Source organism: Puma concolor, chromosome D3 (genome assembly GCF_028749965.1).
Source record: "Puma concolor isolate L17-30 chromosome D3, mPumCon1.1.hap2, whole genome shotgun sequence".
NCBI classification, from domain to species: Eukaryota; Metazoa; Chordata; class Mammalia; order Carnivora; family Felidae; genus Puma; species Puma concolor.
In genome coordinates this window covers 28,536,704-28,658,599 of record NC_141678.1, presented here as the reverse complement: position 1 = coordinate 28,658,599, position 121,896 = coordinate 28,536,704, and the positions used below count along the sequence as shown (strand labels likewise).

General features: G+C 47.5%; 6 protein-coding genes and 2 long non-coding RNA genes across 20 annotated transcripts in view; 3 read left to right on the top strand and 5 right to left on the bottom strand.

The window, feature by feature from the left end:
• The first annotated feature begins 303 nt into the window (after window positions 1-303).
• Window positions 304-2,090, top strand: LOC147575446 (protein FAM246B-like). The gene has a single exon (XM_086682302.1). It carries the CDS (start codon window positions 422-424, stop codon window positions 1,130-1,132), a length of 711 nt encoding a protein of 236 aa, XP_086538428.1. The 5' UTR covers window positions 304-421; the 3' UTR covers window positions 1,133-2,090.
• Window positions 2,091-2,437: 347 nt separating this feature from the next.
• Window positions 2,438-6,016, bottom strand: LOC112870383 (carbonic anhydrase 15-like). 7 transcript variants are annotated; one of them, XM_086682281.1, is made up of 8 exons: window positions 5,448-6,016; window positions 5,177-5,230; window positions 4,364-4,534; window positions 3,680-3,825; window positions 3,505-3,597; window positions 3,062-3,140; window positions 2,788-2,954; window positions 2,438-2,690 (listed from the first exon to the last, which is right to left on the bottom strand). In XM_086682281.1, the coding sequence occupies exons 1-8, from the start codon at window positions 5,512-5,514 to the stop codon at window positions 2,478-2,480; spliced, it is 990 nt and encodes a 329-aa protein (XP_086538407.1). In that variant the 5' UTR covers window positions 5,515-6,016; the 3' UTR covers window positions 2,438-2,477. The 7 variants fall into 7 exon arrangements, with proteins under 7 accessions (XP_086538407.1, XP_086538405.1, XP_086538406.1 ...); XM_086682279.1 differs by having other exon boundaries at window positions 3,680-3,840; window positions 5,448-6,013; XM_086682280.1 differs by having other exon boundaries at window positions 3,062-3,128; window positions 3,680-3,840; window positions 5,448-6,011.
• Window positions 6,017-6,857: 841 nt separating this feature from the next.
• DGCR2 (DiGeorge syndrome critical region gene 2) lies at window positions 6,858-107,716 on the bottom strand. 7 transcript variants are annotated; one of them, XM_086682275.1, is made up of 11 exons: window positions 107,371-107,715; window positions 72,253-72,375; window positions 44,448-44,573; window positions 41,779-41,998; window positions 39,759-39,835; window positions 31,508-31,684; window positions 18,145-18,348; window positions 13,148-13,243; window positions 12,594-12,746; window positions 11,392-11,628; window positions 6,858-9,820 (listed from the first exon to the last, which is right to left on the bottom strand). In XM_086682275.1, exons 1-11 carry the CDS (start codon window positions 107,447-107,449, stop codon window positions 9,564-9,566), a joined length of 1,749 nt encoding a protein of 582 aa, XP_086538401.1. In that variant the 5' UTR covers window positions 107,450-107,715; the 3' UTR covers window positions 6,858-9,563. The 7 variants fall into 7 exon arrangements, with proteins under 7 accessions (XP_086538401.1, XP_086538402.1, XP_086538404.1 ...); XM_086682276.1 differs by having other exon boundaries at window positions 41,779-41,989; XM_086682278.1 differs by lacking the exon at window positions 72,253-72,375 and having other exon boundaries at window positions 107,371-107,716.
• On the bottom strand, window positions 59,842-60,846 carry LOC147575445 (uncharacterized). The gene is made up of 2 exons (XR_015242403.1): window positions 60,636-60,846; window positions 59,842-60,387 (listed from the first exon to the last, which is right to left on the bottom strand). It is a non-coding gene; the product is annotated as an uncharacterized LOC147575445 (long non-coding RNA).
• On the bottom strand, window positions 66,021-71,993 carry LOC147575444 (uncharacterized). Its single transcript, XR_015242404.1, has 2 exons — window positions 71,195-71,993; window positions 66,021-66,168 (listed from the first exon to the last, which is right to left on the bottom strand). It is a non-coding gene; the product is annotated as an uncharacterized LOC147575444 (long non-coding RNA).
• Window positions 107,717-109,859: 2,143 nt separating the features above from the next.
• TSSK1B (testis specific serine kinase 1B) lies at window positions 109,860-111,507 on the top strand. Its single transcript, XM_025933315.2, has one exon. It carries the CDS (start codon window positions 110,194-110,196, stop codon window positions 111,301-111,303), a length of 1,110 nt encoding a protein of 369 aa, XP_025789100.1. The 5' UTR covers window positions 109,860-110,193; the 3' UTR covers window positions 111,304-111,507.
• A 4,381-nt stretch (window positions 111,508-115,888) lies between these two features.
• TSSK2 (testis specific serine kinase 2) lies at window positions 115,889-117,219 on the top strand. The gene has a single exon (XM_025933410.2). The coding sequence runs from the start codon at window positions 116,012-116,014 to the stop codon at window positions 117,098-117,100; it is 1,089 nt and encodes a 362-aa protein (XP_025789195.2). The 5' UTR covers window positions 115,889-116,011; the 3' UTR covers window positions 117,101-117,219.
• A 1,763-nt stretch (window positions 117,220-118,982) lies between these two features.
• Window positions 118,983-121,896, bottom strand: part of ESS2 (ess-2 spliceosome associated protein) — a 9,343-nt gene continuing 6,429 nt past the window's right edge. Inside the window, exons 9-10 of the mRNA XM_086682274.1 lie at window positions 120,040-120,155; window positions 118,983-119,534 (exon numbers count right to left, since the gene is read on the bottom strand). Of these exons, the coding sequence (XP_086538400.1) occupies window positions 119,255-119,534; window positions 120,040-120,155 (396 nt within the window). The 3' untranslated portion in view covers window positions 118,983-119,254. The remainder of the gene's footprint in view (window positions 119,535-120,039; window positions 120,156-121,896) is intronic.

Below are 121,896 nucleotides of genomic sequence, written 5' to 3'. Positions count from 1 at the left end.
TATGGTGTGAGCCTGTTTCCTGACTCTGGTCTGGGCGCCTAGGCTTCTGCAGCCTTCATTCCACGTCCTGTCACCTCCTGCTCAAAAGCCGGTCCAAGCTCCTCGACCCACGCTTGGACCCACCGACAGCACAGTCCCCCTGGGCAGGTCTAGCACACTCAAGGCTGCCTGCATTGCCCACACCCCCGCGTTCCCTGGCGCTCCATCTACCACCCCCTCTCGCCCTGTCGGAGTTCCCCGGGCCCAGGCCAGATTGCCCGCCCCCCACCCCCACCCCCACGAGACCTCAGTCATTCCCACAGCCATCCCGGGGGCCCTCTCCACGGAGCGTCGCCGGGGCCCCAGCGGTCGCTAGGCTGCGGGCTGGAGCTCCCGGCCAGGCCCAGCGCCGGTGGCGGTGGCGGTGGCGGCTGCGGCACGGATGGCGGTGGAACCCGGGCGCCCGTGGGCCCAGGCGCGCAGTGTGTACGGCGCGAGCGAGGCGCTGCGACGGGCCGCTGGCCGCCGACGGGACAACGGGCCGCAGCCCAACGGGCCAGGCCCTGAAGAAGCCCGCGCCCCGGGCCGCCTGGCTCGCCTGCGGGGCCAGATCCGGGCCGAGGCGGCGGTGCGGGCCGACGCACCCCGGCTGCTGCGGCTGGTGGAGCGGGCAGGGGCTGCGGCGGGGGAGGCGCGGGCGCCGGGGGCAGGGGAGCGAGCGGACGCGCGCAGCAGCGGCTCGGTGTGCTCTGTGTGCGGAGAGCCGCGCGGCGGGGCCACCTACCCGGCGGGCGTCCTGGAGGTGAGCGAGCGGCGGCTTCAGGAGGGCCTGGCGGCAGTGCGCGCGGAGCTGGGCGCGGGGCTCGAGGCGCTGCGTGCGGAGCTGCGTGCCGAGCTGGACGCCCTGCGCGCACTGCTGCCGCCCCCGCCGCGGTCCGCCCGCCGGGAGCCCCGCGCAGTCCCCCGCGCCGCGCCCCGCGGCCCGACCCTGCTGCGAGCGCTGGGCACCATGAACGCCCTGGCCACGGTCGCGAGGCACGCCGACGACGCACCGGACGGCCCTGCCGACGGCAGCGCGAACCGGGCCCTGGCCTGGAAGAACTTCAAGAAGACGCCGCTGCCGCCAGGGGCCCCGCAGGGCGGCGGGGATTGAGGGCTGCCCTGCCGAGGGTAGCCGCGACCAGGTGCAGGAAGTGCCCTCCTCCTATCTATTTATATGGACAGATACACCACCCTTGTAGATGGAGAAGGGTCCTCAGAAGCCGCCTGCTAGCGCTCCAGCATTAGGGTGTGGGTGGCGGGACGCGCCAAAGCTGAGGACTGTCGGGGGTCACGTCTGGGGAGTGCGGAGAGCCTCCGCGCAGCCAGTGATCTTCGCTGGAGACTGAGTCGGGGGCTGGAAGAGGGGTGGATACCTTTCTGGCCTTAGAGCTGCAGAAGGGTCTGGGCCAGGGATGTGGCAGCCTCCCAGAGAGCCTCCGGGAGAGCCCAAGGGTCTTTCTCAGGGGAGGGTGTTACAGGTTTTTGTTTGTATTTGTTTTGTATTAAGGGTCTTGGGCTGGAGGCTGGGCCTCCAGACACTGATATAGTGTGTGACCCACACACTACTCAATAGATGTTAGGGACATGTGGGCTGCTGGGACATTGTTACCTGGACACAGACTCACCCAGGGCAATGCCGCCTGGATATACAACCGCAGTCTGCAGGGCATCAACTGGACCACAGCTAGTCCCTGGCCAGCTTCACTCTGCTGACAGACCCAAACTCTTACTGGACAACATTGCCTGGGCACAGTGGCATCTAGTCAATGTTCTTGGGACTCTTAGCTTCGTTATGGACAGTGACACCAAGGACACTTAACCTTTCACTTAGCCTCACCACAGGCAGACACCTGGACACCACTGTCTCTCCAGAAAGTGTCACCCTACACTCAGGTTCCATAGCCTAACTTCCCAGTGTCACCGGGGAGTGGTTTCACCTTGCACAGAGAGCCCTTCACTAGCTGTCCTTGTCACCAGGACCTACCCCACTTAGCACAGCCTGCAGCAGAGCCTGGAACCGGTAGCTTCTCACCTCCTGGCTTCGGAAACGTCAGTTGAAGTCATCATTTAATAGCGCACAGTGTCCTGGGGTCAGCCAGCTTGTTTTTTTTTTGTTTTTGTTTTTGTTTTTGTTTTTAAATAAAGTGTAGTATTAGACTTTAACAGGTGGCGTTTCCAAGACCTGCTAGTTTTTCTCCTTGGAAATGGGGGATCAGAGGGATCTGGGGAGGTGTGTATGTTCTGGATACAGGTATGGGACTGGCTGTGATGGGGTGGGGGAGGGTCGCTCAGGGGTCCCCTGTTGTATGGCAGGCACACTGAGGCCTCAGTGGAATTCGGGCAGGAATCTCGCCTCCGTGGGAGAGGTAGTGTATTCCCACCCCACCCCCGCAAAATATGTGAGGCCAAGGTCACTCTGTGTATCGTTTATTGCGGGAAGGGGTCGAATCTGGTTCCTAGGGGCTCTGCCAGAGCCACAGGCCCAGCAGAGCCGCGTGCACACGGGCTAGGGTTGGGGCGGGCACCGAGGCTGCTGCGCGGATGGAGGCACCTGGAGAGGCCGAGACCCTGCGACCCCCGAGAGGCTGCTGCGGGCGGAAGTTCTCGGTGAGCGGTGCAGGGTGAGAGCCGGGGAGCCCAGCCTGGAGCATGGTCTGGAACTGGGCCACCTGAGGCTCGGAGCAGAGACAGGTTAAGACGTGGGCAGGGGCTGCGGGAGGGAGGGAAGAGGGCAGAGCTGCCCAGTGGAAAGGGTGGGGGCCCCACCTGTGAGCGCCCGATGGGTACCGCGTCCTCGAAGACAGTCCAGACAACCGCAGGCTGGCAGCCAGGCGTGGTCAGCGACCCCGAGTAGCGGTAGTAGCGTGAGAGGCCTGAGGCGCCCGGCAGCAGCGAGGCCAGCGGGAAGGTGGAGGCCAGATTCACAGAGACTCCTGGGCCGGGGAGGGGAGGTGGGATTGCAATCGGCCTCCTTGTGCCCAGCCGACCCCGCGGCCCCCAGCTAACCCCGCGCCCCGGGTGCGACCCCGTGGCTCCTCACCGCGCTCAGACACGTTCTTCAGGCTGGATACCAGGACGGAGAAGTTGGCGTTGTCAGTGTCCTGCTCCTGGGGAGGGGGCTCCAAGTGAGAAGGGCTCTGAGTGGGTGGGTCTCCAAAGGGGAAATCTGAGGTGGGGAGAGGTCTAGAGGAGACTGTAAGTGGGATGGGGGTAGGCTCCCAGTGGGGGCAGCTTGGAGATCTGCTGGGGGAAGGGTCACCCTCCCTCCCCACTGACCCTGCAGACCCGGTACCTCTCCTTGGCCCCATCCTCCCACAGAACTCTTTAAATCCTATACACCGTACAGACTCCCCCAACAGCCCCACCAAAACTCTACAGGCCCACTCTGCTCCCTTTGCAGACCCCCTTTCTGGGAAGCACAAGGAGTCACAGAACTCCTCTGTCCCTCCCTCACTGCCAGGAGTTGCACAGCCTCTCCCTCACCACTAACAGCACCGCCAGCACAGCCAGCCCATCGGGGTGACCTCGAGCTTCCCCCATGCTCTGGTACCGCGTGTTCATGTGGACCACGTGCATCTGGAGAGGCACAGACCGTGAGAGGTACCAGCTGCTCCTTCCACAGGGCACACCTACCACCCTACCCCCTACCCAAGCCCACCTCCATGGGGCGGCGCTGCCCATCCAGGCTGTGCTCTGAACCTGCTCGACCAGGGCCCCCCCAGTGGAAGTGCAGCTGCAGTGCGCGGTAGGCAGGCAGTGGCAGCCCGGCGCCCCGAATCTCCAGGTGGCTCTGTGGGCCAGCGTCTATGTGGAGCAGCACTGGGGGTAAAGGAACACATGACACTCTTTCCCTCCACCCGCTTGCCCTTGTGCTGTTAGGGCACAGAGTGCCAGCACAGGACCCCTTTGGGCTAGTCTGCTCCCTGGCCGGGCTTCCATGGAATAGGTCCTCTGGTGGTCAGCAGATGGCAGTGGAAAAAACCTACCCTGCAATGAGGGGGAGAAGAGGGTGGCCCTCCTGTGGTGGGAGTTTTGACCCACCACAGCTGTGTGTGATACTGGGGGGCTGTGATGACTTCCGAGGTGCTGTGAGGGGCTCTGACTTCTGGGAATGTCCCGACTTCTGGTCCTCGGGGACAATGGCTGATTGCTATTGTTAGGGGGATCCTGACACCTGTATGTGGGGGTTCATGACCCCTGTTGGGGGTGTCTACCAGCGAGTATGGATGTTCCTGTGCTCTTTGTGGAGATTTTGATCCTTATGGGTGTGTTGGGGGGTAGTTCTCACTCCAAGGTGGGTTTCAGCTTGTGTCTGTGGGGATCCTGGCCGTAGGGTACTGACCTGTATGGCCATCATTCTCCAGGGTCCACGGGCCTGGAGGTGCTGTGTTGTAGCCCTGTAAGATGAAGGGTCCCAGGGTGGGGTCCCGCTGAACCAAGTGAAGGTCAATGTTGATGGGGGACTGGGCTGGGCCCCCACAGGCAGGGGCCATCTCCTTCCAGTGGGTGGGGCCTGAGGGAACAAGGTCAGGGATATATGGGGGGGGGCTCGGGGGACAACTTGGGGATACACAGAGGAAGGCAGTGCCTCTCTCCCTCCCTCCTGCACATACCTAGAGAATCGCCCAGCCTCAGGAAGCTCCTTCCTGCTCACCCACACACCTGGACAGGTCACAACTGCCACACGTACCCCGACCTAGCCTGGCCATAATGTTTGTAACACTCTCACGTAGGTAGGCACCACCTGGTCTGGGCCATACTCTGACACACAGTCACCTGTAGCTAGAGTGCCCCATAGGGAATGGGGATGGAAGGGTCTCCTGGCACGACAGTCACACACCCACACTGGGGACATGTATCACTTGCTCACACATGGGCTGACCATGCTGACAGCCTTACAGTCCCCACTTATATGAACAGCTTGGCACACATGCCAGGACTGGAGATCACACCAGCAACAAACACAGACACACAGGCATGGGGGGGGGGGGGTCACACGCATGCTGCCTGGTACCCAGACAGCCACTGTGGCCCAGGACTCCAGACACAAACCTGCAGAAACCAGAGAAGCTTGGCATGCACACTGCTTTTGGTTCATGCTAGCATCAGACTGTCTAGTGGCCACAGGACAAAGACTGATACCATATAGCCTCACATGACACTCTGTCCTCACCACACTTTGGGTCCTGGGAGTCGTAGCACCAGGTGCCTGCGGACAGTGGACAGGGAACTGAGATGAGGGACAGCAACCTGGGCTCTCTCTGAGCTCCATGCAAGAATGGGGCTCCTCCTCTCCTAAGACCCCAACATCTCCTCCCCCAAAGAAACCCCCCAGTGGCAGAGCTTTACAGGGAGAAGGGGGAGCTGCAAGGGAGGGTAGATTCGAGAAGGGTAGAATTCGAGATGGGCAGGGTCCAGGTGCTCACCCTCTGAGTCCCCGCGCACCACCAGTGGCACAGTGAGGAAGGCGAGTGCAAAGCCTGGAGACCGCATGGTGCAGCAGCCACTGTGACTCCAGAGGACTGGAAAGTGCCAGAGAACTGTGGGGCAGGCTAGGCAGCTGTTTATTAGTGGGGTGGGCTTAGGGGCGTGGCTAAGTCTTGTGGGCTCTCTGGCAGGCCACTGCAGAGAGGGTCAGAGGGGGCGGTGTCCAGGCAGGGCCACCAGCAGAGAAGACAGAGGTCTGAGATCACCAGGCACATGCTCTGATCCCAGGGCCGCGGCTGTGTTCCAGCAACAATCGCTGGCATTTACCGGAGCAAAACACTTTAAACAGACTCCCCCAATTAATTGGGGGGAGGCGCTATTATGCCCACTTAAAGAGGAGGAAACAGAGGCTGGGGGCCAGGAGTGACATGCCAAGGCCACCAAGTAAGGATGGAAATGAAAGGGGAGGGCACTTTGAATCCCAGTGCCCTTGACTTTTGAGGCTGGGGTGAGGAGGGTGTATTTCCCTTCTGTTGTGGGCCTGGGACCTCCCAAAGACCATAGGCTCTCTTGTATAGGTGTCTCCCCCACCCCCCCACGCCGCCCCGCACACCTGGGAAAAGGCCCTCCTTTGGGGGATTACTCCACCAACAGGTCTTTGGGAAGCCACAGCTCTCCCACTCTGCCCCACACCAGCCTGGTGGGGACACTTCAGGCTTCCCCAGCAGCTCCTGAGGCTCTGACTCCAGGCTGTGGCCTGAGCCTCAGCCCCTCAATTCATTCTCCTGGAAAGTGGAGCTGATTTTGCTGCCTCTTGGTGTAGCTGGGAGAGAAAGCAACACTGGAAAGCTCTTTACCCAGCATGTGTGTGCCTGTGGATGTGAGCATAATTGGGCCAGTGATGTGAAGGGAGATGGGGTGGGCTGGGGTATCTTTCTCCAATCCCTAGAGGGTCAGGCTCTCCCCACTTTGGGGAAGGGGCGCTGTCAGCAGTGCTGACGGCACCCAGGACCCCCACCACCACCCTAGCAGGTATGTTCAGAAATGAGGGATGCTGTCCTCGAAGCTCCTATCCACACCAAGGGACTCCCTGTTCCTTTTTTAACCCTGGCCCCTAGCCTGTCAGGCCCCCAGGATCCCCCTGCCCAGGATGGAGCTGACTGCCAGGACGCTGGGTTAGGAAGGTAAGCACAAGGACCCACCTGAGGTTGAGTCCCCTGGACACCCTTTTGTTCCTCCATCACAGACTGGGAAATTATTGAAAGGACCATGGTCAGTGGGGCATCTTGGAGCCCTGCACCCCAGCCTGGCTCACCTAGATGCCCCAACTCCTCCATCCACCCATCTCAGCCACCCTGGCTGGAGTCTCCCATCGCAACTTAGGCCACACCAAAGACTGACCACGCCTCTTCCAGAACACAAATTTATTTGGCATTTGGATGAAATGGTTCTCACAGCATCTTAAGAAAAGGATTAGTGCCAACCCAACCAAAAATAAACCCAAACTAAAACCCTTAGTGAAAGGAGAACATAAAAAACAGGCATCGAGGCAATGTACAGTATCGACTCCTTCCTCCACCAGGTAAGTCGGGTCCTGGGGGAAAAGGCCCCTCCCAAGAGCCTGGCCTGTACCTCTGGGAGCCCAGTCAATCACAGGAGCACAAGAGTCTCAGCTCGGGTTGGCTTTGGGATTCTTCATCAGACCCTGGAGCAGTTAGAACTTAACAAAGGGCGGCAATTGGACAGGAGGCCAAGGGCAGCCAGGCAGACCCTGGCTTCCCCACCTTGTTCCCCTCACAACCGCCCTCCAGCAGAGCTCACTCCTAGGCACCAGCTCCTGCACACACGGCATGCAGGCCTCTGTGCAGCCCAAGGACCCCAGCGGGCTGAGCACCCTGGTGCTGGGACAGAACCCTGGCCAGTCCAGAAGCGGGCCCACCATACTTCAGGCCACCTCCTCAATGCCTCCTGCATGCCTGATTGGCCCCAGCAGTCCTTCGGTCCCCAAAGGGAGCTCCCCAGTCCCAGACATCTTGTGCCAACTGCCCTGTCAACACATGGTTCTGAGGTCTGGGCCAGAGACAGGGGAGCTGTGCAGGACTCTCGGCTGTTGAAGTCAGGCCCCTATGTGCTCCGCTGGGATAGTCACTCCAAAGCAGACACGCCCAGGACACTCACCTGGCACCAGTAAGACCTGTGGCTGCTGCTCTAGACCTCGGCTCCCCTGAGCCCAGCACGCTGGAGGCACAACACACTTCCTGCTTTGTCTTCAGCAGCCAACGTGGGGCACACGTGCCCAGGGTGTATTCTTGAAGGATCAGCCCTATGGCAAGGGGAGCTCAGGCCTGTTTGGCATGCAGCCCGAGTCCTGCCTCCAGCACGCTGGATCCTGCGAGCTTAGACAGGCAGTTCAAAATTCACACCTCTGGCCGGCTCAAGGGATGACAGTTCTGTGGGGAAACTCAAAAATCTCATTCCATACTGGAAGAACACAATGGGTTTCCAATGGGAGAGTGTGAGAACATGCCTAGGACTGGACTGTGCCACCGAGGTCTGTCACCACAAAGCACCACAGAAACACCCACTTCTAGTCAACCCTCCTGTCACTGCATGCTGGTCTGGAAGAGCTACAAGGGGGACCAGGAGCAGGGCTCCATGCTCTCAGCCAAGGGGCAGAGGTGCAGACCTGGCCACACCTCAGTGCTGCCGAAGATGCCATGGCTGGCCTGGGAAACTGGGGCCCCAAGGCCGAATTCTGGCATACCGCCACCACCTGCAAAACTTGGACACAGATGTACACACACACACAGACACACGCGTACACACAGAAAGAAAAGATCCAGACATTCAACGTAGAAAAGATATGGATGTGCTAAAAATCGCACAGAACCCGCTTAATCTCCAAACCTCAGAAATGCTAAAAGCCCCGTGTCAGGAGACAAGACCACTGCCCAGGAGCAGGCAACAGGGTCCCTTGGTCAAAAGGCCCCTGGGCAGGGAACCCAGCACCCCGAGCTGCTGAGGATGGGAAGGTGGCATGCGGCCACTGGGCACTCGGCTCAGTGGTGGTGGTGTGCAAGTGGACTTTCAGGAGATGGACACAGCCCAGGGCATTAGTTTCAGCCACCCCTCCCTCCAAAGAAACAACCCTTTATGGCACAAACAAGATAGGGTGGGGGGGCAGACCAGACCCACGAGCAAATTCAATAGGAGTGGGGGGCTCCAGAGGGTAGCGGACTGGCTGGCTTAGCCCCCAACCCCCAAAGGAGGATCCAGGGCCAGGACACTCATGCGTGGCTAGGGGCCTTGGCCCAGCTCCAGGGTTGCCTCTTGAGGGAGCCATGCACAGCAATGCTGGGGAGAAAAATGACAGGGTAGGGCCAGGGCCCCCTGGCACAGAACTGGGCTTCACAGAGACCCAGCTTGAAAGACAGAGTGGAGAGTTCAACTTCCTTCCAAGACCCCCTCTGAGGGTCTTGGGCACCAGAGGCCCAGGCCAGCCCCCAACCCAGGGTAGGGTCACCCTTGATGTTCATGGCTGGGCTGGGGGGTATCCTCAGAGCGGCCACTATAGTAACCTCCAAGAGCATCTACCCTGAGGCAGACCAACCACCCAGACTATACTGACAGTCCACACACACAGTGGTGCCTGGAAGTGCTCCTCCTGAACAGTGGCTAGCGAGGTACACGTGGCAGCCCCAGGGCTCAGTGGCTGGCTGGCAGGCTCCTCTGGACGGCATGCTGCAGCGAGCAGGCCCACCAAAGCCAGGTGTGGTCTGACTCCCACCCGTGCCCACAGTGCCTTCTTTGTTCCCTACTTCTGAAACGTGTGGTCTGAACAAACTTCGTCATTCTTCTGCCATTTGGAAAGAAAAAGACAGGGACCCAAAGCTAAGCATGTTTTTGGAGCCCTCAAGGAGACTCGGTGCAGGTGTTTGCTCCCTCGGGAGGTCGGTGTGGTCTCTACTCGTACATGCACGCCGTCAGCGGGTGTGCGGCAGTGCAGCTGGGTCCAGACTCACTTGGGGGCCCCTCAAATCTCCCACAGGGATCAGTGTTTTCTTGTCAGCAAAAAGGTGCTCTCTGCCCATTGGGGCCGTGGGCTGGGCCATCCTCTACACCACGGTATTGAGGGAACTGCGGCTGTGGCGGCCGCCCCCTGGCAGCGCCTCTGTCGCTGGGGTGCTCCCACTCTGGGTAGGGTCAGGGGGCACAAGCAGGGCACTGCTGCTGTCGGCTGAGTCTTCCAGGTCTGCCAGAGAGGCCCCTGTGGCAGGCACAGGGTGCTCCAGGCGCCGGGGTGATGCACCTTCACCGCCACCATCTCCTGGGGTTGGTGGCCTGGCCTCTGCTGGCTCAAAGGCATCGTCGTCTGCAGGGAGACAAAAGGGAGTCAGCAGGATGGCAGGCCTGGCACGGGGGAAGATGGTGGGCTGCACAGAACCAGGGGCTACTTCTCCTGCCTGAATGCTCCCGTGGTGGCGGGAGGAGGGGGAAGCTGTGCTCACCCCCCACTTTTGCCACCTGGCCCGGTGCAAGGCGCAGGGGTACAGTCGTGAGCAAGCCATGGCAATGTGATATGGAGGGACAGGCTTTGACAGAGTCCGCAGAACAAAGCTGGGGGAGAGGGAAAGTCCTCTCAGACTTGTTGGAGGTTGAAGCAGGGCTCACGTGACACAAGGGAGTTACTGGGCCGGATGTGGGCAGGCGGAACAGGGGACACAGCCCCCAGAAAAGGTGCTGTGGCTGGAATATGGGGATGAGAATGTAGAAGACAGGACCAGAGCAGACAGCTCCACAAACCTTACCGGGGTCTGTAGAAATCTCTGGTTTGAGGGAGGCTCTGTGGCAGCCCATTCCTTTCAGCGTGCCTGCTCCTTATTCCGGCTTTCTCCAAAAGCTCAAGGCATGGGGGCCCCTGTTTCCTGGCTGGCTCCCCCCCACCCCCCCAGCCTCAGCAGTCCTGTTACCTGCCCCAGAGAGCAATGGCTCCCTCACAGCCTGCTCCATGCAGCCATCTGGGACCCGCTGCCCTCCAGCAGCATCCCTGGCAGGAGCCTGTTCTACCCCGACCCCCTGGACGGCAGACTGAGACAAACTGTGTGTGCAGGGGTCAAATCCAGGTCTTGCCTGCACACCACAGAGAAGCAGTACTAGCAAACAGGCCCCAAAACACAGCGGCGCTGGCCCCACGACACACATTCTGCTGTGCTGTGTGGGTGTGCAAGGAGCCAGGCAAGGAGTGCAGGGAGTGGGGCACTGCCTGCTGTCATACTGCAGGGGGTTGTGTGCATGTTAGAGGGTATTAACATGTAGGCAAACGGGATGGGACACCTGAGCTGCACATCAGGGACAGGAACAAGCTGGGCAATGGTGAGGAAACTGGCATTCTCTCCGTGCTACACAGACCTGTGAGGAATGATCTTCCACAGGAGCAGATGGACAAAAGACTTAAGCAGTAAGGCCAACATCACAGAACCAGTGCTTTCTTCCCATTTCACAGACAGGAAGGAATGTCACAAAGGCATCTCTAACAATTACCACATATGCACATGTGTCTTTGTGACCCAGCAGTTGGCTCTGGGCAGGCACCTGGAAGACCTGGGCCAGTCCTATCCCCACAACCGCCAACACCCGGCTCCCCATCTCTCCATACTGCCCAGCTGAGTGTGCCCCAAGGGCTGCTTGCTAACAGGTGTTCATGGGAGGAAGGCAAGGGGCAGCATGGCCACTGCCCACGGTCATCTGCATGTACAACCCTGGGAAGAGCCTGCCCACCAACAGGTGGTTCCACCTTAAATGGAAAGTCAAAAAGAAGCAGAAGGCCAAGGAAGAAGTGGAGGTTCAGGGTCCTGTGTACTGGGGAGGAGGACCAGTGAGCCTCTGGCTGCAAACAGAGGATGGCCAGTGATGTGCTGCTCCCTGTCCCTGGGAGGGAAGCACCTGCAGGGTCGTAGAACACGCTGTCGGGGTTAATGGAGGCCTCATAGGGCGGCGGTGGATCATCAGGCTGGTCGATGTCTGGGTACTTGTATGCGGTGTAGGGAGGAGGAGGGTCGTGGAAGTGGAACGTGCCGCCTTCTCCATCGTCAGAAAGGTGTAGGGGCGTGAGGCCAGTGCCGAACCCATCTGGGCCATAATCAAAGCCGGGGATCCTCCGGCCGAGGTTGAAGTGGTGCACTGAGCAACAGCAGGGAGAGACGAGCAACAGCTGAGTCACCCCAGAGGCCCACAGCATCTGACATCCCGACTGTCACACTTGTGCGCCCAGCTGCCCACATGAGAGCCCTAAAGCTCTGATGCGGACCCCCCCTCCTTCAGAAAGTCCCTGCTCCTCACCCATGTGCAACCCATCATGACATCCTGCCACTTGCACCGCCCAGTCCTCACCACATCTCTCCAGCTTGAGTGTCTTTGTAGATGATTAGGTGAAAACTGAGGGTCTGTGGAAGGGCTGTGCTGTGAGGCCCCCAACTGCAGCTGGCACAGTCCCTTTGTATTCCTACCACCTTGATTCGGGGCCCTCCCCGGAGGGTCTGTACCCATCCCACTGCTCCCCACACAGACTGGGGACTGGGCGCTAGGGAGCACAGCTTGCTCACTGACACAAGGTGATTCCAGCAGCCCTATGGAGGGCACAGGCCACAGCAGAGAACTCTCTTGCTGCAGTGAACTTGGGCTGAGGAGGGCCAAGTCACACTCTAAGTTGCCTGACATTCACGGGCGTCTGCTGCTCTGCCCTCTCTGCCCACGGCAGGTGGCCCCGCTCATGGTCCAGGCCGTCAGAAAAGGTAACATCAACTATCTAAACATACAGCAGCAGCTGCCTGTCCTGTTCCAAGGTCTGGAGGGCCGGGGAGCCTGGGGGCAGCTGGCACTGAGGGCACACCCCTCCCTCCACACATCCACGGCCTGATTTTGGGTCCCAAGGACAGCTCCTCTAGTTTCCCAGGTGTGCACTCAGCCCAGGAGCAGGTGAGTGGGTGGGACAGGGATACCCCACCAGGGCACCCCTATCATCTACCCCCTCTTGCCTGTTCCCTTGCCCCCCCTTGCTACTTCCAGTACCCTCTCACCCTAAAGAGGACACAGCCCAGAGCAGGGCCCCTGCTGTGGCTATTATAGGTAGGGCCAAGCACACTCACAGTTTGCTCCAATCAGGGACTCAATGCGCTCCCGGCGCCTCTGGCGAAGCCGGTGGACCATGAAAAGCAGAAGCGACAGGATGAGGAAGGAGGAGATGCAGCTAACGATCAGACGCATCCCACTGGCCATGGAGTCAAACAGGCTGTTGCCATCTGTTACAAGGAGAGGAAAGAAATCGGCTGTTCTCAGAAAAGGAGAGCCTGATCCCCAGTGCTTAGTGCTACGGGAAGGCCACAGCCCTCCACCACCAGGCATCTATGTGGAAAAGGCAACTTGCTTCCTGATTCCCTGCACTTGACGTCTTAGGAGAGATGGGAAAAATGAAAACAGCTGAAAGTCAAGAATACTGTGGTTACATCAAAGGAGAGAAGCAAATCATGGCCCAGGAAAGATGTTTTACCTTCCAGTCTAGCACTCCTAAGTGCCAGGCAATGTGCCCCTTCTGCCTAAAAGCTGGCGGGTGCTGTGTTATGGGCCCCTGTGTCCCCAACCATATAGTACAAAATCAGGCAGATATGACCGAGCCACTGGACTCTAGACCAGGGATGCTCACCTGGGCGACACTGCAACTTCCAGGGAACATTTGGCAATGCCTGGAGACTCTTTTGGTCATCATCAACCACTTGAGGGGTGGAGGCACTACTGGCATCTAGTGGGTAGAGGCCAGGGATGCTGCTCAACATCCTGCTATGCACAAGAAAGCCCCACATCACAGCACTCGGCCCCAAATGTTGACAATTCCACCCTGCCTTACCCTGGCGCACACCGGTGCTGGTTAGGTGCTTGCTATGGAGCTGCTGTGGGTAGGGCACAGATGGTGATCATGGGATGAGGGGTGAGGGAAGAGAACTTGCACTGGCTGAGTGCCTACAGTGTGACGGACATCTCCAGGGGCTCCTACCTAGATGAGATGAGCCACTCACACCAAGTCACAGAAGAGCAGAACCAGGAAGTGGTCCCAGGAACACCTGCCTCCACAAACCCAGAGGGAAGGCCAGGGAGGCTTCAGTGCAGGGAGGGGGGCAGGCACAGCGAGGAAGCGACCTATAGCCACTGGAAGCAGGACTCTGTGTGGGTATAAGGGCCAAGGACTATCGTATCAATCCATACCAATGCAGATGGTCAGAGCTCACACTTGCCCTCCTCCCACGGGAGCCAGAAAGCTTCCCTCAAAGCTGCATTTATTGCTGACAACACTTGGAAAGTAAATATGTGGAAATGATACATTCTCTCACCAATTAGCTGCTTTTTTTGGTGCCTCTGATCCTCTTCCAGACTCAAGGGAACATTTTGTCTCTGTCTGTGGGAGGAAGTCTGTCAGCCCAGGGGGCTACTGACATGTCTATTAATTGGTGGTCAGCTCAGAGATCCCAAGGGAGCACCTAAAGGAGCAGCCCCTTTGCAATGACTCTTAATCACTTCTAAAATAAACCCAAGGACACAGTCAAGGTCCCTGACCATTCCTCCATGATGATTACCAGGAAGGAGGAAGCATCTCCTAGAAGAAAGTCACCTGCAGTCAGACACAAAGAAGACAGCACTGTTCTAGGGTCAGAAGTCAGAGATCCCTGGGGACTCGCCACAACTGGTCCCTCCATGGGGCTCTGGACAGTACCAGACGGGGCTGTGTTCTGTCTTCCAGGCTACTGGTCCTTAGTTAACCCTTGGGCCCCAGAGGACATGTCTTGCTGGGGAAGATGCTGTTGCAACTGAAGGTGCCCTGAAGTTCACCTGGCCTGGCCCTTGGTCTGATGCTTGAGCCATCCCAGGTCCTTTTCACGCAGCTGCCCAGTCTGTGCATGAAGAACTTCAGTGATCAGGAACTTAACCATTTCACTGAGCTTGGTTACATGGATGGTTTCAAATCTCCGTCAGAGATGGCAGGTGAAACAGAAGCTCAGCAGGAATCAGAGGCCAATGCCCTGGATTCTAACGTGGGCTCTGCTCCTGGCAGCTGCTCTGCTGGGCACCTCCTCTCACCTCTTGGGAGCCTTGTGACCCCAGGCTTCCCCAGGACACCGGTGCAGGACAGGAATGGAGAGCACCAGTTGCTCTGTGCCTCAGCCACCCTCAGAGCTGGCAATTCTGTTATTTTCATCTTCCATTAGGTGTGGTAGCCCAAGTGCATTCAATTTGTTTCCCTAGTGACCAGTTGAACATCTTTTCAGCTGTTTGGCTGCCATCATGTGTCTTCTTTGGTGAAGTGTCGTATTAAATCTTCTCCCCACTTTTTAAAAAAAAAGTTTATTTATTTATTTTGAGAAAGAGAGAGAGCATGTCTAGGTGCAAGAGGGGGTGGGGCAGAAAGAAAGGCAGAGACAGAATCCCAAGCAGGCTCCGCACTGTCAGTGCAGAGCCCAATGTGGGGCTTGAACCCACAAACTGTGAGAGAGACCATGACCTGAGCTGAAATCAAGAGTCGGATGCTCAACTGAGCCACCCAGGCACCCCTCCCCACTTTTTAATAGGGTGGTTTCTTATTATTGGGGTTTGTAGAGTCTTTATATACTCTGAATACAAGACTCTGACTTGTGTTTTGCAAATATTTTTTCTCTGCTGGTGGCTCATCTTTTCATTTCCTTAAGCAACTTTCAAAAGCAGAAGTTTTCAATTTTGATGAAGTCCAATTTACCAATTTTTCTTTTTTGGATCATGCTTTTGATGTCAGCTATAAATGTTGCCTATCCCAAGGTCACAAAGATTTTTGTTTTCTTTTAACAGACTTTATTTTTTTAGAGCCTATATTTTCTTCTAGAAGTTTCTGAATTTTGAGTCAATTAAAAAAAATTTTTTTAATTTAAGTTTATTTATTTATTTAGAAAGAGAGAGAGAGAGACAGAGAGAGAGAGAGACAGAGAGAGAGAGAGAATGGGAGAGCAGGGGAGGGGCAGAGAGAGAAGGAGAGACAGAATCCCAAGCAGGCTCTGTACTGTCAGCACAGAGCCCAATGTGGGGCTTGATCCCATGAACCACGATCATGACCTGAGCCGAAATTAAGAGTCAGATGCTTAACTGACTGAGCCACCCAGGTGCCCCTTAAGTTAATTTTTATACATAGTAGAATGTGTAGTTAAAGGTATGTATGTGTATATATGTGTGTGTATATTTGCATATGGATGTAAAATTTTCCAGCACCATTTGTTGAAAGATTATCCTTTCTCTATTTAATTGTTTTTGTACCGTTGTCAAGTATCAGTTGACCATATAAGTGTGGGACTATTTCTAGACTCTATTCTAGAGTCCACTGATCTATATATCTCTTGATAATACTGCAATGTTTTGTTTACCAGGACTGTACACTAAGTTTTACATCAGGTACCATGAATCCTCCAACTTATTAAAAACTGTTTTGGCTATTCTAATTCCTCTGCCATTCTACATAAATTTTAGAATCAGTCTGTCAATGTCTGCCAAAAGTCTGCTGGAATTTTGGTTGGGACTGCACTGTATCCATAGATAATTTGGGGGAATTAACTGTATAATGATATTGAGTCTTATGATCCATGAACATGGTACACCTCTCCTTTTATTTACACCTTTGATTTCTTTCATCAGTATTTTATGATTTGTAGCATACAGACTGCACATATTAGTAGGGTTTATACCAAGGATTTCATGGTTTTGGTACTACTGTAAATGGTACTTTTCTTAGAAAGTTCAATTTCCAACTGTTCATAGGCAGTATATATAAAAACAATGTAGTTTTATATATTGACCTTGTATCTGGAGACCCTGCGAAAGACACTTATTAGTTTTGGTATCTTTCCTGTAGATCCTCTGGGATTTCCTATGCAGACAATCATGTCATCTACTAAAAAAGATTATTTCATTTTTCTCTTCTGGTCTGGATACCATTTCATTTTCGGCATTGCCCTTGACCTCTTGAACAACCCTAAACAGAATAAGAGCAGATATCCTTACCTTATTGAAGGGGATACTTTCCCAAAGTCCCCAGTTTGGGTGGCAGTGTCTCTGTCCTTTTTGGAATACAGGCATTTCCCAGGAGAAAATGCTCCAACCTGGGAAGCAGTCAGGAGCCTGCAAAAGTAAGGCTGAAGCAAGAGGCAAGGAGAGGCCCTGGATAAGCTGCTCTGGCAGCACAGGAGAATGGCCTACAGCAGCTATGGTCTCATCCAGAGGCCCTGAAAGCCCTGCTCTGCTGAGAAGTCCTCAGGGTTGGTTAGGCTCTACAGGCCTTATATATATCTAATCATTCTTATAAAGCTTGGATGGAGAGGTAAGGCAACACTGGTAGACTCCTAAGAAATGGAATGAGAAGTCCAGGTGATGTGACTTGTGAAAGCCAGAGGTTTGACTCATGTGGAAAATAAGTGAGTTGGAGGCTCAGAGTGATGTGGCCAGGACACAGACCTGGTAAACAATGAATAGGTGCTTGTCAGAATCCCATAGGAATTCATCCTACACAAGAGGTAGCATCTACCATGTGGGATAGGGAGGCCCAAGTATACTTTCACTGAACTCCATGTTCCCTGATGGCTCCATATCTGACTGCATGTTTGGGACGTGTGCCAGAGTGCCCCATTTGGCTAAATCTCAGATACCGCTGACATTACTTTGCCCTCTCCCCAGAAGCCTTCCTGGCATGCAGGACATTGACAGCTCTCTACTCAAGGAGAGCTCTTGTTGTTGTGGCCCTCACGGGCTAACTCTAGCTGTTGCACCAGCACTAGGCAAACAGTATCTCCTTCACAGGGGCCCTGGAGGTTGGAGATGGCCTCCCTGCCCTGCCCAAGCTGTTCATCTACAGGGTCCACAAGCTCAGGAACGGCCACAAGTCCCTGCTCTCTCATATTGCAGCAGCCAAGATAAAAAACAAATTCATGCTTTTGATTTACATTTCTCTTAAGATCATGAATTTATAGAGATGCCAACTGCACTGGTGTGGAGAACAATCCAGCATGCTGTATGGAGTGTGATGCCCACTCATGGTCCTACAGATTACGTTGCTATCTGTTGCTCTTTAGTGTGTGTGTACGTGGAAAAGGGAGGAAGAGGGTTATCCAGAGACCACATGCGTACATAGTGTCTAACCACAAAGCACCACCTGGTAGAAAGGAGTTTTCTCTTGAAATTGAGGATAATATTTAATCTTTTTCTTGAAGACTTTAACAGTAAAAAATCGAGGACTATAAGCAGTAAAAAGTGTCATTATTCTCCAGATCACCGTAGCCAAGAAAGAGCTCAAGTAGGGACATAAGTCTTGAGAAAGACAGGCCAGGTCTGAAGCTATCATTTACAACTGATTCATGAACAGACACTCACACTCAAGTTAAAGTTCACTGGTGCACAATACCTATTACCTGAGAGCTGACATGAGCCAACTTGAGAGGTGGCAGTTAGAGGAAGCTGGGTCATATGACACATACATGCCCACAAGAGTAATTGGCCAGCTCTGTGAACAAATGCTGCCACTGCTGCTATGCCATGTGCCATGAGCTCTCATAAGTCCCCACCACTGAGAAAGCAAAAATACATGTAGGCTCCAGCTTGGAACAGGGAGGCTGACTCGTGACCCACCATCAGTCTCACCTGGGTCCAGGCACATGAACTTGCAGCACTCCTTGGGGTCCTTGCGGTACTGCTGGCAGCCCTGGGGCCTCTCACAGAGGGCAGCCACACACATCTCAGGCTCCCCACCGTGGCAGGTGCAACTCAGGCATGGGTCGTCTCCTTTGGGGGTGAAATAGAACCCTTCATCCACCACATTGTCCTTGATGTCAACACATGTTTGACCTGCAACAAACCAAACACACACATGCCTATGACATATGCATTATCAGCAGGAGCCCTGACTCTCTCCACCTGGAGGCAGATGAGAACAGAGGAGTTGGCAAGATCAACCTGGGAGCCCTCCCAGTGCTGGAGTGTGTGAGTCTGGCCCATGGCCGCAGGGAGTGGCTATCTGAGAAAGGTCACTACAGCTCACTATTAGGACAAAGCACACCTGGCCATGAGCCCAGACAGCTACGAGAGAGAAGCGTGCTAGATTCCGGGGAAAAGCCCATGGAGAAGGGTTTGCTTTTAAGTGTTTGCCTAAGCAGTTTACTTAGAGGTTTCCTCAACTTTAAGATGCAGCTGCCATGTCTATTAACCATTTTGTGACACATTTGAGAATGTGTCTCAAATGAGTCTCCCGAGAAGCTGCTAGTTCTGCTTGTGAAGACAGTTCACCAGTCCTAAAACAGACACATTGAACTGTATGCAGAGCTGACCTGGGGCTAGAGAAAGAGAAATAGCCATGGCCAGAGACAAGAGGGAGTTGAGAAGTCAGACTTTTTCTGCCAAAGTCAGCAAGCAGACACAACAGATGCATGGGGGAAGGGATGAGTGATGAGGCAGGGGCAGTTCTCCAAAGATACATGCTCGGTGAAAAGCAAAGGGACATAAGAAGTCTGTTTCAGTGTCTAAATGGAATAGAGATGTCTAGAAAAACTCATCAGAAATCCCACAACCAGGGGTCTGTGCCTCACTTTAAGACTGGCTACATAACTCATGTGGTCAGAAATCTACATAACTCATGTGGTCAGAAATTTTCAGGGCAAGAAACTCACGTAGAATTGTTCTCTGCTAGAAGAGAAAAAGAATGAAGAAAAATGAGCAGCCTTCAGAGAAATGCAGGACACCATCAAGTGCACCATCACAGACAAAACTCAAGTACCAGAAAGAGAAGAGAGTGGAAAAAGAAGAAATATCTGAAGAAATAAGGGCTGAAAACCTGACGAATTCATTGAAAAACAAAACCTATATATGTAGGAAGCATAACAAACTCCAAGTTGGATAAATGCACAAAACCTAAACACATCCAACACATCACAGTAAAAGTGCTAAAGCTGGAGAAAAGGTGAAAACCTTAAAAACAGCAAACCAGAAATGACTTGTTACTGATAAGGGGACCCTCAGAAGACTAACAGCTGACTTCTCAGTAGAAAGAACAGAGGCAAGAAGGCAGTGGGTAACATAACAATGGTGCTCAAAGAAAAAACCGTCAACTAAGAATCCCATATCCAGCAAACCCAGCTTTCCAAACTTGACAGCAAAATAAAGACTTTCCCCAGAGAGATAAGACCCGAGAGAATTTGTTGCTTTCACACTCACCTTACAAGAAATACCAAAGGAAGCCATTTTTTTAACCCCCCCTAAGAGAAGTTCTTCAGGCTAAAAGCAAGTGACCCTCAGAGAAGAATTTGAGTCCATACAAAAAAAAAAACAAAAAACAAACAAACAAAAAAAAAAAACACCAGAAAAGATAATTATGTAATTATGAAAGACCATATAAATGAGTATTTTTTTCCTCTTAACTGACTGAAAAGGCAATTCTATAAAATACTGTCTTTATATAATGTTGTATTGGGCTTCTAACATATAGAAATGTAATGTATGTGTTTGCCAATAAAGCCCAAAGGAGGTGTGTGGAAGCAAAGCTGCTGTGGGCTAATACAATGACTGGAGGTGATAATTAATAACCACGTATTGTTGGTTTGTAACACTAACAGACCTAATGTATGTAATAGTATTACTATAGAAAAAGGGAAAGGAAATGGAGTTATACAGAGGTAACATTTCACATATCACTGAAATGAACCTTGCATCGATCTGAATAAAATATATATGGCAAAATGCATATGTACACGTACATGGAATTAGTGGTTATAGTTGCACTTACCTGTGAATAAACTAAAGTGCTAAATGGTATACTTTAAATGGGGGAATTGTAAGGTATAGAATCTTGGATTGAGAGTAACTCGTTTTGCGAGTGTTCCACAAGACTAGCAAACATTTCTAATAAATTTTAACTTGATAAACAAATGATAACTTGCAATACGATACTGAATGTCACATGATCACAGAAAAAGTCAGTGGTTCTTCTATCTCTTTCTCTCCCTGCAGGATTGTGGGTGATCATATCCTATGCTCAGACGCTCGGTCTCAGGCTATCGTGTTTGCAGTAATTGGTGATTTTTCAGAACGTTGGAAGGTGCCCACACTGGCACTACTGTATTTTTTGTCACTTCAAAGCACCTATGGACAGTCCTTTGCTTTTCCATACAAGAATACGCTTAGGAATGCCTTGCTTCATTCTAGGTCAGGCTGCCTGCAGATACAGACCCTTTCTTCTCCTGCCTTATTGCCAGTTACATTAAATACAGTATATGACAAGAGTTTATTAATACTGTACTGTAGTCAACATCTGTGCGAGCATATGCAATGGCCCCCATGCAGAAAAAGATTCCATTGAGGCAACAGATAACAGTGATTCCGTTAGTGATAATGAAAGTTATCTTACATGATAACCCTCCTCTCTCCTGTCTCCCTCACACCAGCCATGAAAGTTTTCAAAGGTAAGTGTAGGTTAATTTATTTTTCTTTATATTCTGTGTTTTATTATTCTGTACTATATTATAGTATTGTAATAATTTTTATGTGAATATTTTTGGGTTGCAGAACAAATCACCTGAGTTTCCATGATTTCTTATGGGGAAATTTGATATACAGTGCTTTGGATTACGAGCATGTTTCTGGAACAAATTATGCTTGCAAACCAAGGTTTCACTGTGTGTGAATTTTATCCGATAAAGATGTTAAAAAAAATGATGGCTGAGATCTTTCCATAATTAATCAAACACATAAATCCCCAGGGGTCCTAAAAGGACAAATAAAAATAAATCAATAACAGTGTGATGAAATCTCAGTGTATCAACAAAGAGAAACTCTCAAAAGCAACAAGAGACATGAAGATTACCTACTGTTCTGTGTTCCTTTAGGTAGGCCAGTCAGGTGTGGCCACAAGAGAAGCGACAAGGGAGGCACAGGAAAACAAAGAGTATTATACTCATAGGTCCTGAACCGACAGAGTCCTTGCATGCCAAGAGGGATCACACAGGAAGAGCACCAACAGTGCTGCTCAACCAAGTGGGTGGGGAGCAGAGAAGGAGCGAGGACCCACAGCAAGAGCTTTACTGGGGGTCAGGGCAGAGAACACAAGTAAAAGCAGGAGGGGATTTCACTGGGGCATTTGAAACGTCACTAGGTCACAGACAGGGAAGGAACAAGAATGGGAACTTATGGCAGAGGCCAACCTTATTACACTGGGGCCCCTGGCCACCTGGATGGGGTGCTCATAGCAAGTAATAAGTTTTAAAATTTATAATGCACCTACAAGGAAAACCAAGGAAAGGTATACAACAGTTCAGAACAAGGACAGGCAGAAACAATAAAATAACATCTTCAAAGTTTTGAGAAAAAGTAACTGTTAACCGACAAATCTATACCCAGATAAACTAACATTCAGGATTGGAGGCAAAAATTACAGACGTTTCACACAGAGAGTAACAGAGTGTAACACTAACAACACAACCTCTTCTCCAAGAGCTGCTGAAGAATACATTTGAGAGATAAAAAGCCAAACGCAGAAAGAAGTGGGGTGCAAGAGGAAATAATAAATAAGAAAGTGATAAACATATGAGCAAATATATATATAAATGCTAACTTCATAAAACAAGTGATTCATTTAAGAAGTGTTGAAACAGGGGTGCCTGGGTGGCTCAGTTGGTTAAGCGTCCAACTCTTTTCTCTTTTTTTTTTTTATGTTTGTTTATTTCTGAGAGAGAGAAAAAGAGAGCAAGCAGGGGAGGGGCAGAGAGAATCAGAAGAAGAATCAGAAGCAGGCTCCGGGCTCTGAGTTGTAAGCCCAGAGCCCAATGCAGGGCTCAAACCTATAGACCGCGAGACCATGACCTGAGCTGAAGTCAGACGCTTAACTGACTGAGCCACCCAAGCGCCCCTCTTTTTTTAAAGTTTATTTATTTTGAGAGAGGAAGAGGGAGAGCTTACACATGTAAGCAGGAGAGGGGCAGAGAGAGAGGAGGAGAGAGAATCCCAAGCAGGCTCCATGCTGTTAGCGCAGAGCCCAGTGGGGGGGCTCCACCTCATGAACCATGAGATCATGGTTCTGAGGCGAGATCAAGAGTCAGACACTAAACAGACTGAGCCACCCAGGTGCCTCAAGCATCTGACTCTTGACTTCAGATCAGGTCATGATCTCACGGTTCATGGGATCAAGCCCCATTTCTGGCTCTTTGCTGACAGTGCCAAGCCTGCTTGGGATTCTCTCTCTCTCTCTCTCTCCCAAAAATAAGCATAAAAAAAATAAAAGAAATGTAAAACAAAGTAAAATGAAAGTAACAGACAACATGTATACCCATACTTGAAGCTGGGGAACAACTAGAGCTAAAGCAATATAAGGTCTTTGTATTAACCAGGTGGAAGTTAGAGGCACTGTCTTTAGATTTAAAAAACAAATCAATTATGCCCTTTAAAAATGTAAGGATAACCACTAACAGGAAAGGCAGATATAATTTCTGAACCAGTATAACAAAAAAAGAGACTAGAGAAAAGTTGATTAATCTCATATGAGTCAGTAAAAGATTTAAAAAAACAAGCAAAATTCTGGGTAAAGAGCACAGAACAAGGTGCTAAAATCAACTTGAAGACTTAATTAAAAGAGTACAAAAAGACATATTAAAAGGAAGCTAGCACAAAAATATTATGTAATAATAAAAATAGTTCATATATATTGAGAGCTTTCTCTATGCCAAGGACTATTCTTTGCACTGAGCATATGCTAACTATCTCTCCCAACAACACAGTGAGGTGGGTGCTCTACTACCCCCTGGTTCCTAATGTGGAACCCAAGGACAGAGCTCAAGAAATTGCCCAAAGCCAAACCTGGATTTAGTCTGGCTATCTATTAAGCCTCTTAACACCATTTTGTAGCTACCACTAGAAAAGAAGTAAGACTTTAAGCAAAGCTAACAAAAACTACTATGGATAAAAAGGGATTGTTAACATCATGATAAAAAGGTTCAATTCATCAAAAAGATATAATAATTATGAATACTTATGCCCCCAGTAACATGATCTCAAGACAAATAAAGCTAAAATTAGAGAATCATCAGGGAAGAATGGATAAATCCACATCCACAGTGAGAGATTCAAAATATATCTCTTTTTAACAATTGGTGTATCATGCAACCAAAACAGACCTGAACAATCCAAGAGTTTAAGCACATATGGAACAGTAACAAAAATTCTAACAAAAGAACATGGGAATGACTTCCTGGAAAGGAGAAATATACTGACTAGTTAGGGATAGGAAGCATCTTCTGGAGGTTGGGAATATTCCACATCTTGATTTGGGAAGTGGTTATACATGTGTACAAATTAATGAAACTTGCATTTAAGGGAAAACTTTGCATACAGGGAAACTAAACTTTAAATGCCTTATGTTGGAAAAAACTAAAAATTAAGGAGATAAGGATCTAACTCTAGAAGATGGAAAAAGAAAAGGGTAAACTTAACAAAAGTAAAAGGATAGAAATTGACAGCAGAAAACAATAGCACAGAAAACACATACACAACAATGACAATCAGTTACTATCCAAAGCTGGTTATTTACAAAGATGAATCAAAGAGTCAAATCTTCCATAAGACTAATCAACGAAAAAGGAGGAAAGCATAAATATTAGGAACCAGGGGAGCCTGGTGGCTCAGTCAGTTAAGCGTCTGATTCAGGCTCAGGTCATGATCTCGCGGTGAGTTTGAGCCCCACGTTGGTCTCTGTGCTGACAGCTCAGAGCGTGGAGCCTGCTTCAGATTCTGTGTCTCCCTCTCTCTCTGCCCCTCCCCTACTCATACTCTGTCTTTTTCTGTCTCAAAAATAAACATTAAAAAAACAAAAGGAATAAAAAGAAGGTCATAATAATAAACATGAATGTTTCAAAAATCTTAAGAGAATGCAGAGAGAATTATATGCACAAAAATGAATTAGAAAATGTAGACATATAGGCAATGCCATAGATAAATAGGACTTACCAAATTGACTCAAAAAGAGCCAGAAAACTTGAGTATGTCCATAATCATTAAAACAAATTAGTATCAAAGATCTACATCCAAAACACACACACACACACACACACACACACACACACACACACACACACACACACCTTAGCTCTGTTCACTGAAAGGGTATGAAAGTCATGAGCATAACTAGTGCCTAGGTCCTTTAAGGCTCTTTGGAAAAAGTTTGAGTCCAGAGAGTACAAGATGAACTAGAAAAAGAAAGCAAACAGAAGGAAATAATAAAGAGCAATAATCAAGTGAAATTGAAAAAAGAGAAAAATCAATGAATCAAAAAGCTGCTTCTTTAAGAAAATCAACCAAATCGATAAACCTCTCAAGACTGACAAAATCAAAATGGGAGAAACACAGATTACCAAGAGCAAGAATGAAACAGGGATTATTACTATAAATCCTGCAACCATAAGAAGGTTAATAAGAGAATACTATGCATAACTTTATGCTCATAAATTTGAATACTTACAAGAAATGAATCAATTCTTTGAAAACCACAAACTATCAAAAATTCACTCAACATGAAACAGACAATCCAAACTGTCTTATAACCATCAAATAAGTTGAATCCATAATTTAAAAACTCCCCGCAAAAGAAATCTCAGGCCCAATGGTTTCACTGGAGAATTCTACCACAAGTGGGTACGGTTATAAAGGAATAATAGGGAAGATCTTTATGGTGTTAGAACTACTCATATCTTGACTATGTTACAGGAACCTACACAAGTAATAAAATTCTATAGCTCTCTCTCTCTCTCTCTCTCTCTCTCTCTCTCTCTCTCTCTCTCACACACACACACACACACACACACACACACACACACACAAATGAGTACAAGTAAAACCAGAGATGTCTGAGTAAGTCAGTGGATTGTGTCCAAGTCAATATCCTGGCTGTGATATTATACTATAGTTTTGCAAAATGTTCCCATTTGGGGAAATCAGGCAAAATGCATAAGGGATCTCTCTGTCTTATTTCCTTTAAATGCATCTGAACCTATAGTATCTCAATAAATAACGTCAAAAAAAGGGGGGGGGGGCGCCTGGGCGGCTCAGTCAGTTAAGCATCCGACTTCGGCTCAGGTCATGATCTCACTGCTTTTGTGTTTGAACCCTGCATCGGGTTCTGTGCTGATGGTTTAGAGCCTGGAGCCTGCTTCAGATTCGTGTCTCCATCTCCCTCTGCCCCTTCCCCACTCACACTATATCTCTCTCAAAATTAAATAAATATTTTTTTAAAAAGCCAGCATAAATGGATCAAATTAAGCATAAAAATAATGGTACTGATGAATTATAACCCAGCTAATGTAATAAAAATCCAAGAGTGCATTCTAATACAAATAAAGAAATTAATCAATGGGGGAAAGGGGAACGCTTTTCCTTACAAAAGAATGCCAACTAGTAAATATGGAAGAAATGAAAGAGTTAGAAAATTGCCAATACATGCTTAACATCAGTGGGTACAAGTTTGATGAGGAACAGGAATTTTACATAGTTTCAAAGTATCTCTCCACATATTATTTATTAATTTAAAAAAGGGAAAAACCGGAACTTCACAGTGGAAAAATCTGGCAGGCATAACTTTAATCCAGGGATCAAAGTTAATGTCACCAACATCAGGGCAAAGTGATACCATATGCCTCATGATTTGATATATCTAAGAAGCTAAATACACAGACAATGGCCAGGCCATACATGACAACAGAGCTCTGACCCACCACTTCTGCAGCAATCAGCCCAGAACATTCAGGATTTGGTCAATGACAGCCAGCTTCCCTGCTTTTCCTTCCACACTTCCAGGGCAGGAACCAGCAGAGAAAGCCAAATATGCTCCTCAAACCAATCACCTCAACTGGCTGGCTTTTTTTTTTTTCAATTTTTTAAATGTTTTTTATTTTTGGGGGTGCCTGGGTGGCTCAGTCGGTTAAGCATCCAACTTCAGCTCAGGTCATGATCTCACAGTCCATGAGTTCGAGTCCCACATCGGGCTCCGTGTGACAGCTCAGAGTCTGGAGACTGCTTTGGATTCTGTGTCTCCCTCTCTCTCTGTCCCCCACTCCTTGTGCTCTGTCTCTCTCTCTCTCTCTATCAAAAATAAAAATTAAAAAAAAATGTTTTTTATTTTTGAGAGAGACAGAGCACGAGTGGGGGACAGGAAGAGAGAGAGGGAGACACAGAAACAGTAGCAGGCTCCAGGCTCTGAGCTGTCAGCACAGAGTCTGACGCGGGGCTCAAACCCATAAACTATGAGATCATGACCTGAGCTGAAGTCGGACGCTTAACCACCTGAGCCACCCAGGTGCCCCTCAACTGGCTGGCTTCTAGTCAGCTTGCTCCCAGTTTCCCATGCCAACCGCCTCCAAGGAGGCACACACCAGGAGCCTTTAGGGCACTGGTGAAAACCCCCGGGTGTTGGATCCACAACTCCAGCTGGAGGCGGGACAGATGCACTTGTGAAGCCCATACACTCTAGGACATCTGCAAGAGACAGATTCTCTAAAGAATGGCCCAAAGGGAAGATCTAAAGCAGAAGGGAGAGCAGACATTAAGAGCCCTCTGGAAAACCAATCCACCCAGACACAAGGAATCTACTGAATATGAAGGCTGGGGAGTATGGAGGGTATCCACAGTACAGCCCCAATCCTGCCCAGACTGATCCCCGCCACCATTACTGTAAAGACTCTTCTACACAAAAGTCCTATCAGAAGGAAAGAAAGGCAAGGAGCGCCTGGGTGGCTCAGTTGGTTAAGCAACTGACTTCGGGTCAGGTCATGATCTCACAGTTTGTGAGTTCGAGCCCCGCATAGGGCTCTATGCTGACAGCTCAGAGCCTGGAGCCTACTTCAGATTCTATGTCTCCCCCTCTCTCTACCCCTCCCCTGCTCACACTCTGTGTCTCTCTGTCTGTCAATAACAAATAAACGTTAAAAACAAAGAAAAGGCAGATAACATACATGATGGAAAATTCAGCAGAGAGATGAAAACTCAAGAATCAAATAGAAACACTAGAAATGAAAAACAGACAAAATGTAAAAAACAAACAGGTGAGGGGCGCCTGGGTGGCTCAGTCGGTTAAGCATCTGACTTCAGCTCAGGTCATGATCTCATTGGGAGTTTGAGCCCCGCGCTGGGCTCTGTGCTGACAGCTCAGAGCCTGGAGCCTCCTTCAGAGTCTGTGTCTCCTTCTCTCTCTGCCCCTCCCCACTTGTGCTCTGTCTCTCAAAAATAAATAAATGTAAAAAAAAAAAATTATTAAAAAAAACAAAAACAAAAAACCCCCAAAGAGGCGAAAAATGTCATTAGTGGGCTTATCAGCAGACTCGACACAGTAGAACATGGAAAGAAACAGTAAAACATATTAATAGAATTACTCAAACAGAGGCACGCCTGGGTGGCTCAGTCAGTTAAGCATCTGATTCTTGATTTAGGCTCAGGTCATGATCTCATGGTCGTGAGATCAAGCCCCACACTGACTCCTTGCTGAGCATGGAGCCTGCTTAAGATTCTCTCTCCCCTTCCCTCTGCCCCTCTTTTTACCACTGGTGCATGCACGCTCTCTCCCTCTCTCTCAAAACAACAACAACAACAACAACAACAAAAAACAAAAAAAAAAAAGAAAAACCCAAAACAGAAAAGAAAACAAAACAAATTACTCAAACTGAAAGACAAAAAGGAAATTAAAGAAACACTATAACTAAATGCAGTGCATGATTCTGGACTGGATCCTGGACCAGGAAAAAAAAAGCTCTAAAGTATATTATTGAAACAACTGACAAAACGGTCATAACAAATTATAGATGACTGTAGGGCACCATACCCATGTTAAATGTCCTATTTTGATAATTGTGCTGCAGTTATAGAAGAGTGTGTCCTGGTTCTTAGGAACACGATAATTATTTAGGCCTCGAGGGCATAATATCTTCAATTTACTCTCAAATGTTCAGAAGAAATACGCTGAGAAAAAATGACGAGCAAACATGGCAAAATACAAGTAATTAGTGAATCTATGCAGGGGGCATATGAGAGGAAGTTCTTTATACCATTCTCACAACTTTTCCCTAAGTTTGAAATTACAGTGGACCCTTGAACAACGCAGGGTTTAGGGGCGCTGACCTCTGCATAGTTGAAAACCCATGTATAACTGCTGTCTCCCCAAAAATGTATGTACTAATAGTCTACTGTTGACCCAAAGTCCTACTGATAACATGATCATTAATACATATTTTGTATAGGGGCGCCTGGGTGGCGCAGTCGGTTAAGCGTCCGGCTTCAGCCAGGTCACGATCTCGCGGTCCGTGAGTTCGAGCCCCGCGTCGGGCTCTGGGCTGATGGCTCAGAGCCTGGAGCCTGTTTCTGATTCTGTGTCTCCCTCTCTCTCTGCCCCTCCCCCGTTCATGCTCTGTCTCTCTCTGTCCCAAAAATAAAAATAAACGTTGAAAAAAAAAATTAAAAAAAAAAAATACATATTTTGTATATATATTAAATACTGTATTCTTACAATAATCTGGAGAAAAGAAAATGTTATTAAGAAAATCATAAAGAAAAGAAACTATGTTTACAACAGTGTTACTGTATTTACTGAAAAAAATCCATGTATAAGCGGATTTAAACCAGTGTTGTTCAAGGATCATCAACTGTGTGTCAAGAATTTTTTTTGATTATTTATTTTTGAGACAATGCGAGAGACAGAGTGCAAGCAGTGGAGGCACAGACAGAGGGAGACACAGAATCTGAAGCGGGCTCCAGGCTCCGAGCTGTCAGCCCAGAGCCCGACGCAGGGCTCGAACTCACAAACCATGAGATCATGACCTGAACCGAAGTCGGAAGCTTAACCGACTGAGCCACTCAGGCGCCCCTCAACTGTGTATCTAAATACCAAATTAGAAAATCACCCTCCTCCCAGGCCCAGATGGTCTTAAAAAGTATGGTCTAGGGGCGCCTGGGTGGCGCAGTCGGTTAAGCGTCCGACTTCAGCCAGGTCATGATCTCGCGGTCCGTGAGTTCGAGCCCCGCATTGGGCTCTGGGCTGATGGCTCAGAGTCTGGAGCCTGTTTCCGATTCTGTGTCTCCCTCTCTCTCTGCCCCTCCCCCGTTCATGCTCTGTCTCTCTCTGTCCCAAAAATAAATAAACGTTGAAAAAAAAAAAAAAAAAAGTATGGTCTAGCAAATACTGAAGGACAAGATCATCCCCAACTTGTGCAAACGGACTTAGAGACTGGTAAAAAAGAATGCTTCCCAACTCATTTCATAAACTGAATACAAATATATTATAAAAACTAGTCAAGGAAAGCACAGAAAAGGACCATAACAGGCCAAGCTCACTTCTTAAAGGAGTTCAGAAATCCTAAATAAAATTATCAGCCAAGCAAAACCAAAACAGATACACAAAAACCCTGAGATGGTTTAATATCAGAGAATCTACTAATGTAAAAAAGTAAATGACAAATTAAATCATGTAACATAAACAAAACTGCAATATAAATCAGCAAAGAAGAAAAACCACGTAATCCCAATAAACGCAGAAAATGCATTTACATTTTTGTAATGTAGAAATTCTTGGCAAACTAGGAATACAAGGTACTTCCTTAACCTCAAATTTCCTCAGTCTTTTTTAAAAAATTTTTTTAACATTTATTTTTGAGAGACAGAGAGAGACAGAGCGCAAGCAGGGGAGGGGCAGAGAGAGAGGGAGACCCAGGATCCGAAACAGGCTCCAGGCCCTGAGCTGTCAGCACAGAGCTGGACATGGGGCTCAAACTCAAGAATGCGAGATCATGACTTGAGCCCAAGTCCAACACTCAACCAACTGAGCCACCCAGGTGCCCTGGTATTTTCTCAACCTTAAGGAAAGTACCGCACCATATTTAACGCTGAAACATTAAAAGCTTTCCCTTATAGGTTGGGAGGATAAGAAAGCTCACTACCAGCACTTCTAATCAACACTACACTAAAAACCTTGGCAAGTAAAGGAACACGAGGGGAAAACAGATAAAAAAATAAGTCAAAGATTTGAAAAAGGACACAAAAATGTCTAAATAGAAAATCTAGGAGAATCCAACCAAATAAGAATTCTAATAACGGAGCTCAGAAAAATGGATTCATGCTGAAGAAAAAAAAGGTCAAGAATTGACAACATAAGGGGCAAAAGCAAGGTAGAGAAGCCCACCACTAGCTAGGAGGATGTATCCCAAAGCTCCCGTAAAGACAGCGTGGTATCAACACGGACTGACAAACAGCCAAGGGTCAGAATGGAGTCCAGAAACAGGTTCAGACATCTATGAATCCCATGACAAATCAGCAGGCAAGGGGATGATGGTCCAAATTAATGGTGCTGAGATCATCGGCTGCAACCCAGCCTGCCTCACATGCGCCTCTGGATTCAATTCAGCCCTCCGCCCACTGCAGAGGGGCCTGGACGAGGAGCCCTGCCCTCAGTATGCGCAACACACTGCAAGTCCCTGAGGCTGGAGGAGACCTTCATGTGGAATGTGGGCAAGTGAGCGGGAAGAGCAACAGGGAAAGACCATGGGCTGAGGTGAGGACTGGCCCAGCTGTGAAGTAAGCAGTCTTGGAAAGACCTAAGGAGAGTACGGATAGGTGACCAAGGCAGTCAGAGGTTCCAAGACCCCACAAGATGTAGCATGCCCTGTCACCATTCTCATTTAATCTCCTAACAACAATGAGGTGTGGAGGGCAGGAATTGTCACCTCTATCCTGGGAAAGAGAAAGGAGGGCTCATGGATATCAACTGTTGCCCAGATTCCTGCCCTCCCCCCACGGCACCTGTGCCCCTTCAGAGTGGCGTGTGAGCCAGGCAAGGAGCTCCTGCCGCCCCACTGAGACATAGGGGTCTGGCTTGGTGCACTGTGATGTCAAAGTCTACTCAAGGTCAACACCAAGGTCCAGAGATCAGACAGCCACAAACTCATGAGAAGCACTTCCTCACAGCTTACTAGGAGTACCGGAAGAGGTGGCTTACTTCTTTTACAGAGAAATGAAGATTTCTCATAGCAGTTCTCCGCATGCCAGCTGTGCAGGTCGTGGTGGCGGAGGGTGGGGAAGTGGAAGCACTGGAGCTGGGCGCAGAACACGTTGTCGCTTTCCGACATGGCCGAGGCAAAGATGGGGTCTGGGGGCAGGAACACCTCTGAGGAGCCTGTGGGAGAAATAACGTGATGTCAGCATACGTACCAATCACATGCAATACTTGTGGGGACTAATGCCCCCCAAACTGGATCATCAAAGGGCCTGTGGGCCACCAAGTGCTAGCTGCACTGTGGTCAGGGCATTCATTCACGACCTCTCCTAGTTTCTATGAGCACAGCTCTGGACAACGTGAAGAGTAGAGTAGTGGGCCAAGACACGGTGGATTAAAAAGTATGAGTTCAGACAGATAAACAGACAAATAAACAGAGAAGGGAAGGGAAAGTCCTTTCTTACAACAGGGTATCTACTAGTAAAAGGAGAAGGGCTTGAAAAGGTGCTCACCGCACACACCCGGAACACACAGTTCAGGCAGGATTATGACTCCAATGCCCACCAGGGGTAGCAGCTGGCCGGCTGAACTGGAAAGCACTGGCTCCCTGGGACCCCCTCCCAGCTCCAGGGAGACCTGTCGCTCACTGAACTCCTTCCTTCCGACCTGGGGATCAGGCAATCAGAAATCATGCTGCCCTGGCAGCCCAGGGTTGGGGTGTAGTGGTGTTGGGAGAGGGGGCCATGAACCCCTAAGCCTCTCTTCTGCAATGTTCCAGGAGATGTGGCTCTGGCCACACCTGGGGCACAGCACAGCCAGCCCCCAGAGTCCATTCTCTAGCTCAGAGAGCCCCTGGACACTGGACCACCAGAAGACTCCTTGAGGCTAACCCAGCCGTGGATCACTGGAGATACTCTCATTTTACTCAGATGGCAGTGCAGTTTACCCTTTAGCAGAAATGAGGCATTCCCATACATGCCTTTTGAACTCTATTTGCTCCCAACACGAAGCGTGCAGGTCAGTTTTGAAGATCCAGCCAGTTTGAAGGCAGGGCTTCATCCCACAGACACTGGGAACATGGCCTCCCAGCTCCCTGACAAGGGTGGGAAGATGGGCTTTCAGGAAGCATTGCGGGATAGAAGCCCAGTCCCCAGCTGACACCCTTGGCTAGGGGATTTTGAGGCCCCAGTGGCTGGACTCACAGGAAGGCCATGGACAGAGGGCAGGGGAGGCGGCTGGGCTCTTTGCGGTGTCTTCTCACAACATTTGGGGAGCCTGCCTCCATTGCTAAGAGTGGGTGCTGCCTTGAGCACTGTTGTCTTTCCTTTGGGCCCCCTACTCCCCAACAAGGCTTCCTGCATCCCTTGTGTATCTTCTTCTTCTCCTTCGGATGCCCCTTCACCTGGGGAGTTGCCTCCCTTCTTAAAAACTGTTTTCTTGGGGCGCCTGGGTGGCTCAGTTGATTAACCGTCCAACTTCGCCTCAGGTCATGATCTCACAGTTTGTTAGTTTGAGTGCTGCATCGGGCTCTGTGCTGACAGCTCAGAGCCTGGAGCCTGTTTTGGATTCTGAGTCTCATTCTCTCTGCCTCTCCCCCACTTGTGTTCTGTCTCTCAAAAACAAATAAATGTAAAAACTAAACAAACAGTTTTCTTCATTATTTGGCTTCTTGTCTTATAGGCCAAAAACTGGAACAGATTCATCCCATCCTTTTTTTATTTTTTATTTTATTTTTTTAACGTTTATTTATTTTTGAGACAGAGAGAGACAGAGCATGAACGGGGGAGGGTCAGAGAGAGGGAGACACAGAATCTGAAAGAGGCTCCAGGCTCTGAGCTATCAGCACAGAGCCCAATGCGGGGCTCGAACTCACGGACCGCGAGATCATGACCTGAGCCGAAGTCGGCCGCTTAACCGACTGAGCCACCCAGGTGCCCCTCATCCCATCCTTCATAAAAGAAACAAGTCTTTAGCCATGAGTCTATCTGCCAGCCCAGAGCACAATTTCAGTGCATGACTGCAAAGCTCTGACCAAGGCCACAAATAAACTCTCAGGGTAGAGTCCTGGGACCTGGTCCTCACCTCCTGTACTTCCCCCAGCTGCCTGGAACCTGCCAGAGCCAAGTTGAGAGTGGAGGATGGGGTGGGGTGAGGGTGACTCAGGCTCCACCAAGCCACCAGATGAAGGGCATAGGGAGGGCTGAGGGGAGGGGGCTCCTCCCACCCGCTGGTGACCATGGGACCACCTGGGCCTCCTCACTGTGCTGGTCAGAAGCCCTATTTACCCTGAGATCATGGGGGGCTGCAGTTTCTTGGTGACTAAAAAGACCATTTCCTCTTTGCCAAACTTTAGTTCCTTTCAAGGCTTCATTTTATTTGCCCTCTCTATGGCATCTCATACCCCATTTTATTTTTAATAGTTTTTTTTTTTTTTAACGTTTATTTATTTTTGAGACAGAGAGAGACAGAGCACGAATGGGGGAGGGTCAGAGAGAGGGAGACACAGAATCTGAAACAGGCTCTAGGCTCTGAGCTGTCAGCACAGAGCCCGACGCGGGGCTCGAACTCACGGACCGGGAGATCGTGACCTGAGCCGAAGTCGGCCGCTTAACCGACTGAGCCACCCAGGCGCCCCACATACCCCATTTTAAAAAAATGTTCCATCCTTTCTCTGCCAGGAACTAAATGAGGCTGATCTCCAAAACATTCAGTGTGGTCTTCAATTAGCATCTGCAGTGGGTTGAGGAACATCTGCCCCAAATTCATGGCCACCTGGAACCTCAGAATGTGACCTTATTTGGCTCTTGAGATGAAATCATCAGGAATTTGGGGTGGGTCCTAAATCCAAGGACCAGTGTCCTTACAGTAAGGGAGAAGGGAATGGCTATGGCAGATGGAGCCACTACACACTGGTGAAGAAGCAAGGAGGGACTCTTCTGGAGCCTTTGGAGGGAGGGCAGCCCTGCTGACACCTTTATTTTGAACTTCCACCTCCAGAACTGTGACAAAGTAAACTTGTGTTAAGCCAGAAATTCGAACTCTCTTTGGGCAGCCCCAGGCATCTAACACAGCCTCCTAATCACATCCCCTACTGATTTAACAAATACCCGCAGGGCCCACCCCGTAAGCAGGGACTCGGGGTACAATGGGCAACAGCAGGAGGCAGAGATCCTTGCCTTGCAGAGCTCACACTGGAGTGGGGGTATAAAGGCCGGAAACAGATGACTAACAAACCTAATGAGTAAAGTATATGTGAAGTCAGAAGATCACAGCTGCTATAAGAAAAAAGAAAGCTGGAGCTTGGAGACGAAGGTAGACCTCAGAGCAGTAACATGGGAGCAGAGAATGGACGGGAGGAGTGACATAGCTTGCGCTGGGCATCGCACACCACTCACAAGATCACTGCTTTGCTAGAAGGACTCAGGGACCTGGCCTGTGACAGAAGTGAGCCCCTAGAGTTGGACATGCTGAGACAGGGGGATAATGAGGTCAAGGTACCAACGCTAAGCATGTCTTCAATAAGCAAGTCACACAACGTGGACACATCAAACCCACAGTATGCTTCCATTTTTATATTTTAAAATAAGTATCACATATAATAACCAGAAACTGAAATGACACTGGGCCCTGCGCAGTGGCTTATGGGAAAATGGGCTGATTCCCTTTAGACAACACAGATCTGTTTTCAAATTTTGGTCACCAATGTTATAAAAATGGTACCCCATGTTCTCTGGCAGGGGCCGCTCTCAGCCTCCATGGAGGGCATGCCAGGACTGGGTGCTGACTTAAGTGTCAGGGTCTCAGAACCCTGGCATGGGGCTATGCAGACAGAGCCAGAGCCAGAGCTTCCCTCCCTAGGGAGAGGCCGTGGGAGGAGGCGCCTCTCACAAGCAGAGATCCAAATTTAAAATGCGCTGGGGAGGAGCACCCGGGTGGCTCAGTCAGTTAAGGGTCCAACTTCGTCTCAGGTCATGATCTCACGGTTCATGGGTTTGAGCCCTGTGTCAGAGCCTGCTTCAGATTCTGTGTCTCCCTCTCTCTCTGCCCCTCCCCTGTTTGTGCTCTCTCTCTCCCAAAAATAGACATTAAAAATTTTTTTAAAAATGCAACTGGAGAGTGGAGTACCTGCATACTTGGTGAAGAATTGCATATATATGGGTAACACTCTGTGAGCACCACTGTGCCAATACACAACGCATACTTACAAAACTCGGAAAAACGTTGGACAAGATGTAAATGAAGTAAGCACACACGTGAGCAGGGGAGGGGCAGAGAGAGAGAGAATCCCAAACAGGCTCTGAGCTGTCAGCATAGAGTCCAACACAAGGCTCAATTGCGAAATAATGACCTGAGCCGAAATCAAGAATCAGATGCTTGGGGTGCCCAGGTGGCTCAGTCAGTCAAGCATCAGACACTTGATTTCAGCTCAGGTCATGATCTCACAGTTCACGAGTTCAAGCCCTGAGATGGGCTCCATGTTGATGGTGCAGAACCTGCTTGGGATTCTGTCTCCCTTTCTCCCTGCCTGTCCCCTGCTTGCTGTCTCTCTCTCTCAAAATAAATAAATGAACATTAAAAAAAAAAAAAAGGGAATCAATATTAAAAAAAAAAAAGAACTGGATACTTAACCGACTGAGCCACCCAGGTGCCCTGAAATGAGTATTTTTAAACATCTTCCCGTGGTAGCTTCCTACCGCCATTCACTCATATTCTTAGGCATAGTCTTTTCTTTGGGGTAAGTTTGCCATTGATGACAAAGGACTTAAATCTACTTCCCACTGCTGTTGTGATGCATCATCCCTGGGCCAACTTCTCAGGCCCAGCTGCAGTAGGTGGCATCTGGCAAACAGCTCCTTTCACAAGCAGAAGTGGGGGTTCTGCCACTGTCGTGTTTGCTGGGGGTGTGTTTTCAGTGTTCTTTTCATGCTGCAGTTTCTTAGCAGAAACCTTTTAAGATGCTTTTAATATGGACACTTTCAAACAGACACAAAAGCAGAGGGAAGAACACAGTGAACCCCTATGAAGCTCTGAAGCTCTCTCCTGGATCACGGCAGCTCATCCTGCACGTTCGTCCACAGCACAACGCTATGGTCACACCTCTGAAAATCCATGTCAGTCTCCACTACAAATCCAGACTCAGCTTCCCTAACCGTTCACTGAAGTTTTTATAACTCCCTTCACAATCTGGGATGCATCAGAATCCACTGTGGTACATTTAACTGGCGCAGCCACTCTGGAAAACAGTATGGAGGTTCCTCAAAAAATTAACAATAGAACTATCCTACGACCCAGCAATTGCACTACTAGGTATTTATCCAAAGGATACAGGAGTGATGTTTCGATGGGGCACATGCACCCCAATGTTTATAGCAGCACTACTGACAACAGCCAAAGTGTGGAAAGAGCCCAAATGTCCATCTACTGATGAATGGATAAAGGTGTGGTACATATATACAATGGAATATTACTCGGTGATCAAAAATAATGAAATCTTACCACGTGCAACACCATGGATGGAACTATTATGCTAAGCGAAATTAGTCAGAGAAAGACAAATATCATATGACTTCAATCATACATGGAATTTAAGATAGAAAACACATGAACATAAAGTAGGGGAAGCAAAAATAATATAAAAACACGGAGGGGGACAAACCATAAGACTTTGTTTTAATGTTTATTTATTTTTGAGAGAGACAGAGTGTGAGTGGGGATGATGCAGAGAGAGAGGGAGACACAGAATCTGAAGCAGGCTCCAGGCTCTGAGCTGTCAGCACAGAGCCCAATGTGGAGCTCAAACTCATGCATGGTGATATCATGACCTGAGCCGAAGTTGGACATTAACCAAGTGAGCCACCCAGGCACCCCTCCCCCTCCGTAAGAGACTCTTAAATACAGAAAACAAACTGAGGGTTGCTGGCGGGGGGAAGGGGTAAAGGGGTGAGAGGCATTAAGGAGGACACTTGTTTGGACGAACACTGGTTATTATATGTAAGTGATGAATCACCATTCCTGAAATCAGTATTACACTATATGTTAAGTAACTTAGATGTAAATTAAAAAAACAAGAATTCATGTGCTACATTTGGATTTATGTGTTTTTGTTTTGTTTTTTAATTTCTTTGAACCCAAAACAAATGATGTTGAGTGGTGTCAAGTATCTTAGGCCAGCTATCTTGTAGTAGAGGAAGCTTTTTTAGCCACATATTCATTTTGTGGCTACTACTTAAATCCAGAACAGATCTTCCAGGTCCACTTGCGGCAGGTACATGCAGCTAATACCATGCTGCACCCACGCAGAACTGCTGGACATCAGGGCCACAGCACCGTCCGTGTGGGCGCCTCACTCTTGCCTCGGGTCCCTCTCACATTGAGCCGCTGCCACCAGCGTTGACACACATTTTTTCTAAATTTCAGGTTTGCTCTTCGAATGCCACAGTGGAGCCATCGAGACAAGCATAGCCATGAGAGCCTACCTGGGGCCTCTCATTCTCGTGCCAGGGATGAGATGAGGGTCCCATGGCTCCCAGTTCAGAACATGCTGTCATGCTATGCAGACTCATATCTCCCACTTTTTAATCACTAGTGTCAAGAAGACAGTGGTGTCCAGGAGTGTCTATACTGTCCTGAAGGAAAGTGCCCTCTGCTGGGGCCAGGGCAATGGGCCTTCGCCTAGGATTCGCCTCCAATGGCTCTGATTAGGGCAATGAGGAGCTACTAGATTTATCCACTGCAAGGCACATGGAGACTCTTGGGCCTGGAAATCTAAGAGCTATTTACTTGTCTCCACTCTGGCGGGAGATCTAAACTCACAAACTCTGGGAATGCAAATGTGGGACATGCTTACAGTAGGCTATTTTGGAGGACACAAGAATGGGGTGACTTCCCTAGTAGGAGCAAAGGTTGGTAGGTGAGGCCCCTCTGCTGGGGCCTCTGCATTCACCATCTCTGCTCCTTGCCCCTTACCAGCTGCTAGGCTCAGCACCTCTGCCCCGTGGGACCCTGCCTCTCTCTGGGCAAGCCAGGTGCCTGGGGCTTTTGAACACCAATACTGTCTGTGCCTTCACCAATCATTCTATGTAGAGACACAGCCAGTCACCTGCCACACAGCCACTCAGGTTGGGAACCAGGTGGGCTCTGAGTTCAATGCCCCTTCAGACTCCACAGTGAGGTGGACAGAGTGAGATGTGTGGGGTCCCTTGGGACCACCATTCCTCACTTGTTCTTCTCAGAGACACCGAAGACATCCATGGTGGGACTGGGATGTGTTTGGGGAAAAAGAACAAGACCCAAGTTCAAACCAGAGGCCCAAAGAACAGTCCAAAAACGAGGCCTGACAAGGGACAGGGTAGGGGAACATAGCTCAGGGAGCAAGTGAAGAGGCCACAGCCAGGGCCTGGGAGAAACTTGCCAGTGCCAGTGCAATGGGGCAGGAGAAGAAGGCACAGGCAGGGGGCAGGACTCAGCTGCCCATAGCAGATATGCTTTCCTTTATGTTACACTGGTGTTTTCAAGCAGCTCAGCATAAAATCCGTAAAGCAACACACACACACACACACACACACACACACACACACACACACACACACACACACACACAATCTATTTTAAAAAAATTTTAATGTTTATTCAGTTTTGAGAGAGTGAGACAGGGTGTGAGCAGGGGAGGGGCAGAGAGAGAGGGAGGCACAGAATCCGAAGCAGGCTCCAGGCTCTGAGCTGTCAGCACAGAGCCCAACATGGGGCTCGAGCTCACAAACCAAGATCATGACCTGAGCTGAAGTCGGATGCTTAACCAACTGAGCCACCCAGGCACCCCTCACACACAATCTATTTTAATTCCATCTCCCTGATAGCTTTCCTTCCAGTTTGGATTCTACTTCTGGATGTCTCTATCCTAGAGGCTTATCCGTCCCTCTCTGGTCCACATCAGCTATACACTCTGTACGTTCATTTTTATATCCAAACTACAGTCCTTAACTTAAAGAGAAAATGGAGAAAATGGAAAATCTGGAGAAGGCTCCAGCCCCCACACGGGGCCTGAAAGAAGGGCCTTGGGGTACCTGCCCAACATCACAATGCTCCCTGCAATCCAGGGCCCTCCCCTCTCCATGAGCCCTGCACCAGGCACTCATACAGGCCAGGCACTGCTGGGGAGAGGATGGGGAGCCCCCAGCGATACCCCCTAGTCGGGATGATGCCTCCACCCCAATTTCAAACCGAGCAACTCTTCTGAAAGACCAGGAAGACTTACCCTTGAACGCTACCTCCCAGCGGCCTTCTAAGGAGCGGTTCCGGCTGGTGATGACATACTGGTAGCCAACCCACAACCTGCAGGAGGGCAGAAAGGCAGGAGATCTCAGCACAGCAGGGAAACAGCCATGGATTGTGTGTGAGTGTGGGCATCTTACAGTTATATTGACCTTTAAAATACCAAGCTTCTGGGGTGTCCGGGTGGCTCAGTGGTTAAGCGTCTGACATTGGCTCAGGTCATGATCTCACGGTTTGTGAGTTCCAGCCCTGCATCAGGCCCTCTGCTGTCATTGCAGAGCCTGCTTCAGATCCTTTGTCCCCCTCTCTCTGCCCCTCCCCAACTCGTTTTCATTCTCTCTCTCTCTCTCAAAATAAGTAAACTTAAAAAAAACCTGAGCTTCTAAAGCATTAATGATTTTTAAAAATTTTGAAGCTTAATTTTAATAAAATGCATTAAAATTCTAAACAATAAATTCACAGGTCAGAAAAAGCTGTATCTTGGGTAACTCTTGCCAAGACTAATCTTATTGGCTGATCGAGTAAAGTTCTTACATTCTGAGCAAGACCAATCTTATTCTTGGTGTATATACAGCCTCATGAATACAACTCTGTGAATAACCTAAAACCACAGAACAGTACATTCTAAAGGGGTGAATTTTACAGTATGTGAATTACATCTCAATAAAACACAAGCCCACGTGAGTCTACACTGCAGTGTTGGGTAAAACCATGCTCGTGGTCTCCCGCTTGGTCTCTGCTCACAGCCAGCTCCCCACAGACCTGCAGCCCGCTCCTGAGCATGCACATCACAGCACTGAGAAGGCCATGCACATGGACCTGGATGACTGCCACAACCACCCACCGAGTGTGTGCCTCTCACCCCAGCCTTCCAGCCACAGTCCTGGGGATGCCTATCAGCAAGCCCAATGCCACCGTGGGAGCCCTGGCTTGATACCACTCTTGTCCCTTCAGCCTACTGCCATGCACACACCTGCCCTGGGGAGATGGGGAGTTCTCTACCCAGTGGGCTGAGCCTTCTCACTTCTCCATGGACTCACAATCATCCTGTGATCTAGAAGTTATTTTTTCTCACTGTGTAGTTGTAGAAGGAAAATGGCAAGGTCTCATGATTTGTCACGGTGTGTAATGGTGGAGGCCAAACCTAGGCAGGGTCTTGAAATGAAGGCTCACTCTCCACCTGCCATGGTCATCGTGCTCCTACGGCAGTGTGGCATCCCTGGGAGGGAGCACTGGCTGTCTGGTGACGCCTACAATCCATTCCCTGACCCCCAGCAGCACGGAAGGGGCAGTATGACACCAACTCCAGAGGAAGAACACCACAGTCCTTGGCACACACTTGCCCTCCAGCAAAACCCTTAAACTCTGGGCCTGGGAAATGCTGGCAGTTGGCTACAATTTCCACACTTTCTGCAGTGTCACAGAGCCTTGGGGACAAGAGCCAGGCTCTGGAGCTAGACGGCCTGGGCTGGAACCCGGGCACACCCCAGCTAATGGGTACCCGCAGTCAGGTGTGCACCCACCCTGGGCCTGTCTTCTCACCCACTGGCTAACTCACCCTATGGTTTCTGGGAAGACTGAACAAGTACACCCATGGAAGCACTGAGCATAGGGCCTGACAGAGCCCACTTTCTCGGATCCTTCCAAGATCCCTACCCACTTGCATGCCCCTCAGGCCAGGCCCATGAAGTCCATCAAACAGCTCCTCCTGACACCGCTGCAGCTGAACCCGTGGATGGGAGCCAACGAACGGGGCTGGCCCGAGGTGACATAATGTGGTAGCCCATCCCTGCACCTCTGACAGCTCCCAACATCACCCTGATGCCTGCTCTAAACCCCAGATCTCTATGTGTTTCCAGTGGGTGGAAACTCTTCCCCAAAGTGCCGGCTGCCAGCAAAGCTGAGGAGTGGAATGGGCGGCCAGAAACCATGTCCTTGGTGGGTATCCGGCTTGCTGGATGGAGGCTTGACCTCAGGCCCCTGGGTCCCACCTCAGGACTCACTTGTGCTGGTCCTGCCAAGCAAAGCTCCGCTCTGGCTGGTCCCATTCCTGGGCCAGGACAAAGCGCAGCTCCTGGTCAGTGGAGAAGGTGGCGAGGGAGCCGTTCACGCGCTGGCAGGTCTGCGCGGCATCCCAGTAGTTCTCTCCACTCAGGTAGACCCGGTAGCAGCTGGCCGTGCCTTCATAGTGGTGCCATCCTGTCGGGCACTTCCCTAGGAAACATGAAGGGCGGGAGGGGAGTTGTCCCCTAAATTAGGATCCTCCTCTGAAATGCAAATAGACATGCTGCATCTGAGCAAAGGTCAGAAATCATCCCAGAAAAAAAAACAGAGAAACTGAGGCTCAAGAGGTAACCTCTGCCTGTAAGACCACATATACTGTGAAATGTAAGTTTCTCTAAGACCCAGATGCAGCCTGATGCACAAGTACATTCAGGGACTCATCTCATTTCTGTAAGGCCTTTGATTTACTTGGCAGTAAAGATTGGCTGCTGAATGCATTTTGGTAAAGTGGATTTCATTCTCAGATGAAGTCTGGTTGACAAGACGGCAGATCTCTCCAGGCCAGCTCACTGCAAGGCCTGGCAGGAACCAGCAGAAAAGCTCCTGGCCCACACCACCCTCACTGACCCAACACACAGCTCTGGCCACTCCACCAGCAAGCACACTGCTTCCTGAGCCCACTCCTCAGCTCTCCTTTTCTCTTCACGTGGGTACCGGCCAGCACTCCCCTAAAACACAAGTTCACGGGGTCAGAGCTAGAAATGCCACTGAAATAATGGGACCTATATAGAACTTATAGAAGGCTCTATAACCTTCAAATGCTGGAGTACCCACCTCCTAAGTGCACACTGATGATGAATAATACTTTTTAACAAAGCCAGTTGTTGGGGCACCTGGATGCCTCAGCTGGTTAAGCGTTCAACTCTTGATTTTGGCTCAGGTCATGGTCTGTGGTTCGTGAGTTCGAGCCCCATGTCAGGCTCTGTACTGATACTGCAGAGCCTGCTTGGGACTCTCTCTGCCCTTCCCTGTCTCTCTCTTTAAGTAAATAAACAAACAAACAAAAACAACAATGAAGCCAGTTGTTAACAAAATGCAACTTTTTGATGCATCTACATCCTGTGGAACTAGTAAAACTTGTGAAAGATAGATGTTCATGTTTTTATTACTTAAGAGCGTGTATGTGTGTGTAACTTATTAACAAAGGTACAGAGATTACAACAGAGGAAATGGCAGTGCTGGCCTGTAGCCAAGGAGGCATGCCACAGCATTGCTGCGATGCAGAGAGGGGGACAGCGCCACCTGCCCACTGGGGAGGGCCTGCTCACATACGGAGAAGCATGCAGGAGGACTCTTCACTGTAGACCAGGAGCCAACCCTGAGAGTTATCCCTGCTTGGAAGGTAAACAGCGTGCACAGCATATGTCTGCTGTGTGGCATGGGCTTGAGGGGCAGGAAGATCACCAGCAGTTCCTAAGCCCCAACATGTGATGTGTTCCACCTGTCACACTCCCTCCAAGTGGGCTAGAGGTGGAAACACTGAGGTGTGCACAGGTCAAGCACCTCGGCTGGTGAGCAGTAGGGCAGGCTTCCACTCTAGCTTCTCACCCACCGCCACCTTGGGATGGGTCCAGGAAAAAAAAACCCTGGGGACAGAAGTCGGTGGCTGGGAGCAATGGATGGAGGGAACATTACTTTTTACTGGCTCATCTTTTTTTAATCATTTGAAATTTGTGGAATTATTATCTCGATAGAAGGAAGTATTCCTGTTCAAAAGAAAACAGGTAAGCAATGAAAAGGGCGAGCATGAGACAGAGTCAGGGTTCCACAGGGCTGAATCCTGGCACTGCTCCCGTTGGCTGTGTGATCTTGGATAGGCTGACCTCTCAGAGCCTCGGTTTCTTCACTTGCCAAGCTTTGCCCAACGTCCCTTCAACCACGAGAACCTTGCAGTTCACAGCTATTAAGGACCAACGCCGGGCACACTATCAGGGCTTATGGGATGGCTGGCCCCTGCCCCTAGCCCATTCAGTCTCTGTCAGACAGAACCAAGGCACCACACGGGGGCTGGGCTCTGAGATGCTCCCCAGCGCTGAGTGTCTGTGGGAAGGGTATTAACATGGCCAACTGCAGTGGACACATCACATGTCAGTTCCTCCTGTCCTGGCGTGTCGTACCTACACATATCATCATGCCTATTTAGAAGGGGGGTTTCGGTGTGGTTTTTCTTTCATCCTTCTTTAATCTTGTAATGCTCCTTTAAAATCTTAACGTTACAGGAAGTTCATTAAATAACTAGTCTCTTCCAAAATGGTTTAACAACAGAGGTAGGGTCTTCCCACCCCATCAGCTGGACCTCATCTCTCGGAGCCTGTTTCTCCATCTACCAAAGGGCAGGCATAGTCCAACCCCAAAAAGCAGCTGGCTTGTGGAAACAAGCAGCCTGGTTCCAGAGCCTGGGTTTGCGTCATGGCTTCACCACTCAGGGGCTGGGTCACCATATAGCCTCACTCATCAAAGGAGGTTGATGCCCGCTGATCGCCCTGAAGGGTCATTTTAGGAGGCACACCCCTCATCCAGGCAAGTGGCCCTAGGACAGCCAGGGGCTGCAAGGGGCCATGCTGGACAGTAAGGCTTAGGTCCCAGACAGGGCAGGTCTGCAACTTACTGCTGAAGCGCACGGGCTGCGCCACATTCACCGCATGGAAATGCTTGGGGTCGTTGCCTCGGGCCCGGCCTGGCCGCGGATCCACAGCCTCCTTCCCATGGTAAGGACGCGACTCTCCAGTCACTTCTGAAAGCAAGAAGAGAAATGGGCTGTACACACTGCTCATGCAGCAGCGGGGCACACAGTCTCAAGTGGCTCTCTGTGGCCAGTGCCAAGATAAAGCCCAGCGTAGCCCGCCTACTCAGGGCTGGGAAAACCAGGTTGGAGGTGGGAGGTAGCACGTATTCCAGTTATTCACTTGTTCTTTAAAAATCCGAAACCTTGTTGCTCAGGCCCAGTGGGTCACATGCACTTCTTACTGAAACTATTCTTTTTGTTATTACTAATATGAAATGAAATCTCTCCTTCATTGCATTTTCTAACAGGCAACTGTTAGCACAGCACAGGGTTAGTCAATCCTCCTGAAAATCCCTCAGCAGCTCCAGTTCATGGCAGGCAGGCGGGGAGGAGAGGTCTCTCCAGAGCCCAGGCTTCCCCTTCCACTCCAATGGCCTGGGAGCCTCTCTTTAGTATGAAGATGGAAACACTGTGTGATACCCTCCTTTGCATTACTTGCACTGGGCCTGAGCAGCAAGGTTTCATAGATTTTATAGGCGTCTGTGCACCTGCCTGCTGGTGCCTCTCACGGCCTCAAGGCCAGGGCCTTCTGATATTCCTGCCTGGCTCCTGGCCACCTGGCACAGGCCCTCATGTGCAGCTGGAAGTATGAACAGGAAGCTGAGGATGAGGAATAATTCTAGTTTTATGGACCACGGTCTACTAGCAATTCACATATCGGTGCTTCCACAGTCTCTCTGGGGAGGGTGGGGTCTCCCATCCAGAGAGTACCACTCTCCCCCCTCTTCAAGGTGAGGGGTGATGCAGAGACATGAAGCTATGTACCCGAGGCACAGAACGGGAAAGTCAGAGGCAACATCTCACCTGGGCCACATTCCTCTCCACTCTGCCCGCATGGGGGCATCTTGGTGCACAGTGAGGACACCTGGTGCAAGGTCAGGACAGATAGTGTTGAACTTGGGTCTGCATGGTTGCATGCAGAAGGAGGCCTGCTCTGCTTCCAGACAGCCTGAGGCAGAGGATGTGGGGGACCTGGGCATGGCGTGCAGGTGGCCTTCTGCAAACCCACCTTCCCTGACTCCATGGTGCCCCACTTGACTGAAGCTCCTCCAGCTATCTGATTTTGCTCATGTCACAGATCCTGATGTTATTTTCATAAATAAACTGTATTTTTTCTCATTATAAAATAACACATGAAATACTTAAGAAATGCGAAGTTTGAAAAGCGAAAATATATAACCTGTTACTATGCTAAGGTCTGCTGCCCTTCCAGTCTTTTCTTTTTACATAAATCCCTAAAAATATTGGGATCACATCACTCCATCTTATGATTTGCCTTGTAAGCTTAAGTCTATAAATAGCTTTCCATATTCCTAAAAGTGCTTAAGAACATCACCTTTAATGGCTGCACAGTATTTTGTGAATGGATTTAATTATAATCCCCTAATGGTTCGAAGTTCAGGTTGTTTGCATTTTTTCATTACCCTACAAAAGGTTCCACAGAACAACCTGTTTACAAGTCTCTGTGTGTGTGCTCCTCCTTATTTCCTTCTGAGACCCTGGGTAAGTCACGAGCCCTAGCAGCTCTGGTTCCTTCTCCACTAAATATTCAATACAAGTATTTCCCTTCCCAGGCATGTGATGGGGATCAGGAGCCATCAGATTACAAATCTCTCTCAATAAATGTGCTACCAATGTCTGAGAGAAGTTCAACGCAAGGCAAGGCCGTAAAGCAGAAACACAGTCAAGGCCCCTGGTGCAACCTCACTGCCAACACAATGACCTCATTGCTGCCATCCATGTGCTGCAGCTGCTCTCTTCAGGGCGACATTGGCTCTCCAGGACTGGAGTGGCCCATCCACATCCTGAGCACTGTCACTCCCAGCAGGAGACTGGCAGCTCTGACAGAGGGCAGTGCTACAACAGGCATCCCCTGACTCCCTGGGAGGCAGGCACAAGAGTGGGGAGAACCACACTGGGCTTCTGGGGGATGGTGGACTGGAGATAAGGACAGAGGGAAACAGAAGGGCTTCCCAGCAGAGGGCACAGCCTGGGCAAAGGCCAAAGGCGGACACGTCTAGGACAAGCTTGAGGACAAGTGTGGGTGTGGTGAGTGCATGTTTCCCTACACCTGAAATGCACGTCTCCCTCTGTCTGCCCCGACAAGCAAGACCTGCGATTCCACTTTGTGTCTTGGCCTCTGCCCAAGACCAAGCACAGCAGCACCCAGTACAGGACAGACCAAAATGCTCACAGAAAGACACATGAATCTGGGGCACAGGGTGGGGAGAGAAAGAAAGGGTAAGAGTGCGCTGCTGGGGCCTGGATGCTGGCTGACAGCAGAGGGGGTATGGGGAAACAGGCAAAACGCTTAGGGAAGTCCCCAGAAAGCCAAGTGGTGATGGGGGGAGCCACTTTGCACTGAACAGGCTTCTCCTGCTTGCTCAGGTGGCAATTCTGAGCCCTTCTCTTTTCTATTATTTCTCTTCACAGTCAATCACCCACAGCCATGCCTTCATCACTCAGTTGTTCAGTGCCACTAGGGGAACCCACCAGCGTGGACAAGGGACTTCCCAGTGTCCTGGGGGCCAAGAGAAGCAAGAAATGGGTGCAGCTGGGGAGGAGACAGAGCTCACTGGAGTAACATCCTCATAGACCCCTTAGGATGACCTCTAACAACACAGATTTCCTTCTGCAAACCACAGACAGCGTTTCTTCTTAGGACCAGTTGGCAGGTGTGAGCTGATGTATGTGCAGTCAGCCCCAAGAACTGCTTTCAGATGCAGACAACACAAAGCAACTTTTCCTCTCCCTTCCTCTCCTCTTCAATCTCCTAGGGCACTCTCCTAGGCATGGGGAATCCAGCAGTGAGCAAAACAGTGGATGATCCTGTCCCCATTTACAGAGAGGTCACACACTCTGCCCGCCTTCTCTTCCATCCAGCAATTGGCCGTGGGTATACTTACGTCCTGTGATTGGAAATGGAAGAGTCTGAGTGTGTACCCCAGCCTCCAGTCCCCAGCCCAGCCTGCGATCTTGAAAAGGGTACTCTCTGCACCACAAGCTGCCATCTGTGTTCTGCTCTCTTCAGGTGTCCTTGCTAAGACTTCAGAACAGCTCTGGCCACCAAAGACAGAATGGGAGTGCATGGAAGGAGACGTGAAGCAAGGAGAAGCCAACATGGTTGACCCGGTACTAAAAAAGCTGAGGGAAAGGGTCTTACAGATGGGAAAGTATACTCAGAAGTGTTATGAGACTTGCTTCACAGCAGAAGTAAAAAACAGAGGGGAAATGTGAGCCCTCTTCTTCCTCCATGTCCACAGGACCTGAGCTTCCTCCCACCTCACAACCCAGCCACCGGCCACTAGAGGCCTGTCTCTGCCCATCTTCCCAAGCAGCACAGTCCTATGTGCCCTGGGGGCTCAGGAAAGCCCCCTCTTGCTCCCCTGGGCATGCTAAGTTTCCTGCTTTCCCAGCAAAAGCCTCAAAGGGAGAGCTCAGGGGGCCACAGGAGAGCCGCGAGTCCAACAGGGATACTGAGTCAGGGCAAACAGTGGCAATGCTTGCTTCCCAACGTTCGTTATTTGTAAAGAGAGGACAAAATGTGAGTGATTCTGTGTTTCTAGGAACACATAACTTGTTCAAATGTGGCATTAGGGTCCAGACGAGCTTGTAACCTCTCCAAATAAAGGGTTAGACAGACCAGAGCTTCTTTAGTGTCCAGGTGGACATTCCAAGGCATGTCATTTTCCTTTATACCAAAACATGGTAAAAAAAAAAAAAAAAAAAAAAAAATCAGATATAGGTAAGTCAAGTAACACTTGCTTACCAAAAGAGGATTTCTAACATCAGAGAGCCTGAAAATATAAAATTTTGAATGGTATTTCCATTATGTCATATACTCTTTACATTTCTTTTCCTTCCCAGCCAGGGTCACAGAGCTTATTAATAATCTTCCTGAGGAGGGGCGCCTGGGTGGCGCAGTCGGTTAAGCGTCCGACTTCAGCCAGGTCACGATCCCGCGGTCCGTGAGTTCGAGCCCCGCGTCAGGCTCTGGGCTGATGGCTCAGAGCCTGGAGCCTGTTTCCGATTCTGTGTCTCCCTCTCTCTCTGCCCCTCCCCCGTTCGTGCTCTGTCTCTCTCTGTCCCAAAAATAAATAAAATAAACGTTGAAAAAAAAAAAGAAAAAAAAATAATCTTCCTGAGGTAAAGGTTTGCCAGTGGGCAAGCCCCAGGACCACCATCTTTGTCTCCATTCTATCAAGGTTTTGAGACCTATGCTTTTGAAATACCAAACGAGGGGCGCCTGGATGGCTCAGCTGGTTATGCCTCCAACATTGGCTCAGGAGATGATTTTGTGATTTGTGGGTTTGAGCCCCACATCGGGCTCTGTGCTGACAGCTCAGAGCCTGGAGCCTGCGATTCTGTGTCTCCCTCTTTCTCTGCCCCTCCCCCACTTGTACTCTGTCTCTCTCAAAAATAAACAAACATTAAAAAAATTTTTTTTAATTTTTGAATACCAAATGAGGACTTATGTTTTCTCATTTTATACCCATGTGGACAATATATAACTCAACACAGAGAATAACTGCAAAATACAGCCCTGTCAGTTCCAAGTTCAAAATCTGCCTCCCCCATTTTCAAGAGTCCACAAATGTCTCAGGCACAACTTCACAGAAAAATATGCCTTACCTTCCATTAAGGATGGTGACAGAAGCTGAAGCCATCAGACAGTCCTATGACACACTCAAGATGTGGCTGTGGGTCTCAACTGCCAGCACAGAGATGGCAGAAGCAGAATGACCTGGTAGGAATCCTCACCTCAGGTCTTAATTCTTATGTCTGTCTATCACAAGATATGCCTCCCCTCCTCCCAGTCCCCTGCTCCTAATCCCATTTCCTAAAGACATCTCCTTTACTTGTTTCTTCTGATATTTATGTCCATATTTTTTTTAAATATATATTTTTTAACATTTATTTATTTTTGAGACAGAGAGAGACACAGCATGAACGGGGGAGGGGCAGAGAGAGAGGGAGACACAGAATCGGAAGCAGGCTCCAGGCTCTGAGCCATCAGCCCAGAGCCCGACGCGGGGCTCGAACTCGCGGACCGTGAGATCGTGACGTGAGCTGAAGTCAGACGCTTAACCGACTGAGCCACCCAGGTGCCCCAATGTGTCCATATTTTTAATAATAGGTATACCCAGCTATTTCCAGTTTTATCAATTTTGAATGTTGTCCATTGACTTAATATTAGGACAGGTACAGGTTTAGCTCATATACACTCTTACCCACCTCCCCAACAGAGTAAAATTTAATTGCATAATTAAAGTTAGTGGAATAATGGAAGTATTCTTCACCCGTGAGCCAAAAAGCATACAAGGTATTTCATTTCTCTATAACTTCCTTTTTGTCTTGGAGTTAATATTTGCATTTATTTTAGTTTATTTTAGTTTAGTTTAGTTTGAGAGAGAGTGCGAGTGCATGTGCAAGCAGGGAGGGTCAGAAGGAGAGGAAGAGAGGAAATCTCAAGCAGGCTCCATGCCCAGTGCGGAGCCAGACTTGGGACTCAATCTCACAACTGTGAAATCATGACCTGCGCCAAAGTCAAGAGTAGACATTTAACTTACTGAACCACCCAGGTGCCCTATCTGCATTAATTTTCAAATTTGCTTAGGTTTTGGCATATCTGTTGCTATTCTTTCCAGCTGCTATAGCAAATAACAAAGGCTAGCAATAAAAAATTTAAACACTTAAAACATCACATCAGAATCTCCTGGTTCCACTGTTCCCTGGGAAGCCCCTCCTCTACTCCCGACTGTCTATCACTAGTCTGAATGGGCTGCTCTATGGGCTGGGGCATGGTTGTGATCCTAGGGGTCCATATGCTGTCCTCCTGTACTGGACCCTCTTTCCTGACCCCCTGGTCACCTTTTTTTCTACTTTACCCTCTCCTTTTACAAGACATATCTTCCTAAGAAAGGGCAGGGCAACTTTTCTGAATCTTTCCATATCTGAAAATGTCTTTATTCCATTCTCATGCATGATCGGTTCCTCTGGATGTAAAACTCCCAGGTTCATAACATTTTTGAAGCTTCTAGAGATATCCAACTACATGAACATATTCATTCACCTCTAGTCTACCCTGAAACTCATTAAAACAACAGTAATGGAATTTTTAAAAAGGCATAGTCACAAGGACAAACAGAAAAGAAGATGGTAAAGTTGTAAAAACTGGAAAAGAGAAGTAATAATTAGCTGAAGAAGGTGACCATACATTGTAATTTGCCTGGGGATGATCTCAATTTGTGCCTGTTGTCCAAGGATCCTATCCAGTTTATTAGCATTTGTCAGTCTCAAAACTTTTTTTTGTTGTTGTTTTGGTTTTTTTAGAAGCAAATCACTCAACTTATTTGAGCCCAGAAAGCTAACTTCTAGGCCAATAGGTGGGCAAGTAGAAAAGTAAGGCATCTATAATATCACATGTCAACTATACTTCAATTAAAATTTTTTTTAAAAAAGAACAAAAAGTAAGGAATTTGGCAATACTTAGCAAAACTACATACACACTGACCCTCTGACCCAACAATCCTATATTTAAGACTTAATGTGAAGATATACTTTCAACAATTTGAAAGGGGGGGGGGGAGACATATGTACAAGGTTATTTATTGTGGCATCACATTTATTTAGTCATAGACTAACAAGAACAATCTGGTGACGACAATGTAGGAGGTTAAATAAAGTATGGTACGTCTCTAAGATGGAGTGCAGTACAACTGTAAAGAAGAATGAAAAAGATCTTTATGAATTAATATAGTGACTTTATGGGTATTTTGTTAAATTAAAAAAGAGGGGTGCCTGGGTGGTTCAGTTGATTGTGTCCAACTTCAGTTCAGGTCTCAATCTCACAGTTTGTGAGCTCAAGCCCCCGCATCAAGCTGTCTCCTGTCAGCGAGGAGCCAGCTTTGGATCTTCTGTTGCCCACTCTCTCTGCCCCTGCCCCCCTCTAAAATAAATTAACATTAAAAAATATTTAATCAGCCAGAGAAAGACAAAAATCTTATGACTTCATTCATATGAGGAATTTAAGATACAAAACAGATGAATATAAGGGAAGGGAAGCAAAAATAATATAAAAACAGGGAGGGGGACAAAACATAAAAGACTCTTAAATATAGAGAACAAACACAGGGTTGCTGGAGGGGATATGGGAGGGGGAATGGTCTAAATGGGCAAGGGGCATTAAGGAATCTACTCCTGAAATCACTGTTGCACTAACTAACTTGGATGTAAATTAAACAATACATAAATATGAAGGACTGAAAAATAAAATTTAAAAAATAGAAAATATTATAAAACAAAAAAACACACCATTGAGAGTACACACAGTAAGATATTTTATGTAAGAAAGGCAAAGAAAAAGAAGAGGAAATAAAGTATACATATATTTGCTTATTTTTGTAAAACAAAACAAAAGCAAACTCAAGAAAGGTAAGCTAGAAACGAATGGAATTACTTACTTGTAGGATGTGAGTGGGAACAACAGGGCAAAGGGAAAAGGAAAGAGAATTTTTTTTAACGTATGTATGTATATATGTATGTATGTATTTTTATAGGCTTTATGCCGAACATGGAGCTTGAACTCATAACCCCAAGATCGAGAGTCACATGCTCTACCGACTGAGCCAGCCAGGTGCCCCTATTGAGAACTTTCAAATATATGTTTATATATAGTTATGACTTCTGAATCTTGTTTATGTTTTATATATTCTAAAAATAAATCAGTTACACAACCTTGTGACTATGCTAAAAAACATGAAATTGTATACTTTAAAGAGGTGAATTTTATGGGACATGAATTATATCTCAATACAAAAAAATAAAAAACAAATTAAATCAACAAGATGAGGAGGCAAAGTTCTACAACTGAATATAAACAGGATGAAATATTAACATCATCACCCAGAGGAAAAAAAAAGAATGAATACTAGTGACTTTGACTTGAGAACTGACTATACCCCATCAGTGGGAAACAAACTAATAACATAAAGAACTATAAAGAAATCCTGGAATTTACTTAGTAGGTGTGTTCTTTGTAGTGGTATAGGAGTAGTAATTCCAAAACTACAAATATTTTAGGACTGGCCAAATGGATAGTGTTGGGAACCAAGGTTCTTACCATGGGAGAAAGGAAATAAAAAACATGAGATGGGAGGAGGAAAGGAAGAACTTTAGTATAGACTAGAATTGGAAGTGTCAGTAAATATGAGCTTATTGTTTAACAAAAGGTTCCCTAGCTTCATCCACTGAAAGAAGTGCCTAGAAGCTATAATGCCCAGATAACGATGAGCACAGCTAACACTCAGATCTTGGTTTCTAAACACCATTCCTCACTGAAAGGAACAGGGCTCTTTAGAGAAATGCTTGAGTCCAGGTCTGGGACAGGAAAGCTACAAGATGAACCTGGAACATTTTATAGTGCCAGGAAACAGGAAAGATCTTTATAAAATAATTTATTAAGTGGAGTACGTATAGAATTACAAAATCACCTGATTCAGGTAAGAACCATCGATATAAGCTAAAACAACTGAGTATATGATGGTTGGACAACACTTAGAATACCACTCGGCAGATTACTCATTACTTATTCATAGATTACTTTTCATTACAAAAGGGGGGAAGAACATTTACTGTAGTGAAATTTGGCAAACATTAGCTTAATCAAGTGATCAAACTTAACATCACCAATAATAGGACAAACTGACCTCATGTGCCCTGATGGGTCACTTTACAACTTGCTTAAAAAAAAAGTCTCACCTGAATCTAATAATGAGAAAACAGACAAGTCCATACTGATGGACATTCTATAAAACAACTGGTTTGGACTCTTCAAATAAGTCAATGCCATGTTGAGATCAATAATAATATTTTATTTATTTATTTATTTATTTATTTATTTATTTATTTTTTCAATATATGAAGTTTACTGTCAAATTGGTTTCCATACAACACTCAGTGCTCATCCCAAAAGGTGAATAATATTTTTTTTAAAGGCTAGGGACACTTCATGATTAACAGATAAAGATGGCAAGAAATAACGATATGTAACCTTTGAATAAATGCTGCATTTAAAAGAAAAAGAAACTGTAAAAGGTATTTTAGGGGACAACTGAAAAACTTCAATATTAACTGTATATAAGATAATAGTATTGTAAAGTTTCTTGCATGTGAAAAGTGTATTGTGTTATGGGATCGTTCTCATTCTCAGAAGACAGATACATTTTAGGGGTAAAATGTCATGATGTCACTAATACACTCTCAAAAGAGTTCAGAAAAAAACGTGTGGAGAAAACAACTGTAGCAAATGGCTATGGGTTGGTGAATGCAGGTAAAGGCAATATGAGCATTCACTGTATTACTCATGCACCTTTTCTATAGACCTGAAATTTCTCATATTAAAAGCCAGAGGAAGAAGGCAGCTGACACACCCAGATCTCATCACCGATACTTGGTGTGCTCAGGTAACCCTGTCCCTCCCTCACCCCAGCAGCAGATGGTTGATTTATGGATGAAAAAGTCAAACAGGTGGTCTCTTGGTAAAGTCAGGGTTCTGTACTTAGAGATGGGGAGGACAGACTCCTAGCCCCTCTTCCTTCACTAAGCTCCCAGAACCCCAGCCTCCAGGCAGATTGGAACATTTCGCTATGGAAAAATCTAGCCAGCCCAAGATAGAGGTCCCAAAGGGGAGGAGACCCCCAATGAAACAGTCCAGCCAGTCCACTGTCCAGATGGGCCCAAGAACACAGAACTTTCAGTCTCTCTGCCACACACAGTAGACAGGCAAGGACCACCAACCCCTGAGGAGAGCCCTCAAATTAAAGTCAGACACCAAACTGTAGAGGAAACAACACAGAGGAAATTCATATGGAATGGTTAAACAAAAATATGCCATTAACGTACTCAAAATGAGAAAATATATCGTATCCATAAAACAAGAATGGGATGTATTAATTTTGTTTTTTGAAATGTTTATTTTTGAGAGAGTGAGCTAGCTAGTGGGACAGAGGATCTGAAGCAGCTCCATGCTGACAGGAGACAGCCTGATGCAGGTCTCGAACTCACGAACTATGAGATAATGACCTAAGCCAAAGTCAGACGCTTAATCGACTGAGCCACCCAAGGGCCCCTGGGATGCTATTAAAAAGGAACATATCTGGGGCGCCTGGGTGGCGCAGTCGGTTAAGCGTCCGACTTCAGCCAGGTCACGATCTCGCGGTCCGTGAGTTCAAGCCCCGCGTCGGGCTCTGGGCTGATGGCTCAGAGCCTGGAGCCTGTTTCCGATTCTGTGTCTCCCTCTCTCTCTGCCCCTCCCCCGTTCATGCTCTGTCTCTCTCTGTCCCAAAAATAAAAAAAAATAAAAACGTTGAAAAAAAAAATTAAAAAAAATAAAATAAAATAAAAAGGAACATATCGGGGCGCCTGGGTGGCGCAGTCGGTTAAGCGTCCGACTTCAGCCAGGTCACGATCTCGCGGTCCGTGAGTTCGAGCCCCGCGTCAGGCTCTGGGCTGATGGCTCAGAGCCTGGAGCCTGTTTCCGATTCTGTGTCTCCCTCTCTCTCTGCCCCTCCCCCGTTCATGCTCTGTCTCTCTCTGTCCCAAAAATAAATAAACGTTGGAAAAAAAAAAAAATTAAAAAAAAAAAAAAAAAAAAGGAACATATCTACAACATTAACCCCCCAACCAAAGAAAAAGCTCTTCTAGAAATGCAAACATGATGGCAAAAATGAAAACCTGTTAAAAGATGTGGTGCAAGTAGAAGCTTCCTAAGTAAAACAAAAAGACAAAGAGACAGAAAATTGGAGACTGAAAAAACTGAAGATAAGTCCGTGAGCTCCAATTTCCAAAAACAGTTCTAGAAAGAGTAGATAAATGGAAGAGAAAAAAACTAGTGTTTTCTTTCCCTAAAGAGACAGGAGTTTCTAAAATGAAAACACCTCAGTGGCCAGCACAATGTACCAAAAGATACTCAAAATTTCCAAGAAAAAAAAAAAAAACAGGTTTGGTTCAAAGAACCAGAATTATGGCCATCAGCAACGTTGAAAGCTTGTAAAAATGGAAGAAGATCTTCCAAATTGTAAGGGAAACTTACTTGTTTAAGTAGGCTCCACACCCAGTGTGGAGCCCAATGTGGTGCTTGAACTCACGACCCTGTCTGAGATCAATACCTAAGCTGAGATCAAGAGTCAGAGGCTTAACTGACTGAGTCACCCAGGGGCCCTGGGAAAGTTATTTTTAGCTAGTAATTCTAAATCCAGGGAAATCTACCATGTATGAGGGTAAAATAAAGGCATTTCCAGACAGGCAAGCAAGGAATCAAAACCTTTTTGTCTTCTGTGTTCCTTTTCTGTAGAAGTTTTTAAAGGCACTACATTACTTAAATGAGGGAATAAACCAAAACAGGAAACCAAAAAACAGGATCTAACATAAGAGACAGGCAGACAGACATGAGGGAGAAATCTACGGATTCTCCCATGCTGATGGTGAAGAGAAGACCCAAGAGAACAGCTGGGAAAGTGGGCAGCAGGCCCTGCCAGCACTAAGCCAGACAGGTGAAGACAGGGGGCTCCAGGAGAGAAGCTTCCAGAATCACTCCAGCAAAATAATGTGATAGAGCTACAACTCAGGGGAAATTAGGACAGAGATTTGTTCTGCTAAGGACTTTTTTTAATGTAAATGTATAGCTACTTTGGGAAACAATTTGGCCATTTCTTAAAAAGTTAAACATAAATTTAAAATATGACCCAGAAATCCCACCTCTATCTATGGATTTGTCCAAAGGAAATGAAAGCGTATGTCCCCTCAAAAACTTACACACTGATGTTCACAGCACCTTTATTCACAAAGTGATAACAACTCCAAAGCCCATCAAATAGTGAATGGATGAACAAAATGTAGCATTACCCACAGAATGGAAAATTTGGTGAGGAAAAGGAACTACTGACACAGGCTGCAAATGGATAAACCTCAAAAACATAATGCCAAGTGGAAGAAGCTAGAACACAAATGGTATGATTCACCTTATAGGACATGTCCAGAAAAGCAAGTCTATAAGACAGAAAATACATCATTGGTTGCCTGGGACTTGGGGAGGGAACAAAGAGTAACTATAGACGGACATGGAGATCTTTTGGGGGCGATGGAAATGTTCTAAAATTCACTGTGGTAATAGTTACAGAACTCTGTAAATTTTACAAAAAAAAATGGTTAACTTGTACGCTTTTATTTTTTATTTATTTTGAGAGAGAGACAAAGAAAGAAAGAAAGAGCACGCGAGCACACATGCATACATGCGCACAGCCAGGGGAGGGGCAGAAAGAAGGAGAGATAATCCCAAGCAGGCTCCACACCATCAGCGTGGAGGCAGACGCTGGGATCTAACTCATAAACTGTGAGATCATGACCTGAGCCGAGATCAAGAGTCAGACGCCTAATCGACTGAGACACCCAGGCGCCTTGACTTGAATGCTTTTAAAAGTGATGAATTTTGGGGTGTTTGGGCAGTGCATTCAGTTAAGCAGCTGACTCTTGATTTCGGCTCAGGTCATGATCTCGCAGTTTGTGGGTTTGAGCCCCACGTCGGGCTCTGTGCTTATGGCGCAGAGCCTGTTTGGGATTCTCTCTCCCCCTCTCTCTGCCACTTTCTTTCTTCTCTCTCTTGCTCTCCCTATCAAAAAAAAAAAGACTTTAAAAGTGATGAATTTTATGGTACATAGGTTTTATCAGTAAAAATGTTAAAAAAATCTGAAAAAGACATATAAAACATTTTTTTAAGTATATACGTTTTTAAATTTATTTAAAAAAATTTAATGTTTATTTTTGAGAGAGAGAGAGAGTCGGGTAAAGGCAGAGAGAGACGGGGACAGAGGATCGGAAGCAGGCTCTGTGTTGACAGCAGAGAGCCCAACATGGGCACAAACACAAAATGTGAGATCATGACCTGAGCTTAAGTCAGATGCTTATCTGACTGAGTGACCCACGTGCCCCCAATACAGGTTTTTTTTAAAGGCAAAACAAGAGGCACCTGGGTGGCTCAGTCCGTTAAGCATCTGACTCTTCATTTAGGCTTAAGTCATGGTCTCACTGTCATGGGATCAAGCCCTGTATTGGGCTCTGTGCTATGCGTGAAGCCTGCTTGGGATTCTCAATCTCTCTCTGTTTCTCCCCTGTTAACATGTACTCGCTCTCAAAAAAAAAAAATAAATAAATAAAATAAATAAATAAATAAATAAATAAATAAATAAATAAATAAATAGTTAAAATAAAAAGAAAACTACATGGATGGACCTTGAAAACATTATACCAAGTGAAAGAAACATTATACCAAGTGAAAGAAGCCAGACACAAAATACCTTACATTGTATGACTCCATTTCTGTAAAATGTGCAGAAGAGTCAAATCCATACAGACAGAAAGTAAGTGGTTTCCAGGGACTAATAAGGCTTGAGAGGAATTGGAGAGTGCCTGCTGATGGGTACAGGGTTTTATTTTGGGGTGACAAAAATGTTCTACAATTGGAGTGATGGTTGCATGACTCTGTAAATATTCTAAAAACTACCGGAAACCATATTTAATGGGCCACTTCTATCTATGGTAAGTGAATTACATCTCAAGTTATCAAAACAAACAAAAAGATGATGAGGACAATGTTCAACTCTGGGGTAAAAACAAAATGTTTCACCAGCAAAAAGGAAATGAAATTATCCTTGATGCCCAGCCAAAAACAGGACCGACAGGGAACAAGAACTCTGGGAGTGAGGAGACGAAGAGGGAAGAGTCAGCCACCTTGTTCAGGGAAGATCAACAGGGAATGCCTAAAACCATGGAATTTTTAGAGACACAGATAAACACCAAGTGAAATCAACATCTCACGTAATCTCAAATATTTGCTTCTGAGAGGTAGGAAACAGGGCAGGGGAGTATCAGGGTTGCCATTTCTTTTTTATTGAAAAAAAAATTCTTTATAACATTTATTTTTGAAAGACAGAGAGAGACAGAGCATGAGCAGGGAAAGGGCAGAGAGAGGAAGCAGGCTCCAGGCTCTGAGCTGTCAGCACAGAGCCTAACCCGGGGCTTGAATTCCTAAATTGTGAGATCATGACCTAAGCCGAAGTTGGATGCTTAACTGACTGAGCCACTAGGCGCCCCTAGGGTTGCTATTAAATAAAAAGTCTTATAGAACTATTTGAATAATCAGATTGTGTGTACAAATAACATCAAGCAAGCAACAACTAAAATTTTGATTTAGACCATTAAAATAAGCTCCTCTTTATATCCAGGTGGCCTTGCCCCACTGTTTCCTCACACAAGTACTGCTGCTAAACATCTCATGTTATTCTGATTCCTGATCTTTTCACCGGGACCTGTGCTCTCTCTCCTTGGACGCTGTGTTCACTGTATTCCTAACACACTGCAATTACACAAGGTATCTTGTCTAAGTCTTTTAAAAACTGTTGTGCCCTAACTCCAAAGCTGTATGACGTCTTTACTGTTCCCTCTGCTCCTGTATTTTTTCTGTTTTCCTTAAAAAAAAAAAAAAAAACTCTTAGGGGCACCTGGGTGGCTCAGTTGGTTAAGCATCTGACTTTGGCACAGGTCATTATCTCATGGTTCGTGGGTTCGAGCCCTGCATCCAGCTCTGTGCTGACAGCTTGGAGCTCAGAGTCTGGAGCCTGGAGCCTGTTTGAGATTTTGTGTCTCCCTCTCTCTCTGCCTCTCCCCCACTGGTACTCTCTCTCTCAAAAAATTTTTTTAAAGAACTCTTACTAATCAGAAGTGCGTGGGTGGCCAAGTCAGTTAGGCATCCGACTTCAGCTCAGGTCATGGTCTCACGGCTCGTGGGTTCAAGCCCCTCATCAGGCTCTGTGCTGACAGCCTGGAGCTCAGAGTCTGGAGCCTGGAGCCTGTTTCAGATTTTGTGTCTCCCTCTCTCTTTGTCCCTCCCCCACTCACACTCTGTCTCTCTCTGCCTCAAGAACATTTAAAATTTTTTTAATAAGGGGCACCTGGGTGGCTCAGTCAGTTAAGTGTCCAACTCCAGCTCAGGTCATGATCTCAAAGTCCATGAGTTCCACCCAGCATCGAACTCTGTGCCGACAGCTCAAAGCCTGGAGCCTGCTTCTGTTTCTATGTCTCCCACTCTCTGCCCCTCCCCTACTCGTGCTCTGTCTCGCTCACTCTTAAAAATGAATGTCAAAAAAAATTAATTTTTTAAATAAAAAAAATAAAAGTACTCTTACTAATCAGATTTTCTGGACTCATTTTTTAATAGGTAAGAGCTCATTCTTGCTCAATTGTTCCTTTTCACAGCATTCTGTTCATGTTTAGAAAATAGATCATCTGTGTATGTGTATATACATACATATTTTTCATTGTGTCAAAACACATATAAAATTTTAACTATGGGGGGGGGGTGCCAGGGTGGCTTAGTCAAGTTAAGCATCCGTCTCTTGATTTTAGCTCAGGTCATGATCTCATGGTTTGTAAGCCCCATGTCAGGCTCTGCACTGACAATGCAGAGCTTGCTTGGAATTCTCTCTCCCCTACCCCACTCATGCTGTTTCTCAAAATAAATAAAATATGGGCACCTGGGTGGCTCAGTCAGTTAAGCACCTGACTCCTGGTTTCAGCTCAGGTCATCATCTCATGGTTTATGAGTTTGAGCCCCCACATTGGGCTCTGTGCTGACAGCGCGGAGCCGGCTTGACATTCTCTCTCTGCCCCTCTCCCGCTCACTCTGTCTCTCTCTCAAAAATAAATAAACCTTGGGGCGCCTGGGTGGCGCAGTCGGTTAAGCGTCCGACTTCAGCCAGGTCACGATCTCGCGGTCCGTGAGTTCGAGCCCCGCGTCAGGCTCTGGGCTGATGGCTCAGAGCCTGGAGCCTGTTTCCGATTCTGTGTCTCCCTCTCTCTCTGCCCCTCCCCCGTTCATGCTCTGTCTCTCTCTGTCCCAAAAAAAATAAATAAAAACGTTGAAAAAAAAATTTAAAAAAAAAAAATAAATAAATAAACCTTTAAAATAATTAAACTTAATTTTTTTTTAAATTTTTAACCATTTTTAAGGACACAGGTCATAGACCCTGCTTTCAATTGGGTATATATGCAGAAGAGGAGTTACTGGATCCTGTGGTAGTTCTATTTGTAATTTTTTGAGGAACCAGAATACTGTTTTCCACAGGGACTTTACCATTTATATTCCCACCAATTGTATACAAGTGTTCCAATTTCTCCATGTACCCACCACCATCTCCACATCCCCACCTCATCCCCGCCACATCCTCACCAGCACTTGTTTTGAGAGCAGCTATCCCGATGGGTGTGAGGTGGTGTCTCACTGTGGTTTTGATTTGCACTTTCCTAATGATTAATGATGTTCAACATGTTTTCACACACTCTTTGGCTATTTGTATGTCTTCTCTGGAGAAATACCAAGGCCCTGTGCCCATTTTTAAACCAGATATTTTATTGCTGAGTTGGAGATTTTTTTTTATATATATTCTGAATAATAGCCCTTCATCAGATAGGAGTTGCAAATATTTTCTCCTAACCCATAGGCTGCCTTTTCACTCTGTTGATTTTTTCCTTTAATGCAGTTTTAAATTTTGATGTAGCCTAACTTATCTATATTTTTCCTTTGCTGCCCATGTTTTAGATGCCACATGTAAGAGGTCATTGCCAAATCCAATGTCATGAAGCTTTTCTCCTGTTTTCTTCTATTAGTTTTATAGTTTCAGCTCTTATACTTACATCTTTGTCCCATGCTGGATTAATTTTTGTATGGTGTTAAGTGAAGGTTCTTTTGCATGTGGTTGTCAGGTTTTCCCAGCACCGTTTATTGAAAATAATCTTCCCCTCATCCACTGAACAATGCCCTTGTGGAAAGTAATTTCACGATTTCTGGGCTCTCTATTCTATTCCATTGGCCTATATATCTGTCATTATGCCAGTACCACACTGTCTTGACTACTGTAGCTTTGTAGCAAGTTTTAAAATCAGAAGTATGAGATTTATAACTTTGTTCTTTTCCAAGAATGTTTTGTCTATTTGGGGTCCTTTCAGGTTTTATATGAATTTTAGGATGGAATTTCCTATTTTGGCAAAAAAGGTTGTTGGCATTTTGAGAGGGATTGTACTAAATCTGTAGATTGCTTGGATAGCATTGACAGCTTCTTAATTCTTCCAGTCTGCAAACATGGGATGTCCTTCCATTTATTAGTATCTTCTTTAACTTCTTTGAGCAATGTTTTATAGACTTCAGTGTACTAATCTTTCACCTCCTTGGTTAAATTTATTCCTAAGTGTTTTATTCTTTTTGAAGCTATTGTAAATGGAACCATTTCCTTACTCCTTTTTGTTCATTGTTAGTGTATAGAAGCACAGCTGATTTCTGTGTATTTTGTGTCCTTAAACTTTACTGAATTCTTTTATTAGTTCCAACAGTGTGTGTGAGTGAGTGAGTGAGTGAGTAAGTGAGTGAGTAAAATCATGTCATCTGTGATCAGGGATAATTTTACTTCTTCCTTCTCAATTGATGCTTTTATTTTCTTGTCTAAATGCTCTGGCTAGAATTAATTCCCATTACAATGTTGAAGTGATGAAATCCTTGTCCTCTTCCTGAGGAAAAGCTTTCAGTCTTTACTACTGAGTATGATGTTAGCTGTGGATGTGTCATCTATGGTCTTTATTATTTTTAGGTAGTTTCTTTCTATTCCTAGCTTGTTGAGTGTTTGTTACCATAAAAGAATGGTTAATGGTTAATTTTGCCAAGTATTTTTTCTGAGCTGGGATGAACATGTAGTTATTTCCCCCACACTCTGTTAGTGTAGCACTATATTACATTGATTGACTTTAATTTGTTGAACCATCCTTGCATTCCAAGAGTAAATCCATTTGGTCATAGTATATAATTCTTTTAATGTGCCATTAGATTTTGTTTGCCAGTACTTTGTTCAGAATTTCTGCATCACTGTTCATGGAATATCAGTCTGTAATTTTGTTCCGGAAGCTTGTTTCCAGGAATTTTCCATTTCATCTAGGTCAACCAATTTGTTGGCATATAATTCTTCAGAATGCTCTCTTACATAATTCTTTTTATTTGGTAATAGTGTCCCAACTTTCATTTCTTCTTTTAGTTATTTGGGTGTTCTCTTTTTAGTCATTCTTGCTAAAGGTCTGCCAATTTTGTTGATCTTTGGGTTCATTGATTTTTCTGTTTTCTCTAATTTATCTCTGTTCTAATCTTTATTTTCTTCTTTCTCCTGGCTTTGGATTTAGTTCATTCTTCTTTTTGTAGTTCCTTAAGGTGTAGAGTTAGGTTTCTGATTTGAGATCTCTTTTTATCTTTATTTACTTTAGAGAGAGAGATAGCACTTGTGAGCGGGGGGGGGGGGGGGGGAGGGAGAGAGAGAATCTTAAACAGGCTCCACGTTCAGCATGGAGCCCAACATGGGGCTCATTCCATGACCCTGGGATCATGAACTAAGCCAAAATCAAGAGTTGAACGCTCAACCACGTGAGCCACCCAGGAGTCTCTCTTTTTTTAATGTAACATTTACAGCCTTTTAGCACTGTTTTCATTATATCTCATTGGTTTTTCATATGCAGTGTTTTCATTTTCATTTGTCTCAAGATATTTTCTAGTGTCCTTTGTGATTTCTTCTTAATGCTAAGAGTACTGAATTTCCATTATTTGTGAATTTTCCCATTTTCCTCTTACTGTTCTAGTTTCATTCCATTGTGATTAGAAAATATACTTTGTATAATTTCAATCTTCTAACCTTATTGACTAGTTTTGTAGCCTAACATATGGTCTATCCTGGAGAATGTTACCTGCGCACTTGAGGGGGAAAAATGTGTATACTGCTGTTGTTGAGTGCTCTCTTAAGTCCTCAAGGCTCTACTTACCTTTCTTTGTCCGTCTTGTTCCAGAGACTCAATTTCAAATGTCATGTAAATTCACTTAGTCTTTCTTCCGACCAGTGGAGCATACTGTCCCTCTGGTGGACTTTTCAATTCAGTTACAGTATTTGTTTGGTCTTCTTTTTAATATCTTACTCTTTGTTGGTGTTCTCATATTGTTTAGTTTTCTGTGGTTTCCTTTAGCTTTTTGAGTATATTTAAGATAGTTTTAAAACATTTGTCTAGTATGTCCAATGCCTAGGTTTCTTCAAGGATAGTTTCTACCACTTAATTGTATTCCTTTAAATGGGCCATGTTTTCCTGTTCCTTTGATTGCCTTGTGATTTTATTGTTGAAAATTGGGCATCTGAATAAACAGCCACCTTTCCCAGTCTTTGCAGACTGGCTTTGTCTTTGAAGAAGACCTTTGCTAATTAGCAGGGTTTGTTCTGAGCCTTGACACCAGCCTGGAGTGAAGGCTTAAGGTCTCCTCAAGTCTTTTCCACACATGCATCTTGCCGGAGCCTGTGTGTGAACTTTTCTGATTCTTAAGTATACACAGCTGCTCTTAAAGGTCTTAATTTTGGGGCGCCTGGGTGGCTCCATCAGTTAAGCACCTGACTTCAGCTCTGGTCATGATCTCAAGGCTCATGGGTCTGAGTCCCGCGTCGGGCTCTGTGCTGACAGCTCAGAGCCTGGAGCCCACTTTGGATTCTGTCTGTCTCTCTGCCCCTCCCTTGCTCATGCTCTGACTCTCTCTAAAAAATAAACATTAAAAAAAACCAAACAAAGGTCTTAATTTCACAGAGTGTCACCCAACTCCTCAGGGTCTTATTCGATTGTATCCCTCACCCCTAGTACCTTGCCCCAGGCATCTGCAGCTCTGGAGCCCCCTTGCAGCTTTCACAAACACTATTTTCACAGCTTGAGATATGAGCATCCCCCCGGCCCCACCTCAGAGAAAACAGGTATCAGTTCCCCAAACAGCCCCCCCGACAAGCTCAAATGTTGCAGGTAAAGTCTGCCCTGCTCCCTCCTGGTAGAGGCAGGGAATTTGCAACTGGGCTGTTGCTCCCCTCAGATCTCCTGTGCTGGGGGCGGGAAGAGAGGGGGAGGGGAGTGGGTGGTGCAAAGGTGCGTAAAAATGCCACCAAACTTCGTACCATTTCAATGTGGCTTTTTCTTGACTAGGTGTTCCTGTAGACCTGTTTTCCAGAGCTTCTATAAAATTATTTTAGCTATTCTCTAGTTTCTTGCTTCATGTGTGCGTGGGGGGGGGGGGGGGGTGGGGTGGGGGATGAGGGTTTGAAGTTTCCTAGACTGCTGTTTTGCAAGATGTCAGATATATTTTCAAAGTTTGCTTTTTCTCCCTAAATTCTAAGTCTTTCTCATATATATCAGAGGTTATCATGTGCCACATTTTGCTCTAAGCACTTTATAGGTATCATGTTATGTAAGCCTCACCACAACCCTAAGAGGCAGGTACTATTATTTTTCCCATCTTATACTAGAGGACAATGAAGTTCAAAACCCATCTTGTCCACAGAACCACAGCCAGTAAGCGATGGGGGCAGGGTTCCAGCCCTAGCAGCTTGGTTCTAAAGCCACCACCATTTTTCACACAGCAGAGTTAGCCACCTCAGGTCACTCTGTGCTGACCCTTTTGGTCCAGGATGCTTTTTATTTAGAGTCCAGTGAGCATCCAATAGATGTTTTCTTCTAGAGTCGAGAAAGCACTGGCTGTCTTTCAGGTCTAAGAGTAAGGTGGTCCAGGGGCACCTGGGTGGCTCAGTTGGCTAACCATCCGATTCTTGATTTCAGATCAGGTCATGATCTCATGGTTTGTGAGATCAAGCCCCACACTGGGCTCTGTGCTGACAGTGCAGAGCCCGCCTGGCATTCTCTTTCCCTCTCTCTCTGCTCTCCCCTGCTCGATTTCAATCTTGATCTCTCTCTCTCAAAATAAATAAACATTTAAAAAAAGAAGGTGGCCCAGCTTATCAGAGGCTCTATAAACACCAGTGGGGTTCAAGTGAGCCTCAAGGTGGGGAGCAGAGTAGGAGAGTCAGCTTTTTAGTTGGGAATCCTCTATTATGTTCATACCTCTTCTACCCCTTCCATGAAGTGCCCGTTTCTCTAGGAAAGACTCCTCAAATCCTTTGCCTAGGGAAACAGCCCTGGCTGCTGGCACTGGAACAGCAGGGCAGAAAATATGGCTGAGGGTCTCACCTGTCCCCATAGAGAATTTATCTTAATTCCTCTTTTTGTCTCTTAATATTTATTTAAATTAACTCTCAAAAAAATATTTCAGTGGAATTGACACACAATGTTATATTAGTTTCAGGTACACAACACAGTGATTCGATTTCTCCGTATGTTACGCTATGTTCACCACAAGTGTAGCTACCATCTGTCACCATATAATGCTGTTACAGTATCATTTACTATATTCTTTATGTTGTGCCTTTTATACCCATGATTTATTCATTCCATGTTTTATTTATTTTATTAATATGAAATTTATTGTCAAATTGGTTTCCATACAACACCCAGTGCTCATCCCAACAGGTGCCCTCCTCAATGAATTCCTCTATCTTCAACCTCCACGGCTTCCCTCTGCTGGACCTGGTGTCTCCTATTTTTCTGACTTTAAGTCCAAGTGTTGTCCATCAAACATATAATGCAAGCCACATTTCAACAAGAGAGGAAATTAATTTTAATAATTTAACCCAATATATTCAAAATACTATCATTTCAGCACATAATCAATATAAAAAAGTATCATTGAGGTGTTTCACTCTTTTATTGTACTGAGTCTGATATTCGGCATGTACTTTACACTTCAAGTCCATCCTTTTTCAAAATGGTCACAGTGCTCAATAGCCACACGTGCCTCCTGGCTACTCTACAAGGCAGTGATGGTATAGAAAATAAACCTCACATCTGCCACTAGGAGAAAGAATCCTCTAGTTATGCAGGGTGAGAAGGGATACAGGTGGTGAAGGAGAATCCCACCAACTCCAATCCGTTCCCATGCCATGTGCCCACCAGCCTCAGTATCTCACGCCTCCAAGCCTTTCAGGGGTGCTGCTCATCAAACTGGCCCATTTCCTAATGGTGTCTCTCTCTCTCAAGCAGTCTCATGGTTACAGTTTCTCTGCCATGTTAAGTCAGTTTTCACTCTCTTCCTATTGGCTTTTCTTGGGGGGGGGGGGAAGCTTATATGATATCTAACATATTCCAAAGAACATATATATAACACATATTTAAGAAATAAAGCCTAAAAATACAGTTGTGAGCCCCCCATCTCAACCCCCACCTTATTTAAGAACTCAAACATCAGCTGTAGGGTTGTTTCTCCCAGTTTTATTCCTCTGTCTCCCCACTGGGGAAGAATCAGGAGCGTGAATTTTGTGTATCAACATTTTGCCTGTTTTCTTTTGGTTTACCACACATGTGTGTAGCTATACATAAGACAATGGTCACTTTGCTTGTCTTTATTGTACTGTACATACTTTTTGGCAACTTGCCTTCGTAACCTACAGGCTGTCTTGAAGACCCACTGATGTTGCTGCAAGAACCTACCATTCACTCACTGTCGTTGGTCCATAATATGCCATCGTGTAAACAAAGACATTTGGGTTGTTTCCAAGATGTTTATTAGTATGAAGAGTGCTACAGAATTTCTCTAGAGTTCCACCAAATGGAAATCATGGATCACAGAATACAAGAATGTTCAGCTTTGCAAGTTAATGCCGGTCCATCAATTTACCTTCCTCAACAGCAGCAGATTAAGATTTCCAACCCACTCACACCCTCTCCAACACTCAGTTTTGTCAGATGTCTTAATTTTTGCCAACAGACAGCTTAATTTTTGCCAATCTAAGTAACTGTAAAGTGGAATCTCACTGTAGCCTTGGAATACTAATGAGGCTGAGTATCTTTTTATATGTTTAACCACTGTTCTTGTTACTTTTTCTTTGACATGCCTGTGTGTCTTGTGTCCGTGGGTAGGAGTTCCTTAAATGTGCTGGACTATAATCCTTTATGGGCTATACATGTTGCAAATATACTCCCACTATGGCTTATCTGTTCACATTCTTTATGGGTACCTTTTGATAAAGGGAAGATCTTAATTTTAATCTAGAAAACTGGTCATTTTTACTTTAGAGTTGACATTTTTTATGACTTAAAAACAAAAACATGGGGCGCCTGGGTGGCTCAGTCGGTTGAACGTTGGACTTCAGCTCAGGTCATGAACTCCAGGGTTGTGAGTTCGAGCCCTGCATTGGGCTCTGTGCTGACAGCTTGGAGCCTGCTTCAGATTCTGTGTCTCCCTCTCTCTCTGCCCCTCCCCTGCTCATGCTCTGTCTCTCTCTGTCTCTCAGAGATGAATAAATGTTAAAAAAAAAAAAAATTAAAAACAAAACCAAAAAACCTTTCCTACCTAGGTCATAAAAAAGTATTTTCCTAGACTGTGTTCTAGAAGCTGTTCTTCAATTAACCTGAAACTGGTTTTTCTGTACATTGTGTATACATTCTTTCCCAAGTGTCACACACTATCAACTGAGGAATCTATCCTCTGCCCCAGAGATACGTAATTCTACTTTTGCCAGGTACTGTTTCTCGGGCCTGTTTCTGGCAGCTCTTCTGCTGCATGGGCCAATCTGTGCTTCCCTGAACCAACAGTCAAGTCAGCCTCGACACTGATAAGGCAACTGTTCACACCTTACTCTTCTTCAAAGTGTCCTACAATATTAGGACTTCATTCTTCCAAACGTTTTAAAACTGACTTGTCACATTTCCCAAAAACCCCTGTGGAGATGCGCTGAATCCACAGATCAATGTAAGAACAGGTGACTTAACCATATCGAGTCTTTCTAGCCAAGAAAACCCTGTTTCTATTTATTCAAATCTTCTTTAATGTCCAATAAAGTTGTACACTTTTCTCCATTTAAAAATTATATGCATCTTATGTTAGTTCCCATTTACATCAAATATAGTTCAGTCAGAAGAACAGAAATCATGCTAGGTATTTCAAAAAGAGAGGAGTTTAAAAGAGGGAACAGGTCCTTTCAGAACAATCGAAAAGGCCAGAGTGTGCATAAAAGTGAACCACCTGAACCTTCCCTTTTACCTCTGCAGTTGTAGTCCAGAGTCAGGAAGCTGCCCACAGGACAGGAAACGACAGAAAACCTCTGCCAGTTTCACAGCTGCTCTGCAGCCCAGCGGCAGCCAGCCAGAGGAAGATGTAGAAACCCTGCACTTCCTCACCTGGGGCTAAGCCCATGCACTCACACCACTGCCAGAGGAAGAAGGAGCCCACCTCCCTTCTACCTTGCAAACTTCATGGGCAGGATCTCATGGGCCAATTGACATCCAAAGCCTGCTGGCAGTGGGGTCTGAATGTGATAGCCCCAGCCTTGCAGGCCAGACTATATCCAGCACGCCCCCGTTTCCCATCTTCCCCAAACATGCTGAAATTACTGGTCTACTGTTACATCTTTTCCCATTTTCTTTGTCCCTGTGGTTTTATGTTTTTATACTCTTTCACTAAAATTTTAGCAGGCTTTCAGCAGGATGATGAAATAATCTTGTGTGGTCTCTCCAGAAGTCCTGAAGTCCATGTTCAAAAACCTGACCAAGTGTGGCTAAGGCTTTGCACAGGTTTACTTAAACTCTCCCCAGATAAAGGAAGGCCACAGCAAAAGTGGTTATCAGCTAACCCCCTGTCCACACTCCTCTCCCCACACACAAAGATTTTTCTTTTTTTTTTTTTGTTTCGGTAGGGGGACATGTTAACGAGGATTTCACATACTTGTGATGTTTTTAAAAAATTAATTTTTTTTTTAATTATTTTTTTTTTAATTTTTTTTTTTTTTCAACGTTTTTTATTTATTTTTGGGACAGAGAGAGACAGAGCATGAACGGGGGAGGGGCAGAGAGAGAGGGAGACACAGAATCGGAAACAGGCTCCAGGCTCCGAGCCATCAGCCCAGAGCCTGACGCGGGGCTCGAACTCATGGACCGCGAGATCGTGACCTGGCTGAAGTCGGACGCTTAACCGACTGCGCCACCCAGGCGCCCCTAAAAAATTAATTTTTAAAAAATAAACTAGGAAAAATTGGACACAATTTCAGCAATTATTGATTTACAGAAGTGAGAAACAAGCATGACAAACAAGCATTATATTATTCTTTGTATATTTTGATAACTTTCATTTCTCAGAATTCCAACTTTAAAAACAAATAGAAATCAAAGCTTATCCCCTACCTGGACCATGGCATGCCACTATCCCATGGAACAGACACAGTACCAGACCCAAGAGGAGGCCAGGAGTGAGCCTGGAGGCGGACAGTGCCTCAGCCCTTCTACCTCTCTTGGAATACTCCTCGGCCCTGTCAGGCTTCCCTGAGTTTTCACGCACTGCCATGCTCATCAGGCCCTCAGTGGTTGGGGCCTAGAGCACATTATCCATCCACTCAGAAATCTGGGCTCCCGTTGGATAGACTTTATTTCTCTTTTCTGGGGAGAAAATATGGCAACCTATGTAACCTCAAATCAACATTGTGCTGAGCAGACTTGTGACCCTCTGTGCCAGACCATGTGACCCAGAAATCAAATCTAGTCCCTGCCCTTTATCAAATCCACAGCAGACGGAGAGATGAACAAGATGAACTAGAGTGCCTACTACCGTTCTCAGGTTCTATACAACAGGGCAGTTACTGTGCCTCAGCAAATACGTTGTGTTCTACTTTAAAGCAAACGAAGAATCATTCGGTTCTTTGCTCACAGTATTCTCTAGGAGGCTGGATATGAAGTCTCACCCTGTAAGTCAGACCTGGGGAAGCTCTCAGTCACAACCACTGGTCCTCAACAGATGACCGAACATGGAATATCAGCACCCCAAGCACTGAGTATTTCATGCTCTCCGGGCTGGTACCAAAGGAAGGTGGGCTTCCAGACACAGGGCTGTCCCAGAAGCTTCTGCCCCAGCTGCCACCATTCAAATTCATCTGGAAAGGCAAGTACCTGACCACAGACATTTACAATCCAACGAACAGGCTCAAGGGATGACGGGGGGTGGGTAGGAATGCCCTCTAAATGGCCATATTTTCAGGCAAATTCAGTCTGACCAGACCACTTCTGTTTCTTATTTGGAAGCCCCTTCAAAGAACTGTCCCCAGCTCAAGTGTCACCTATTTGATACCCTACTGGATCTCCCTGGTTGGAGTTAATTGGTTTTCCTTCAGTACCTGACTTACAGGAATTATAACACTCCTTCTATTTACTGAATGTTAAAAAGGACCTCTGCTCTAGGCCAGGTCACACTTAGAAGGAGGACAGGTCTCCTGTTCTCAGGGAGGTCTAGAAGGAAAGATCAAGCATGGGTACAGGTAATGGTGAGAATTACCCATGGTTTGGGGCTCTTGGGTGGTTCAGTCGGTTAAGCGTCTGGCTCTTTGATTTTGGCTCAGGTCACAATCTCGCAGTTGTGAGATCAAGCCCCGCATCGGGCTCCGTGCTGAGCATGGAGCCTGCTTGGGATTCTCACTCTCCTGCTCTCTTTGCCTCTCCTCTGTTTTCGCATGGGCAAGTGCGTGCGCTCTCTCTCTCTCTCTCTCTCTCTCTCTCTCTCAAAATAAATAAATAAACACTTAAAAAGGAATTACCAGTGGGGTTCTAGATGCTGTCACAGGGAAGGAGCAGGTGCTGGCAGAAGCAAACCTCCAGGCAGAAGGCTCAGAGATGCCTGCTTGCTGTGGTATCATCTGAGCCAAGCCCTGAAGGACAGGTAGGATCTGCCCACATGAAAATAGAACAAGAGAATCCCAGGAAAAGAGAAAGGCATGAATGAAGCATGTGTTTTCCACACACGCATGAGCACAGGGAAGACACTACCACCTCCCACCCCCAAGAGAACCAGAGATGTAGCAAACACTGTTACTCATGGGTATGTCAGACTCCCTGAAGGTGCTGGGACAGAAACCAAATGGGAGAACCAACAATTTAGACTTTCTGTGGCATCTGCATAGATCTTTAGGAGCCCATGCACTGTCAGGAGAAAACCCCCAAGTGAAAGATTACTAGGGACTGAGTGAGCAGGATGGGCTGGCCGAGCCAAGGCAGTCCAAATGACCCGCAGGATTCTAGCGAAGTCTCAAACGGCACCTATCTCTAGAGCCAGGCATGGGGGGAGGCAAGAGGGCACCACACTTCAGGGGCACTGCTCTCAGGGCCAGCAGTGCCTTCTGAAATGTGACGTCCTTGGCACCCCTCTTGCCTCATCCCAGCCCCAACCCTGCCATCTTGCAAGTTCTGGGATCTGCCCATGTTGGGCATCTATTTTTAAGAAGCAGAGAAAGAGGGGTGCCTGAGTGGCTCAGTCAGTTAAGCGTCCAACTTTGGTTCAGGTCGTGATCTTGTGGTTCGTGGGTTTGAGCCCTGAATCAGGTTCTGTGTTGACAGCTCAGAGCTTGGAGCCTGCTTTGGATTCTGTGTCTCCCTCTGTCTGCCCCTGCTCACGCTCTGTCTCTCTCTCTCAAAAATAAACATTAAAAAAAAAATTTTTTTTAAGCGAGAAAGAGAGAGGGGAGAGGGTTAGCTCAACATAACCTTCCAATGAGTGGATACAGAACTGGCTGCAGCAGACGTCATCCTTTTCCCCCCCCATCACACAGCTGTCATGGAGAGGCAGGGCCACTGGTGTCCACCTGCCCGACACACTCACCTGGACAGTCGGCTTCGTCGCTCTCATCCTCACAAGTTACCCAGCCGTCACACTGCCAGGGGAGGGGGATGCACTGGATGGCACCACTGCGACAGGCAAACTGCCCTGGGTTGCACCGCAGTTCTGTGGAACCAAAGGGCAAGAGGCCATTGAGGAAGCCGCAGCAGCAGTGGAGACCTGTGACAGCCAAGCCTGCCACCACTGGGTCCTGCTGCCGCTCAGACCCATGAGTGTGGGCCCTACACAGTCAGCCTGCCCACAGCCCACCTCCTCAGGGGCCTGCACGCGTGCCCCAAGGAGGAGCCAAGAGCTGTGCCCGTGACACAAGTCCCCAGAGCAATGCACCCCCAAGACATTGATCTTTATGCACCACCTCAAATACACACTTGACACTTCTGCTCCGAGTCAGGCTCTGCACTAGACTACAGAGGTTCCAAGAGGGCACACCTCTCACCTCCTGAGGAATTCTGGGTCAACAGGGATGAGACACACACACACAGGTTTCTGACAAAGGGCAAATCAGTAGGGAGCACCACAGGAGTGCTCAAACAGCATGAAGGAAGGAGAAACTGCCTGCACCTGACAGGCTCTGGAATCCTTCTTAAAGAAGGTGGATGTAAACAGGGTTCCCAAGGCAGGTTGACGGTTTCAGTAGACACACCTGATGTAGGAAAAGAACATTCCAGGAGACACATCTAATGTAGGAAAAGAACATTCCAGAAAAAAGTTAAGGCTTATGGAACTATCACAAGGCAGGAAAATATGCCAAATAGACTTATATTTCTGGTCGTGAGCTGACAAACGACCAGAAATATAAAAGAGGTCAGACTGTGGAGACTCTGACCCTTACTGAGAATGTTGTAGACAGCCAGAGGTAATTTAGTCAGTTAAGTAACATGATGATATCTGTGTTTTAAGCAAGGTAGAACTGGCAGTGATTTCTGGAAACAATTATAATAGAGGTACCACACAAAAATATTAAATATTTCAGCAAAGTAAAAGCTTGAACTGAGGCAGGGTCGGCAAACTACAACTCACAGGCCAACTCCTGCTCTTTCCACTTGGTTTTTAAATAAAGTTTTATTGGAACACAGCCACAAATACCTATGGTCTGTGGCTGCTTTTGAGCTACAACAGCAGAGTTGTGACTAATGACTAACAGAGACTAAATGACCTGCAAAGACAAAAATATTTACTCTCTGGTCCTTCAAACCAGACTTGTGAAATGAGGTAACAGCTGCTATATGGAAAAAGCTAGAACCAAGGAAAAGCATGAGGTGTGAGGGATGAGGTCTTGCACACCAACCCGATGACACAGAAGAAGAAACAAACAAAGCTCACTTACGAATGAAAATACACAGCTCTATCTGCTCCCTCTGGGGTCTTCCTTGTCCTGGAATCATTCCATTGAAATCCAGGAAGGAAAAGGAACTATTCCCATCCCTGAGTCCTGTCCCACCACTGGCCTAAGCAACAAGAGGCAATCATCACTCTAATTAACCAAGGAAGACAAACCTAGCAAATCAGGTAGGGCGTGGAAGCTAGGCCTGACCCCTCCCCTCACCACCACCCCTAGACAGCCACGTTGGGCATCGTGTGCCTCAGTGTCTGTATGTTCAGGAGAGCCTCTTCAGTGCTCTGCAAAGAGGGACAACCCACATCCCCACCAGGGTCAGGCATACATCTGAGAGTCTTCCACTCTGAGGTGGGGATGGAACAAGGGCCAAGGCAAGGAACTGGGAATCCAGTGTTCATTCCTCTCTGCCTGCCACTACACACTGGTGATAGATCAGTCCGTCTAACCATAAGGAAAACCTTTGTTATATATATATAACACTGACAAAATAGTCACAATGGTATATATTTTGTAAAGGCTTTCAGCCAAGATGGAGTTATAGGCATAGTTAACTATTCACTTGAAACAAGCAGGGGGAGAAAAAGGATAACATAAAAGAAAACACCAGTATTCCAGACATTGACATCAAACAACAAAGGATAATGTCCCTGAGTTAGGAAACATATGAGGTGAGCCTTACTGCCTCAAGAACATTTCCAGGCTATAAAGCAGGAAGAGGGACTCCAGGGCAGGTTGGGGGAGGGGGGTTGGGGGGGGTGGGGGGCAGGTGCAGAAGACTCTTGGAGGTGAGTGGATGCAGCTAAAAATTGGGAAAAGCAATCATAGAACAGCTCCAAAAAGTCCCGGAGAGAGATGCACAGATGTTAAGACTGCAAAGATCCAGGGGCACCTAGGTGCCTCAGCTGGTTAAGCATCTGACCATGATCTCACAACTCGTGAGTTCGAGCCCCGCATCCAGCTCTGTGCTGACAGCTCAGACCCCGGAGCCTGCTTCGGATTGTGTGTCTCCATCTCTCTCTGCCTCTTCCCTGCTCACGATCTGTCTCTCTCTCTCTCTCAAAAATAAATAAACATTAAAAATATTTTTTTTTTTTTTTAAACTCCAGAGATCCAGAGAGGAATCCCTTGGGGAATGAAGCAGAGTACTTGATCAGTGTGTGGTGTGAAGAAACTACCCCAGGCTGGAGAGAAAACTACCCTATAGGATAACAGGGAAACAACAATTGCAGTTCAGCAGGACCACAAATGGTATACATTCTCAGGAGCCAGAGTGGAAAAGCTCATAACCTGTAGGGCATTAAGTAAATTTACTCAGATGAGTTCTGTCTCGTTAGTGGAGAAAAATTAACTCCAGACTAAACGCAGCCTAACAATGATTAAAAGCAAGAGCTGAAAGGATCAAGTTGTTTCCAAGTAACATCCTAGAACAAAGCTCAAGAATATTTATAGGAATGCAAAAATAAGCAACAACCAAAAAAGGCAAGATTCACAAAGTCTGGCATTCAATAAAAAAATTACCAGACATAAAAAGAAACAGAAAATTATGACCAAAATTTAAAGAATTCAATCAAACTGACTCAGAAATGGTACAAATGATAGGGTACACAAGGACATTAAAGATAAAACCGAGTTACAAGTGCTCAAGAAGCTAGAGGAAAAATCAAACACGTTAAGTATATATGGAAGATTTTAAGAAAGAATCAAACCCACTGCCTAGAGATGAAAACACAAGGCCTAGCATGAACAGATTCAGTTTTACAGAGGAAAAGATGAGTGACTTGAAGACAACAATAAAAACTCTAAATTAAAACACAGGGGGGATGGCACAAAAACAGACACATAGACCAATGGAATAGAACAGAGACTCCAGAACTAGACCCACAAACGTATGGCCAACTAATCTTTGACAAAGCAGGAAAGAACATCCAATGGAAAAAAGACAGTCTCTTTAACAAATGGTGCTGGGAGAACTGGACAGCAACATGCAGAAGATTGAAACTAGACCACTTTCTCACACCATTCACAAAAATGAACTCAAAATGGATAAAGGACCTGAATGTGAGACAGGAAACCATCCAAACCCTAGAGGAGAAAGCAGGAAAAGACCTCTCTGACCTCAGCCGTAGCAATTTCTTACTTGACACATCCCCAAAGGCAAGGAAATTAAAAGCAAAAATGTACTACTGGGACCTTATGAAGATAAAAAGCTTCTGCACAGCAAAGGAAACAACCAACAAAATGAAAAGGCAACCAACGGAATGGGAAAAAACATTTGCAAATGACATATTGGACAAAGGGCTAGTATCCAAAATCTATGAAGAGCTCACCAAACTCCACGCCCGAAAAACAAATAACCCAGTGAAGAAAAGGGCAGAAAACATGAATAGACACTTCTCTAAAGGAGACATCCGGATGGCCAACAGGCACATGAAAAGATGCTCAACATCGCTCCTTATCAGGGAAATACAAATCAAAACCACACTCAGATATCACCTCAAGCCAGTCAGAGTGGCCAAAATGAACAAATCAGGAGACTATAGATGCTGGCGAGGATGTGGAGAAACGGGAACCCTCTTGCACTGTTGGTGGGAATGCAAATTGGTGCAGCCACTCTGGAAAACAGTGTGGAGGTTCCTCAGAAAATTAAAAATAGACCTACCCTATGACCCAGCAATAGCACTGCTAGGAATTTACCCAAGGAATACAGGAGTACTGATGCACAGGGGCACTTGTACCCCAATGTTTATAGCAGCGCTCTCAACAATAGCCAAATTATGGAAAGAGCCTAAATGTCCATCAACTGATGAATGGATAAAGAAATTGTGGTTTATATACACAATGGAGTACTACAGGGCAATGAGAAAGAACAAAATATGGCCCTTTGTGGCAACGTGGATGGAACTGGAGAGTGTGATGCTAAATGAAATAAGCCATACAGAGAAAGACAGATACCATATGGTTTCACTCTTATGTGGATCCTGAGAAACTTGACAGAAACCCATGGGGGAGGGGAAGAAAAAAAAAAAAAAAGAGGTTAGAGTGGGAGAGAGCCAAAGCATAAGAGACTCTTAAAAACTGAGAACAAACTGAGGGTTGATGTGGGGTGGGAGGGAGAGGAGGGTGGGGGTTGGGTATTGAGGAGGGCACCTTTTGGGATGAGCACTGGGTGTTGTATGGAAACCAATTTGACAATAAACTTCATATATTGAAAAAAAATAATAAATAAAACACAGGGGGGAAAAAGGCTGGAAAAAATGAACTGTGAGCTGTGGGACACATGGACGAAGCAGGGGGAGGGGGAGATGAACAACAGACAAATATTTTAAGAAACAATGGGAAAAAACTTCCCAATGTGATGAAAACCCATAAATCCATGTCAGTCAGTGAACCCCAAACAGAAGAAATAGAAAGAAGACTAGTCTAAGGCAAATTACGATTAAATTGCTTAAAACAAGTGATAAAGAGAAAATCTTGAGTAGCCAGAGAGGGGTGCCTGGATGGCTCAACTGGTTAAGAGTCCAACTCCTGAATTCAGTCCAGGTCACAATCCCAGGGTGGTGAGCATGATCCTGTGCTGAGCATGGAAGCCAGCTTAAGATACTCTTTTGGGGTGCCTGCGTGGCTCAGTCCAACTTCGGCTCAGGTCACAAGAGCATGGTTTGTGAGTTCAAGCCCCACATCGGGCTCGCCAATGTCAGTGTGGAGCCTGCTTTGGATCCCCTGTCTCCCTCTCTCTCTCTGCCTCCCCTGCTCATGCTCTCTCAAAAATAAATAAAACATTAAAGAGAGAGAGAGAGAGAGAGAGAGACAGAGAGAGAGAGAGAGAGTAACCAGAGGAAAAAGACATAGTCAGCACAGGAAAACAAAGACGATGGCAGATTTCTCATTAGAAACCATACAAGCTAGGGGCGCGTGGGTGGCTCGGTCGGTTAAGCGTCTGACTTTGGCTCAGGTCACGATCTCGCAGTCTATGAGTTCGAGCCCCGCGTTGGGCTCTGTGCTGACTGCTCAGAGCCTGGAGCCTGTTTCAGATTCTGTGTCTCCCTCTCTCTCTGACCCTCCCCCATTCATGCTCTGTCTCTCTCTGTCTCAAAAATAAATAAACGTTAAAAAAAAAATTTTTTTTAAAAAGCCTCATAAAAAAAAAAAAAGAAAGAAACCATACAAGCTGGAAGACAGTGGAGCAACACTTTTTAAACTTTTTTTTTTTATATTTATTTATTTTTGAGAGACAGAGCACAAGTAGGGAGGGGCAGAGAGAGAAGGAGACAGAATCCAAAGCAGGCTCCAGGCTTGCAGCACAGAGCCCGATGCGGGGCTCAAACTCACAGACCATGAGATCATGACCTGAGCCGAAGTCGGACGCTCAACTGACTGAGTCACCCAGGCACCCCTGGAGCGACACTTTTAAGTTCTGAAAACAAAAAAAGCAGACACCCTAGAATTACTTAAAGCAAAAATGGAAGTAGAACTTTGACAGCAACACAAAAGCTGGGAAGGGAAAAGCAGAAGCATACCATTTCAAGGCTTATGCTACAGAAAAAGCAGTCTGTCACGTGAAGGTCAACTGCAGAAAGTTAAAGATGAATACCACTAAACTTGCACAAGAATTTTAACAAATAAGCCAACAAAGAAGACAAAACTGAATACAAATACTCAATCCAAAAGAAGGCAGAAAGAAAAAGGAAACAAGTGGTACAAATAGAAAATAACAAAATGGCAGATTTTAATTAATTTTGCCTAATCAAACAGATGAGCTGATCCAAACACCCCAGTTAAAAAGCAGAATTTGTCCCATAAATTAAAAAAAAAAAAAATTCCCAAGACCCAATTACATATGGTCTAAATGAAACCCTCTTTAAGTAAGACACAAATAGGGGAAAATTAAAGAATGGAAAAGATATACCATGCTAACACTGATCAAAAGAAAGCTGGAGTAGCCAAATTAGTATCATACAAAGTAGACTTCAGAGCAAATAATATTACCAGGAATAAATAAGGTAATTGAATAATGACAAAAGATAAAATAATCCTAAATGTTTATGCCTCTATAGCAGAGCTTTAAAATATGAAGGGAAAACTGCTATAACTAAGAGACAAATTCACAACTAATTTTCCATCCCCTCTCTCAATAACTGATAGAGGAAGCAGACAGGAAATTGGCAAGGATATAGACAACCTAAACAACACTAACCAACATTTACAGAACTCTCCAGCCAATGACAACAGAATACACATTTTTTCCATAAGCATTTACAACATTTACAACAGATAATATTATGAGCCATAAAACAAGTTGCCAATAAATTTATAACGATTCAATGTTGTTTGACTACAATCGAATTAAATTACAAATCAATGACAGACAGATAATCTGGAAAATCCCTCAACTGTATGGAAACAACTGACACCCTACTAAATAGCCTATGGGTAAAAGAAGAAATGAAAAGGGAATAAGAAAACATTTTAAATCAATGAAAATTTGTGGAATGGAACTAAAACAGTTCTCAGAGGCAAATGCACTGCATTAAACTCTTATCAGAAAAGAAAAAAGGTCTCAAATCAGTATCCCCAGCTTTTTAAGAAATTAGCATAGCAAATGAAACCCAAAGTAAATAGCAGAAAAGGAATAATGAAGATTAGAGTGGAATATATAAAACAGAATATTAGAGAAAATAAGGAAAACAAAAGCTATGTTTTTAGAAGATTAATAACATTAATAAATCTCTAGTCAGACTAACCAGGAAAAAAATTAAGAACACAAAATACCACTATCAGAAGAAAGGTGTCATCACTATGATTACAGAAATATTAAAAAGGATAATGAGGAGTGAGGGAATAATAAGGCAATAGTACCAACAATTCTACATCAGTAAGTTTGATAATTTAGATGAAATGAACAAATTCCTTGAAAGGCACAAACTGCCAAAGCTCACTCAAAAAGAAATCAATAACCTGAATAACCTTAGAGCCACATAAGAAACTGAATTTTTAGTTAAAACCTTCACCCAAAGCAATTCCAGGCCCAGATGGCTTCACTGGAAAATTCTACCACAGACTTAAGGAAGAAATAAGACCAATTCTATACAAACCATTCCAGAAATTAAAATACTTAAAATTACCTTAATGACAGCATCAAAAAAACAAAAAACAACAAAAAACAAAACAAAAAAATGGGAAAGCAGTATTTATCCCATGGGATAAACCTAATGACAGATGTACAAGTCCTATATGTTGAACATTACAGAATATTGTTAAGAGAAATTTTTTAAAGACCTAAACCCATGGGGACATATGAAGTATTCATGGATCAACAGATTCAACGTTGTTAAGGTCAATTCTCCCCATATCCATCTACAGATTCAATGCAATACAAATCAATATTCCAGCAGGTTTTTCTAGAAATTGACAAACTGACTCTAAAATTCACATGAAAATACAAAGGACTTAAAATACTCAAGACAACTTTGAAAAGGAAGAACAAAGTTGGAGGACTTACACTATCTGATTCCAAGACTTACTGTAAAGGTACAGTAAACATGACAGTGTGCCATAAGCATCAAAGACAGGCATCAAGATCAATGGAACCATAATAGAGTCCAGAAATAGGCCCACATAAGTGGATAAGTGATTTACAATGAAGGTATAGTATCAAGGCAATTCCCTAGGGAAGGAACAGTCTTTTCAACAAATGGTCCTGGATATCCATCCATCAAAAAATAGAGAAGGAAGAATGAAAGAATTTCGATCCATTCCTTGTGCCAAAATCTAACTCAAAATAGATCACAGATGTGGGGTGCCTGGATGGCTCAGTCGGTTAAGAACCCAACTTCGGCTCAGGTCATGATCTCACAGCACTTGAGTTCAAGCCCCACATCAGGCTCTGTACTGACAACTTGGAGCCTGGAGCCTGATTCAGATTATATGTGTCTCCCTCTCTGCTCCTCCCCGGCTCGTACTATGTCTCTCCCTCTCTCTTTCTCAAAAATAAACATTCAAAAAAATTATTAAAAAGAACAGATCACAGACGCAAACCTATAAAACTCTGATGAGAAAACATCGGAGAAAATCTTTGTGAACTGGAGTTCAGCAAAGATTTCTTTGATTCACACTGCCAAAGTACGACCTATAAAAGAAAAAGTTGATAAATTAGACTTCACCAAAATTGAGAACTTTTCTTCTTCAAAAACACTGTTAAGAGAATGAAAAAACAAGTCACATAATGCGAGGAAACACATGTATATCAACTATCTGATAAAGGGCTTGTATCCAGAATATATAAAGAACTCTCAAATTTCACTAATAAGAAAACCCACGCAATTTCAAAGTGGCAAAATATTTTAAAGGACATTTAACTGAAGAAGGTACACAGATGGCAAAAAAGCACATGAAAGATGCTCATCATTAGTCATTAAGGAAATACAAATTAAAACCATGAGATACCATTACCTACTTATTAAAATAGCTAAAATTAAAAAGAATGATGATACCAAGTATTCACAAGTATGTGAAGTAATTGGAACCCTGCTACATTGCTAGTGGGAATGCAAAATTGTACACCTACTTTGGAAAACAATTTGACAGGGGCATCTGGCTGGCTCAGTCAAAAGAGCATGCAATTCTTGATCTCAGATCATGAGGATTCGAGCCCTATATTGAGTGTAGACACTACTAAAAACTAAATTTAAAAACTAAATTAAAAAAAAGGAAACAATTTGACCATTTGTAGAAAGCTGAATATACACCCATCATATGACCTAGTCATTCCACTTCCAGGCATTTACCCAAGTTACACATCTACACAAAGAGTAATTTTATTTGGGGTGCCTGGGTGGCTTGGTCGGTTAAGCTCCCAACTTCGACTCAGGTCATGATCTCATGGTTCGTGAGTTTGAGCCCCATGTTGGGTTCTGTGCTGACAGCTCAGAGCCTGGAGCCTGCTTCAAATTCTATGTCTCCTTCTCTCTCTGCTCCTGCCCCATTCTCACTGTCTCTCCCTCTCTCAAAAATAAACATTAAAAAAAAATTTTTAAGAGTAATTTTATCTGTAATATCCCAAAACTGGAAACCCAAATGTCCAAAGTGAATGGATAAACAAACTGCAGTATAGCCACAAACCAGACTACTTAACTCAGCAATATAAAAGAATGAACCGTTGATACATGCAGAAACCGGTTTTTTAAAAAAGCAGCCAGCTACAGGGGCACCTGGATGGCTCAGTCCATTAAGCATCTGACTTTGGCTCAGGTCATGATCTCGAGGTTCACAAGTTCAAGCCCCACAATGGGCTCTGTGCTGACAGCTTGGAGCTCAGAGCCTGGAACTTGCTTCAGATTCTGTGTCTCCCTCTCTCTCTCTGCCCCTCCCCTGCTTGAGGTGTGTGTGTGTGTGTGTGTGTGTGTGTGTGTGTGTGTGTGTGTGTGTGTGTGTGTGTGTGTCTCAAAAATAAACATTAAAAAAAAAAAAAAAAAAGACCAGCCAGCTACAGAGTTTTTGCCAAACCCTGTCCTAGAGGATAAATCTTTACTTTCCACCCAATACCCAACACCCAGCTCCGTGGGACACTCACTAAATGTCAGATGAACTGAACTGCTCAAAGATCTTCTTCCTCAGGGGCGCCTGGGTGGCGCAGTCGGTTAAGCGTCCGACTTCAGCCATGTCACGATCTCGCGGTCCGTGAGTTCGAGCCCCGCGTCAGGCTCTGGGCTGATGGCTCAGAGCCTGGAGCCTGTTTCCGATTCTGTGTCTCCCTCTCTCTCTGCCCCTCCCCCGTTCATGCTCTGTCTCTCTCTGTCCCAAAAATAAATAAAACGTTGAAAAAAAAAATTTAAAAAAAAAAGATCTTCTTCCTCAATTCTTTAAGTTGGTAACAAAGTGTCATCAGTTCCCAGATATCTGTGGGGAAGGTTCTCTCCCTTCCTGATTCACCTGTAGTGCAGGGGCTCTTCAGACAGCAATCCAATGGGTGAGTCACTGGTTAATACATGTGAGTCACTCATTCAAAAAATATTTACCAAGCGCCACTTTGTGCCAGGCAACTCTCCTGGGCCAGAGTGGTAAACAAAGGACATGACAGAGCTTGCCTCGTATGGTGGGGACTGACACACAGTTGCTTGGTAGGTCGGCTGTGGATTCTAATGGGTCTCACTGGCATAACTCTAGCTACAGATCAACATTCCTTCTCCTTTTCTTCCTCACTATCCTCTCAAGTCCCTTTGTAAAGCAGCCAGCACAATTTCTGCCAAATCTGAAGTTGCTCAAAAATAGTCACCCCCTCTTCCCATTACTGGCTTTTGCCAAGGTCCTGCCCCCAGCTTTCTCTTGTAATGCCTGTATTCTGGCTATAAAATGGGAGACACAGACAAGTTCTTCTTAGCCAATGGATTGTTGACACTTTTCAGAATAAGCTATGCCCTAACCATGTAGGTGCAAAGGCCACAGTACCAAAATAAGCACTTCTTTCTCATTAAGCAGTTCTCAAATGTTTTCATTCTCAAACTCCTTTAATGCTTAAAATTTCTGAGGACCCCAAAGACCTTTGGTGTACGAGGATTATATCCACCAATGTTTACTGTATTAGAAATTGAAACTGAGAAATTTTGTTTTTTTTGTATGTTTATTTATTTGAGAGAGAGTGCACACGAGTGGGGGAGGGGCAGAGAAAGAGAACCCCAAGCAGGCTCCAGGTTGTCAGCCCAGAGCCTGATGCAGCCTGATCTTATTACCTGGGTCGAGATAAAGAGTTGAACGCTCAACCAAGTCACCCAGGTGCATCAAAACTGAGAAATTTTGTAAACACAAGGTTCCCAAGCATACACTCAAAAAGGTTAAAACACATATGACCCAGCAATTCCACTCCTAGCTCTATGCCCAAAAGAAGTGAAGGCAGGGAGACAGACACTGATGTACACTGATGCTCATGGCAGCATTAGTCACAATAGCCAAGAAGTGGAAACAACCCAAGCATTCACCAACAGATGAATGCATAAACAAGCTGTAGTGTATCTGTTCAATGGAAGATTATCAGGTCATAAAAAGGAAGGAAATCCTGATGTGTACTACAACATGAATGAACCTTGAGGACATTATGCTCAGTGAAACAAGCCAGACACAAAAGGCCAAATATTCTATGATTCCACCCTTCTTAAAAACATTTTTTTAATGTTTATTTATTTTTGAGAGATTGAGAGAGAGAGAGAGAGAGAGAGAGAGAGAGAGAGAGAGAGAAAGCGAGCATGAGTGGGGGAGGAGCAGAGAAAGGAGGAGAGACAGAATCTGAAGCAGGCTCCAGGCTCCGAGCTGTCAGCACAGAGCCCGAGGCAGGGCTCGAACTCACAAACCATAAGATCATAACCTGAGCCAAAGTCGGACACTCAACCAACCGAGCCACCCAGGTGCCCCAATCTATGATTCCACTTAAATAAGGTGCCTAGAGAAGTCAAATTCAGACACAGAAAAGAACAGAGCTTACCAGGGGCTGGGAGGAGGGGAGAATGGACAGCTATTGTTTAACGGGTACAGAGTTTCAGTATCCATTCAGTTGGGATGATGAAAAGAATTCTGGAAATGGACAGTGGTGAGACTGGTACAACACTGTCAATGTATTTAATGCCACCAAAGCATACACGTAAAAACGGTTAGAGTGGTAAATTTTATGCTATGTGCATTTTACCACAGCTTTAAAAAAATCTTTTATTTTTGTGTTATTTAAATGTTTATTTTAGGAGTGCCTGGGTGGCTCAGTCGGTTGAACATCCGACTTCAGCTCAGGTCATGATCTCGTGGTTCGTGAGATCGAGTCCCGCATCAGGCTCTGTGCTTACAGCTCAGAGCCTGGAGCCTGCTGGAGATCCTGTGTCTCCTTCTGTGTTCCTCCCCCACTCACGTTCTGCCTCTCTCTTTCAAAAATAAACATTAAAATTAAAAAAAAAATTAATGTTTATTTTATTTTTGAGAGAGAGACAGAGCGTGAGCAAGGGAGTGGCACAGAGAGGGAGACACAGGATCAGAAGCAGGCTCCAGGCTCTGAGCTGTCAGCACAGAGCCCAATGTTGGGCTCAAGCCCACAAACTGCGTGAGATCATGACCTGACCCAAAGTCAGCACTTAACCGAGTCACCCAGGTGCCCCCAAAAAAATCCTTTAAAAAAAGCAGAGAGAGAGGGGCGCCTGGGTGCCTCAGTCAGTTAAGTGTCCGTCTTCAGCTCAGGTCATGATCTCACAGTCTGTGAGCTCGAGCCCCATATCAGACTCTGCGCTGACAGCTCAGAGCCTGGAGCCTGCTTGGGATTCTTTGTCTCCGTCTCTCTCTGCACCTCCCCGCTCATACTCTGTCTCTCTTTCTCTCAAAAATAAACAAACATTAAAAAAGAGAGGGGGGGGCGCCTGGGTGGCTCAGTTGGTTAAGCGTCCGACTTCGGCTCAGGTTATGATCTCACGGTCCGTGGGTTCAAGCCCCGCGGGCTCTGTGCTGACAGCTCAGAGCCTGGAGCCTGTTTCAGATTCTATGTCTCCCTCTTTCTCTGACCCTCCCCTGTTCATGCTCTCTCTCTCTGTCTCAAAAATAAATAAATGTTAAAAAAAAAATTAAAGAGAGAGAGAAAGAGAGAGAGAGAATCCCAAGTATGTAACCCATTAACTATCAATCACATATCAAGTGGCCTCTGGAAACTGCACACTGGTGAAAGAGGCAAATGACACCTTGCTATTATTATGAAAATGGTTTTGACCTCCTAGAGACCCCAGAGACTCCTGGCCACATTTGGAGAGCTACTGCTTTATTTAAAGTCTACAACATTTGGGAATTACAGGATTAGTGCCCTATAGAAATTTAGATGCCTCTGCAATACAGATTCTTTCTCTGGATTCAATTTCTTCTTTGTCAGCAAGCCTTGGCCTCATTTTAAATTATGTAAGCTGAGCTGTCTCAAATTACTGTGTGAAATTTAGTATGTGGCTTTAATTGCTTGGAATTGGTTTCTCCTCTACATCTGCCCACAGAGAAACAGAGGAACACCGGGTACAACGGAAGCACATGTGTCCACAGCCGTGTCGCTCAGGAAATCAAAAATTTCCAGCCAGGAGAGAATTCCATCCATCTCCTCCCATTGCCCACAGCCTGCTCCAATGGTGTGCAGAGCGGAGGGGCATCCTCAGATGCAACCCTCCCTGCCCTGCTGGAGCACCTGCCTGGGGACCAGGAGGCCCCAGCCTCCCAGCAAGCCCACCCCCAGGTGGGCAGTGCAGCCTCTGTCAGGTAACTCTGACATTCTTCCTTGGAAAGAGCCAACAGGTGCTTCCAGAGGGGCTGTCCCCTGGGTGTCATTCCACCCCTACCCAGGACAGGACCAAGACAGGGATATTTAGCCAGGACCACACTACACATCAGCAGCAGAGGGAAGAGGATCTGAAATAAGGACTGGCTAGGCCCTGCCATGCAAGTGACAGGACAGCTCTAGAACGGTTCCCCTGGGACACTGGGTCCTGTCCAGCACCACGTCAGGAACTTGGTGTTCCCTGGCTGGAACTTGGGCCAGCCAGGCATGTCTGCTCCGGACACCTTCAGGAGGGGACGGAGACTACTGTTGACAACACAGATCACAAAAAATACAAAACACAGGGCACTCCTGCTAAGGGGGCCTTCTGAAGAAGTCACCTGTGTCCTGAAGAGGGGAAGAATAAAGGGCTTTAATGAGGCCTCTGGATAGGCAGCACGTGAACAGTCAGGGGCCATGGAGAAGGCCTACAGGCCAAGGGTGCAGCCTGGACAGGTGCCACCAAAGCAGGAAAGGGGCCCTCGGCTCGGCTGGGTCCCAGCAGGAGATCAAGACCAAAAGGTACTATGGGGCAATCTGGCTTCACGGGATGCACTATGGCTCCAGGAATGGATGCTGCAAGCAGTGGAGACCTTCATCGGAACACTGATCAGCAGCAAGACAGAGAACGGATCTGGGACGGCAGATCTAGGAGACGAGGACAGCATTTCCAAGCATTCAGAATGGTCCCCAGGAGATCATTCTAGAATAAACTGTGATTATATTACAAACTCCTTGCCTTCCCTACAGAGTTCTAAATGCCATTTGCACTTTCATGAGGCAAAGGGCCACCTCTAGCCTTCCTCCAATGACCCCTCTATTCAGGTTCTTGGGATCCCTGGCTCAGCAGTTCCTATAGATCCCCCTGCAACCCCACTGGCCCTCGAAGTGGCTGTCACTTCATGGCCCCAGAGAGATTGCCTGTAACCTCCCTGCTTCCTGGCACAACGTGGCAGCTCTTGGTTGCTGAACAGTTTCTTTCACATATCCTGCCCCTTGGAGCGATTCTGAGGCCCCCTGAAGGGGCAAATGCTTTAGAGGAACCTATCTGGGGAAAGGGAGGATGCGAACAGGGAGTTGGGACTAGGGACTCTGCACAACACAGCCTGCCACTGAGCTCAGCGGCGAAGCCCAGGTAAGGCTGCTGTTAATGGGAGGCCTGGGAACCCCTCAGCTCTGGCAGGCATCAGGGTTGCACCAGGAAGGACACAGCATCTGAATGCCACACTGCAAGGAGCTCTGACACTAGCTGGCCCTGTGATTCTCACACGAGGGCCTAGTGTCCAAGAGGGAATGGTATGTGTGTGGTTCATGAAAACTACAGTAAGGAAGTTTTACTAGTAAAATTTAAATTAGGAAGGACAGAGACTGCTATATTTATTGGAAAACCCATCTAATCTGCTCAGCTCACTTCACAAAAGGGCTGACCTGCCTGGCTCCATGTCCTATGGCAAGTTGACAGCAGCAAAACAGGAACCAAGAACCAGGCTATGGCTCTTTCATGCAGATCTCTATCTCAAAGCCAACTTGGCTAAGTGGGAATCAGGACTCAGGTGGGGAATCACAGCCACCCCAAATAGGATGCCCTGCATTCTGATTTGGGGCGTGGCTAACCCATCCATCCTCAGAGGGCTGGGTCCAAACTTTCTGACTCTGACCCATTTTCTCTTTGTTAAGACAGAAAACACAGATTTATAAAACACATTGCCTCCATGGAGGTCAGCAATACAAACCCCCAGGGACAAGGAGTATCTGATTGCTGGATAGGGACCGCAGGGCCAGGCATATACCAAAATATTGTGGTGTCGAAACACAACCAAAATTCTCTGATATGCCTTCCCAAATGCCAGTAGCTCCCCAGACATGTGACCACCAAACCATTTCCAAATAGCCCTGGGGCAGGAGGAGAATCACTGAGAATCACCCTCAGTCAGCCCTCCACGTGAGAGTCAGCTCCCTGGCAGGGGCAGGCAGGTGACCCAGCTCTGCTGTGAGAGCCAACAGGAGAAGAAGGGCTGGCAAGCACAGGGGAAGCCACTTTTTCCTATCAGCCAAGGAGTCACAAGGTTGATGCCAGAGAACACCACGCCAGTATAGTGACAAACTTCAATATTTATCTTTTATAAGTCACAAGCATTTTCTACATCCAGGAGATGAAGTGACTTATTTTCTATCCTCAGACACTGCCCAACTCGGACACTGGCCCACCTGCCTTGTCTTGTCCTCCGGCTTCTCCTTAGGTAGATGTCTGGGGAGGAAGGCACTGCTTGAAGTAAGTTATCTTAGGGGTGCCTGGGTGGCTTGGTTGGTTAAGCGTCCGACTTCGGCTCAGGTCACGATCTCGCAGTCCGTGAGTTCGAGCCCTGTGTCGGGTTCTGTGCTGACAGCTCAGAGCCTGGAGCCTGTTTCAGATTCTGTGTCTCCCTCTCTCTCTGCCCCTCCCCTGTTCATGCTCTGTCTCTCTCTGTCTCAAAAATAAACATTAAAAAAAAAAAATTAAAAAAAAAATAAAGTAAGTTATCTTAGAAGAGGAGGGGGAGACCAAAGGAAAAGCATATGACTGGATAAACTGAAAGAGGACAGACAGACAGATTCACCAGGCATCTCTATTAAATGAACAACACTTTGAAGCAAAGAACAGCAATCTGCAGTCTATATTTTATGGAGGTGGGGGTGGGGGAAAGTTTAAATGTGGGAATAAGACCAGGACAAGAGGGTGGGATAGGGCTGGAGTAATAGCTATCTTGCCTCTGATGTAACATTTACTGGCAGTTTCATCCACCATTCACACCACATTTTGATGACAACCATAGCACAACCAGTTCATTTCAAGAGAAACAGCTGAAGCAAAATCAGATTCTTATATGTTCATTTTGCATGTGTCAGGCAGTGTATCAAATGCCTCGAATACATTATTATTATTATTATTATTATTGTTTGAGAGAGAGCGAGAGAGCGAGAGAGAGCGAGCCAACATGCGGGTACACACACCTGGGAGCGCAAGCAGGGGAGGGGCAGGGAGAGAGAAGGAGAGAGAATCCCAAGCAGGCCCTATGCTATCAGCCCAGAGCCCATGATCCCACAACTCTGGGATCATGACCTGAGCTGAAACCAAGGGTCAGATACTTAACTAAGCCATCCAGGAACCCTCTATATTATTATATTTAAATTCTTAAGACAAACCTGTTAGCACAGCCTTGTGCCTCCTAGGGGCCAGGTGCTGTGCTAGATGCAAGCAAGAAGAGCAGAATAAGAAAGAAATACAAGGTCTCTGCCTTCACAGAGCTCAAAGTCTAGTAATGAAGCAGAAAATCGTTATTACCTTGGGGTAGCAGTTCTTCGAGAAACAGAGTGAACCGTAAAAGAAAAAACTGAAAACTTTAAAATTTAAAACTTATTTGATCAAAAGCTCAGTAAAGATAAATAGATCAATGGAACAAAATACAGAGCCTAGAGACAGACCCACACAAATGTGGCCAACTGATTTTTTGTTAATGTTTATTTTCTTATTTTTGAGAGCGAGGCAGCGTAAGCAGGGGAGGGGCAGAAAGGGAGGGAGACAGATGATCCAAAGTGGGCTCTGTGCGGACAGCAGCAAACCCAATGTGGGCTCAAACTCACAAACTGCGAGATCATGACCTGAGACGAAGTCAGTTACTCAACCAAATGAGCCACCTGGGCACCCCTGGCCAATTGATTTTTGACAAAGGTGCAAAGACAATTCAATGGAAAAAAGAATCTGTCCACAAGTGATGGAAAAACCAGACATTCACATAACAGAAATGGAACCTTGACCCATTCCTTACGTAGGATATAGAAATTAAAGCAGACCAAAGACTTACATGTAAAATCTAATACTATAAAACTTCTTAGCAGAAAAAATAAAATTTTTGTGAACCTGGGTTAGGCAAAATGCTTACATACATCTCTAAAAGCATGACCTATAAAAGAAAACAATGTTATAAACTGAAATTCATCAAACAATCAGTGGTTTCCAGGTGGAAACCTCAATATAAAGAGCAGTGCTAAGTATAAAGTGGCAGTATGTGGGAATTTGGGGGTGATAAACTGTGCTCTGCATCTTCAGTGTGAGATTGCTTACATGACCCTACACACTTGTCAAAGCTCAAAGAATGATATACCAAAAAGAAGAATTTTAGTGTACTAAATTAGAAAACCCAGATTCTTTTAAAAGTACAGTTAAGCAGGGGTGCCTGAGTGGTTCAGTCGGTTAAACACATCCAACTCTTGATTTTGGCACAGGTCACGATCTCGCAGTTCATGAGTTCGAGCCCTGCATCGGGCTCCATGCTGATAGTGCAAAGCCTGCTTGGGATTCTCTCTCTCCCCCACCCCTCTGACCCTCCCCTGCTCGTGCTCTCTCTCTCAAAAATAAATAAACTTACAAAAATAATAAAATAAATAAAAGTACAGTTAAGCAAGAATAAAAATAAACACAAAAGAAAAAACTATAGTGGAGCAAGTGAATGGGTAAGTCACTGACCAAGAGAAAATACTTGCAACACATCTGTCTAAAAACTTTATCTGGAGTATACAAAGAACTCCTACAATTCAATAAATTGTATATAACTATTAAATATATATAATGTATATAATGTATATACATTACATGTATATACATCTGGAGCCTGTTTCAGATTCTGTGTCTCCCTCTCGCTCTCTCTGCCCCTCCCCTGTTTGTGCTCTGTCTCTCTCATAAATAAAAAAAAAAAAAAAAAAAGATTTGAACAGACACTTCTCAAAAGAAGATACATGAATGGCTAACAAGGACGTGAAAAAGTGTTCAACATCATCATTCACAGGGAAAGGCAATTAAAACCACTATAGGAACCACAAAATAGAAAGGCTAAACTTTAAAAGTCTGACAACATAAAATGTTGCTGAGATTATAGAGCAACTGGAACTCTTACACAATACTGATAAGTATGTAAGATAGCATAACCACTTTGAAAAAAACATCTGGCAGTTTCTCATGAAGTTCAATCTTCTATGGAAGAAAGCACTAGAAGTCCTAGCTAGTGCAATTAGGTAAGAAAAAGAAATAAAAGACATTCAAATTGGAAAGGAAAAAGTAAAATTACATATGTTTGCAGATGACATGATCTGTTATGTCTAAAGATTCCACCAAAGGGGTGACTGGTTGGCTCAGTCAGTTAAGCGTCTGATTTCGGCTAAGGTCATAATCTCACAGTTCATGTGATCAAGCCCTGGGTCAGACTCTGTGCTGACAGTTCCGAGCCTGAAGCCTGCTTCAGATTTTGTGTCTCCCTCTCTCTCTGCCCCTCCCCTACTCATACTCTGTCTTTCTCTCTCTCTCAAAAATAAAATAAACATTAAAAAAATTAAAAAAAAAAGATTTCACACACAAAAAGAACTGTTAGAATAAATTCAGCAGAGCAGTAGGACAAAAAAATCAACACACTAAAACCAGTTGTATTTCTATACGCTAACAATGAACAAAAGAGGTGAAATTAACTTAAACAAAAGAGATGAAATACCAATATACAAAAACTACAAAACACTGATGAAATTAAAGAGAACACAAATAATGGAAAGACATCCCTTGTTCCTTGTTCATGGAATGGAAAATTTAAGATGCCAATATGACCCAAGCAATCTACAGATTCAATGCATTCTTTATCAAAATGCCAATGATATTTTTTGCCAAAATAGAAAAATCTATCTTAAAATTAATATGGAATCTCGGGGCGCCTGGGTGGCTTGGTCGGTTAAGCGTCCGACTTCGGCTCAGGTCATGATCTCACGGTCCGTGAGTTCGAGCCCTGCGTCAGGCTCTGTGCTGACAGCTCAGAGCCTGGAGCCTGTTTCGGATTCTGTGCCTCCCTCTCTCTCTGCCCCTCCCCTGTTCATGCTCTGTCTCTCTCTGTCTCAAAAATAAATAAATGTTAAAAAAAAAAAATTAAAAAAAAAAAAAAATTAATATGGAATCTCAAATTACCCCAAATGGCCAAAACAATCTTGAAGAAGAAAAACAAAGCTGAAGGTCTCACACTTCCTGATTTCCAAACATATTACAAAACTACAATAATCAAAACAGTGTGTTATTGGCATAAACACAGATATATAGGCCAATGATACAGAATAAAGAGCTCCGAAATAAACCCACACATATACAGCCAAATGATTTTTGACAAGGGTCCTGAAACCATTCAATGAGGAGAGGACGATCTTTTCAACAAATATTGCTGAGAAAATATCCATATACAAAAGAATGAAGTTAGACTCTTACCTAACACTATATACAAAAAATAAATCAAAATGGATCAATGTAGAATCTAAAACAATAAAACCCTTAGAAGAAAATACAAGACAAAAGCTTTACAGCATTAGATTTAGAAATGACTTCTTAGATAAGATACAAAAGCACAGACAACAAAAGCAAGAGTAGACAAAACTACATCAAACTTAAAGAAATAACAAAGTAAAAAGGCAACCTTACAGAATGGGAAAAAAAATCTGCAAATCATGTATCTGATAAGGGATTAGTATCCAGCATATATAAAGAACTCTTACAATTCAACAAAGACAAGTAATCCGATTTAAAAATGGTCAAAGGACTTGAATTAGACATTTCTCCAAAGAAAATATACAAATGGCCAACAAGATTATGACAAGATGTTCAACATCACTAATCATTAGGGGAATCCAAATCCGTAACAAGATATTACTCCATACCCTTTAGGATGGCTACTATCAAAAAATAAATCAATAGAAAAATAACAAGTGCTGGAACATGTGGGTGGCTCAGTCAGTTAAGTGTCCAACTCTTGATTTCAGCTCAGGTCATGATCCCAGGGTCATGGAATCGAGCCCCATGTTGGGCTCCATGCTGAGCATGCAGCCTGCTTAAGATTTTCTCTCATTCATTCATTCATTCATTCACTCTCCCCCACCCCCACCCCCCATCCTTCTCCCCTGCTTGGACATGCGCGTGCTCTCTCGAAAATTAAACAAAGAAAGAAAAGAAAATAACAAGCGTTGGCAAGAATACAGAAAAATTGGAAGCCTTGTATACTACTGGTAGGGTTGTAAAATGGTGCAATAACCACGGAAAATAGTATGGTTCCACATTAAAAACAGAATTACCATATGATCCACAATCCCACTTCTGGATATGTATCCAAAAGAACTGAAAACAGGATCTCAAAGAGATACTTGTACACCCATGTTCATCGCAGCATTATTTACAGTAGTCAAGAGGCAGAAGCAACCTAAATGACTTACAGATGAATGGATAAAGAAAATGTGGTATAGTCATACAATCTAATAGTATTCAGCCTTAAAAAAGGAAACTGTCATGCCACAACATGGATGAACCTTGAAGACATTATGCCAAGTGAAATAAACCAATCACAAAAAGACAAATACTGCATGATATGAGGTTTCTAAAGTAGTCAAACTCTTAGAAAATACAACACCAGGGGCTGAGGTGAGAAGGAAAAGGGAAGTTGTTGGTTAGTGGGTAAGGAGTTCCAGTTTTGCAAGATGGAAAAGTTCAAGATCTGTTACCCAGTAGGGTGCATTTAGTTAATACTACTGTACTCTACACTTAAAAATGGTTAAGAAGGTACATTTTATGTGTTTTTTTTAACCACAACTTGAAAATTAAAAAAAACAAATGACCTAAACTTTGCTTCCCTGGGCCCAATTAACAATCCTCCGAGGTCAGTTTTATTATCCCCACGTAAGAAATCAAGATGAGGTCTCTTCACATCCCTCCTGGGGCCAATTTCCCATGTGTAAAATGAGGTGACAGTGGGCTGTACTTAACCCTCACAAGCACAGATAAGACATGAAGGGATTTTAAAGTCGCAAGGGAAATATTAACACCAAATAAACTCCTGCAGGAAAGCAGCCTCTAAGTCTGAGGCACTCCAAAAGGAGACTGCCACTAAGGCTCAGGCATTAGAAAGAGATTTGCTCCAGTTCTTCCCTCAGGCTAGCTCAGTGTGGGCAAAGCTCTGACACCTGCTTGAACCCCCACAAGAGCTCACAAAAGCACACAGCTTATCATTAATGGGTCTCATTAAAGAATACTCAAGGGGCGCCTGGGTGGCTTAGCGGGTTAAGCGTCCGACTCGACTTCGGCTAAGGGCATGATCTCATGGCTCGTGAGTTCGAGCCCCACGTCAGGCTCTGTGCTGACAGCTCAGAGCCTGGAGTCTGCCTCAGATTCTGTGTCTCTGTCTCTCTGCCCCTCCCCCACCTGTGCTCCGTGTATTTCTCAAAAATAAACAAACACTTAAAAAAAAATTAAAAAAACAAAAGGTTTATTGTTAGGATTCACTAAGCTATTGCACACCTAGTGCTCAGCAGAGTGCATGATGCTCAGAAATGGGGGTGGGGTAGGAGAAGGGTGGTGGTGGTGATGATGACAACAATACCACTAGCAACAGCTAAGAACCGAGGCCAAAAGTACAGGACCAGGCCAGCAGGGGATGCTTTCAGCTCCTGACAGGCCAAGCCTGAGGCTGCCTGCAGGACAGTCACAAGGACACAGCTGTGGGCAGGTGAGATGGGGAGTTAGCACTGTGACACCAGTGGCCAAGGCTATGGGAGGAAGACAAGGAAAAGCGGGTAGGCAAAGAGGTTCAAGGTGAAAAGTCAGTAAAGACCAGGCAGAAAGATGAGAAGGAACAGAGGGCAAAAGAGCAGAGGGTAATGAAGTACCCACTGAAGCTGTGCAATGTCAGAGCCGGAGCTCTAGCTTCCCAGGCTTCAAATACTGGCTCCGCCACTTACTAGCTGTGTGACTGTGGGCAAGTCACTTACTCTTCCAAGCTGTCTCTTCATCTGTAAAATAAGGCAGACATGAGTACCGCTTTCTATAAAAAGGGCATCACACCTCACCCTGCAATTATAAAGGAGAAACACACAACAGCAGCTAGACAGAATTTTATAACATTGTTTTATTGTGGGTCCTAACCATTTTTAGGGTTACTTTCTGGCTTTTACAAGTATTGTCATTTTTACATTTACTTATATGAAACCTTTAAAATACCTTGCTCTGATTAACTTTTATTAATGCTTCTTAAAAGATAATCTAGCCATATGGTTCAAAATCCATAAAGGGGTGACAGGTTAAGATTATGAACAAGACTCCCAAGCTTCTTAAAATGTCCACGTTTGTTTGACTGCAATCAGAGGGTGGTGTGGTCCCTGGAGAAAGCTGCAAACACTAACTCCTGGAATTGGTCAGCCAGGTCCAAAGAGCTGGGACACCATCAGGGTCCACATGAGAAGTTGGTGGAGCCGGAAGCCATGAGTGACAAGATGCCTCCTCCTTCGCAGGTGCATCTATCTCCACTCAGTCCCCCACAGCCATGCAGCTCTTTCTTCTTATTCTGGACTCATGGTGCAAGAGGCAGAGCATCCAGCTCAAGAGAACAATCTTTGATTTCCAGTTTCTGCTTCTTCTACTTAAAAGCCAAGGGATGCCACCAGGCAAGGTGATTATCTTCTCTGGGCCTCAGCATCCCAATCTCTAAAATGGACCTAACACCTGCCTCACTGTCTCCCTCCAAAATAGGGCTGTTGGATAAAGTATGTGCACAACTATGCCCAAACTCCTGGGCCAACCTTGACCCTACCTTCAGGCAGCTCCCCCACATCACCACACACTTCAGAGACTATCAGCACGTGGCCAGATGCCATGTGGAGGGTGGTAGGACTGGAAGTAATTAAACAAACCTCGAACATATAAGCCCTCCACTTATCTTCCCAAAAAAGAAACTGAAATTAGAAAGAGTGATTGACAAAATTGTACCGACAAAATTGTCACTGACAAAACTAGGATAACAAGGTCTCAGGACTCTTTCAAATGAAGAATAATTCATTTTTAAGTATTCAATTATCGCAAAATAACTTTTCAAATGAACTTTTGACTATGGGATAATTTTAGGTTTACAGAAAAGTTCCCATGTACCCTCATCCAGTTTCCCTGGTTGTTAGCATCTTATACTACACACTACCATGACACATTTGGCATAATTAGGAAACTAACATTGGTACTTTTCTATGAACTGAACTCCACATTATTAGAATTCCACTAGCTGTTCCTTTTCCTATTGCAGGATCCAATCCAAGATACCACACTGCAGTTAGTATTATAAAGTAGTTTCTGATACACTCCATCAGAAGATTTTAAAGTTGGGGTACCTGGATGGTTCAGTTGGTTAAGTACCCAACTTTGGCTCAGGTCATGATCTCACGGTTCATGGGTTTGAGCCCCGCTCAAATCTCCTGCTTGGGATTTCTCTCTCCCTCTCTCTCTCTCTCTGCTGCTTCCCCACTAGTATGAGCATTCTCTCTCTCTCTCTCTCTCTCTCTCAAAAATAAACTTAAAAAAAAAGATTTTAAGGTTAACAAAATTAAAAAGCTGATTAATAGCATTTACTAATGCTAAAATCTAAGGAATGTAATTGTTTGTTATAAATTTTACTTGGCCTTTCTTTTTACTGATGCTGAATGGTCATCTATTCAACATACATAATACTCTTCAAACCCGAGAAACAAAATTGGAAAAAATATTTTAAGCAAATAGCAATTGACACTAATGAGCTGACTTGCTAAAAGTATAAATATCTAGTCATAAAAATGATTTCTAATTTACCCAGGAAAATTCAACCTATTAAAAAATGAGATGTTTCTTTACTGATTAGTATGACGAAATAGAAGCTTGTTATAATAATGAGATTATAGTAATTAACTCTCTCAATATTTTTTATTTAGTAAAGGCAGTTTAAAATCAACTCAGTTTTGGGGCACCCGGGTGGCTCAGTTGGTTGGGCGACCGACTTTGGCTCAGGTCATGATCTCTCACAGTTTGTGAGTTCGAGCCCCACATCAGGCTCTGTGCTGACAGCTCAGAGCCTGGAGCCTGCTTCAGATTCTGTGTCTTCCCCTCTCTCTCCCACTCCCCTGCTCACGTTCTCTGTCTGTCTCTCAAATAATAAATAAACATTAAAAAATTAAAATAATAATAAATAAAATAAACTCAGTTTTGAACCTAACTGTATAACAAACACACAGAAGAGTGAAAAAAATTAATCCAAGTAGCTTTTGGACCCAGTACATTGAGCATATACTATCAGTCTACAGACAAAACGAGTTGCAAAAAGAAAAAAAAAATCCAAAATCTTACTCAGTTGGGTTGGCTGTGGTAGTGACAATGAGTATAGCACTTCTGAAACTATTCTGTGCACACTGTAGGACTAAGCAAATAAGTAAATCTACTGATGTTGTTGGAAGCCAGAGTTCTCACTGTAGAAATACGAAACAGGGAAAACAGGCAAGATCCTATGATGCTGGGTTTTAACCAAAGGAAACAGTATGGGGGCACCTGGGTGGCTCAGTCAGTTAAGCATCTGACTCTCAATTTGAGCTCAGGTCATGATCTTATAGTTCGTGAGACCAAGTCCCATGTCAGGCTCTGGGCTGACAGCACAGAGCCTGCTTGGGATTCTCTCTCTCTCTCCCCCTCCCCAGATTGCATGCATATGTGTTCTCTCTCTCAAAATAAATAAACATGTTAAAATTTTTTAAAAGAAACAGTATGAATTTACACAAAAAGACACACATACAGACAAGATACACACACACACACGTACAGAGACAGACAGATGTGCATGCACATACACCCCAAGTAGACTGAAAGGTCTAGTAGCAACATCATCCGAGGAGCAATAAACTCACCTAGCACCAAAATCTTGCCTTCTAAATACCATCTCCCACTAAAAGGAACCAGTGTTCCATGGAAAAATGCCTGGGGCAGGAAAGATACAAGTTGAGCCTGGTAATAAGGAACATTCAAAATGGATGAGGACACGTCAGAAGGATGCAGAAGCCAGCATACAGGGGTTTCCCCTTCCTGTATTAATTACAATGTAAGTATCAAAATGAATCATGACTGGGGCACGTGGGTGGCTCAGTTAGGCATCCAACTTTGGCTCAGGCCATGATCTCGTGGTTTATGAGTTCAAGCCCTGCGTTGAGCTCTGTGCTGACAGCTCAGAGCCTGGAGCCTGCTTCTGATTTTCTCTCTCTCTCTCTCTCTCTCTCTGCCCCTCCCCTGTTCACGCTCTTCTCTCTTAAAAATAAATAAACATTAAAATTTTAAATATGAATCATGCTAACAGACCATGTAACACACTGAACAGAAAGAAGAATCCATGAATCCATACAGACAGTAAAAAATGAAAAGGAAGACAATTCTCTTTGATAGTAGACTACTACTAAAAGAAAAAGTAAGAACAAATCACCATTTAGCAATCATCACAGTGGCAACTGGTTCAGGCCAGAATCATTAATAGATGCTGAAAAACAATGGGCAAGCCTATATCTCTACTTGCCCATCACGAAGGGGGAAAGCCACATTTCCCCAGAGAAATGCAGCCAATGCCACCCTACCACATGACCAAGAGTAATATCACCACTCCTGAGACAAACCAATGGGCTGTGTTTCCAGATGCATGCAATGAGAAGGACTCAATGATCTGGGGGATCACACCTGCCAGTATGCATCAACTGAATCTGATCACAAGGAAATAATATGATAAACCCAAAATGAGGAATATTCTATAAAAGAGTGCCTATAGGGGTGCCTGGGTGGCTCAGTCAGTTAACTGTCTGACTTTGGCTCAGGTCATGAGCTCAGGGTTTGTGAGTTCGAGCCCCTCGTCAGGGTCTGTGCTGACACCTCAGAATAGGGAGCCTGCCTCTGATTCGGTCTCCCTCTCTCTCTGCCACTCCCCCCCCAAAATAAACATTATATTTTTTTAAAAAAATAAAAGAGCTCCCTGTACTCTTTCATAAGTCCATAATACAAAAGACAAGGACAGGAAGCTTTTCCAGATTTAACGTTTATTTATTTTTGAGACAGAGAGAGACAGAGCATGAATGGGGGAGAGTCAGAGAGAGAGGGAGACACAGACTGAAACAGGCTCCAGGCTCTGAGCTGTCAGCACAGAGCCCGATGCGGGGCTTGAACTCACGGACCGTGAGATCGTGACCTGAGCCGAAGTCGGACGCTTAACCGACTGAGCCACCCAGGCGCCCCCCAGATTTTAAAAGATTAAACACACATCAAAATTAAATGCAATACATGATACCAGGTTGGATCCTGACTTGGAAAAATATGTTGTAATCAGACAACCGGGGACATGGCTAACAGTACTACATCGATGTCAAACTTCCTAGATTTGGTAACTATACTCTGCTTATAAGAGAATGGCTTTGTTCTTAGGAAATATAAATTGAGGGATTTAGTAATGAAGGGTCGTGATGCCTCCAACTTAGTTTCAAGTATGCACACATGTATGCCCACAAATGTGTGGTGAGTCAAATGTTAACAACTGGTGAATCTAGGTGAACTATATAAAGGTGGAGTTCATAGTACTACTCTTGCAACTTTTCCGTAGGTATGGACATCCCCAAAGTAGAAAGTTTTTTTAAAAAAAAAGAAGTATCGGGGCGCCTGGGTGGCTCAGTCGGTTAAGCAGCCGACTTCAGCTCAGGTCATGATCTCGCGGTCCGTGAGTTCGAGCCCCGCGTCAGGCTCTGTGCTGACAGCTCAGAGCCTGGAGCCTGCTTCGGATTCTGTGTCTCCCTCTCTCTGACCCTCCCCCGTTCATGCTCTGTCTCTCTCTGTCTCAAAAATAAATAAACGTTAAAAAAAAAATAAAAAAAAAAAAAGAAGTATCTCTCTGCCTCCCTCTGAAGGAAGATATTTTGAAATCTTAATTCTTTTTGGGATTAAGCTTCCTCATACCAATAAAAAAAAAAATGCTGACCATTGGATCTTTGAGATTTGGTTTCATTTTCGCCCTTAAGGCACCTCTCAACTGAATAATTTTGTTCGTATCAATGTTCCCCATTTAGGCCACTCTAACTCTAAATTATCCTTGGTGAAATTATACCGCTTAGATAAATAAGCACACAAATTTGAGTTATAGCATAAATACATGTGAAAACCAGGATCCCAACCTGGAGCTGCTGCAGATATAGTTTTAGACTGAGACAAATACATGAGAGTCTGGGAACAGCCAGTTGGAAGTACTGCCTGTGTACTTTAAGAGTTAGGTCCCCTCAGCCTCTTGGCCATGCCATCTTTAACTGTAAATTTCACTGAACTTCTGGTTGATGAAAAGTTTGGGTAAGAGGACTCTCCCAGGACCAGACTCCACAGGCAAAACAAAATAAAATTGAGGAGGGGCACCTGAGCGGGCTCAGTTTGTTAAGTGTCCAAAACCTGATTTAAGCTCAGGTCATGATCTCAGGGTTTGTGAGTATGAACCTGCATCAGGCTCTGCACTGTCAGCAAGGTGCCTGCCTGGGATTCTCTCTCTCCCTCTCTCTCTTCCCCTCCCCTACTCACTCATGTGCATACACTCTCTCAAAATAAATGAGTAAACTTAAAAAAAAAAAAAAAAAGACTGAAAAAGTTCTCACAAAGTCCATCTAAAAAAAATGATGTACAACTATGTGTACAAAGATCTCCAGAACACTTGTCCACTGAAAAACTCAGTAAGTTTACATAAAAAGTATAATTCCATTTATGTAAAATATTCCATGTATGAAATTTTTGTAAATATTTTTTTTAAAAATCAACATTTTTCCAAACTGTCCTGGGCTTTCACTGTGGCTCACTTGGTCAGTCTGCGTGTGTGCATCCCACCCTCACTGATGGTGTGAAGAAAGAATCTGAAGGAGTGGCCAACAAACCACTGAGGTTTGCAGCACAGGCCCTGCTTTGGCCCTAAACAAACCTCATCCCTTTCAGGTACTTCCAGTTCTCTTGCTCTGCCTTATAAGACCACAGAGCCAGGGATAAATTAACCAACCCAAAGACCCTAGGAAGCAACTAGCAGCATTCAAAAGGCGTCCGCATCAGGACACCTGATTTCAATCTAAGTACTAGGGGTCCTGGAACCTCCCATCTCCCAGCTGACCTTCTGGGACACCCTCTGCAGTGGCCTCTGCCCCTTGTCCAGTGCCCCAGGGAGCCCCAAGCAATCCTCTCCACAGCCATAAATTCCTATGGAAGGTCCCCTCGGGAATAAGGCTTCTAAGACAGGGAGGAATAGGGTGGACACCTGGAGGCTTTCTCCATCCAGCATACCCACTGGGGCTCCGCTCTCAGCCCTATCCAACATGGACCTGTCAACAAATGAGAGCAGACAGATGACAAGCTGATCAAACTAATGGCTGGCTGCCAGGATCTGGAATTGAGGACAATGACCAGTCCGAGCCGTGAGGACAATGACCAGTCCACGCTGGCTGAAGAAAGGCCACACCAGGCAGAGAAGGGCAAGCGTGGCAGTTCTTGCACCTACCAGCTCTGAAGCCAGGCCTGTACTGTGCAATGGCCCAGGGAAGGGCAAGCCATGTCCTCATGCAGGGATAAGTCCGGTTCTCAAGCCTCGGTGCCAAGCAAGTCCATTCGAGAGGAAGCCCAGCCCACCCACCCCAAAGGCTTCCTGACCAACCTCCCCCCTCCCCCCACCAACAACCCTAGGCTGGGTGGCTGGTAAATTTCAAAAAGGATCCACATTTGTGAGAAGTCTTCACCTGCTCTCACCTCACAGCCCAGCTCACCCCTGCAGGAAGGAGACGCTCTCCGCAGTGGGGGCCCAGGCCAGCTGGCCTACAGTTTCCCCCACCCCAAACACACTGGTCCTCCAAAGGCGTTCTTGCAGGCGGCCACAAGGCCCTTATCCTCACCACCCCCACCAGGGGCAGCTGCGAGGCCCGCTGGCTAAGGGAGCTGTTGCTCTTTATGTCAAAATATAAATAGCCATTTGTGCATTTGTTCAATAACTGATTTCTGAGTGCCCACTCTGTGCCAAACTAAGCCCAGGGGACACAACATGAACGTGACAAAGAGTGAAACGTGTCAGTATGAACAATCCTAGCCCTGTCCAAAGCACTGCGGCTGTTTTGGGGGCTCTAGGAAGCCACACACACCCCCTCTCAGACCATGAGAATGGCTAGACTCATTTAGCGCTCACTGTGTGTCAGACAGTGCTCAAAGCCACTTCACTCTGCTGCCTCCCAGGTGGGGGCTCTCTCCTAAGAAACATGCCCTTATGCACACACACACCCATGCACCCAGACTTTCAGGGGGTCCCTACACTCTCTAAAGTCCATCCGGAGCTAACATGAACGGCCTTTTTGTCAGGATGTGTTAGAACTGTATACCCATTGATTTTAATTCTCATAGCATCTCTCAGCTATGTTCTATTTTGTCTGCATTACAGATAAGGAAAATGAGGCTCAGCACAGTCACAGAGTGGGCAGCAGAGTGGGTCCTGACTCCCAGCCATGCAATCTAAGGTTCACACTCTTAACCCACTACACTGGACTCTACAAACAGCTTGTGTGAAGCAACACCAGACCTGGGCTTCCTCCCTCCCAGGTCGATGCCCAGAAGCCGCAGGACACTGTGTCCACAGCTCACTGCACAGGCCATTCACCCTCCCCTGGACTTACCCTGTTGAGGAAACATGTCCCACATGATGGAACACACAGCCCAGCTTGGAGTAGCAGGACAAGATGTGATTTCACTAAACACCCCAAGTCAACTGGCAAATCACACCAAAAACAAAATAGCCATACTTTGAATCCATCCATCACGCTGGCAAAGTGTTGGCTCAAAATTGGGCTCTCGGGATTATTGACCCACTCTGCAGACTGGAAGAGGAAAGGGCCACTCACCAACATCTTAGCACCCCAAATACAAAAAGCACATGTGATGAGGGAACAATCTGGCAGTGTACCAAAGACACTTAATCAGTCCCTTGCTACCTACTAGGTCCTAAATGTTGTCACTGACACATTCCACTTAAGAACCAATGTTTCCCTACACCAAGTACCAAAGGGAGGTAAGAGATCACCTGTGCAAGGAGGGCTAACTAGATCACCTGCCATGATGGCTAACTAAAGAAGCACAAGCCTTAGTGCTGCCAAACTGCCTAGGGGAGCTAAGGGGTGAGGAAAGTGCAAGTGAGCTAGCCTGAGAAGCAGGACTAGGGAAGGCTGCAGGCAAGAGCAATCTGGGTCAGAGGAACAGGAAAGGTACAGCGTAACAGCAGCAAGTAGGTGCAGACCCATCTGGCGAAGTGTGCAACAGCAGCACATTCTTCACTCCTAAGACCAGAAGCACCAACTGAAATAATAACCCTGATTCGCTGCCACCTGGGCCAACCGGAGCTTTAACCACAGTGCTTCCTGTGCCCTCAATACTTTCCCGTGGTGACGGTGCCCGGCACACAGCAGGTGGTAGCTGGTGACAGTGCCCAGACACAGCAGGTTGTGGTGAGGGCTTGTTACAGGGCTGTGGGGAGGCATCACCGTTCGTCTCCCGAGGGACATCAAGTACCAGGAGTCTCCTCCTGCTCTCTGCAGTGGCCAAAGTGTTCAGGGAGAAAGGGCCACTTACTTTCAAATGATTCAGAAAATAAATTACGTGTGTGCATACGTACATACGCACATGCACACATGAAGAAGAAGGCAAGTAAGGTAAAATGCTGACAATAGGTAAGCCTGGGTAGAGAGTACGCAGGTATTCTTGGCATGAATTTTATTCTTGCAACTTTTCTGTAAGTTTGAAAATATTTCCAAATAAAAACTTTCTTTATATGTTAAAAAAAAAAAAGACATTTCGTTAGCTAGTGAGGTTGGAAAATATGTCAACACCCCTTTTCAACTAAAAAGAATGAAATTCTTAAGCTGAAAGCACAACCAGCCAATGAAGCGAGTTCTACAGTGTTACAAGGTGGTGGGCTGTGAAGGAAAGAGCTCACTCAGAAAGCGCCTGGCAAGCCCAGGTGCAGGTTCAACTTCCCAGCTATTTCTATGAGTTTCAGCCACATCTGCTTGCAAAATATCCACACTCTTCCCCTTCACTAACCCATGTGCTGCTCCAGAGGAAAGGTGCTGTGGCCACTAGGTTAGTTCACTGAAGATTTAGCAATTCAGCACAGACAGCAGGCCCCTCTGGGTTCCTAATGACAAAAGGGAAAGAACCCTGAACTTGGAGTGAATTCACCCAGGTTTGAATGCTAGCTATGCTGCTCACCAGCTGTGCGACCTTATGCAAGTCATTTGCCTCTCCAGCCAGCTTTTCCAACAGTACAAGGAAGACAGCTTCCAGTCTTGCTACCTCATCAGGCAGCCTCACTGAACACAAGGTTTTTACAGGGCTGGGGAGCTCAGCTGAGACACAGCTCACATGGGGAAGGCAAATGTTTTCTCAGCCATGTATGGTGGGGTCACCCTGGATAAAGCTGTAGCTAAAACCATGGCATGATTTTCTTTCGTCAACGAGAAAAACAGTTTTAGAATCAGCAATTGCTGCTGCATCCTCTGCACAGATGGAGAAAAGGTCAATGAGATGACACCATGGCCACTGGTCCCCCAAAAGCCCCTCCATGCTTGTCGTTCCTCAGAAGAGATCTCCAACCTACCCTTCTCACCACAGCCCCAGCGGATATAACAGACACCACCATTGGTCATTATGGCTAACCACAAAGGGGATTTGGGGAGAGAACTGGTTCTATACCTCAGATCAGAGTATTCAGATGGAAAAGGGTCTGTGCTCACCTGGAGAACCACTTGGTCTATCAAGGGAAGAGATGTGGCCTGGAGTTCCACAGCTGGGGTTAAGGCCGGGACAGGACAAACACAGCCGGAGTAGACAGAGCCTCAGCCAAGGGCACATGATGGGCCAGACATCTAGGACTGAAATCTCATCTCAGCCACTTACTTTCATGAGCTCTCTGTTTATTTCCCCATCTATAAAATGGGGCTAATAACAGTCATCTACCTCACAGGGATCACCTGAGAGGTAATCAGTGCACATTTTACTACACATTAAAACAGCACCTGGCATGTAACACATCTTCAATCAACCAAGATCAAATACGCATTTAAAAAACAAAAACAAAAACTTTGCCAAAAGGTCAAATTCAGAGCTCTCTTGTTGCCGCCACTCTGTGAAAGCCTTCACACTCTGGCCTGCACCAGCGAAGAACCAAAAGTGGCTTGGCCTCAGTCCTCAAGGACTCCCTCCCCTGGAAAGTAGGTTCTGCCTGATGCCCTCCTCACACTCAAGTAAGGGTCTAAGCTGGGACTCCAACAGAAAGAATGCAGGTGAAGACCAGGGAAGCCCTCCTTCACACGCATCAGCCAGCAGCACCCTGCCTGGAAGGACACAGAGCACACACAACCCCGCAAAAGAGAACCTCTAACCGAGAGTGTGACTGGCCCTAGCCAACCAGCCAAAATCAGGAAACCAGCAAACCCCCCAGGGTTTGCAAGGCAACTCAAAACACCATTAGGAACCACTGCAAAATTCTAATCTGGAAAGTCATGAATACAGTGGGATAATCTGCCCCTTCAACCAGAGCCACCTCCTTACCCCAGCTCAGACCTAAGTGTGAGGTCTCCTATAAAGCCCTCCCCTGCTTCAAAGGTACAAAAACTGGCCACCTGGACTGCCTGCCTCTTAGCCCCCACACTCAAGCCTGATTTATACCTAGTTTCTGCTTCCATACCTAAAGGGCACTCCTAGAGAAAAGGATTTACTCAATTCATTTGAGCATCCCTAGTGGTAGGCAGACAGAATTTACACTTTCTGAATTGTTGCTGGCCAGTTGGCAGGATACCCGGACAGACAGCAAAGGAAAGGGAGTTGGGGACGTTGGTCACCTCTATCATCCAGAGAGGTGGTGCTGGACCTGGAACCAGAGGCACCCCAAGGAAGACAGGCATGATGTGTGGCTTCGCCCCTGAGTCCAGTGACCTGATAAGCAGAACTAGGACCCAAGAGCCAAAAGAGAATGTCTCACTTCTCTACAGATATAAACATGTTTTCTAAAGAACTTAATCACAAGGAGCCACAAATGCTTTGGTTCTGGACCTCAAGGGCCCATTCAGTACTCTCTCCACAACTAGCCCTTTTTCTGGCTACCATTCCTACTGAGGCCATCCCACCAGTCACCCTGCTGCTGAGGGAACCATCAGAAGCAGCGAGCAACCAGTTCTACTCAGGGAGCCCAGAGAAGCATCACTGGAAAGACTCCAGGTTGAGCAGGGGCCCAGGGCCTTGGCCACCAAGTAAACACTGGGGAGGAGACAGCAGTCTATTTAGGATGACAAAGGCAGAGAGGTGTGTCATGTCTGGTATGAGCGCCTTGGCTGAGGCATTAAGGAGGGTGGCACTCCACTGTGCTCCCCAGCCTGTTTTTACAGAGACCTGACAGAGCTCATAGACAATAGCCCTGGACACTTTGGCCTTCATGGGCTCCTTCTGCCATAAAAGATTACTAAGAATCATACTTTTCAACTGCAATAGTATAAAGCTAAATAAACTTTAATGTGCATAACATTTTCTTTGACCTAAACGGTCAGGGTTTTTTTTCCTTGCTGATTTTAAAAGAAGACCACTAAAAGCACTCTGTGGGCCCCCAGCACCAACCCTCCTGTACTTGATGAATAAATCTGCCCTGCAATTGGGGATTTGATTTTTTTGTTGCATTCAACGGAGGAGGGGATACACAAGAAACAGAGATAAAAATTATCCTGGACCTTCTGGCTGCCATGATTCTGATTCCCCACCACAAGCTTACTTATAAAAACACAAGCTCCAAAGGGAGTTCCAAAAGCATTTAATCATCACATACAAGGTACACTCCTAAGTGCCTGGCAATGTCCAAGCTCCGACGGCGGAGACCCGGCCGCGCGCGGCACGAGTCTCTGCCCCAGGAAGCTAGGTTGCTTTCTGAGTGCGACGCTTGGCGGACTCCTAGTACCTCCTCGGATCGATCTCTCACCTGAGTTCTCAGCTACAACACCTCACTGAGTGACAATAAGCGACACGGCTACCGCTCTCCAGCCAAGGAGTTTCCAGGGCCGAGGTGCTGGCACAAAAGCACTGCTGAGGAATAACATGGGAAAAAAAAACCATGTGTCTCCACGAGCTGCTCTCTCGACCCCAGCACTCCAGCCTGACCCCAGCCGCTGGGCAAGGAGGGCGCGCCCCAGGGGCGCAGCTCCTCCGCCAGAGAACTCCCAGGCCCCAGAAGTTAGGTCGGGCCCCGCACACCACTCTCGCTTCGGTCAATCTCAAAGCACGCAGCGCTCCACGGACACGGATCCAAAGGTAACATCCCCTCGAGAACAAAGTTCCATGATGTGAGAAGCGCTCGGAGCCCAGGTAAAACTCTCGGCACGGTCCCGGGCGGGGGGCACGACGGCCCGCGGGCAGGCCTCAGATGCGCCCTACCGGGGCCCCGCCCGGTGGAGGGAGATCCCGGGAGACCCCGGCCCCGCACACCGCCCGCCCTGCCCTGCCCTGCCCCGCCCCCACACATCGCCCCCACCGCGCCGCGCCCACCGCGCCGCGCACCTGGCCGCAGCGGCTCGGTGACGGTGAGCACGAGCAGGAAGAGCAGCAAGAAGGCACCGCTGTCTGCCTTGGGCACCATTTATCCTCCGTTCATCGTCCCCGGGGCGGCCGCGTGACCCCGCGGGGAGGCCGGACCGGGCCGGGCTGAGGGTCAGGGGACCGAGCCGGGCTGAGGGTTAGGGAACCGGGCCGGGCTGAGGGTTAGGGGCCGGGCGCGGAAAGGCAGCGGGAGAAGGCTCCGGCTAAGCCACGGCTACACTGGGCCGCGGGCTCGCGCGCACTCTCGGCCTCAGTCTCGGGTTCCGACTCCGGCTCCGCGCAAGATGGCGGCCGTCCTGCTCAGCTCCGCACCGCCCCCCGCCCGCGACGCCGGCTCCCGCCAATGAGTGCCGAGGCAGGGGGCGGGGCCTGCACGCTCCCAATGCGTGCGGACCCTTGGCAGTGTAGGGGGCGGAGCCTGGGCGGTTGTACCCGAAAGGGGCGAGGCCTAAGGCTGGGAAGGTGGTGGGGGCGGGAACCGAGAGGCGGGCTCGACGGGTGGGCGGAACTATAAGGAGTGAAGTGTACCATTGGTTATGCAGAGAGGTGGGGCTCGGGGGTGGAGCCTGGGTGGTAGGGCCCGCCAAGGGCCAGGTTACGAGCTCTGGACGCGCGGGGCAAGGGCGTGGGGGAGGGGTAACGGGGCCAAGCTGACGGACACAGAGAGGGTCGGGGTGCAGTGGGGCTGATGAGGTGGGGCGCGGAGGGGCAGGGAGTGGCCCTGGAGGGCTGAGCGTGAAGGAAGAGGGGAGCGACAAGGAGCCAAAGTGGTCCCGGGTGAAGAAGGGGTCTTCACACCTTGCATACCTGCAGGCCCAGGTCCTGTCAGCAGCCCAAGAGTGCTCCCTACAGTGGTCTTTAAAAAGAACCGCTGCGAAAAAGGGATAAGGAAAACTGGAGGAACCCGGACATGCTTTGAGGAAGTAGGGAGATGGGGGAATGGAGGAGCCACCCTGTAAGGAACCAGCACACACTACTGAAAATGTTTCAGATGAAGAAATAGCCTAAAGGAGTGTTCTACAAGGAGCGCTGACAAGGAAGCCCAGATCTTAGACTGTGGAGCAAAGCTGGCCTCTGGAGGAAGAACTCTGCCTACACAATGTGGGAGGAGGGGGAAGGAATGCTGGGCACAGCTGCTGCCACAGCAGGCCACGTCTGCATAGAGGAAAGGCTCAGGAGACGATTCCAGTGTTGACCTCACACCTGTCAGGGAACAGAGTGACTGTGGAAGAGGGCACAGCAAATGGGAGTGTCCTCAGTAGGAGAGGAGCAGGCTGTCCAATGGAAGGACCACCAGCCATGCACACAAGGCCTGGCACAGGGTGTCAGGGCTGGGGAAGAGGGTGAAGATGGGAGCAGAAAAAAGGGGGACCCATTTTAGCCTGGCCCACCTCCAGCCCCACCAACTTACTCCCCAGGAGCAGTCCTCTCAAGCTCTTTCAAGGCATGATCCTCCTGAATGTCCCAGGATTCCAGCCTATGACACTCAGAGTCACTCAGTGAGAGAGGTATCCACTCCCTCTGAGTGGATATGGCCAAGGTTAAACCCAAAGCTAGGCCAGACCTGCCTGCTCCTGCTCTCTTGGGCTATAGCCTGTAGCAGGTGCTAGACAAAGAGCCTGTCACAGCAGAGGGGCCCCCATGCTGGCAGAAGCAGTGGTCCCTGTCCAACATTGCCCTGGCTGCTTGCATTGTCCTCATGGACCATTCCCAGAAGCAGCTGCTGCACTCAGAGGGATTCAGGCATAGCTTTTAATGTGCCATGGGAGCCCAGCCAGGGTTACAAGCTAGGCATACCCCAGAGAGGCAACTCACAGCTAAGAGCAGATATCCCAGCCAGTTGTTCCCCTGCAGAGCCACTGTTGGAGAAGCAGGCCAGCAAAGGTTCAGATGAAGAGAGTAGAACAGGGAACTTATGCAGGGAGAAGGCAAAACCCTGGCCTCTGAAATTGCAGTCACTGCACAGGAGTTTTTGCCCATCCTGATCCACCTCTACCCTTGGCCCACATACATGGCCTGCAGATTTCCTGTGTAGACACCACCAAGGACCTCCAGAGCTGAAGGGAGGGAAAAGAGATCAGGGATATTTTTCCCTAGCTCCCTCCCTGTGGGGTCACTGCAGCTTCCACCTGAGGTCACTGCCTCTCTCAAGGTGGTCCTCTACACTCTTCCCAGGTTCCAGTGACCCACCTTCCCTTCCAGGGGTCTGTTACTACCCTTGGGTTACCCTACACTCAGTTCGCACCTTTGTAAGAAAGATGAATTTATAAACTCTTCAAACTGCCCTTAACTTGAGTATGTCTTTAGTTTTCCTTCTGGGACGCAGACTAATAGGACCATTTGCCCTGGATTCCCTGGGATGCCTCATGTGGCAATAATCAGCCCCACAAGCAGGTCTGGCTCCTGATTTGGAAGCACCAGCACACTGATGTGTTCCCCACAGCCGTCTTGTATCTCGGGTCCCAGCCAAGTGCAAGGCCACTCTTCACTGGCCATTGGTCTGTTTCAGCCCACTGGCTGGTCTTCCAGGGTTCCAAGTCCAAGTGGCTCAGGCCAGAGCCTCATTCCCCCAGAGCACTCCTCCTTTATGACTTCACCCACTGAAGTCACCTGGGAGACGATGCTCAACATTCCACCCCAGAGTCTTGGCCTCTAGGAGGCAGGAACAGCAGGCCCAGCCAGCCCAGAGGACTCTCTGTCCACAGTGTAAATAAGGACGCCACTGGCCCATGTCCCGCAGGGATGTAGAGGGCAGCCTCAGAGGCACTGGGCGCTCCCGGCACCATGGATGACGCTGCCATCCTCAAGCGACGAGGCTACATCCTGGGGATAAATTTGGGAGAGGGCTCGTACGCAAAAGTCAAGTCTGCTTACTCTGAGCGCCTGAAGTTCAACGTGGCGGTCAAGATCATCGACCGCAAGAAAGTCCCCACGGACTTCTTGGAGAAATTCCTTCCCCGGGAAATTGAGATTCAGGCCACGCTAAACCACCGCTCCATTATCAGGACCTACGAGATCTTTGAGACCTCTGATGGCCGCATCTACATCATCATGGAGCTCGGGGTCCAGGGCGACCTCCTCGGGTTCATCAGAACCCGGGGAGCCCTGCACGAGGATGATGCTCGCAAGAAGTTCCACCAGCTCTCCTCAGCCATCAAGTACTGCCATGACTTGGACATTGTCCACCGAGACCTCAAGTGTGAGAACATCCTCCTCGACAAGGACTTCAACATCAAGCTCTCTGACTTTGGCTTCTCCAAGCGCTGCCCGAGGGATGACAGTGGCCGACTGATGCTAAGCAAGACTTTCTGCGGGTCAGCAGCTTATGCAGCACCCGAGGTGCTGCAGGGCATCCCCTACCAGCCTAAGGTGTGTGACATCTGGAGCCTGGGCGTGATCCTCTACATCATGGTCTGTGGCTCCATGCCCTACGATGACTCCAACATCAAGAAGATGCTGCGCATCCAGAAGGAGCACCGCATCAACTTCCCCCGCTCCAAGAACCTGACGGGTGAGTGCAAAGACCTCATCTACCACCTGCTACAGCCGGACATCAACCGGCGGCTGCACATCGAGGAGATCCTCAGCCACTGCTGGGTGCAGCCCAAGGCACAGGGCCTGTCCTCTGGAGTCATCAACGAGGAGGGGGAGAGCTCCCGGGGTGCTGAGCCCTCGTGGACCCCTGATACTCCTGATACCCCAGCCACCAAGCTGGAGCTCCAGGAGGAAGCACGGTCCGAGACACGGCCTGAGATACAGTCCGAGTCAAAACCTGATGAGACGATGCAAATGCGGGTGTCAAGGCAGTCAGATCCCACGGGCCTTAATGGCGAGCTGCAAAGCAGGGAAACAGAGGAGGGGGTTCCCTCACGGCCTCCAGAGACACACACCTAGCGAGCCTCTCTCGGCCCAGGGGACTGGCAGGGAATGATGCAGAGCTCATGGCTTTGAGCCTGAGCTCCAAAGAAGCCAAGGGACAAGCCAAAGAAGGAAAACTGTCCTGGATGAGCCACTATTTTCATCAGTTCCTTCTCCTTTCCTTTGAACTTGGTAACCCACATGGCTAAAAAAGCAATAAATATTAGTGCAGACTCCAAAGTGGACGTCTTTGCCCCAGCTGACTGCAGTCATCCAGGGAAAGGATCCTGCACTCCCCCCACCCCACCCCCGCCAGCTCCCCACTCTCAGATCACACTGCACTTCACCTCCAGTTTGGGAAAATAAATCCCAGTGTGCCCAACCCCAACTGTGACCTCAGGCTCTGGACCAGAGCAAAGAGCTGAGCTAGGAAGATGCTACTTCAAGAGGGAGGCCATGAGCATGGTGCTGAGGAAGGGGAGGGGGCACAGAGAGGACAGGATAGCGAAGGGCAAGGTGGCTGCCTGCAGCAGAGGGGCGGGAGGCAGAGGGCTCCGTCTGCAGTTGGGGCTGAGGGTCCGGGCCCTCAGCACCCCAGTGCCACTGCCTCCTCAAGGCTGTCGGTGGGGAAGTGCCCTGCAGGGAGCAGGTGAACCAGCCTCTCAACCCCTCTTGAGCTCCCCACCCTGCTAGGCAACTCGTTTCTTCTGCTCCGTCTACTAGCCATGGCCAACCAGCACCCGGTTCTGGACCTGCCCTGAGTCATCTGCCCCTGGTCATTCTCCCTGCCCAGAGGAAGTGGTGGGGGGTGGGGCACTGGATGGCCCAGTGCCACCCAGCCTGCCTGTCCCACAGTCACTGTATGGCCTTGACTACCTCTCTTTCCCTTCTAGTCCCCAGCCTGCCTCCAGGGTTGATGATCCATGCCAGAGTGGAGAAGCAGACATTGGTGAGGAGAGAGGACAAGTGTGCTCACAATGCAGTCCTGTCCCCTATGGCCATAGGTGTCCCGTAGAGAGAGGAGGCCAGCGTTTAGCACCACTGGCTACTCTGTCCTGTGAGGCCCACCCATGTCATTCTCAGGCTCTTCTCACTTCAGCCACGGCAGCCCCTTTCCCTGACTGTTCCGCACTCACTCTGGACAACCTCGTGTGGATCTGCAGGTTTGACACATCAAGAGGACAAGAGCCTTCAGACTTACCCCTCCCCTGCCCATGTCATTGTCCTGGAAAGACCCTAACCCCAAGCCCCGGGAGAAGTGAGGTCCTGTGAGTGCCCTGGCCCTGCTCTCTCTGTACCCCTCCCCACATCCGCTCCATCTCTCCTCTTGGCTCCCCCACCCCCCAGCCACCTTCACACATCCTGTCTTCCTATCTCCATGCTCCTGTGTATGGGAACACACAGCTCAGCTACCTCTACCTGCCCTGTCACTTCTCCAGTGGCTACAGCCGCCTCCTGCACACAGTCTGGATCCCACTGCCCTCAGGAAGGATCTCAGTGCTTGGCCTTGGCATCCCAGGTCTGGCTCCTCTTGGCCTCCCAGCACCCCCACCCCCCATACTCACACCCCCAACACACACATGCCGTCATCATGCTTGTGGATCCATCCCTGCAGACTTTGCCCATGTCTCCAGGATCAGCCGAGGGGCTGTGGCCTCCACAAAGCTTTCTGGACTTGACAGCTCCACTATAAACTCTTCTGGGGCAGGCCTGTGAGTGCCAAGGTACAGGCACAGAACAGGCCCTGGGTAATACCAGAGGAACCACCCAATTTTTCCCAGAGGCTCTAGGAACCCAGAGTCATACAGCTCATCTGGTGGTGGAGTAAAATTCCAGAGCACATGGGGCTGGCTGGAGTGGGGACATCCTGAGGAGTGGCTCATGGACCTCCTCTGCTTGGTCATCTGTGGCCACATGGAGGCAGTGGACGATATGCAGCAAGAGGGCCTGGGAGCAACTGACTACAGCCCAGCCACAAGGCAAGCCTGGGCAGGAGGGGCCCCAGGAAGGAGCATCTACTGTATGCTTTACAGGTGGGGAGACAGCTCAGAGAAGGTGGGCAACTACCTGAAATCACACAGCACAGAGTGGCAGCCCAGGTGACTGAAGCCCACCCCTTCCCAGGGGGCCACACCTGTGAGCCGCTCAACTCACTGGGGTCAGCCCTGGCTCAGACCCCATCAGTGACCCTCCCCAAGGCTTTACGATCAAGACCTTCACCATGGCCTCCATGGTCTGCAGCGCTCCCTCCTGCCTCTGCACACCCCCACCACCCTGTGTCCCTTCAAACTATCACATCCTCTAGCAGGTCCTTGTCCTCCTCCATGTGACCAGCTCCTCAGACCTCAGCCCTCCCAGCCTCCCCAAATCCAGCCCCAGTTTCTTCCTCACAGCCCCATGTTCCCGTGTCATGGCACAGCCACCACCGGGCACTCGCGCTGTTCATGTGACACTGAAGCTCCCTGTCCTCTGGACTTCAGGAAAGCATGGGCCTGCTTCATCAGTGAACACCAGCATCTGGAACCAACCCTCAAGTGCCAGTGGGGTGAGTGGAGAAACAGAGGAAACCGAAACTCAGAGGGAAGTGGCCTACCCAGAGTCTGCAGGTCTCACATGCGCAGGGCTGCAGGCTGGGAGTACCCCTGGAGGCCCCAGGTCCGATCTAGCACTTCCCATTCCCTTCCCATGCCTGCCTCCATGTGCATGTGCTGGGTGATGCCATCTGCTCGCCGTCACGGCAGCTCAGCTTGTGCCTCCTCCACCACGTCCCCAAGAACCGCAGAGGTCACACTGTCCCAGGCAAGGGCAGAGTGTGAGGGAGCAGGATCCACAAAACAAGGAAAAGTGGGTGGGTTGGTAGAGTCAGCCAAAAAGGCAGACATGCAGGGGGTACCCCCAGATAACACATTTGGGAGTGCAGGAGAAAGGCAGGGGAGACTGTCACGCTCCTGGGTCCTGGCCTGCAAATCCTCACAGCCAACCCCTTCTGGGACGCAAAGGAGTGACCAAAGACGTCCCAGGAGGAAGCAGGCATCAAGCTAAAGCTACTGTAACAGGAGCTCCCAAGAGCTGGGAGCAGGCCTCAAGGGAGCCGTGGCAGCTGGAAGGCAGTCACTCCTAGCTGGCATCTGGACTCTGGCTACCCTGCCCCTGAGATCTTCCACACGAACCTCCAGATGCAGGGAGCTCCCCACGTGCCCCAGGTATGTCCACACGGCTGTGCTCCAGCCAAGGTGGCACATCTGCCTGGCACGTCCTACCCCTCATCAACTTGGCAGGGCCCTATAGATCAGCTGCACACTGGCTCCTTCATCACCTCCCCTCCAACCACCCACATAGAGGCAGGCCTCCTCTCCCACCCCCCTGAACATGAGCACGTGGCATACCCACCCTGGCAGCGAGCTATGTGTGGGCACGGGATGCCTGTGATGGAGAACAGATAAGCAGCAGGGCTTCCAAACTAACCAAGGAGACACACATAGGATGCCCCAGTTCCCAAAGCAAAAACAAAAGGGTTTTCATGTTGCTTTCAGGTGCAAAAAACAGCTCTAGAGATGCAAACGGTGCTACATCAGGGTTGCACCAGCCCACATCATGCCCACTCCTCACAAATTCAGGATCCCCTCCTCATCCAGGTGCCTACTCTTATCAGGACCCCCAGCAGCAAAGCTCCACCCAAGGCTCTGCCCATGCACTGACCAGTGCACCAGACTCTTTGTCTCTCTCTGGCACCCAGTCCCCACAGGGCCACCCTGGTCCATCCTCCTCTTGTCTGGTCAAAGGCACTGGCTTCCACTTACCCTGAAGCCCATTCTCTATGCACTCTGCCAAGGACCATCTTGAAATGTGACTTGGGTCATGGCTCTTCCGGCCCCAGGCCCTGCAATGACTGCCCACCACTCAGGGCAAAGCGGCCACTTCCCTTCTCCTCCACCTCACTCCAGACTGTGGGACTCAGCCATTCTCAGAACAAGCCCTCACCTCTCCCAGGCTCTTCCCTGCCTGGATGCCTCATCACCTCCTCTACCTGACCAAGGCCCAGCCCATCCTCCATGCACGCCCCAGCCCTCGGAACATGCATTTGTCAGTCTGGGGCCCAGAGCTCTGCCTGCCTTCCTGCCCACACAGGCCCTGCCCGCCACAATAGCACTCTTCTCCCCAGCCTTCTACCCAAAACAGGAGCTGCTCTCATTCATAAGGCTAGGAACAGCAGCCAGCCTGGCCAGACCAGGGCCATCCCTCCCAGGTGCCACCGATTCCAAGGATACCAGCCCTAGAGAAGGTTTTTTCATACCCCAAAAAGCTGCAGGAAATCAGCCCTAGTGAGACATGGACCAATGCAGTGTCGGTCCCCACAGCCAGGAGAAGGAAATGGGCATGGGGTTGGCACTCTGGCTTGGCCTGGGCAGCCCTCCCTTGGGCCTCATGACAAGGAAGCCACAGCGAAGAGGAGGAGCAGGGAGGGTTACCGCAGTCCTGGGTACTGACTTCCTTCCTGCTGGGCCAGCCTGGCTTCCAGGGTTCCAGGGGCCCCGTTTTCACCCAACTCAGTCCCCACTCCCGGCAGCCTGGCTTTATGACTTCACATGCTGAAGTCACGCAGAGACAATGCTGAGCGTTACACCCCTCCAAGTCCAGGCTCAGCCCAGCCAGACAGCTCCTCACAGTGTAAATGAGGACAATGCCCGCTGGCCCACGTGGGGAGGGGATGTAGAGCGCAGCGGCGCCAGCCACACCTGGCACCATGGACGATGCCGCGGTCCTAAGGAAGAAAGGTTACATCGTGGGCATCAATCTTGGTAAGGGCTCATATGCAAAAGTCAAATCTGCCTACTCTGAGCGCCTCAAGTTCAACGTGGCGGTCAAGATCATCGACCGCAAGAAGACACCCACCGACTTTGTGGAGAGATTCCTTCCTCGGGAGATGGACATCCTGGCAACTGTCAACCACCGCTCCATCATCAAGACGTACGAGATCTTTGAGACCTCTGATGGCCGCATCTACATCGTCATGGAGCTCGGGGTCCAGGGCGACCTCCTTGAGTTCATCAAGTGTCGGGGAGCGCTGCACGAGGACGTGGCTCGTAAGATGTTCCGCCAGCTCTCCTCGGCTGTCAAGTACTGCCACGATCTGGACGTTGTCCACAGAGATCTCAAGTGCGAGAACCTCCTCCTCGACAAGGACTTCAACATCAAGCTCTCTGACTTTGGCTTCTCCAAGCGCTGCCCGCGGGACGGCAGTGGCCGCATCATCCTCAGCAAGACCTTCTGTGGGTCGACGGCTTATGCAGCGCCTGAGGTGCTGCAGGGCATCCCCTACCAGCCCAAGGTGTATGACATCTGGAGCCTGGGCGTGATCCTCTACATCATGGTCTGTGGCTCCATGCCCTACAATGACTCTGACATCAAGAAGATGCTGCGCATCCAGAAGGAGCACCGCGTGGACTTCCCCCGCTCCAAGAACCTGACGGGTGAGTGCAAGGACCTCATCTACCGAATCCTGCAGCCGGACGTCAACCGGCGACTGCACATTGACGAGATTCTCAGCCACTCATGGCTGCAGCCCCCCAAGCCCAAAGCCATGTCTTCTGCCTCTTTCAAGAGGGAGGGTGAGGGCAAGTACCAGACCCAGTGCAAACTGGACACCCGGCCAGCCTCTCGCCCCGAGCACCAGCCCGAACACCTACCTGACCACAAGCTGGGGGCCAAAACCCAGCACCGGCTGCTGGTGGTGCCTGAGAATGAGGACAGGGTGGAGGACAGGCTGGCTGAGACCTCCAAGGCAAAAGATCATCATGTCACCGGAGCCGAGGTGGGGAAAGCAAGCACCTAGTGGTGCTAAGGGCCCGGGGGGTGTGGTGCATGGTGTGCACCCACATAAACTAAATAGGCAGGTAGGAGCTGAAGAAGGCACAGGTGCAAGGAACAAATAAAATCTGTCAATTAAACCACTATTTTGATTATGTTCTATTAGCTTTCTTCCACTTAGTAGCAAAAACATTAATTACTGACCACCAAACAAACCACAAAGTGTATACATGCATCAAGAGTGGCCCCTGAGGAGTCTTTTTCTCTAGGACTCAGGCAACCACCCTCCCTGTGGCGTGGGGGTCTCCAGCACAGGGGTGCACAGGCAGACTTACAGCGAGGCCCTGTGGGCAAGAAGACCTCAGCTGCAATCCACTCCCAGGTCCTCACTGTCTCCCTCTGACCTGCCCTGGGGCCCAGCGCCTCCCAGGCTGGCCAGCTGCTTGTGTCTCTCCTGCTCAGGCACAGCACGGTCCACCTGACCCTGACCCCATCCTGCTCCTTCAGACAGCCCCTTTCTCCATGTACTCTGCTCCCTCCATGGCTGTGATTGAGACCAGTGACCTCAGCCCTTCGAGTGCCCTTTCATCTGCTGGAATAGCCCCAGCCCAGACCTCTCACTCACACCCTCTCCACCCCATCCCGTCCACCCCACACACCAGCCAGTGCTCAAGGGGGCCAGCGCTTGGCCTCAGGTGGCCTTGCCTGGACAGCATCTCCCTCTGTATCTCACTCACATCCCACTCAGACTTCTGCCTCTATGCTTTTCTGTCCTATGCCCACCCTTCCCTGTGGGGGAAAAGCACCAAAGGCCACACTTTTCTGACCCCCCCCCCCCCCCCCGGCAGTCCTGGATCCACCTGCTGAGTTCAGTCCCACCCCCCTGGTGAGTTGCAGGGCTTGGCTGGGGTTCAGCCCCCTGGGAGCTGACAGGAATTGAGGAGCACAGGCTAGTGGGTGCCCAGGCAAGCAACAAGCCCACGCCAGCCTTCAGGGAACATGGCACTCATGGAGGCGGCCAGGACCCATGCGGGACAACCCAAGACAACGGCCAGTGCAGGGCTGGGCACACTCAAGAAGAGAAAGACTGTGGTCTGAGTAGATTCCAGGCTGTCTTTCTTGGGCAGTGCAAACCCCTAGAAGGGCACAACCTGACCCTACCTGAGGCCCGAAGAGACCCATCTGGGAGCCAGCTTGGGTCCCCCCTCTCCCTGTGAAGCAGCCCTAGGAGGCCTGGGCACCAAAGCCCTCTGGGTCATGGGCAAGTGTGGCCTGTAGTGCACATGGTGCTATGGGGTCTGCATGGGACCTGGCCCCACTGCTTCTGACACGGTGACCCAGGTTACTGTTACCCACGGCTCCTGCTAGTGACTCAGCAGTGTATGGAAGGCAGCGCCTAGAGCACTGGGAGATGGAAGGGCAGGAAGACAGAGACAGCCCTGCCCCATCTGAGCTGGAGACCAGGTACTTGGAGGTGACGCTGAGGCCACTGGGAAGGTGCCTCACGTGAGGGGCCGTCTGACACGTAGGACCTGTGCAGCCCTGTCACCAGCAAACCACAAGGGCTGGGCCTGGCTGGGGAGGCTGGAGACCTGGACCCAGAGCCCCAGCAGAACATGAGGGACATGGAAACTTTCAAGGATTCCCTACTTCCCTCAGAGGGAAAGAACTTGGGGGGCAGGGCCCAATGTGCTGTGAGCTCAGCCCAGAGGGCAGGTTCCAAGCCTCGGGGGTGCCACAGAAAGAAATGTAGGTAGTGGCAAGAAAGGCCAGACACCCTGGTCTTCCAAGGGTCACCTCACCCAGAAGCTTCCTTCCAGGAAGGCCTGCAGTCCTGAGACCGTGCTGTAGGCACGAGGGCCGCCTAAGGGCCGTGCAGAGCAGGCCGGACACAGAAGCCTGCCAGATGGTGCTAGGTGCTCTTTAATGACAGCTAAATAAAAACAGACAGGCGGTTGATAGAAAAGAGTACGAACAAGACTGTGGGATGCACCCCAAAGGCTGTGAGGGCCAAGTTTTGTACCAGTCTGGCTGAGGCACGGCATCTCTTCTGTGGCTCCTGGGACAGTCACCATTTCTGGCCCGGGCCTGGGTCCCCAGAAGGCCGGAGTCCTCTGCTGAGTGGGCAGCTGCCCTGCAGGCTCCACAAAGCTTCCACAGGCCCGACCCGGGCCTGGCCCTAGAAGAAGTCTGAGGCTTTGCGCCGGGCAGGGAGTTGTAGCAGATTGTCCGTGATGGAGGCTGGATCTTGGTTGAGGGGGGTGCGTGCTGTAGAGCCAGGAGCCGGCGTGCTCGTGGGGGTCTGGGGCCCACCAGCTGGGGTCTTGAGGTGGGTTGAGCGTGCTGGAGATGGGGTGTAGCTGGCCCGCAGGGCCCGGTCTGTGTACTTGCTGGCCGTCCTGCTCACGAGGCGCTGCAGGGCTGGAGACATGGCTGGGCTCAGGCCTTTGGGGGTGAGGCTGGGATGGAAGAAGTGGGTGAATGAGGCACCATTAGGCCCATGTGGGCACCACCGCAGCAGGGCCTCCCATGGCCCCACAGGAAGATACATGGGAGATGCATGGTCATTACAGGCTGAGGATACCAGGTGGCCTGGCACACAGCAGTGTAGTCAAACTTAAGGTTCAGTGGTAGTGCTGCCCTTGGCTGTGGGGCTGGGATGGACCTCAACTCTCTCCAAGGAGAATGATACACCTGTTTCCAAAGCGCTGACAGGAGCTCATAGCAGGACAAGGGGCCCAAAGGTGTCTCTAAGGGTTGTGCCACGGAGGCTGAAGAAGGAAAAGACGGAGAGGGGCCCTGCATCCTGGTTCAAACAGGCCATGCCCTGGACTAGAGGAGCTGCTATAGGACCCACTACAGAACGCCTGGGCCTGCCCTGCACACTGTGCATCCATATGCAGGGGGTGGGGCCATGTGGGAGCAGGGAGAGACCCCCACCCACACAGGTCAGCCACGCCTCACCTGGCCAGGTTCTCTGTCACTCTCCTCAAGGCTTCCTGCTTCTTGGCCCGGTTCTTGGCTGCAGCCTCGTTGGCCATCTTCAGCCCCAGCCGTTCCCTGCGGCCCGGCTCCAAGATCTACATGACAGCAAGTCTGTGGGTAGCCTGCCACCGAGTCAGGCAGTCCCTTGCTGGTGGGGCACCTGCCTCTTTTCGTGGCCCCCATGATCCTCACAACCCACTGCCACCTTCCTAAAAGCCCTCCAAAAAGCTTGCCTGAACTGCCCACCTGCCTGTCCTCACGGACCCCTAAAAGCCAGCACTGCCAACTTATGAACCTCTGACAGTCTTTTAGGAAAGAAAGGGGTCTTTTTGAATCGGCTTCTCTGTGACTACCAGAGTAAACAGCTTTCTGTTTAACATCTATTGACCTTCTGTATTTCTTTGCAGAACTTCCCGAGACGCATCCTTGGCCTCTTTTTTTCTATTAAAGTGCTTGTTCATTATTTAGTGTTTTACCCACATCAGTTACATTAAGCTATGCCATACAAATTCCCTCTCAGTTATTTGCTTTCAGTTTCTTACGTGGTTTTTTTTGTTTTTTTTTTTTTGCTGTATTTAAGTTTATCACTTCGTACAGTATAAACTAAACCTCACTTCCCTTAAGATCTAACCCTTCCTACCTTAAAATCAGATTAAATACTATTATTTTCTTCTAAGTGTCTTACGTTGACTTATACACTTAATGTTTCTGCTTCCAGGAACTCGTTCCATCTTATGTATCAAGAACTTCATTTCCACATACTCTACTACTCAGCACAATTTGAGCTGTTATCTCTCGTGTACCCTGAATTCTGATTTGGACGAAGGTTTGTTCAGAATCTCTTCCCTACTGCCCCATAGGCTCTAGGACCAGGGGCAGACTTCTGACACACCTATACCTGTGGCATGCCTTAACACCTGCCGGCACACGCTCCTCCCTGTCATTCCTCTCTTCAGTTTTCCTTGGTTATCCTTGTGTGCCAGGCAAGTTTAAGAACCAAGGGGCCAAAATCCTCTGCGCACGTTCTGTCTAGACATGCATTGCTTCTCAGGGGGAGAATGAGCGGAGCTATGCTAGGGAGGCCTCCCGGTGGGGCCCGCACACTCCGGCAGTTTTCCTTACGTAAGTCTGCAGCACTCGCCTGTGGTTTCTTTACAAGAGCTTAATTATTGCTAGTCGTTCTAAATTTCTGCTGCTATAGTGAATGAGACCTCTTTTTCTGTTGCACTTCAAACTGACCACTGCAAGTGTTTAGAGGGGCCAGTTCAAGACCATGTGTGACCCAGCTCCCCATGCAACAGACCTACATTAATCCCAAATTCTGTGTCTGACTCTTTGGGGTTTCAAGGCACATGATGTAACCCCACACCCTTTGCCCTCTGCAACATCACTGACCTCCACCTCCTGTGATCTCCTAGCACTCCACGTTGGGAGTGTTGGCCCAGCACCCCAAGAACAGGACAGCATGCTCCCAGCTTCCAGCAACTTCTCTTCCTTCACATTCTAAACTATGTCACTCGGGTTCCCCAACAAACTGTGCAGACCAGAGCACGCTGCCCTCCCAAAGCCTCTCTGGGGCCCCACACCATCCTAGGCCATCCCATCTATACAAACCATCTGGCACTTAGCTTCCCTTCCCTACCTGCTCCAGGCCTCATAACTCCCCCACTCTGACAACTTCTAAATAACAAGTGCCTCCTGATTCATGCTCTCCTGTAACCAGAGTCCTCTCTCTGTAAACACGCAACCCCCCCCCCTCTCTGTAAACACAAACCACATCCCACAGAACACTGGGGTTCTGGGGCCCTCCCCGGTCCACAGGCCTGCAGACTCAAA

Bases quoted from the DNA above. Each gene is read 5' to 3' on its own strand.
- LOC147575446 (XM_086682302.1), top strand. From the start codon at position 422: ATGGCGGTGGAACCCGGGCGCCCGTGGGCCCAGGCGCGCAGTGTGTAC.
- LOC112870383 (XM_086682279.1), bottom strand. From the start codon at position 5,514: ATGCGGTCTCCAGGCTTTGCACTCGCCTTCCTCACTGTGCCACTGGTG. The intron at 4,535-5,176 runs GTGAGGCTATAT...TTGTTCCCTCAG, and splicing joins TGGTGAGGACAGAGTGTCAT to GCCCCACCCACTGGAAGGAG. The intron at 2,691-2,787 runs GTGGGGCCCCCA...TCCGAGCCTCAG, and splicing joins TACCCATCGGGCGCTCACAG to GTGGCCCAGTTCCAGACCAT.
- DGCR2 (XM_086682275.1), bottom strand. From the start codon at position 107,449: ATGGTGCCCAAGGCAGACAGCGGTGCCTTCTTGCTGCTCTTCCTGCTC. The intron at 44,574-72,252 runs GTGAGTGTGTCG...TCTTGCTTTCAG, and splicing joins CGACGAAGCCGACTGTCCAG to AAGTGACTGGAGAGTCGCGT. The intron at 9,821-11,391 runs GTGCTTCCCTCC...GTCTCCCTGCAG, and splicing joins CGTGTTCTACGACCCTGCAG to ACGACGATGCCTTTGAGCCA.
- TSSK1B (XM_025933315.2), top strand. From the start codon at position 110,194: ATGGATGACGCTGCCATCCTCAAGCGACGAGGCTACATCCTGGGGATA.
- TSSK2 (XM_025933410.2), top strand. From the start codon at position 116,012: ATGGACGATGCCGCGGTCCTAAGGAAGAAAGGTTACATCGTGGGCATC.